General features: G+C 31.4%; 12 protein-coding genes across 12 annotated transcripts in view; 9 read left to right on the forward strand and 3 right to left on the reverse strand.

The window, feature by feature from the left end:
* Positions 1 to 14463, reverse strand: part of LOTGIDRAFT_181298 (hypothetical protein) — a gene marked incomplete at its 5' end in the record, with an annotated part of 14733 nt that extends 270 nt beyond the window's left edge. Inside the window, 22 exons of the mRNA XM_009045755.1 lie at positions 1 to 439; positions 707 to 797; positions 1158 to 1326; positions 1855 to 1929; positions 2252 to 2401; positions 2670 to 2739; positions 2944 to 3072; positions 5384 to 5521; positions 5776 to 5892; positions 6115 to 6223; positions 6625 to 6682; positions 6989 to 7077; positions 7407 to 7552; positions 7705 to 7890; positions 8168 to 8260; positions 8467 to 8571; positions 8869 to 8940; positions 9308 to 9490; positions 11730 to 11853; positions 12236 to 12379; positions 12692 to 12880; positions 14393 to 14463. The exon at positions 1 to 439 is cut by the window's left edge and continues 270 nt beyond it. Coding sequence (XP_009044003.1) covers positions 299 to 439; positions 707 to 797; positions 1158 to 1326; positions 1855 to 1929; positions 2252 to 2401; positions 2670 to 2739; positions 2944 to 3072; positions 5384 to 5521; positions 5776 to 5892; positions 6115 to 6223; positions 6625 to 6682; positions 6989 to 7077; positions 7407 to 7552; positions 7705 to 7890; positions 8168 to 8260; positions 8467 to 8571; positions 8869 to 8940; positions 9308 to 9490; positions 11730 to 11853; positions 12236 to 12379; positions 12692 to 12880; positions 14393 to 14463 — 2649 coding nt within the window. The 3' untranslated portion in view covers positions 1 to 298. The remainder of the gene's footprint in view (positions 440 to 706; positions 798 to 1157; positions 1327 to 1854; positions 1930 to 2251; positions 2402 to 2669; positions 2740 to 2943; positions 3073 to 5383; positions 5522 to 5775; positions 5893 to 6114; positions 6224 to 6624; positions 6683 to 6988; positions 7078 to 7406; positions 7553 to 7704; positions 7891 to 8167; positions 8261 to 8466; positions 8572 to 8868; positions 8941 to 9307; positions 9491 to 11729; positions 11854 to 12235; positions 12380 to 12691; positions 12881 to 14392) is intronic.
* Positions 14464 to 23135: 8672 nt separating this feature from the next.
* LOTGIDRAFT_102176 (hypothetical protein) lies at positions 23136 to 25100 on the forward strand (the record flags this gene model as incomplete). Its single annotated transcript, XM_009045756.1, has 5 exons — positions 23136 to 23402; positions 23606 to 23834; positions 24116 to 24235; positions 24463 to 24588; positions 24778 to 25100. Coding segments are annotated over 5 exons (1065 nt in total), but the record flags the coding sequence as incomplete, so codon positions are not given.
* Positions 25101 to 46842: 21742 nt separating this feature from the next.
* LOTGIDRAFT_102205 (hypothetical protein) lies at positions 46843 to 50851 on the forward strand (the record flags this gene model as incomplete). Its single annotated transcript, XM_009045757.1, has 9 exons — positions 46843 to 46998; positions 47427 to 47514; positions 48683 to 48759; positions 48916 to 48952; positions 49224 to 49321; positions 49529 to 49660; positions 49840 to 49988; positions 50302 to 50437; positions 50690 to 50851. 9 exons carry the CDS (start codon positions 46843 to 46845, stop codon positions 50849 to 50851), a joined length of 1035 nt encoding a protein of 344 aa, XP_009044005.1.
* Positions 50852 to 51754: 903 nt separating this feature from the next.
* LOTGIDRAFT_103119 (hypothetical protein) lies at positions 51755 to 56213 on the forward strand (the record flags this gene model as incomplete). The annotated part of the gene is made up of 7 exons (XM_009045758.1): positions 51755 to 51860; positions 53517 to 53590; positions 53886 to 54020; positions 54931 to 55065; positions 55404 to 55555; positions 55800 to 55935; positions 56160 to 56213. Coding segments are annotated over 7 exons (792 nt in total), but the record flags the coding sequence as incomplete, so codon positions are not given.
* Positions 56214 to 58974: 2761 nt separating this feature from the next.
* LOTGIDRAFT_181302 (hypothetical protein) lies at positions 58975 to 76347 on the reverse strand (the record flags this gene model as incomplete). Its single annotated transcript, XM_009045759.1, has 20 exons — positions 58975 to 60023; positions 60496 to 60723; positions 61720 to 61842; positions 62123 to 62219; positions 64523 to 64697; positions 64873 to 64957; positions 65470 to 65641; positions 65860 to 66022; positions 66854 to 66883; positions 67100 to 67200; positions 67466 to 67646; positions 67951 to 68064; positions 68270 to 68360; positions 68617 to 68667; positions 68976 to 69053; positions 69317 to 69412; positions 71042 to 71118; positions 73445 to 73523; positions 74816 to 74866; positions 76237 to 76347. 20 exons carry the CDS (start codon positions 76342 to 76344, stop codon positions 59934 to 59936), a joined length of 2190 nt encoding a protein of 729 aa, XP_009044007.1. The 3' UTR covers positions 58975 to 59933.
* Positions 76348 to 76482: 135 nt separating this feature from the next.
* Positions 76483 to 90350, forward strand: LOTGIDRAFT_208491 (hypothetical protein). Its single transcript, XM_009045760.1, has 11 exons — positions 76483 to 76592; positions 76982 to 77139; positions 81516 to 81626; positions 81863 to 82081; positions 82388 to 82518; positions 82715 to 82762; positions 83080 to 83226; positions 84677 to 84843; positions 87570 to 87746; positions 89149 to 89319; positions 89716 to 90350. The coding sequence occupies exons 1-11, from the start codon at positions 76530 to 76532 to the stop codon at positions 89854 to 89856; spliced, it is 1533 nt and encodes a 510-aa protein (XP_009044008.1). The 5' UTR covers positions 76483 to 76529; the 3' UTR covers positions 89857 to 90350.
* Positions 90351 to 91786: 1436 nt separating this feature from the next.
* LOTGIDRAFT_102583 (hypothetical protein) lies at positions 91787 to 93391 on the forward strand (the record flags this gene model as incomplete). The annotated part of the gene is made up of 1 exon (XM_009045761.1): positions 91787 to 93391. The coding sequence occupies one exon, from the start codon at positions 91787 to 91789 to the stop codon at positions 93389 to 93391; it is 1605 nt and encodes a 534-aa protein (XP_009044009.1).
* An 897-nt stretch (positions 93392 to 94288) lies between these two features.
* Positions 94289 to 97904, reverse strand: LOTGIDRAFT_228040 (hypothetical protein). Its single transcript, XM_009045762.1, has 7 exons — positions 97763 to 97904; positions 97042 to 97108; positions 96719 to 96808; positions 96297 to 96399; positions 95811 to 95912; positions 95515 to 95568; positions 94289 to 95329 (listed from the first exon to the last, which is right to left on the reverse strand). The coding sequence occupies exons 1-7, from the start codon at positions 97788 to 97790 to the stop codon at positions 95117 to 95119; spliced, it is 657 nt and encodes a 218-aa protein (XP_009044010.1). The 5' UTR covers positions 97791 to 97904; the 3' UTR covers positions 94289 to 95116.
* A 225-nt stretch (positions 97905 to 98129) lies between these two features.
* On the forward strand, positions 98130 to 103184 carry LOTGIDRAFT_228042 (hypothetical protein). The gene is made up of 7 exons (XM_009045763.1): positions 98130 to 98254; positions 100053 to 100087; positions 100636 to 100735; positions 100956 to 101103; positions 101376 to 101485; positions 101740 to 101828; positions 102256 to 103184. Exons 1-7 carry the CDS (start codon positions 98204 to 98206, stop codon positions 102275 to 102277), a joined length of 555 nt encoding a protein of 184 aa, XP_009044011.1. The 5' UTR covers positions 98130 to 98203; the 3' UTR covers positions 102278 to 103184.
* Positions 103185 to 104167: 983 nt separating this feature from the next.
* LOTGIDRAFT_228043 (hypothetical protein) lies at positions 104168 to 110065 on the forward strand (the record flags this gene model as incomplete). Its single annotated transcript, XM_009045764.1, has 11 exons — positions 104168 to 104249; positions 105637 to 105829; positions 106154 to 106270; positions 106424 to 106507; positions 106662 to 106773; positions 107005 to 107190; positions 107377 to 107519; positions 107661 to 107795; positions 108224 to 108407; positions 108756 to 108908; positions 109508 to 110065. Exons 2-11 carry the CDS (start codon positions 105648 to 105650, stop codon positions 110063 to 110065), a joined length of 1854 nt encoding a protein of 617 aa, XP_009044012.1. The 5' UTR covers positions 104168 to 104249; positions 105637 to 105647.
* A 3571-nt stretch (positions 110066 to 113636) lies between these two features.
* Positions 113637 to 116087, forward strand: LOTGIDRAFT_228044 (hypothetical protein; the record flags this gene model as incomplete). Its single annotated transcript, XM_009045765.1, has 5 exons — positions 113637 to 113731; positions 114028 to 114122; positions 114512 to 114662; positions 115028 to 115205; positions 115410 to 116087. The coding sequence occupies 5 exons, from the start codon at positions 113637 to 113639 to the stop codon at positions 115536 to 115538; spliced, it is 648 nt and encodes a 215-aa protein (XP_009044013.1). The 3' UTR covers positions 115539 to 116087.
* Positions 116088 to 127465: 11378 nt separating this feature from the next.
* On the forward strand, positions 127466 to 128614 carry LOTGIDRAFT_228045 (hypothetical protein; the record flags this gene model as incomplete). The annotated part of the gene is made up of 1 exon (XM_009045766.1): positions 127466 to 128614. One exon carries the CDS (start codon positions 127466 to 127468, stop codon positions 127925 to 127927), a length of 462 nt encoding a protein of 153 aa, XP_009044014.1. The 3' UTR covers positions 127928 to 128614.
* Positions 128615 to 130565: the final 1951 nt, after the last annotated feature.

A 130565-nucleotide genomic window follows, 5' to 3' on the forward strand; every position in this document is an offset into this window, starting at 1 on the left:
TGCACATATTGATACTTGATAGACTGCACTTATTGATACTGGTTAGACTGCACATATTGATACTTGATAGACTGCACTTATTGATACTTGATAGACTGCACTTATTGATACTTGTTAGACTGCAATTACTTATTCAGCTGTCATTTTAGATTTCTTTCAGCAACAAAATGAGCTCTTTGAAATAGATGAAAATATAAACTACAATATAATCAATCTTAAATCTAGATGAAAGTTTTAAACAAATTATGGAAGTACAAATATTGGGAAGGAATGTTGATCATTTTAAAGTCATCTTATATTATTTCCTCCAGTACTGTGCCATTTTGTGTAATTGTTCCACAAGTGCTGGCATCATAGCAGATGTACTGACATCTATTAAACTTTGTATATATTGTACAGCCTCTTCATCTGTATAATGTAATACAAACTTTTCTTGAACCTACAAAAAATCATATTAGAGTTATTTTATATTTCATGTTTCATGAAACCTGATTACCTTATTGCCAAGTTGATCAAATAATAGTAGCTATTACTAGTTAGTTAAACTATAGCACTGTATATATAAGCTCATCATTGATATTGACATCCGATAACTGGTTTTAGAAATTCTTGATGCCTTTTAAGGCTTCTTTGTGTACCTTTCAAAAAATGTTTACCATAGTCATGCAAAAATAAATTTGGTGTAAGCAACAGCATACTCCCCTACCTTTTTAACTGTCTTATCAGGCTCTAACGCAATATCAGGAATATTGGCATTTACCATCAGAGAAAATAAATTCATTATTAAATTTGCTGATCTGAAAGAATAATTGTTCTTATGAAACACTATCAAACTATCATATATCAGATCCAAACAATCAAAGTAACTGAATATATATTAACATGCATGGTTCTGTTGCCTTGACCCCAAAAAAGTACTTAATTATTATTATGCTATAGGATGCAATAAGTTGTGACTAACAAAAGTCAGATGAATACCTGAAAAAAGCATCATTTATATGTGTATGTACTAATTTCCAATGTGTAAAGTTTTGTGAAGTTTTAAGGCATTCACCAGGCTGTCATGCAGCTTAACATGGTTGTAATACTGTTCTAGTTACTCCTTGGCTTCTATAAATACTAATTTTGCTCAAGAAAGAGGGAACCAAAATGTGTACCTTCTTAGAGCAAGGAAAGCTGTATAACAATGTTTCTTAAAATCATGAAAATCTTTTGAATTTGGTCCACCCATTCCTTCTACCATTTCTTTACTAAGTTTCATTGGTGGAGGCAATGGTTTAGGGTCACGACCTAATATGTATCCAAAATCTATATGGAATAATTTTCCTGAAATAAAAGAACAGGAAACTTCAAGTCAACCAATACAGAACTGTAAACTTATAAGATTAAAGACATTTTTTTAAATGCAACATTCCAAATCACAAATATGTGCAGACGTTTCAAAGGAATGAAAAGTATCTTCAGAAGTGTTGCAGGTCAAGGGGGATGACCATTCAGATGGTACAAAAAATCAAGTATATGTGCCATTGTTCATGTTGAAGACCCTTAAAACGGATTGGAAAGCACACAAGACAAGTTATTTTGCGGTGGGGAGTTAAAGGGATGGTAAAGTGGTTTTCTGACATTTTTATGAGTATTTTTTAGATGTCTTTGGTTCCAGCAATTCCACTAAAACTAAGTGTTTGATGACATCAATACTCGCAAAGGGCCTTATGTGATAAAGCATATTTTGCAGTTAGTGATGGTTTTTTTTTTTGGAACTGCATGAACCACAAAAGGCTGACTGAAAATCGAAATGGTACAAATTGATGCTATCAGTGCCCCCAATACAAATAATAACTAGTCTAGACTTACCACTAGTGGATAATAGAAGATTATCTAAATGTCTGTCACCAACACCTAATACATATGTTACTACACAATATCCAGCTGTAAAAGAATAATTAATCATTAGTAACAGAGTATATTTCTGGTAATATTCTACCACATGACTAGAACACAGATTGAATATACAAACTATACAGAAAGACAATTGTTCAATTGTAGTTTTAATAAACTAAAGATAACCAAATTTCCATTAATCATGTGGCGGCAGAGTACCATTGCTCAAAAGAGTAACTTCTCTCCAAAATATATGGTAATCAACTATATATGTAATTTATATATTGTAAATTAATGACACACTTCAAATTTCTTTTAATGTTTTCCGTTATTGCCAAGAATAAGCACAAAAAACTAAAGTTAATCTTACCACAGCTTTTAACATAATTATCCATAACTTCATGTGCTATACCATAGGGACCATTCTCACTTGGATTATGTTTTCTGAAGAAGTTCTGGATACTGCCATCTTTATACAGGACTTCTGCTACAGCTGAGGACTCCACAAATTGTACAAAACCTAGAATGAAATTCACACAAGGTGAAAAAGAGCACCCAAATAGAAGCTTCATAATCGTTAAGTATTGAAATCGAGCTTTATTATACAGTGAAGAAAACATTTTGATAACTGGACCCCATCAATAATGTATTTTGACACTAAAAAAAAACTTTACGGAATGTTTTAATCCACTCTTCCAGTTGCCAAATAAACTGATAATATTCATGGAAGAAGTTTTCTTGCAGAAGAAATATTTCAAATCCAGGAACTAATATGAAAATGAAAATACCATGATTACTGCTAGTTGCTAATACTTTATATGGTGACATTTTCAAATCTAAATTTTCTTTTCGTAATAGCTGAAAAATAAAAGTCTTTCATTTTAACAATTGTTTCTAAGGTCTATCCATTCAATCCCATTTCTCTGACATTACAGCCATGGTGCATTATCAGAGTTTAATTTGTTTATAAAATCAGAATAATATTCTCTTCCTCAAAATAATTAAATATCTAGAAATCTTAGGTAATATTTTTTTTCAAGAGATAGCTGAGATAAGTTGTACCTTATCCATTAACTGTATACTCTGTAAGACTAATTGATCTTGTCTTAAATCATCTCCATGTTTAAATATAGTAACAAAATCAGTTCCCTCAGTGGTACGGAATGTTAATCTACATGGCATCAATGCACTCTGAAAACAATATAAACATCTATAAAGTTATAAATAAAAGAGCTCATACAATAAAAAAAGTGTAATTTAACAGTGCTCTTGTCACAAGTGAGACAGTGCTTGTCCATAATTAAAACCCTGATAAAAAATGTTTCAAAAATGCTTTTTATTGAAAGTATTCCCCTATAGAGATTACACACTATAATAAAATACTAGAGCCACACGTGGCACAGAGTGGGACTTTGCAAATGTAGCAAAATGCAAAAGACTCTGAAAAAATCAACCTTCTACGATAATTACATCACGCGCAAGAGCTGTCTAAAGTTGAGAAGAATTGTTTGGAAGATTGTTATAACGGAAGTAGACAGACCTCACAAATGAAAGTATCAGAAGATAGCCAAGGTCAATGACATTTGACATTGAAAGGGAGACGGTCAACAAAGGTCAAGGTTACGAGATACAAGTCATCAAAATTTTTAATTATATACGGCTATAAAACCAGAAGTTGAGATAGGACAGCAAATATGAAAATATAAATAGATAGCCAATGTGAATGACCTTTGATCCTACAAAAATCAGGGTCAAAAAAGGTCAAGGTCAAAAATTGAAAATTTTGAATTTTCAAAACCTGTTCCTTTTTTTGAACTATAAAGCTGAAACAATCGAACTTCTAAGACAACATGGCTCAACGAATGAAGTAATTGTATGCAAAGTTCCATTTTGAACAAATGTATACGTTGTGAGTTATGTCCCTTGCCAAAATTGTCAATAATGAGTAATTTAACCCGGATGTGCTATGCCCACCTCAATTTCTTTTGCATAGGTTAATTAATATTCTGAATGTTATGTTGTGTTCCAAATTTAAAGCTTCTACATCATACAGGTCAAAAGATATAGGTCAACAAGAGTCAATAAAGGTCAAAATAGAAAATTGAAATTTCAAAACCCGTTCCTTTTTTGGAACTATAAAGCTGAAACAATTGACCTATTAACACAAACTGGCCAAAATCATGAGGTAATTGTGTGCAAAGTTCCTTTTTGAACAAATGTATCCCAAAATGTAAACAATTAGTAATTCAACCCGGATGTGCCACGCCCACCTCAACTGTTTTGTCATAGGTTAATTCATATTCAAATTGTCTTGTTGTGTTCCAAGTTTCAATGTTCTACATAAAATAGGTCATAAGATATATACACACCAAGCTCAAAGAAACAGAAATATTGTAAAAAAAACTCAAATTTGAAAAATTCACGAATTTCAATTTTGCTTTAAAAAACGATTGTTATAAATCACTTGAAAGAGCATGAAAAGCACATTAAGAATCCGAAAAAATTAACCCTCTAGGTTAATTAGGTCATGTGCTAGAGCAGTCCAAAGTTGCGAATTTGGCTGTTTTCGGACAGCTATAAAACGGGAAGTACATGTCGGAGGTCAAATGTCAAAGTATTAACTGATAGCTAAGGTCAATGACCTTTGACCTTATGAAGGTCAAGGTCATCAAAGTTCAAGATCACGAGATATGACCCTTCAAACTTTGAAAAAATTCAACCGGATGTTGCAAAAAAGCAAAATTGAGAATCGAAAAACGGCTACCTAATGTCATGTTTTTTTTTATCTTCTTTCATTTGACACCAAAATCATTTAAATCGAATGAGCCATTATGTCTGAATAAAAATCGAATCATTTCAGAAAAATCAAAATGGCGGCCAAAGTTTCACGTCTGTTCCGGATTTTTTTTTCTTCGGTTTTTTTGTCATAACTTTGTCTACCTATCAGCATAAAAATTTTTGTCCTATACAAATTACACCGGAAGATATTCATTTTCCTGTTTAAACCGGAAGTGAAATTGAAAATTTGACTGTACCATTTTGTTTACATTCTTAAACTGTCTTTGCTCAATTTTTTTCAGATTAATCAGACAAAAAGCAAAAAAACTGAAAAAAATTCAAAATTTGGCAAAAAAAATGTCTGCGACAAATTTTCGAATTTTGAAATTTTGAAACTGCTATTCTTTCAGATTTTAACAGTAGATTCCAAAAATGCAAACCCAAAGAAAATCGACCGAAAAATACGACTTCTAGAGCCGATTATCTATTCTTCCATATATTGAACTGTGGCACTTCCGGTTTTGCAAAAAAGATCCAAAATATATTTATGCACATCGTCGCCTATATCTAAGGTTCGTGAATGTTGAATGGTTGCTGCAACTATTGTAGTCTAAACTCAGGAAGGTGTGTAAAAATCGAAAAAAAAAAAAAAAAAAAAAAAAAAAAAAGAATTGACATTTCGACATTTTGCTTTCAGCAAACAAATAGATCAGATAGACTATACCTTAAATAACGTGGCTGATTCAGGAATGATACCAGTTACTTTAACATTAGGATCTAGAGGTAAGGGTAAAACATCAAATTCAGCAAAATTAATTCTACATACATCTACATCTTGTAATAAAGCTTGTAATCTTTCAATCTGCAAAATAAAATGCATTTTGTCATTTCCTTATTGTGTCATGAAATCATTCAACCTATTAACTTTAAGATCCTGAGTAAAAAACCCAAAATTTTATAGAATTTGTCAAAGATTGTTCATGGTATTATTTTCTATGTAGAGTAATTGAAATACCAGACTTTCAGGATTAGAGTAAAATGGGGACATGAAAAAGGTAACTTGTGAAAAATATACATGAAAATTATTCATATGGAGTAAAATGGTTTAAAACTTACTTTTTTCTTTCTGTTACCACTTTCTCTAGTGACTATTTTCACTAGTTTTACTAGTTTATCTATAAATAACTGTTGACTAGCTAACATTGATCTTTTAGCTTTTGAATCAGAGTTGCGCTGAAAAAAATTCAAAGGTACCTTATGATAAATAAATCCTAATACCACATCTATGTTTGACAACTGCCAGAATTGAGATCATTCTGAAAAGTGAAACTACTGGTTGAAATTGAGCTCTCCCTAGCATTTATCTAGAGTTTAATATACATGCATGATTATATGTATTTCATTATCTGTCAAGTTATATAATATATATACACATTTACTTGAAACAAGATTTACCTTAGATAAAGCTTGACTGAATCTTTTTAATACTGTTAAGTACATATCTTTTATCTTCACATCTTCTTTAGCTGCAGTAGTCTGATCTTCACATTCTACTTTTAAATACCTAGAATAATGAAAATCTCCATCAATTTCTGTTATAAATATCAATTGAATGATAGCTTATTCCAGTATGCCACATCCTTATCTTGCCTTCATTTTTATGATGTAGACCAAATCTCCATCTATATGCAGCCTCATCTTTTGTTTGGCAGTGTGCAAAAATGGGTGGGCATGTGCTCTAAAAACCATTGCCATTGGTTATCTAATAACCTCAAACAGTCATCCTTCCTAATTGTTTTCTTATAAAGATTTTTGTCACATGAACATGAAAGCTGGTTGGACTTTTTTTGGCAACTCTTAAAGAAATTGTCATATTGGAATATCATGACCAATAGAGTCAAAGTTGTATTTTTCAATCAAAAAATTGTTTTTTGTCTAATTAAAGTAATATTGTATGAAACATACCAATAAAAATAATTAGCAACCACAAAATTATTACAAGATCTGGATATTAGAAATGTTGCTAAATCCATCTACAATATTTAAAGACAATAATTTTTAAATTTCAAAGGCAATGCACAATATATAATATAATTACAGGTCGTTTGTTTATGTGTATCATCAGGAGAGGATGACATAAGCCTGTTTCCAAAAACTTTCAGTGTAAAAATAGAAAACAGGCTTATTGATATCTGATCTTGGGGCTACTGTATTGATTAATTTTTTACCCTTTTGTCATTAAGATAAAAATATCACTATCAACAAAAATTTATGAAATGCCCTAAGCACTAAGTTTGATGTAGTCTATGACTTAAGTTTAAATATAGACAGACCTCATCCTCCAGTGTTTTTTCTGGTGTACCATCGCGATCTATTTCACTACTTAAAGCCTCTAATATAGAATCTTGGGATGATGTCCTCGACATTATACTTGCAGTTCTGTAAAACATTAAAATCAAGTAACTTCAAAATTAATAATACTTTCCCAACCAACCAATCTGTAAATAAGCATGGCTAATGGCTAAAAAGAACAATTTTCTTTGGCAAGGAGTAGAAAGGCTCTTATTGAACCTTTGCAGTTAACATTATCTAAAACAGATTTTATTTCTCTTTTCATATATTTCGATTAAACTTATATTTTTCTTTGGTAATCAATAGATGAAGTCATAATGAATGTGAGTCAAAAATCATCTCATTTCAATCATTCACAAAATATTCCTTCAAAAAGTAAGTACAAATAACTCTACCTGTCTCGTTCTGGTGTAGCTGGTGTTTCTGGTGAAGGTGGACCTGGTGAGGTTTCCATTGATACCGAATCATAACCTTGTTTAATTTCATCAAAATTTTCATATTTCAATGCTTGAACTAATTGTAATAGGTACAGTAACAAATCCTATATAACAAAAAGATAAAATTTTTGAATTTATTTATGGTGGTATATATAACTTAAATTGAATGCTATCAGTAAGACCCAAATGATAAGTTAGCTAAACACAAAAAAAAATATATCTGAACACTTGTTATTTAATTAATGAAATTAATTACCTCATCATCAGCTTGTCTCAGTCTCATGACTGCATATTTTCTCACAGCAGGATGAGTGAAAGCTGGTCCTAGTAATTCTAAAGCATCATCAACATCCATAGGTGACCATCTATTTAATAATTCTAAAGCTTGTTTCGCCTCTTGTTGTAAACTCCAGTTGACACATTTTAAAAATTTAGTTAAAGCCTAAAATAAATCAGTGAAAGTAACCAATAGTACGCTATATATTCAATACTCACAAAAACACAACAAATATCATAGTGAAGAAATCATATTGTTATGAAGGCAGTAAATTTTGCTGAATATAAAATAATCAACATTAAAATTATTTGAAATCTCGTGTGAAAACAAAATCTACACAAGCATTCTAAGTTTCATTTGACTTTATCAATAACTTCATAATCAGTCAGAACTGTACTTGTATTGAGGTTCACAGTTTCATATATCATATTTTACAACAAACCTTATTTTGTGTTGAAAGATAAAATCTAAATTTCCACACCAAATCCTCTTCTTCTGAAGTTAACTGTTTAGTTGGTGGATACGCCACTATATTCTATGTAAAATATAATAAGGTATAATTATAATAAAAAGCTCTCTTGCTTTCTCCTTATCCATGTTATTTATGATAATGATGAAAATAATCTGGTATCAAAAATACCATCAATCATAAAATGGGACAGCAAAAGTGGCATTGGTGTAGAAACGTGCTATAAGTAATCCTGATACACATATAAAGCTTTTTTTAAAAGTTTAACTTACATTAAGATGATCTCTAGTTTTAGCATCCGGTTTCATATCTCTATCTGTTGGCCCACTTCGTAAACTACGAGCTAACTTGTGATGTTTACTTTCTACCAAATTCTCCTGGTAAAATAATATGAAATGTTTAATAACTATACCTTATAATATAGGTATGAATCTTAAATTTGAAATTCCAAGTCTTCTACTCTTATCTTACTCATGGAAACAAAATAAGATTTCTATACATTTTTGAAATTGTATCATTTGAGGCTTATCTTTCTGGCAATTCCACAGTATTTTGAATCTCAACCCTGACAGTTAAATCAGTCAGCTGCACTACATTTATACCCCCAGTTCCTGACACTGCCACTGTGTAGAATGATCTGCTTAAGTTACTGTAAAAACATTAAAGTTAGTTACTAGTAATATTTCAGGATCTGGTACTGTTACTATATCAGCTTGTGTTCTAAATTCAAATGGTTTATCACCATCCTATAAAATGTAAGAAATTTGGTAAGAACTTTAGATAACACATTAGAAGATTAGATTAGATAAGAGCATTGTATATCTTGAAGCTTCTAGTTTATGATATGTTAGCTGGAAGCTTCATTCATTTATATTAGAAAGGTGAAATGTTAAAAAGAAAATGTCCAAATCAAGTGCAAACTGTTAAAATCTCTAACTAGTAAAACCAGTGGTGGAAAACTTTGTGGAGGTAAGACTTTGTACAAAAACCTTTTCCAGTATTTCCATTAACAAATTAAATCTTGACAAGCCCCAGATGTACACTCGAACTGTGTCTGTGCTCATGACACAAAAGTTGGTTTAAAAAAAATGTTAAAGGGGTAATTCTATTTACCTTTTCAAAGTATATAACTGTAAACTCTGTTCCTTCGTAATGAATGTGTTGAAATTCAATCATCAAATACATAAAATTACTGTCTCTCTTCTGTTTCTCATTGATCATCTCAATCTCACGGAACGTTAGCCTATCTAACCAATCAACCTTAACCATGTGACCATCTCGATGTTTCTTACTTAGCTTAAATTAGAACAAAAAATTTTGTTAATTAATAACTAGTATTTACAATAAATGAATATCTAGTCAGATTCAGCAATTAAAGTATATTTCACATTCTGATATAATTTAAAATATAACCATGAACTGTCCATTTTAATTTAGGGTACCTCATTTAGTAGTTTAAATAGTCAATTACTTGATAGGTCTGGCTTATATAGAGTTCTTTAGTTTATGTTTGCTTGATGTGGAGAAATATCAACTTCATTTAAAAAAATATCATAGAAATTGTCATTAGAAAAATGCCAATAGATATATCAGTTTTGGAACATTTAACTTGAAAGACTTGTATTTATATTGATTGACCAACTAAATAAATACACCTTGAAATTAGTTATTCTATTTAGAAATGTTAACCTTGACCTAGCATATTTAATTACCCTCAAATTTTATGAATAGTATAATAATAAACTTCAATTTAATTAATTATGTAACCTGAAGCTATGTTAGAAATACAACATATATTTTCTGTCTAAAATATCAAATTTCTTATCTAATCAAAAATCAAAGATACCTATTTGTCCCAAAAAAGAAATTGAGTACCATTAAACAACACTGTTATATACATAACATTCAAATGAAAGTGTTCAACAAAAATTAAAAAGTGAAAAATGCAAGCTGAACAACTGAGTGTCCATCTATAACTGTTTAAAAAACAGTATGAGGTGCTAATATTCTTTAGTCACAATGTTATCCATGTTGTATGCTTTTCACAAGAACCAAGTTATAGAAATATCACCTATTTCTGGACAGTACTCTGTCTTTAAACCTGTTTTTAAAGTTATCAAATGAATCCCCACCTGTTACATAAATATATCTAAAACTTAGAGAAATATCACCTAGTTCTGGATAGTATTCTGTTTTTAAAACTGTTTTTAAAGTTATCAATTTAATCCCTACCTGTTACATAAATATATCGAAAACTTACAGAAATATCACCTATTTCTGGACAGTACTCTGTCTTTAAACCTGTTTTTAAAGTTATTAAATTAATCCCTACCTGTTACATAAAATTAAAACTGTGAAAAACTTAGTGATGAAAAAAGTGTGTGGTAAATAGTTGTTTATATTGATTGTAAATCAAGTGACAGCTGGACCAGTATTGATTATATTCTTCACCAATCATAATTATCAATCATCATATATATACATATAGTTTAATTTAAAGGAGCTCCACCAGATTCCTGTTCAACTTGAATTTATGGCACCAGATGGATGGATGCTCCATCTCAAACAAATTTTGCAATCAAAATCAAGTTTACAATTACAATGAATACAATTTGGATTTATTGTACTCACTAAAAACGATGATGAAATCAATCACAGTTTGTTTTGCAAAACTATATAATACCAAGAATCATTTAAATTAAACTCTTGATCCCCATTGTAATCTCATTCAAATCTCATTCAAATAAGCAAAGGGCAATAACTCAATACATTGTCATTAAGCACTTGCAAGACCTTATCATTCAGCATATCCACAGAAAATGTTATCAAAATCTGATGGAAACTGTAACTTTAACCCTGCTAACAATGAATGTTGACTGGCAATATATAACCATATTTTCATACAGGTGTATAAAATCTTAATTTTAACAACCATATTTAACCAGTCATATTTATATATATGTATAATAAAATACCATTTGCATAAGAATAAAATCTAGGTTAATTCAAATTACAAATAAGACATGGACTTTTATGACTTATATTACTACTCATAACCTTCTGGAACTGATAAAAATGATAGTTTATCAGTGTTTAATGGAGGAAGATTTTGGCATTAATACCCTTGCAGTAAAAATCAGGTTGTAAAAAATTTGTATAATTTTGAGAGGTTAGTGAGTAAGCATTTAAACTAGTGTTTTGTTTATAGCATAGTTCTCTTGAGTTAATAAATATTGACTTCAGGGAAGCTTGAGCTTTTTGCTTTAAATATTTTAACCATTTCGTTGTACAATTTGTTTTTTTTCAACATAAATAATGAAAGGCAAATATGTCAATCAGTAGACAGATGACTTTGGTACACAACAAGTATTTGTTCTCCGTCTCATTTACACTGTAAAGCATTCCAAATTCAGCTAATTTAAAAAGAGAAATCAACAAAATAGAAGGTCTTTAGAAAGAAAGTAGTAAATTGCAGCAATCTGATCAAAGCTGTAGTCCTTAAGACACTTAATTTTTATCACTTCTGACTACAAACCTTAGCTAGACGACTCATTTGGTCAGCAGGATCTTTAACTTTACCAGGTGTAGTTGTTACTCTTGAAGGATCAGCTTTAACTTTTGGCCAAACTCGTAAATCATGCATGCCTTGAGCAAAGGTCCTACAATATTAAAAAGATTGATATAAAAAGTATAGAGCAAAAGGGCTTTATCATATTTAAAACCCACAACCAAAGGGAGATTTCGAAGAGAAAGGGTTTTAAATATCATTAATAAAAAACCTGAGGGTTGATGTTTTATCAGATTTAAAAAAGAGCGAGGACATCCCTTCCTGCACATAAGGCATGAATAATGATAAGACATGAATTATCATGAAAGAACACATATTTGACTAAGATCTTTCTATTCCTTTATTGTTCTCTTATTTGAAATTGAAGTGTTGAAAGATGATCACCCATTTTCTTGTCTCAGATGGAAACTATCCAACTCAGACTCAAATGAGCTATTCAGCTAGTTAATACCAGTGTTTTTCAGTGTACTCACCCTCTTTTACCAAACAGATTCATGGTTGTTCCACCAACAGGAATATATTTGTTGGTACCATAAATATCCCATATTGTAAGAGCCAGGACAGCAGTTCTTGGTAAATCACTGTATTTGACTGGAAGTCTAACCCATTCATTCCAACTGAAAATAACTCTCAAAATGTTCACTTCAAAGTTAACATGCATTGAAAAAATACTGCACTACCATTACTGTCATTGCCAAAGAGTCACAAGTTGTTTATCAAAATAGATTTTATCCATTAATTTCATTTGATACAGTCAGGTCATTATTTGCTTCAACTCAAATTCGGCAACCTGTATTACTTTTTAAAGTGAGAATATGGTTCCCATGTTGTGGATAATCATGTTCTGAGACAGTCAAAGAAGATTCCAATCTCCAACAATTTTTTCTTAATTAAATCATATTACCACAGTCCAATTAAATAATGCTTACTTCCATCGTGTACTAAAAGCTTTGTATGAAGTTGATACTGGTAGTGAGAGTGGTCTCCCATCAGCATAAATCTGACAAGTAACAAATAAATCAGAACAAGAATCTTGATAAGCTCCTGAGAATTTCAACATGGGATCTTCTAACAATTCTTTATAGTTTGGTCTGTCTCTCTGACCTTCAAGAGTTCCACTGAAATCACAATTAATATATAAGGTTATAAATAATCATAAATGTACAGCATCTAATGCATTATATTCATATAAAGACAAAATATATGACAAAAAGTATCAAAAAGAAACAGCAAACAATGATCAATTTAATGGCGTTTTGCTCATGGAAGTTGACTATTTTCCAAAACAACAGAAAAGTGCTCTATGGCAAGTACTACTTATGTACAAGATAAAAAAAAAAAAAAACTACTTATTGATTTCCAATAGAACGTACACTGGAGTCATAATTAAGCAGAGTAAAGCAGAAAACTTTCACCAACAAATAAACAGCTTTGTTTACATTTGTGCCTGTTATGGCATTGGAAGCCTTCTCTTTTTTATATACAGTGTTGTAACTTATTTTCGTGCATTTGAGGATTCAACATCGAGTTTCGTCAAAGTTACCAGTTTTTTTTATTCTTGAATTGTAATTTTAATACTAGTACAAAAAATAAATACAACAGTGGTAGCCTTTCTTTAACCTCAAATGTATTCTTATCTCCCATGCGATGTGCGTCCCAATGACAGTATATCTGAAAAATTTGTTGCTGTAAAATAACGCACATCTTGTCTGGACGAAAAAAAAAAAACATTATTTGCTGATGTCGCCGACTTTCAGATGAGAATCAATTAGTAAAATTGCTGGACTTTCAATGACCGTATAATCGATTGTCGCCGACTTTCAGTTGAGAATCGATTAGTAAAATTGCTGGACTTTCAACGACCGATAATCGATTGTCGCCGACTTTCAGTTGAGAATCGATTAGTAAAATTGCTGGACTTTCAACGACCGATAATCAATTGTCGCCGACTTTCAGTTGAGAATCGATTAGTAAAATTGCTGGACTTTCAACGATCGATTGTCGCCGACTTTCAGTTGAGAATCAATTAGTAAAATTGCTGGACTTTCAACGACCGTATAATCGATTGTAGCCGACAATCAAAACATCACTATTCAAAGATAAATGATTTATTGATATAAATATATTGAATGAAAAAATAAGATATGTAAAACGGAAGAGTGATTTATTTTTAAAAGACATTGAAACAACATAAGATATGTTTTGTGTTCTAAAAAATATTTTTGCTGATATGGAATCCGCTAGTTTGTTCACTGGAATATATTCTAGCAGGCGATACTACTTGGAATTCAAATTAGAACTTGGGATTATAAGGAAATTCGGGAGATAAAATCTGCCATTTTTTTATGTCAAGGTTTACATTAATATATTTTACCTTGCTTGAAACTACTGGATTCATTCCGCTAGCCGACATTGTACTGATAACCCATGTTTATCAAAAAAAGCAAAGGTCACGAGAGGTCGCACATATAAATTATTAATCAGTGTTAGCACGAAATTAGGTTACTTGACTGCTGACACTATTTTCTCCACATTGCCAATATTTTATTAATATTGACAGAACATCAAGAGCCTGCGGCCAAATTATAAGAAACATTTATGGATATAGGCCTAGCCGGCCGTATACTTACATCTTGATTTCAATATTGACATCCAAATCACAACTGTAAACATAGCAAAATCTGTCAGAAGCTTCGCCCATTTTCATATTACTTTTAGAAATAAATGTCAACACCAGAAAGCTTTAATTATCCAGACATAAATTATATAGACAATCAATAGGAAAGTATGTCTGTCTGGATAATCTGATTTGGTGTATCGCTTTATTGAATTCTAATATGCAAGAGCTCTTGACAGGGGAGGCAATTTAAAAAGACCACCAAAATGTTTTATAGTAGATGGATTATCAGTTAACATTTCGAACGTAGCAGAACGCAATCAGAATTTTAGCTTCGAATCTCTGAAGACCAACTTAAGTGGTTATATGAGGGTACCATTTTACTTGCGAAATACTCGTGATCGGATAGTAACAAAGAGTTCTCTCCCGCCAGTCGACGAGATACAGTGAATAAAACATAGCTATCCCCAATGAGTTATATAAGACTTGGGCTATCCTATAAATCTATGAATTAAATCCATACTCAAAATTAATCAAATAGTATATTTAGATGTTAGTTTTGTGATTGTTTCTTTTCTACAATCCAACATTTCATCAAATTGTAGAAGGTCAAAGATAAACTAACATTTTCTAGCAATTCAAATTGTGTTGGTAGATTTTTATGTGAAACATTACACAGTTTTCTAGTTTATTCAAATACGTAATGTTTGTGCAGTTTAACAATGGAATATGCATCATTTCAATTCCATGGTAACTAGTTGAGCTCATCTTTGGCAGAACTGTTAATGTTCTTACGAAGGAAAATAGGATTTATTCAATCGCTTCAATTTTCATTAATATTATTATGTAGGCTAATCCAAAACATTTGGCTTAATTGTTTGATTTCACCAACGCGTGATTGTTTTTTGATTAGAATAACACATAGGGCTCACTATTCATAAAAATAACCTAATAAATAAAAAAAACCTTGCCGTCAGATTGAACCAGTCTAGGGTTTTGATAGAAAATCTTATATCTATCTTGTCAAAAATGTTATATTATTGTTTATGGCATTGACAACCAGTCTCCACATTAGAGAATGATGCTTTTGCTTTACTGTGTGCACATACCGTATATAACTTAATCATATTTAGCCATTAGTTTTTAAAAAACAAAAACATCGTGAGGAAATACATTGATATCCTTTCACAAAGCGTTGTTCCTGGTTTCATACTATGAGTGAAGATATTTACTGAGTTTTCTTCCTCATCTAGGATGTCATTCCGGATCACAATACAAAATTAAACTTTTCAAATTTATTTCAAATAATTATAACTTTTTTTATGAATTCTATAAATAGATTTTTTTGTAACAAAGGATGCCTGATCTAAAACACATGTATCACATGACTTAACTGAACTTTGCTCTTGGAATACGCAAAAATCTTTTAATGTCTATATATATATATACATTAAACTAAAAACCTAGTAAAGTACCTATATAGTTAGTATCCATATATAGGTCTCATATGATGTAAGCTTAAATAGTGATGTTTTTTTTATGAAGTTCTGCAAATTCCAGAAGCATTATCGTAGAGTACCTAACATGTAAAATTTATATTTTTATTACCCCAATTAGAATTAATATCATTGAAATAAAGTCTGAAATTGCACAAAAATTCTGTTTCTAGACTAATTAAGGCATTAAACCATCCTAAAACGAGTTCATTTCAATTAAAATGCACTTATTTTAAGTCTTTATGTGACAAAAATTACACGAAACCACACATGAAGGAAGTAGAATACTATAATCAAATGGCCTCCAGTATATTACAATAAAACAAAGCTTTTTCTTTGTTTAAACGAATCACAAGTTGCTGAAAATCGTGTTCCATGATATATTTCTTATGAAGCCAAGTCATAAAATTGAACATGAATTTATATAATATACACCTAATTCTGAAACGCCCATAATGTGAGGCCAGTAACCTATACCATCATAGAGGAAAAAGTTGGAATACATATGTCTAAGTGTTCCGTTGTTAAATCAGTTTAGATAATAGATTCTTTGTATTCGAAACTGAATTCATACTTCAGAACAAAACGGACTCAATTTCAACATTTTGTAAATTCATTTCTTTGATTTGCTCTATTTATATACTGCTATATTATAGCAATAATAACATTATGGCGTTTAGTTATTTACGTCATATCATATTAACATTTCTCATTTTCTGTGGAAATCACGCTTATGGTAAGATGTTTTTCTTATAAACATATCTGTGTTAAACCAATATCAATATCAACATGCAAATTTCTTCAAATAATTTTTGCTGTATGTTATTTAGAATAACTTTTATTTGTGAACTATATAATGCATGCTATTCCACTCATGCCATTCAGTGCAGATCTAAGATAAAGTATTATGACAGAAACAAAAGAGGATAATGTAAAAGAATAAATGCCTGGATGATTCTTATTACAGCACTTGAAAATTTATATGAAAATCTGAAAATTGGAGGTACAAGAGTTGGCGGAAAAGTAAGTTCTCAGACGTGGGATATTTCAATCGGATTTAAACAGTTGTTGGAAGATGGGTGCTTAAAGGAGCATTCCGCTTATTTTTTTGTAAAACATTTTCATTATCAAAAACGTCGTAAATTATACCTGAAAATATTTCTAAAGTATGCTTTTTATATCAATATATATTCTTGATCAAACAGATTTTGTTTTAAAAAAGGTTAATTAAAAACTGAGAGTACTAATTGTTATTTAAGCAGTTTGACCAGTTTCGGTGATTGGCTTTATAATGGCTCGTTTTATATAGTTGAATTTTTCTACAATTAGGCATTTATTTTACTCAAATCCGTACAGTAGTTTTCTAACAGCTTGCAAAATGCATAGCGAACTTTAAAAGGTTATTACGTAAAATTTGGTGTTAAAAAATTAACGGCTGGATTTTATTAGCTAAAACTTTCAGATACGTAATGGGATATATTTTGGTTTTCACATATTGGATGCCAACAGTTTTTCGACATACAAAAAAAGAGGAATTTCCCTTTAAACTCTTGATTAGAAGTGCGTCAGATTCTCAACGCCCCTGTAGTCAGACACCTGTTTCCAAAATAAAAAAGGAACCGCATTGTACCTGGTAGGTTAATGGTGAGGCCATTGTCGCTACAAATAACTCTTTTTAGTGTTGGTGCAGAATCTTTTTTTTTCTAGACCGACAGCACCGCTTACAAGTGTGTGTAAACCTGAAAGTCGACTTTGTAGAGTAATGGAAACCAGCGACTTACAGTTGAACTCTTATAAGCTATTGCTGTATGGCTATGCCATATCAATACCAATGGTTATTGTAAATTCCTTTTTCAACTATATAATTGCAATTTGCTTATACTTATAATAGATGCATTTATTTCTCATAGGATTGGTGATCTGGTTTAGCTTATGGAAACACACACTAGAATGGCTTTGTAAGCAAAATTGTCTGGGAATTTTTTCAAAAATTTAATTACATACAAATTATACACAGTTAATGAAAACAAAGACCAAATGGAAAGATAAACATGATGTGATTGAATTTAAAACTGAGCTATGTAATTAAATGTAAATGATATACCAGTATTTAATTTCACTTTATCTTATTGTATTAATTCCCAGATTTAAATACACTCCTATTGTAATGTGTAGTAGACACCACCCCTTTTTACCATATAATACTCTCTCTCTCAAAAGTTACGATTTGGTTTTGCTTACTTAAAGTGATAAAGCCCTCTAATTATTCTTGGGAATTTCATACTATAGCTCACATGGAACTTTACAAAAGCCAAAGTTGAAATAAAAATTTGTAATTTTGGTAACATGCTAGAATAAGCAATATAATAGTATCCCAGCCAGGCCCGTCATTCTTTTTCATTGAAGTCATGCTGTAAAATATTTTAACAGAAGTCACTTCTGATTTCCTATTTATTACCTAATTGTACTAATCCAAATTTAGTGGACAATGGTATAATCGCTCACTTAAAGTTTTGCATGAATTACATTGAATTTTAAAAACGTATTGAGTTTATCAATGAAAGACAAAAAAAAAAAATCATACGACCAGAACCCTATTTCTACCAGGACTGGTTCTTTATTGCATTGCCTTAACATCTTCTGAACTTTTACACAGATGATCAAAATTAAATTGCGTATATAATGTTTATTGTATTATCGATATGCAGTTAGAATATTTATAATACTAAACAAATAATTTATGGAAATCTGGGCGTTACCAGACAGTTAATAAAAGTTCCAATATGTTATATTTGGAATAAAGGCGTGGTTAAGAGGGCGTTGCACGTGACTATACATGATGATTATTTACTATAAGGTCTAATGTAGTTTTAAATTTCAAATTTCAATTTAATTCCGTGGGGGCGTGTCAGCATATCTCTTCCTTATAAATTTAGTGTTCATCACATGTACAATTTATTTGGTGACTGGAGTTAGAGAAAACGTGACAGTAATATCTGGACAGGGATATTTGTTAACAGTATAATATCCTCAGTAGGTTATTACAAAAATATTGTATTTTACTTAGTATTTTATATTTTTGTGAAACGTTCTGAAATCAACGAAGGAAATTCAGGTTAACATTCCCATGCAACTATATTTTGCTCATAATAATCTTAACATTTTATTTCAGTTTTTTAAATCTACTTTTCCTTTGTAGGTTGGTGGCTATCTTCATTGATTGGAGAAAGGGTTCAAATCCAGTGCTATGGAGAATATGGCTGTTTTAACACCTCATATCCTTGGAATAATTCTCAGTCTTATTTACCAGAAGAACCAAGGTATCTTGGTGTTGGTTTCCGAATTTTTACACGATATAACGTATCAGTGAGGTTAAACCATAATGTATCTGTAACAGAACTAAATAACTTTATTGTTCCTGGAATTCCAACTAAAATTCTGATCCACGGATTTCAAGATCATGGTCGCACACCATGGATAATCAAGATGACTTCAGAATATTCCAGAAGTGGGGTGAGATATTCTTTTTTAGTTCATTATTTTCAAACTCGTGTCTGGAGCCTATAGATGATTCATTAGCATCATTAGAGTATTACAAATTTAATAGAGCCGGTAGTTGTATTTGAAACTGGGAAGTTTAATTCTGTCATGTACATAATAACCAATTTCCTTGCATTCTAGTTCCCGCTTCGTTTTAATTACGGTCTGACATATTTCCGAACTTAAAGGGAGTGACACACATAGAGCTGGCTTCATTAACTACACAGCAATACTAAGAAATGGTTTAAACCTGAAACAAACGAACTAGTTATGGACTGCTTTTTTGATAGACATATAAGGAATAAGTTATAAACTTCAGTTCTATGACATTTTACACTACAATTTTATATATTTTAACCAATTTGGGCGTTAAGGGTTTTTATTTAGAAAGCATTTAGTTAATGTCAAACTATTACAAGTATTATGTTGTATTCTTCTTACACTGGACTATAATCTTCCTATTGTAACAAAATATATAGTCATATTGTTATTTGCAATCATCATACTAAAAATCAAACTAAAGAGATGCTAGCTGTGGATCAACAATATGGAGATTGTCTGTGAAGGTTTAGACATTGCTCATGTACTGTATTTAAGGATACATAGACAATGTCTAGACCTTAATGGCCTCTTTCTGAACCTCAACAGAATAATGATAATAATTACAAATTCCTTGAACCAGAAAAAATGACAAATTGTGACAGAAAATCGAAGAGTCGATCACATTAGGAAAATTAAACCTGTCACATTAAGATATTCAAATTCATTTCAGGAGCGAATGAATTTGCTGTCGTTGGATTGGAAGAACGGTTCTTTACCATTAATATATGCTCAGGCCGTGGCAAATATCAGGCTGGTAGCAGTGCTAGCTGCTGAGTTTATTAAATCTTTGATATCGTATGGTATTAGACCTGAAAATCTCCACCTGATAGGTCACAGTCTTGGAGCACATCTTGCTGGTTATATTGGTCATATTGTTAGACCACAATTCAGGATCTTCAGAATTACTGGTAAGTAGTAACTCCTTTCGTTAGTTTCAGAATCAACACGTCGGTATATAAGTGTTGTTACACTAACCGTTCAAATCAATCCGACTTCACTAAGGTTTACCAAATATACAGGATTTTACAAACTATCTGATATCATAACCTTAAGCATTTGATTTTTGGGGACTGAATTTCTCAACGAGTCAGTTATACAATCGGGTGGTTATGCAGAAAAGAAGGACGTACGATTCTTAATCCCTTTTTTTCAAAAAATTTTCTGTACAGGGTTTGATATACAAACATTTCACATCAATGAATAGTTGAAGTGTCAGACGTAATATTCATATTGTAGGATTGGATCCTGCAGCTCCGCTTTTTGAAGGCAAACACCCACTTGTTCGTTTGGATTCCTTTGATGCCATTTTTGTCGATGTTATTCATACCTACACAGATCCTATAGTAACTATATTTATAGGTTAGTAACTTTTTTGTGACACTCGTAATATTTAATTCTCTATAAATTCAGCTATCTTTTATTAATTTGGCATATCGATATTACGGATTCCTTAATGCATAAAATAAATTTCAGGAGAGCCTGTTGGTGTAGGAATCTTACAGCGTTGTGGTACAGTGGATTTTTATCCAAATGGTGGACAACACCAGCCAGGTTGTGCTGTTTCATTTATTTCCCGAGTTTGGAGCTTAATTAGCTATGGTACTCCGAATTGGAAAGGTAAAATTACAGTACGAATATCGTCCTTTATTATGATCTATAGATAATACATAATAACGTCCCTTGACACAGCAAACTGTCTCCCTTGACAAGGTCAATTGCCTTTTCTCAAAAACAAAAACAATTTGTTAAATAGTATTCTTTTGACATTTTTCGTACTTTACATCAGAATTTCTTTATCATTTCAGCGCTCAAAAGAGCATTTGGATGCAGTCATCTCCGAGCTTTAGATTTATTCACCGAGTCAATCAACTCAAATTGTACTTACACCATGTACCATTGTTGGTCCCATTTAGATATATCTCCGTCCAGTTGCGTACCATGCCAGACAACGCAGTGTCCATTTTTTGGGCATAGAGTTGATCACCATGGATTTCCAGGTGTTTTCTTTTTCAGAACTACTAGCGAAAAACCATTTTGTACATAACTTTATATAAGTTCCATTGTCAAGTAAAGAACATGATTATTCTCTCCAAATATCGATGTAAAAATAGTTTTTTGTTGTTGTTAATTGCTGTGAATAAAACAACCTATTCTATTTCTCGTTTTTTTCTTTTAATGTGATTATGCCGGATGCCGGATTATGCCGAAATATGTTGTCCGATATTGGTAGAGGTCCGAAAGTCTGGTTACCTAATCTAGTGTAAAAAAAAAAATCACCGATAAAGGTAAAGATGGTTGTCATTTACATTTAACAAATAAAATTGACCGACACCGCATAATTATTGCCTTAATATTTTGTTCCTGAACACAACAAATTATCTCCCTTGACACATCATCTTGTCTCCCCTTACATGGGTTCGAAAAGCAACTTCACATATTTCAACTAATGCCAGGCAAAACGGCAAGATTTGTCCGCAAGTGTGAATTGCTATAATGTAAATTTTTCTCATCTAAGCATTTGTCCCTCTTTGATTCTTTATACGACTAATCATGTTCATTTAGCAACGGTAGATATTATCCATATCTATCTTGATCTGATAATATCTACAATTGCTAAATGAGGTACTAATGTACTAATAGACAAAATCAGAAAATATATGTCAATCAGGGAAACTTTTTCGACCATCACAGTGTAAACTTATACATCAACGAGAAATAAATAAAACGTATTTAGAATTGTAAACTAATGTGTGAGCACGGTTTTTTATAGACCATATAACTACAAGAAATATATATACTTGTATGTTGTATATACGCCTTAAATTCACAGAACTCATTGTCTAATTGCGAAACATAGCCTATGTCTCTCGGTTTTCTTGCAATTGTGAACGAATTAAAAATACTTATACTTATACATACTTTTCTTGACAATGAACTTGAGAAGGAGATGGGCACTCTGGCCTTTCCGTCGAATCCGGAAACAGAAATTTTAACCCGACCGACTTCTCAACAGAAGTATAATTTTGAATAGAAACGCAGAAAACCTATGATGAACCAGATTGTCATTCTCCTCTGCTTGGTTTTCACCATTCATCATGGTAAGCATTCTTCTTTGGAAGATTTGTTTATTCGATGTCCTTTCTTATAGATAAATCTTTTTCAACCCTGTAGCTGCCGTGATGAGGATTGCTTATCTGAAACACGTGTCAGAAGCATGAGATGAGTTCAGTTGAGGATCTTTTTGTTTTAGAATATTATCGATGTCGACTTCTTGTTGTTTAATGTGTTTGATATGATGGTTTATCCAAACACGCGTCGTTAGCTAATTTGTGGAATGTTTTCAAAATTATGTTTTCAAACTGTAGTATAAAATTTACCGTAAAATATCTGCGGTTCTTGTAATTATAGCAATGCTTAACCGTATAGACGCCATGAGCTAAAGCTGCTAACAATGTAATTTGCTATTTATACGTCACAAAACAGTTGGTTTTTGTGGAATCGCAGGACAAACATCATCTCTTTGATCAGTTCAAAATGAATTGGTTAAGACACAATCTGAAAAAATGAAATGGTACCCTCTCCTTTTACCGACATCTTTATCCATTCTTTTCAGGGCAGGGACAACACGTCTGCTATCCAACGATAGGTTGTTTTGATATTCTACCTCCATTTAACAACACTGGAATTTTACCCCAAGATCCTGGATTTATCCAAACAGTTTTCAAACTATATACCAGACAACATGATGGTGCTCCTCAAGATATAACACCAACTTTTCATGGTGATTTCAATCCAGGAATCAATACTAAAATCATAATCCATGGATTTCTCCAGGACTATTCAGCACCTTGGCTTGATAGAGCAGCAAAGGAACTCATAAGAAAGGTAAGAATTAAGGTACAAATATAGATCTAGATGTTCCAGATGTGACTCGACTTTTCATCCAAGATCTGAAAAGAATGTTTTAGGTCACGTTCCACGTGACGGATTCCCGATACATGTTAATTGAGTCAAATATTTCTGATGACGACTGTATTTTCCAAATAGTTAGTAATACAGATGAGATCTATATAGTTGTATAATTTCAGGATGTGATGAATGTTATAGTTGTTGGTTGGGGACATGGCGCTGGATTTCCGTACAGTCAGGCAGCTTCCAATACACGTGTCATTGGGGCTGTTGTAGGCCAATTTGTTAACACCCTCCTGAACACGACATCTCTGCAAGCTAGAAAGGTACATCTTATTGGGCACAGTTTGGGAGCCCACGTAGCTGGATATGCTGGCAACCTCATTCCGGATCTTGGACGAATTACAGGTATGTCTTGAGATGTTGAATAGTAGCAAACACGGCATAGATTTCTGTACATGTATTGGTGGCAGTGATTTGAAGTAAAATATATTGAAGCCGATTCTTTCGATATGTACTCATTTATGTGAGAGCAGATGAATTTTTACTTGGTACGATGTAACCCACGCATTACTTGTAAACAGTGTTTATAAGGAGCCCCTTTAATAACGCTGATATTTACTTAGAATACTCAATGATTCAACAGTGTGATGTGTCATGAAGTGATTCTGTCTTTTTTCTTCTTTCAGGCCTTGATCCCGCTCAACCAAACTTTATTGATACATCCACCGTAGTACATCTTGATAAAACTGATGCTCGTTATGTTGATGTTATACATACTGATGGTTCTACATACAATACATTTAGTGGTAATTTAAATTTAATATAGGTTGAAATCATGTTTTAGATCCCACGAAAACTTAAAGGCATGTTTTCGTCGCAGTCTTGCACACTGTTGTCTGTCCTATATGTGTCAGCCCAATAAGGTCTGTGAACCAAAATACATCTTTTATATATATATCACGTCTGTTTCTGCTTTCCTGAAATATATTACAAATTAACACGCAAAAGACAACCATTATAAACTTTTTTGTAGGTTATGGTATGTTGACAGCAGTTGGCCATGCTGATTTTTATCCTAATGGTGGTATACACCAACCGGGATGTGGTGGCGAGACGTATATGGATGTCATGTCTAATGCTTTCAGTAACGGAGTTGAGAGTAGGTTCATTTCCATTTTCATAATCCAAGAATACCTCCAATTGTTAAATTTACGGTCAGAAGATGATTAGAACAAGAGCCTGTCAAACCAGTTTACTATTGTTTTGGGTATTCATGGCATGCGAAGCTCTCGGAGATAATAAGCCAAACCGTAAATCGTTACTTTTCAATCTCTATAACTTATTTCAGGTGCTGAAAACCATTTAGGATGTAGCCACGACAGAGCATGTGATCTGTTTATTGAATCTATCAACGGACCATGCTCTTTTATTTCATATCCATGTTCTTCAAAGCGTGACTTTGATACAGGGAAATGTTTAGATTGTGGTAATAGGTTTTGTCCACGGATGGGTTTAGATGGTGCTCGATATAGATCAAAGGGAACATTTTATCTACAAACCAATGATAGGGCGCCATTTTGTGGTGAGTATTATTTCAATTTGTACATACAATCTAGGCTACCACTTTCTAGTGTGGTGATCCATGGAAGGCATCCCAGGCGTATTGTTTAGCTATCCTGAACAAAATCAAATCACCAATTGCATATTCCATATCAAATTCATATCCATCGATATATAAATGGTGTTCAAAATGTTTCTAGCTTTAGGAATAATCCCTTAGCTTTAGGAATGTAATTGTTAAAGAAAGTATTTGAACTTCAAGGGAAGCAACCCTCCGCCAAATGTTAACAATAAAGACATTTCCATGGTAGCACTTTAGAATTAGGTATGCAAGCTTGGTTACTCGGGATTGTGAAGGTTTCAGGTACTTATGACGCTGCATATTGTGGAACAAACACTATAACATTAGACTTTTTTTTTGACTTTTGAGAGTCCTTCTAAAACCATTTGCTCGTTTCAGGGAACCATTACTACGTGGAATTTTCTGTAGCTAGACATGTGAGCCCTGGTACTATAAAATTATTTATTATTGGTTCAAGTGGTCGAACTCATCATATTTCATTCAACAGGTAAACATCCGGAAATCTTTCAATATTGGGATTTGATGATACTGACTGACACATACCAGCAATAACCACAGAAAAAGAAACACATACCATTCAATATCCGTGTTTTACAACTGCTCCTTGGATCCTGTCCGTAAAATTTGACTTACAGTCGACACGTACTTGTTTACTATGATCATCTCATAGGTTTACCTATTTACAATTTGGTTTACTGGAATATAACAAGATAAATTCTCCAACATGTATCGGGAAGAGGTTTTCTTTCAGTATTATTATACATTTTTAAGTCGCGGCCATTGGAGCCGCCACTGATGGCAGTTGTCTGTGGTAAGATTGCAAATTGCAATATTATAGCCTAATATTACATTTCAGTGGTGCAGTTCCACCTTCGTATAAAAAGCTGTTCTTCTCATCTGTTGATGTTGGAAGAATTCAAAGTGTTTCAATCAGTTATGCTTCCAGTTCCAATAGCTATTCTTGGTTTTCTTTCGGGCAATCCATAGTAGTACAGAGAGTGATAGCACAATCTCTTAAACGGGATGAAAGGTCGGTACCTATTTTTATACGCGCATGAAAATGTGGATGCGAGTTTGAATTTCGAAAAACATTGCCATTTAGAGTACTTTCTGGGAGAAAAGTTAATTTAATATGCTATCTTACATTAGATATATTAGATTTCTGTTACAGTGTAAGTGAACTAATAAAATTAAAACTACATGCCTAAATTTCCTAACATTTTCCATTTATAGGTATCATTTTTGTGGAAGAAAGTTTATCAAAAGTGGAAGGACAGTTTTATTGGAAGATGGTACAAGACATCCTGCCTGTTAGAAATACAGAATGAATAATGTTCATATATTATAATAAAGTTATTGAATTTGAGAGATTAACATTTTGAGTTTTTTCTTACTTTAAATGTTACGAAGGCTATATAGATCTGTCCTTATTATACACGTAAACTTAAAATTCTGTTGATAAATGAGTATCGACACGCATACATATTATAATAAAGGGCAATAAAGGTTGTTTGAGATTATTTAAAAATTTTGATTGAAGAATTAAGAAATCCAGAAACACAATTTCACGTTGTATAATTTTAATGGTAAATGTTAAAAGGGTGTAAAAAACACGTCATCTTTTTCTTCCTAACCTATACAGTACAGTGCAAGTTGTATCATGCATCATACGACGTTGTTATACGGTCTACAATTTACAAAATATTCCTATGATTTGGGCTAAAACCTCAAACATTTTTTTCTGTGAAGAAATAAATTTTTTACACTTCATATTTTACGCATGAAATATAGATTTAAATGGGGCTAGAATCCAATTTGTTTCTTCAGTATGCTCGCTTATCGATTTACTGCTACTTTTTTTACTGCACGTGCGTGAGTCATCATAACAGTTCAGAACCGGCAAGTTCTTATACATCAAAGAAGCGCCGGCGTGTATTATGCTTATTAGATCACGCTTGTGTTAAGTGCTGACCGCTAGGTGGAGTTACTTGCGCTTGTCGAAGATGATGGAAAGATGGCGGAAAGTTTGACAGTCTTTGGCCTTATATTGATATATTTGGTAATTTCTTCCGTTGGAAAACAAGGTTAGTCTTATAACTTGTATTTGCTCTTCAATACCCGAATTTGTTATGATTTAAGAACTGGCTGTAGACAAGTCTGATCTAATCTTCTGTATTCAGACTATTGAATTGTACGAGGCGAGGGACATGTCTCTTATGTAGAATTATCCACAGGCATTCGTAATTTATAATGGTATATGGTAAAGCATTATGTGTTAAATAGTAAGCTTACCACACTGTGTCATTTCGTAAGACTTTCCGGTGTATTGTGTTATTTCTTTGTGTGACATAACACTCATTGATTTTGTGTTACAGAATTTGAATAAACTGTCATCAACCTATTAGTATTATTCTTGATATAGCAGACAACAAATGCCTGTGATCAAATTCATCAATGTTTTTCCTATTTAAATTACCCATACCAGCTTATGCTTATTAAGTGACATTTCTTTTAATCTATTAAAGTATAAGCGAGATCATAAAGAGATATAAACATAGTCTCAGATCATGCTTTATACTCTACGATTTTTCAAGCATCCTCTATAGACAGACATGCTAAAGCTAATAGTCAAAGCTCATAATCAAAGTTGTAGATTGTATTTGATTCTGCCTTGTTACATCCTTATTTTCTTTTTGCACCTGATTAGAATAACATTTTTGATATTTTAAAATTTATCTGCCTTGGACCTATAATAAATCATAAAATTTGTTTGATTACTTTGAAAAAATTGGTAAATTTTAACTCGTCATAAATTCAAGTGATGAAAATTTCAGTGTTTTTGTTAGTTATGAATATTATTTATATTAGAAATTACATGAGCATTTATCATATTCAACTTAACATAAGAAAGTTTCAAACATAATCTTTAACAATCTAATAGTTTGAACTGGGTAGATTATCAAAACGACTTCTACCTATGTCACAGACTTCAAATTTCTGATTGCGGTGACTGTAGAAACATAAATTGAGTTTTACTAACTGATCGAACCCTATTTTTGCTGTTAAGGAATTTATATTTTCAGGCAGAAAATCATTCACTTAATTTGCCCTCAGTTAGTGAATACATATTCTTTATTGAATTAGGACGTAATATCACATATTGATATAATTTGTTATGCAAATTTTTTATTTTATCAGAATGATGATAAAAGCCTGAAAGAAACCTTTTTGCAGTGTCAGCTGTTTGTGTTTTAGTCTATTTAATTGTATGTGAATTGAATAAAAATGGTTTTCATCCTAAAAAGTGAAATACAGGTTTATATTTCTACTTGTCAATCTGTCTGTGGTAAAGATGTTGAGAGTCATCTAAATGGGACCCTGATCCTATTTGCTACAGACGCAAACTGCGTGGGGTCGTTGTTTACAATAACCTTATTAAACCTGTGCAGGATAGTACAACTCTATTTAAGTTTATTTTCTGCTTGTTTCTATTTTTTTTCTATGAGTAAAGGGTGTTAAAACATTAATTTCATCATGGAATATTTAAGGTTTGGAATCTAAAAAGAGAACAAATAATAATTTATTGAAGTCCACAAAAATCTCTTCTTTCACATGGCAAGTTTAAATTTTGATTTGTAAGTTGTCAGAGTTGGAACTTAGAGTGTTTCATCTAGCAGTCCTCTCATTGATTGATATGTAGAGAAATTATTGACTTGTAATAGAAATTTGTACTCGTATCCTCATTGTGAAGATTATTTAACCTGACATGTTATAAGAACTTTTACATTCTCAACGCAACTTTACATTAAATATTAATGTTACCCTCACATGTTTACATTTAGTGTAATATTCACAAATATAATTTTCTTTAAGAGTTGATTGAAGAAAATCAAAGGTAGATTTTGGTAGATCAGTGGCACATTAAAAATAGCATTTTCTTTGCAGGAAATATAAGTACTTGACTGTTAATTGTTCAGGTTTCAAGTTTCACATTTTAAAAGATTTCCCGTTTGTTTGATAATCAAGGGGAGGGGTGTTGTTGACAGTAACCGGCAATTGAAAAGCTTATTTAGAGAATAACTAGAAGTTTTAACAACTTTTGCTTCTTTGGTCTAAAGGGAGTGTCATTATTATATCCAGTTGACATTTCTTTTAACTAATTTACACCTCTCTAAGAATTTGTTATCAATTAAATATCATAATTTCCCAAGGGTTGTACTGTGGCATATTGAATATTTGTTATAACTGTGATAAAATCCAATGAATTAGTATTTACAGTAATTGGTTCAATATGTTTTGAAGATTTGACAGGTATTATTGTCCCCAGATTGTTTATTATTATTATACATTATAATACCTTGAGTTTTACTGGTGACACTTGTTCAACTTTAACCTTTTTAATAGTTAACAAATGAACTTTTCTGTCTATAGTCTTGTATGTTTACTCGGCTAAAATATCTACTCAGCTGGACACTTTACTGGTCATTTTACTGCTATCATAGCCCTTTCAGTGGACATTCAATACCTGTTATCCTATCTATTCTTTATGAAGTAGTATACTGTGAAATATGAGATTTATATTTCATGTTTTTTTAAATCCATGAAATTGTTGAGATACTACTCTAACTTTGTATTTTTCATTGTCATTGATCTATATTGACTAGGCCATAGACTTGATAATATTGAATACAGGGCAGACACATTAATTGTAGAGGGTTTATTTCGAAATTCAGACACAATATGAGGGACACAAAATGTGTGTTTGTTCATCACAACTGAGAATTTGTAGTAGCTTGGCTTGAAAGAAGGTAGTATATGGCTTAAATGGTATCAATTGTTTGATTGTCAGATCTGGTACCTTTTAATTGAATAGGAAAAGATCTATTTACTTATAGCAGGGTGTGAAATATCAATACCAATTAAGCCACCCTAGACTGGAGCTGTACATTCCTGCAGACCAATTATATCACCAATCCCACAGCCAATTCTATAAACAATCTTTCTAGTCCTAACTACCTACATTATTTATAACATGGTAATAGTCCTCTTTTGTGGCTACAGGTCAGTTTTCCAGGAGATCAGTGTCTCAAATAGGTTTCTTCAATGCCTTTGTTTGGTTTTTTGGTTTATAAAATGAAATCAGGATTTGAATGTGAGTCAGTGTATATGTACAACACTTATTGTCTTGAACATATATCCTGCCTATTTAATCACATGATGGAGCAAAATTATCTTTATTATCTGAACTAATAGTATATTAAAAATGATTCTTCAAAACTTTGTTATGGTTTAGAAAATACAGAAGTGTATATAATGAAATAAAAAACAAAAAACGCCTGGCATCAAAATGGTGGACAAAAGTCTATGTTAATAACACCAAACTGGAGAGGAATTGATTTGGGTATATTATTACTCAAAATAAAAAAATTTTGTATTGTGTTAATGATGAATAAGAGAGTTAATAGCTGGAACATTATGTATTATATTATTGACATTAAACTTACAAGTTTTTATTATTCTATTGTCAAAACATTATCAAACTCTTTAAACCTTGAAATCTATTTTTCATGTTTAGTTTTTACAACATAATAATTATGTTCTACACAATGTTCCACTCTATTGATTATAAACAATTTAGTTTAGAGCAGATTTTGTAAGAATTTGTTGACAATGTTGAAATCACCTCAGGCAGTTTGTCAGCATCATGTTACAATACTTTATCAATTGATAAAATCTTTGTTATTCACTGGAACAGATTCATTATTTACTATATTTTTCATGGTATAAGGATATTTTATTTTTAAACAATGAAGTAGTTTGAGTGCATTACACTTGAGTAATGCTAGGAAATTATCCATTCATCCAAAAACATGTTAATGTGGAAAAATGTGCCAATTTACTATGTGGATTGCTTTATAATATGTAATCAATTTAAGCACAAACTGAACATTTTCATGGTGAAAAAATTTGGAAAACCAGATGTTTTTCCATGCTTTATTTCAAATGACTGCACCTTTTTACACTCCTACATTCTAATGTGTGTTGGCTTGTGAACGTGATAGAAAGGGGCATAGCCTTGTTTAGAATGCTTCTATTACCTTGGGTAACTCCACTTGCTATCTTAGTCTAATTAAACTTTCGTTCTATCTTTTTGATAAGGTGTTATTTTTGATATAGCCATTGCAGTTAGAGATGACCTTCTTGAAAGTTAGTTCTTAGTTTGATGACACCGCCAGCCAATCAAATTCCTGCTATCTTGCTGGGATTTTGTTACGCTCACAAAAGGTGCATTCAGTGTATAATGCCTCTCAGAATAAATCTTTTGTTCGCTCACAAAATCCCAGTCTAAGTGTAGTAATTGGAAAGTGGAACTGCAAGGCATGTATTGATCCCCAAAACATACACCCTACTAATCTGAATATTACTTAAGATGTAGATTTGTGAATAGTAGGATAGGTTTATGAACAGACAGTAAACTACAGGTAGACTGACTGACCTCTAGTAATAATTTATAATGTACATCAATATAGCTCATCTAAGATGTTTATACTCATGAATATTTAACATGTAATAAAGTCTGGAGACAGAACAATAATAATGACTATGTTGATATTTCAGTACAATCTTTTGATCAATCATTGATAATTGACCTTAAACATATATAAGATATTGCATAGAATCCTGAGGAAAGAAAACAAAGCATGTTTCTATATTGTAATTTTTCATTAATTTTCTGTGGTTGAAAGATATGGATTGACAGTGTTTTGTATACTGATGATTATTTTATGATAACATAAAAAAACTGGAAATCTATTACTTGTGAACAATGATAGGAAAATGACAAGTTAATGATTAAAATTGATAAAGAGGTGTATTAACTAACTATTAAACAGTAATGTATTAGTAAACAACTGTGCGGAAACTATGTTTATAAATAATACTATGATGAGATACTTGAATACATCATTGTAATTATACCTATTGTGTTGGTCTTTCCTAAAAAAATGTAACATTAGCATTACAGTACAGAGTAAAATAAATGAGTGAATATTGATTTGTTAAAAGGTCACAAATTGAATTGAGAAACCCATCCTCACAAACCATATCAAATTACACTGTGTTTTATTGTCTAGATTTCCAGATTGATTGATATATTTTACATCAGTTCTGATTTGATTCTTTTTTTTTCAAATTCTTAATCTATAGAAATAGGTTACAACTAGAAGTCTACAGTGCTAAATAGATTTCACTCGCATGTTTTCCGAAAAATAGAAAAATCAAAAAATTCATGTTCATTGATGTGTCAAAGGCTTGAGGCGGCCTACCCCTAAATATGCCATTGCTCAAAACGTGTTTCACATTAACAATCCTCAACAGGACATTTTAATTAGAAATAAAGGATAACTTTCCAAAATGTGTCTAGGTGTATAAGACATCAAAAATGAGAATATTCAACTTCACGATGACAACCAGAGCTCCTTAGGACAGCATTAAGGGAAAATGGGGTTAAATTTCCCAAATTCCAAAAACTCTATCTAATTTGAACATTAAATATTGTGGGTGTAACTTTAAATCATATCGATCAAAATGTGTTTCTCTCTTCATACAATACCATGTAAATTAATATATTGGTATATATTGTATTTATTAAGATCAGTCTCATTAAAGGGCATGGTTAGCCAGTTTGGGGGTTGATTCGGGTCTTGAACAGTCACTCGGAAAACGCATAATCCATTCAAATTTACCTACAACATGAATACAAATGGGTTTGAAGGCACAAATTTCCACAGTGAGCTGTGAGCACTACCTGATCAGCTTGAAGGCTTAAAAATTTGGATGGCTAACCTGTCCCTTTAATGTGAAATGACAGTGAGAAAGGCTGCATAATTAAGGTAAAGATAGTAATTAGTATTGAAAGATAAACTCTATTGTTAATGAGATAATAAGAAATGAACAAGTTAATTATAAAGATATCAACAATATTGTGTGATATTTGACATGAATGATTTAATGAGTACAGACCTGTCACTTATGTTTTAATAATATTTAATCTCTATTATGTTAATATTATCATAACATACTAAATATTACCTTAAAGAGACCAGCCTACATTGAGTGTACTATCTATGTAAGGGTTCAGAAGCAGACTGAAGTTTTAAATGCTTAAAAGGATTGTTAAGATGTTTCTAGCCTTTTTATGTGTAGGCCCTATCGAGGACGCCTTTGACTTGTATTTGGGACATTTCAATCCTTCATTCAATGCCTGTGGTTCTTGCCATTCCAGAAAGAGTTAACTAGAAATAACTCTTTCTGGAATTGCAGGAACCATAGGCGTTGAATGAAGAATTGGGATGTCTCAAATAGAAGTCAAAGGTGTCCTCTATTCACATAAAAAGGCTAGAAAATCTCTTTACAATCCCTTTTACAGTTTTTATTAAGTACCGGTATACACTATATGCTTACACTCATTATGCTCGTGTGAATCACTAAAAATACAGCTTGAAAAAGGTTGCTGATATTATAGTGCCTGTATTTATACTCTACGCTTATATTCAGTTTGGCTCATGATTAGAACTGTATTGATGATTTGCCTAATTAAATTCATATATATGTAACTGATTATATGATTGTAATATTATATTCTCAAGAGTCTAACATTATGTATTACTTTCTATTCTTAACATTAAAACAAACCATATTTCCTGCTAACCAGATCTATTCATTCAAGTTAAGTATGATATTACCTTACATGGCATATATATATATATATGCTACTATAAAATTACCATATCATTTGCTGCTTATTAAAGAAGTGCATCTTGTTACAAGATTATGTCATCTGAGATAATCAGTAAGCTAAAAGCATACGGGTAATATCATAAAATCTTTGAAGACACAACAAAAAAACACTAGAGCCACACGTGGCACAGAGTGGGACTTTGCAAATGTAGCAAAATGCTAAAGACTCTGAAAAAATCAGCCTTCTACGATAATTACATCACGCGCAAGAGCAGTCTAAAGTTGAGAAGAATTGTTTGTAAGATTGTTATAACGGAAGTAGACAGGCCTCACAAATGAAAGTATCAGAAGATAGCCAAGGTCAATGACATTTGACATTGAAAGGGAGACGGTCAACAAAGGTCAAGGTTACGAGATACAAGTCATCCAAATTTTTAATTATATACGGCTATAAAACCGGAAGTTGAGATAGGACAGCAAATATAAAAGTATAAATAGATAGCCAATGTGAATGACCTTTGATCCTACAAAAATCAGGGTCAAAAAAGGTCAAGGTCAAAAATTGAAAATTTTGAATTTTCAAAACCTGTTCCTTTTTTTGAACTATAAAGCTGAAACAATCGAACTTTTTAAGACAACGTGGCTCAACGAATGAAGTAATTGTATGCAAAGTTCCATTTTGAACAAATGTAAACGTTGCGAGTTATGTCCCTTGCCAAAATTGTCAATAATGAGTAATTTAACCCGGATGTGCTACGCCCACCTCAATTTCTTTTGCATAGGTTAATTGATATTCTGAATGTTATGTTGTGTTCCAAATTTAAAGCTTCTACATCATACAGGTCAAAAGATATAGGTCAACAAGAGTCAATAAAGTCAAAATAGAAAATTGAAAATATAGAAATTTCAAAACCCGTTCCTTTTTTGGAACTATAAAGCTGAAACAATTGACCTATTAACACAAACTGGCCAAAATCATGAGGTAATTGTGTGCAAAGTTCCTTTTTGAACAAATGTATCCTATGCGAGTTATGCCCCTTTCCCAAAATGTAAACAATTAGTAATTCAACCCGGATGTGCCACGCCCACCTCAACTTTTTTGTCATAGGTTAATTCATATTCAAATTGTCTTGTTGTGTTCCAAGTTTCAATGTTCTACATAAAATAGGTCATAAGATATATACACACCAAGCTCTAAGAAACAGAAATATTGTAAAAAAAACTCAAATTTGAAAAATTCACGAATTTCAATTTTGCTTTAAAAAACGATTTTATAAATCACTTGAAAGAGCATGAAAAGCACATTAAGAATCCGAAAAAATTAACCCTCTAGGTTAATTAGGTCACGTGCTAGAGTAGTCAAAAGTTGCGAATTTGGCTGTTTTCGGACAGCTATAAAACCGGAAGTACATGTCGGAGGTCAAATGTCAAAGTATTAACTGATAGCTAAGGTCAATGACCTTTGACCTTATGAAGGTCAAGGTCATCAAAGTTCACGATCACGAGATATGACCCTTCAAACTTTGAAAAAATTCAACCGGATGTTGCAAAAAAGCAAAATTGAGAATCGAAAAACGGCTTCCTAATGTCATGTTTTTTTTTTATCTTCTTTCATTTGACACCAAAATCATTTAAATCGGATGAGCCATTATGTCTGAATAAAAATCGAATCATTTCAGAAAAATCAAAATGGCGGCCAAAGTTTCACGTCTGTTCCGGATTTTTTTTTCTTCGTTTTTTTGTCATAACTTTGTCTACCTATCAGCATAAAAATATTTGTCCTATACAAATTACACCGGAAGATATTCAACCAGAAGTGAACATCGTTTTCCTGTTTAAACCGGAAGTGAAATTGAAAATTTGACTGTACCATTTTGTTTACATTCTTAAACTGTCTTTGCTCAATTTTTTTCAGATTAATCAGACAAAAAGCAAAAAAAATGAAAAAAATGCAAAAATTGGCAAAAAAAATGTCTGCAACAAATTTTCGAATTTTGAAATTTTGAAACTGCTATTCTTTCAGATTTTAACAGTAGATTCCAAAAATGCAAACCCAAAGAAAATCGACAGAGAGCCGATTATCTATTCTTGCATATATTGAACTGTGGCACTTCCGGTTTTGCAAAAAAGATCCAAAATATATTTATGCACATCGTCGCCTATATCTAAGGTTCGTGAATGTTGAATGGTTGCTGCAACTATTGTAGTCTAAGCTCAGGAAGGTGTGTAAAAATCGAAAAAAAAAAAAAAAAAAAAAGAATTGACATTTCGATAACAAACTGGGACTTTGCTGAAAGCAAAGTCCCACAAAAAAAAGAATTGACATTTCGATAAAAGTAAAATATCAATGAAAATACCATTGACAATTTTTTTAGAAGTAATTTACTAGTACATGAATATATTTAGTTGGGCCTAAGCCTTTGAACCATATTTTTCTAAAATTTATGATAAAACCTTTGAGTGTGTCTCCTATGATTTTCAAATATTTTGACACTCCTTGTATGGTTGTTTGACTATGAACAAGATTAAACCGACAGATGTTGGTAGTTTCTCGTGCAGAGACATGTTTAGTAAAGTAACATTATTTAGTGTGACTTGATTTACTATGTGGTATAAGACAGTTCACCTAGGTTAAAAATAGAATAGACTATATAAGAAGATTACGTTGTCCTGTGGAAAGAAAGGATTATTATTTTGAACTAATGATAATAATAATAATAATAATTTATTTATTTAAGTGTCACCGTCCATATATACAGAGTATAGAACAATAAGATAATAACAGCATAATAAAATGAATGCCAGCCGACTTCGACTTATGAGACACCTCATAATAATATCGTAAAATTTCAGATCACATAAAAAATTTTCTTCTCAACATATACATCTTAAAAATCATTGAAGCGAAGAAAGGTAAAATGTTCGAACAATTCATTAAAAACTCCAACTTTTCATCATTATTTAACACATAAAAATTATCACAGAATTCAGAGGCCTTGGCAAATAGTTGTAACGAATTAAATTTAAAACAATGAAATAAAAAATGCCTCTCAACCTCGACTGACCCAGAGTTACAATGACCGCAAATATACTTTGGTATTTCCTCTGGAGGGCGGGTATACCTTCCAGTCTCTATTCTTAGAGAGAGGGATCCAGCTCTTAGTCGTGATAATATCCGCCTTTGTGACAAATATTTTAACATTTTTTACATAAGGGTTTGTGCCAATTCCATTCTTAAATAGCCTATAGAACCTAAGCTTGTTGCCATTGGGCCTGTTGTGGTCATTCCATACACTCTTTAGCCAAGTATCATTCTCCCTTTGCCAAAAAATATTCCACAGCTTATCTAAATTAACCAAGTGATCTTTATTACGGATTAAACCTAACTTCACTCCAAGTCGATAGATGCGATTGTCCCAAGATGATTTACGGTGAAAACCCCAATTGTGCACTTTCCTAGTCAGACTGCTCTGGTCACTCTTTTGAATCTTATTCCATAACCGGAAAACCTCTGATTTCAATAAATCATCCCCTTGCAACCAACCCATGTCTCCCCTTGCAGCTACATTACTACTTCTTTTGCTTAAGCCTAAGAAAAATTTACAAGTGTTTACATGTAATATATTAATACAGTTGTGATTGATTAGTCCCCATATTTCAGATGTATACGTAAATACTGGACGAATCATACAATCATATAATTTTGTAAATACATCATAGGAAAAACCACCACATCTAAAATGTTTAACTTTGATTACGGCTAATGCTCTGTTCGCTGCCAGTGCTATCTATTTATATGCGTCGGCATATAATAAGTCAATATTACCACATTTAAAGGGGACATTACTCCTTACAACATATTTATTTCGGAAATGAATAATCTTAGTTTTGTCTTGATTTACTAACATTTCTCCATTTTTTACACCATACGCTTAGCCTATAAATCAGTTTTTGAAGCTTAAGTTCGGTGCTAGTAACACAATATCGTCTGCATATAGTCAAATTGTAATCATTTCATCGTCGACTTCAATTCCACAATTCATCTCATTTATTTTACTGACGAGATCATTCGTGTAAATGGAAAATAAAGTTGGGTATAAGACACATCTTTGTTTTACACCTTGACTTACGGGGAACCAACTGGTCTGGAGTGCGTTAATTTGAACCGAACAGCTCACGTTTTTGTAGAGCGAGTAGATGCTTTTTAGAAAATTCCCGCCAATCTCAATGGATTTTAATTTGTGTAATAAACAGTCTCTATTAATTGTATCAAAACATTTCTTTGCATCCACAAACATGCAAAAGTTTCTTGTTTAGCACTCTTTCTATTTTTGATCAAATAATCTAACACATAAATATGGTCCACACAACTCCGTCCCTTTCTAAACCCATTTTGTTCATTAGCTAGTGTATCATTCTCTTCTAGCCAATTGGATAGCCTCTTATTCAAAATGTCCATATATGTTTTGCAAGGAATTGAGAGAACAGTAATGCCTCTGTACGCTAAAGGATCCCATTTGCAGCCACCATCATTTTTTGGGTATTGGTTTAATTATGCCTTTCAGCCACAAATCTGGAACTTGACCGTTTTCAAAACAGTGTTTAATAATCATTATTTAAATCATTTATTTAATTCACTCATTCCTTTCATTCATTCATTCATTCATTCATTCATTCATTCATTCATTCATTCATTCATTCAAAAATTTAACACTTCAATTTCATTTCCATTTATTCAGTCATTCTGTGGACTCAGAAATATTGAGAAATCTCTTGACAGTAACAAATCTTCAGTCTACTGACATAAAGAGGAAATTGCATGTCTTCTAACATTTATAGAGTGTAAAATTATTGTTTATTTCAAACCACACATCTAACATTTTATCTTATAAAGTCACTTTACAGTATTTATTGGCATCTCTATTTTCTTTGAGTACTTGTTAATTCAATTAATCATGAAAGTATTAAGTTAATTACTAGAACTATATTCCAAGCATGTCTAAAAGCTTTAAATGATTTTTGTCACAAGCTTAGATCAAAACCTGACAATTGATGCTATAAAGCTGTTCAATTTATCACTTTTAGGTGTGTCATGTTTTATAAAACTTGATGTAAATGGTGCATTTAGAGCCCTGGTTCCCAGTCTGGGTTGTTCTCACCCCCTGGGGGTGTGGGACTGGGGTGTCAGGGTGTGAAAACTGTTGAAGGAGAATGTTTTGTTGGGGGATATTATATGGTTCGAAAGAAAACAGCAACAGCCTTCCCATTGAGCATCTTATTGCGGCCACATGGTTATATATCCATTATTATATGTGATTATTATGATTAGTTTGAATAAAAATAAAATTTACAATGTTTTGAATATCTTTCGTTTTGGGGGTGTGAGGGGTTCAAATGATTACTCTAGGGGTGTGACGGCTGAAAAAGGTTGGGAACAACAGGACTGCATGCAGGACTGGACAACATGGATTTAAATTGAATGTATATATCAACACTTTTGAAATTATGAACACATATCTGTGAAATATGCGCTCCTGTTAAATATTTGTTCAATGGTGTTATTGCTAGATAGTAAAATATATAGTATTTTTTCATGTACATGTATAAGCATACATGTAGACATATTAAGCTTTGTCTAAGAAGAGAATGAACTTGTAAGGAATCAATGAATGACTCATTATTTTCCACTGAAATGCATCATTATTTTAAGCCTCTTGGAAAAACTGAATCTAATGATGAAAAAACTTGCAGAAGAGATTGATTATAGATTCCAATATATGAGATTTAATAGTGAGGAATGACGTCAATATTGAAAGTGTCAATATGTCATGTCGTGTCGTTACCGACTATATCAATAAGAATTGCCACAGAGATCAGATGCTTGAAGCTTCAATTAATAACAATTGTAAAAAATGTAAGATTCCATGACATGTACCAGGTTTTGATTGAGAATATTGAGTTTCTATACACAGTTCTGACTTATTAAAGATACTCTCCCAGACTAGAAAATCTTTAACTAACAATTCCTTTCCTCATAAACTGAATAAAGTTGGTGACTTTACATCTGATGAAAGATTTTTGCAATTCTATGATCATTTGAAATTATTATTCAAAATAGTGACACCAGAATGTTGTTGACTTTTGTGCATTTAACAAATGAGCAGTTTTGGAATATTGCAATTAAGTCAAACTTAATGCTTTCATGCCTAATTGACAGTGTTACTCTGTTAATTAAACAACAATAGTGTAATAATAGAAGAACATATTATATATTATCATCTAGAAAGAAAGCCTTTGGGTTATAAAATTATGACTTGCTTTTATTTCCAGAAAAACTTGTTTGAATTCTACAAATAGCCAAACCACTTTTTTTCTCCTCATGTAAATTCTCATCCATGAAAATTTATTGTAAAAAAGAAAAAAGTTTTCTGAAGTCACTTGACCAATAATCTGGTAGTGCTATGAAGGAAGTGGCTAGGAGATTGAATATGAACCAATTTGAAAAATGTACTTTCAGTAATATATAGATTCAAGACAATTCCTGGTAATGGAATACCATCTTCTCGTCATATATAGAGAGTGATAGGGAATGTAAATAAGCTACATTTAATACAATAATATTATAAACGTGAACACTCTCTATAATGAAACAAGTTCTCAATCTCTGGTAGATTTCCCTCGAGCTTTTATCAAGTCTTTAATTCAATTGACTTTTATTCATTGAATGTTCAGCTCTTCCCTATATAACACATATCAACTGCCTGTAACTTGTCAAAATTTTTATATATTTGCTTTCTTCATGCATATGTTAGTTTTCGACCTTGAAAGACATAATCATCTAATTTCACAAGCTGAAAACATAATTCAAGCAGGCTGTAACACTTTTCATAATGAAAGTCTGATTGGTGTATGCCTGCAATTTATATGTAGTAAAGGTATATTAGTTTAGTTGTGGCATTATTATGTCAGAGAATGATGATAAGAACTGAAGCCTTTTGTCACTATTAAATCATTTTTCCAATTTTTAATCTGCCCTATTAGCCTGTTGTGCATATTTATATAGAGGACTTCAATGATAACTGACGACTATCTTATAGGAAATCGGCCAGTTAAATAAAATGAATGGGCAAGAATATCGTTATTTATTTTAGATGTAAAATTTTCGTTTGTTCTGTCTTTTTTGGCCTTTAAATCAATGATGTTTTATCCATTAGTTTTACACCATGACAAGTGCCTTCTATTTTTGATGTAAATTGTTCAATTGATTTTACTGTCAAAGTTAACTGCCTATTTGACTTTATCAGATGAACTAGAGTAAGATATTTGTGTTTGCAATACAAGGTATTTTTCAAAAACTGAATTTATATTAAAATATCTGGGGAGTCGTATATTGAGATTTAAAAATAAACCCACAAATCAGCCTTTACAAAGATACACAGCGTTATCTAGTCATGATTTTTATCACTCTAGATATTTGAATACCAACAAGCAACTATAGATATGCATATATACTCTTAATATGTTAGATTAAGTTCTAATATCATACATGTACCTAAAACAATGTTGTGATGTATGATACCCTATCAAATAACATGTAAAATTAGAACTATTATTTGAGACAATGAAGATGATTATAGTGGTGTATATAATAACTGTTATTATTTGAAGGTCAATAATAAATCTTTATAGAACCAGACTATATGTGTCAGGTATAATTGTTTTTCAGTGTCTGATTGTGATAATTACTCTCCTGATGCATTCTTTATGATCCTTCTCATCACATCTGGTCTAATTATCAATAACATAGGGTCATTATCATTCCTATACGCTTGATGGTGTTCTGTTATGACAGAGCTTTTTCCTTCTTTGATGCTGGAATTTCTCATACTAAGGTCCCTGGTATTGATTAGAATTGAACATGTTTTAACTCAGTTTTCCCAGTTGTCAGTGAGTTAGGATGATGCTGTGTGCTCCAGGCTGTACATAGGAGAAATCTGTTTATATAGTTGATGAGATATAGCAGCATCAGTTTGATGAAACAGGAAAAGTTCAGACTGATGCTGCTAAACCCCATTTTACACAATTTTACCTGTTAATTTTTTCCCCTTAATCTTTTTATACCCCACATTATAATGCGGGTGTATATTGTAGTTGCCCCATTCCCCCTTTCCGTCTGCGTCCACAATTGACTTGTGAACACATTAGAGACTACAGTTTTTACCAGATTTTAATGTTATTTTGTGTGAGCATTTATATTGATGAGATCTTGGTCAACTGCGAATATGACGATTTTTCATATCACAACATAAGTAATACAATATTTGACTTGTTTCCACCATTGCTTGTACTTGATTGTTCAATAAAAGCTCCTTCTGAAATAATAAATGATATTGTTGATAAAGGAAAATAATTTAACTTATCAAATAATGGTAAAAGTTTTGATTCATGCTCTTTAGACTGTATAATGTTGCATCTTTTTTACTGTTGTGAGAAAACCATGAGTTATTAAGTCATTGTTACAGATATGCCTAAATTATGATGTGAATAATAGTTCACAAATGAAACTGTATCAGTTTAGATTTTATGTTCATGATTGAAGACCAGAAATAATCCTGTATTATTAGAAAGATTTGCTCTGAAATTAAGAAAATGTTAGTCTCTATAATAAATAGACTAAAGAAAGATCATTATACTGTTAAAGCATACAGATGATTGTTATTTTATTTTTTATCTCCTAAATCACAAGCCTAGAGCACTGATTGATGAGAAATTTCCTCACGGAAACTTTATTTTTAGACTTCTAAGTAACTTTCTTTTTCAGATTGGATAATAAAGAGATAAAACATTGATAAAAATTGATTTTTTTTGTTCACAAATGAAGTCATTTGTATTGTTTATTATGTTATAAATAAATCCTTAGGGTGCATTAGTTTTTTTTAAAGTAAAAGAATGAGAAGCTGCTTTATAAAGTTGTATTTATCCTGTTACTCAAGGCTGTGTACATCAGACAATTTTATAGATTTCAATAAATAAATTCTGACATTTTATACTTCCTCTTCTCTTAATGCCTTGTAATTTCTTATTTACATGGCACATTAAAATTTTTTCCACCATTTAAAGTACCTACACATGTTGTTTGTACATATTTATTTGTATAAGATATATTAATAGTTGTTGTTGATTTATGTACCAGTGATCTCTCTAATATGTTTTAATTCTGGTATTTAATCTTGTTTTGCAGAATGTGAAAATGGAAAGTTTGGTTGGAAATGTAGATTTAATTGTAATTGTTTAAATAATGAGCCATGTGATCCAGTAACAGGAGCATGTCCATCAGGCTGTCAATCTGGTAAATATGGTCAAAACTGTCAATTTGGTAAGTCATTGATTATTATTTCTAATGTATTTTTGAGAAAATCAATTCTTCAATCTTGAATTCAAAGCTTAAAGTGAGTTCAGTGAAACCTTAGTATAACCATGCTGTCAAAAAGAAGGTAGTGATGCTACTTGCGAAAGTTCCCTTCTGGTTTTCATTTAGTATCATCGATAGAGATAATATATTGTGACATGACGGAAACACTAGTCCTCATATGTGTAGTAATGGTTGAGAAGGTTGAAAATCTTGAAGGTTTGAAAAGAGAACATGTTGATTGCCATTGTACTAATAGGACCAAAAAATGCACAGCATTTTCTATATTTCAATTTGAATGGACTCCCTTTTCTCTATTCTGATATGAAGATATGTTCATGTGTTTTTTGTTGCAGACAACAAGTGTTTATATGACAGACAAGGTGTAAACTACACAGGAACAGTCAATCAAGTTGCAGAAAATACTACCTGTTTAGACTGGTTAGATCCAGAATTAGCCAGTTTTAAAGATGTTATAAGTGCTGATAAATTCCCAGATAAACTCAAAAATCATACTTATTGTCGAAATCCTGGTATACAGTATTTCGCTGCTAAACCTTGGTGTTATTATATAAAAGACGGTGAAGTTATCACCAGTATCTGTGATGTATTAAATGTGTGTGGTAAGTCTACCATTAGATTCCCTTCTCACAAAGATTTTTGTCAGGTTAGCAACCTTAAATTAATGTTCCAATGATAGTACTACAGCAAGAAGGCTGACTTTAGATTCTAGCTGAACTTTCTAAATGAAATGTTTGGAATATTTTCTAATCAACCATTATCTGACAGAAATCACTATGACATTATGCATATGGCATCACGTCTTACAACAGGCTAGTGTTGTTTAACTATTGAACAACATAGCCATAATGGCTGATATTCAACTTAGATAATGTATTTTCAGAGTGTCCGGATTATCTGTATGGTGAAAGTTGTATACAAGAATGTCATTGTAGTAATATAGAGGAAATATGTGATAAATCTATTGGTAAATGTCAATCACATTGTGCTCCAGGATGGACTGGAACATTCTGTGATAAATGTAAGTTCTTATTTGAAATATTGAAAGTTCCCTTCTTTTGAAAAGAGTTGAAGTACAATGGTACACAATTGCAACCAGAAAGAGCCAAAGGAATTCAGCAGATACCAAAGTGCTTCTATTGGAGAGTATCTTGGATAAATCCTGATACCATTGTTTCCAATGGTTACCATACAACTATCAGAATAAATATACACATATAGATGCATCGTTTGTGTTTTTTTAAAGTATGATAATTTTTTTCAAATTTCTGAAATAATTTGAAATGTATCAAACTAGAGAAACAATATGAACATGTCTCTTATTGGTTCAGTGTTTTATTAACATGTATCTGAAGTTTCATTATTCCTATCCCCAGCATGTAGTCAAGGATATTATGGAGATAGGTGTAGTAAGAAGTGTGGTCAATGTTATAATGATAATTGTTATCATGAATCAGGAAAGTGTCTAGAAGATTGTGTTGCTGGCTATTTTGGTGATAAGTGTAAAAAAGGTGGGAACTTGAACTTTTTAGACCAGATTTTTTTCAGAACATTGCTTACTAGTTGCTAAATTTTATGAAACCAATAGGATTATTGGTTGCTGTAATATCTGGAGATTTATTTGGATTTAAACTAACAGTAGCCTACATTATAAGCTTACTGTTTGAATGTAGTTCTGATTTGTTATCAATGATTGATTTCTTCTCTATCAAAGTCTGAATAAAAGTACTTAAATTCTGATAATTCATGATAATAATTATGATATATAATTGTAGAATGTCCGGATGGATCATTTGGTAGAAATTGTATAGGATTATGTGGTAATTGTGGTGACAATGATCCATGTGACCATGTTACAGGATCTTGTTTTAGAAGCTGTGCAGCTGGTTACAGAAATCAAACAGGAGGATGTAAAGACAGTATGTATTTTATTTGTTTAAACTTAACTGTGTACATGTTTTATTGCACATGATACATATAAAACAAACAGCCAAACTGTTGTCATTCTTTTCTCATACCACATCAATACTTCAATACCTCTAAACTCTGGATCAGACCACTGTCTTTTTGTGGCAGTGTTCACAGGGAAAAAGATACTCTGATGCCATGGCCAGCACCTCTAAAAGCTTTCAACCCCTATAAACTTTATCTATAACAAGATTTGACCATTGAAAGAGAAATGGTGTTAGATACCAGTTGGATCACTGTATGACACTATTCTTCAGTCTGCCAAGAAAATTTTTATGGTGTAATGTGTAAACAACCCTGTGGTGTTTGTAGACAAGGTTTTACTTGTAATCATATTACTGGAGCTTGTGAAAATGGCTGTGAGGCAGGATATTTTGGAACACATTGTAATAAAAGTAAGTAAACTAGCAAGCCTGAATTTTTTAACACTACAAAAATACTTACAAATATTCTTTATAAATGATCATCACAAAGATCCAATTTATCTAAACAGTGTTGGCATAAATATTTTAAAAAATAACAGAGCCCTACATTAAAGCTCAGTTTAATAGTGAAAGTTATAATTGTATCAAAGTAACCTATCATTGTATTAGAGTCATGAATAAAGGACTTTTTGTAATAGGATAACATGTTTTAAAAGTTATTTTGATTAACATTGTCTTTATCAGTATAAGTCTTTTTTTCAGCTTGTGAAGTAGGGTGGTATGGGGAGAACTGTACCTCGATGTGTGGTAATTGTAAATTAGGTGTACCCTGTCACAGAGTAACTGGTCAATGTTTAGAAGGGTGTGCTGAAGGTTTTATTGGCTACAAATGTGCTATGGGTAAAATTTGATTCTTACTTTATTGTTTAAAAAAATAAATCACTGAAGGGATGCAAATGAAGATATTTCTCTAACATTGTTAATATGTTTGGATTTCAATCAACATGTTGTTATCCTTGATTTATGAATTTTATTTACAAAAACTAAAAAAAATGTTCATATTCAGTTTTTTAACTGTGTTTGATTAAAATCTTCCAAGTAAATTGACATGTACACTCACTATAAATATTTCAGCTTTACAGAAAAGTGTTAAATCATCAGTAGTGGGTGGTGGGATAGCTGCAGTTGTTGTGTTTTTAATTATTGTTATTTTGATTGTATTATTATTCAGGTATGTATGGCATTTATTATGTTCACTAATATCCTAATGGCTGTCCATGTGATATGTGAAGTTTTAACTTTTTTCTTAGAATTGCTCTTGTTGAAGAATAAACATCTGAAAATGACTGGTATAATAAAGCGTCAATCATGTTAATAAAGTGAAGGAAAATAATTTCTTGCTTTTCAGTAGAAAGAGGAGGCGTAAAAGATTAGCTTTATCCAAACCATTTAGTAAAGATGGCTGCCAAGAAGAAGAGTTACAGACTCATGGTGGAACAGAAACATGTCAGTTATTAGAAGATTCTAGAATAGGTATTTTATTTTTATGTTAATTACCAAAGTTTACTAATTAGAATTCAATAACACTCAATATCTTAAAATACTCTTTTGTTTTATATTTTTACTCATTAGGCATCTCAGGTGATAAAAACTTTTTCATACAATTACAGATTCTTTTATTTTTCAGAGCAAACAGTTTTAATGGAGCATATGGATAACCAAAGAAATGAAGAAATTATCAGTGAACCAATCTATGTTAATGTTACTGGTAAAAGACAAACAAGTCCTGTGGAAATCTCACAACTTTATGATTATATAAAGAAAAATAAAGAACATAATTGTTTAGGCTTCAAAAAAGAATTTGAGGTTAGTTTTTCAATGGTAACAGATTTGAGATTAAAGAGTAAAGTCTTTGAATGGCATTTAGCAATTGTGAGTACGATATATAGACACAGCTTTATGGTTAACCAGTGATTGTTGTTCCATAAAGCTGTGTCTATATATAATAGAAAGAGTACTAAATAGTTTGATTCACAAAATTGTATAGGATTTGTTTTTGGCACACTGGAAATAACATTTACAATAAATAGAAAGTGTTTTTTCTCACACCAAAATCATGCACAGATTAAAGTATAAATTTTGTATTCCAGGTAACATAACGCCAAAGTCAGGGATTTTTTTTTTCAATATGAGAAAAAATTAACTCTTTCAATCCTGGCTGCAGGTTTTATCGGCCACAATTACACAATATATACCTGAGCAGCCAGTAAAAATTATTTCAATGTCTTTTGCAGGAATTACCAGTTGGATTATTAGCATGTTGTGAAGTGAGTCGAAAAGCTGATAATAGAGCTAAAAATAGATACGGTAATATTGTGGCATGTAAGTATTTATCACTACTTATTATTTAGTTTTTATTTTATCATTACTAATTATATTACAGATGATCATTATATAGTTATTTTATATCCTACACAATACAGATCATGTTATTTATTACTATATAATTATATTCCAGATGATCATTCTAGAGTTATATTAGATCTTATACAAGGAAAACCTAATACAGATCATGTTATTTATTATTATATAATTATATTACAGATGATCATTCTAGAGTTATATTAGATCCTATACAAGGAGAACCTAATACAGATCATGTTATTTATTATTATATAATTATATTACAGATGATCATTCTAGAGTTATATTAGATCTTATAAAAGGAGAACCTAATACAGATCATGTTATTTATTATTATATAATTATATTACAGATGATCATTCTAGAGTTATATTAGATCCTCTACAAGGAGAACCTAATACAGATCATGTTATTTATTATTATATAATTATATTACAGATGATCATTCTAGAGTTATATTAGATCTTATAAAAAGAGAACCTAGTACAGATCATGTTATTTATTATTATATAATTATATTACAGATGATCATTCTAGAGTTATATTAGATCCTATACAAGGAGAACCTAATACAGATCATGTTATTTATTATTATATAATTATATTACAGATGATCATTCTAGAGTTCTATTAGTTCCTATACAAAGAGAACCTAATACAGATCATGTTATTTATTATTATATAATTATATTACAGATGATCATTCTAGAGTTCTATTAGATTTTATAAAAGGAGAACCTAATACAGATCATGTTATTTATTATTATATAATTATATTACAGATGATCATTCTAGAGTTATATTAGATCTTATAAAAGGAGAACCTAATACAGATCATGTTATTTATTATTATATAATTATATTACAGATGATCATTCTAGAGTTCTATTAGTTCCTATACAAGGAGAACCTAATACAGATCATGTTATTTATTATTATATAATTATATTACAGATGATCATTCTAGAGTTATATTAGATCCTTTACAAGGAGAACCTAATACAGATCATGTTATTTATTATTATATAATTATATTACAGATGATCATTCTAGAGTTCTATTAGATTTTATAAAAGGAGAACCTAATACAGATCATGTTATTTATTATTATATAATTATATTACAGATGATCATTCTAGAGTTATATTAGATCCTATACAAGGAGAACCTAATACAGACTATGTTAATGCTAATTATATGGATGTAAGTGTTTTTTTTTTTCAAATTTACCAGATGATACTATATTTTTACTTGTTCATGTTAATTTAGAATATTGAAAGGCTTAATTAGTTTTATATTTGTTTCTGTTCTTCTATTTAGTATATGGCTATTTTGAATTAAACCTTTATGTACTTTCAGGGTTATTCAAGAAAAAAAGCATTCATAGCCTCACAAGGTACCTGTATACTCTTTTTCATCCCATATCATAGGTATTCCTGGCTAAATGGAGCAAACATTGAAGATTTTGATCGAATGCAGAAAAAAGTCATTGAAGATGAAGATGTTACGTTATGTATTAGGCTGTCGAGCAGGTGACAAATAAATATAGCAAGGAATATGAAATATAGAACAAATTTTTGACTATAATGTATAATTTTTTTACCTTTGCAATTATTGTTTGTAGCTCTATTATATAGATGTAAGTATATTTTGGAATAATATTCCAGGACCCAATAAAACTATGATCAGAGATTTTTGGAGAATGGTATGGCAGTTAAAGATATCTAAAATAGTTATGTTAACAAATTTAGTAGAGGCATGTAAGGTGAGTTATAAAGTTACAAAGCAACAAACTGCCATAGTCAAATATGTGAATGTATAGAATGTAAAGACTTTGTTGTATGCTGTTACACAGCAATGGTTTTGTAAATAGATAGAGAATAGAGTTGATTTATATTATCATAAGTAAGATTCCTTGAACCCTGAAGTATTTTTTATATCTTAATAAACTATATTTGTATTTTGTTACTAGAGAAAATGTGAACAGTACTGGCCTGAAGAAGGTTCTATAAAATATGGTGAAGTTACAGTCAAACTTGTACATACCCGAAAATACACAGACTATACTATTAGAACTTTTGAAATTGCAAGGGTAGGTTCTTCTGTTACCAGCTTGGTTTGCCTATCATTTTTCTAAGGCTTCTAAACTGTCCAGCTTTGGTTATGGTTCTAATCATATCCTTCAATTTCAATTTTTTAACTGTTGTAAGTGATATATCAAAATGATAAAATAAGATATGAGCTGTAGAACTCTCAAGTGATGTACTTATTATAACATTTCAGGAAGAAATTAGTAAAATAGTAAAACAGTTCCATTTTACTACATGGTCAGATCATGGTGCCCCAACCTACCCTACAACATTATTAGCTTTCAGACGTAAAGTATTATTATATAATACAGATAGTACAGCTCCTATACTCTGTCATTGTAGGTAAGAATACAGATACTAGCTAAGGCTAACTTCTTATTTCTTCCAATGTGCATTTTTTACTACTGATATTATTATGTTGATATAAATGAATGAAAAAATGTCAATGACACCTAGACAGTTTTTAGTGAAAAATTTAGAGAACAGAGAAAGTGTTGAAATGTGTAAAACTGCACATAAAATCCGTAACTAGATTATCTTACAGGAACTCATTCTGCAATTTGTGCTCTCAGCTTCTCTATATTCTTTTTCTGTGTAGATTGAATGATTTGTTTTCTATCTGAATATAGCAATTTGTATTGTATTAATAATTCAGTGCTGGTATTGGAAGAACAGGAACATATATAGCTTTAGATTATCTGTTAGATCAAGCACAACATGAGAATGTTGTAGATGTTTTAGGTATAGCACAAATAATGAGAACGAATAGAGTGAATATGATACAAACGTGGGTAAGGTTTAATACTATTTATATAATGTATTTGTACAGCAATGTGTATAATATTAGTATTTTAAGAACAAAATGCAATTTTGTATAATCTTTGTTGTGTATATTTAGGGGGTAAATTAGTTTGGGGGTCTCTGTAGTATTTGTATATTATTTCATGTTTGTATTTATACAACAAAATATATTTGTTATGATAATGTGTATTTGTGTATAATGGCTGAAAGTCTGTATTTGTATATTGATATTTATATTACAGGAACAATATGTATTTGTGTATGATGCTGTTCTAGAAGCTATTAAATCTGGTAATACAACTATTTTAAGATCTGTATTTAGAAATGTTTATCAAGATATGTGTACAGCTCATGATGATGGTGAAAAAACAGAACTAGAAAGACAGTATGAGGTAGATGTTTAAATTAAATGTATTCCTGTCAAACCTTTCTTTATTTGTCCAGTCATTACAAATGATAAAATCCAGTCTTTTATGTATGATAGCCAGGTTTTGATACCCCCACTCATTATAATATTACCGTTGCCCCTGTCCGTCCACAATTTGCTTGTGAACACAATAGAGGCCACAGTTTTTATCTGATTTGAATGATGTTTGTTGTGTTCATTTATATTGATGAGATCTTGGCCAAGTTCGAATTTAAGATTTTTTTAAGATTAACAGTTTTTGAGTTATTGCCCTTGACTTAGAAACAACTCATCAGAAATTCAATTGTGAACACAATAGAGACTACAGTTTTTATCTGATTTTAATTAAATTTGGTGTGATCATTTAAAGTGATGAGATATTGGTCAAGTTTGAAGTTGACAATTTTTTAGATGAACGGATTTTGAGTAATTGGCCTTGACTTACGAAAAAACGCGTCAAAATTTGTTTGTGAACACTATAGAGACTACAGTTTTCATCAGATATAATTGAAATTTAGTGCGATTATTTATAATGATAAGATCTTGGTCATGTTTCATCTCAAAATATTTTCATCTTCAAAATATATAGATTAATCAATCAAGACTTACAGTTTTCATCCGATTTAATGAAATTTGCTGTAATCATTTATAATGATGAGATCTTGGTCAAGTTTGAATTTTCGATGTACAGAAGTTGAGTTATTGCCCTTGACTTATTAAAATCAATGCAACTTTTTGGCGTATCTTGCTAGGCAACTACTTATTAGAAATGATATCCAGTCTTTCAGAATGATAAAACTTCAATAAATTTCTATGGATGTGACCTAGATCACATGTATTTAAAGGGAATATCTTTTTTGAGTAATGATTTAAGTTAATTTTGATTATTTGTGATTTATTATTTCAGGTTTTGCAGCTATTAACCCCAAATATTGAAAAAGATGAATGTTCTTCAGCATTGATTCCTGAAAATATTCTTAAAAATAGATTTAAAAATATTTTACCAGGTAAAGCTTATTCTATTTTATATATTGATGTCAGAATAGTTTTGGAAACACAATATAGTTTTACACTTTAAAGTTTAACTGTGAGTTGTGTACAGCGCTGGATGACTTTTTTTATATTTTGGCATTTTTGTCTTCAAGCGAGTGGTTTAATTTCTACTGTAAATACATTATATAATTACATTAATTGTAGATTTTAAAGGTTTGACAGAAGTTGTAACCCTTCTACCAAGACTATTTATTTTTGTAAGTCAGAAACTGTTCATCATATGAGCATGGTGTGATCTATGGCTTAAATTGTTTTAAATTGTTATCTTAGTATTTTACACCAATTATTTGTTTACATAGTTTAAAGTTTCGTGATCAAAACCCATTCATTTTCATTGAATTGTTGCACGTGACATTGCCCTTGTCTCAGACTAACATCTTTAATAAGTATCTCCCTATCCTTATCTATTAAAACATTATCTGTAGATATCATTATGTGATGAGAAAAGCCTGATATCTGTAGACTAACATTCTAGTTAGATAACCCAGTTATGAGAGATTGCAAAGTTTTGTATGACTTCTGTATTCATTGTTATGACTACAATTTATTATGCATACCTATTATTGGTTTGATATGCAATATTCTTCATTGACCAATAAATTAACCTAATATCCATATATTTGGTTCAATCGATTTGGATCGATAAGAGGTTGTTTTATACATTTTCATATGATTGACAAAAGTCATTAATACGTCCATTGTATGTTCATTCCTATATTATATTATAATGATATGTTCATAGTCCGTGAACAAACAACATAAGCCGTGTTTAGACAGCCATAAAAACTGGCCCACTTGAAGTGAACCTTACTCATCCGGACTCGGCCCGGTTGGCCTGTACCGTTTACACAGCACAGCACTGTTTTCACTGGGCCAAAATCAAAAGTAGACTTGCTCTCCAGTCAGAGGAGGCGAAAAAAACACAAACATACAAAATGGCGCCCGCTATAAACAAAGCTATGATTTTGAAGTTTTTGTAGAATTTGTCTCGTTTAAAGCGCAAACGAACCTTAAGATTGGTTCATAAATCTTGTGATTATGACGGGCACCTTCCAATTAAACTTGGACGATCTCGTCACCCCTAATAGCGATCAGAGCTTCGGTCTCTTCATCACTCCATGTATCTCCCCGTTGGGCACACATTTTAACAGTAAGTCGATCCTTTTTGTCAAAGTTTAGCCTAGTTTGTTGTTACCGTGAATAAAGTAACAGGGTCAAGGTCATTATTGCGCATGCACACAAGGTCCAGTGGCGCGTTTACACAGCACTAAAATTTTGTCGTGCAGTACTCGGCCCACTTGATACTAGCACAGTGCCGAGCCCTCTCAACCCGTTTACACAGCCACTTTTTGTGTTGAACCGTACTTGGTCCGGACCGAGTCCGGACCTGGCCCGGATAATTTGTGGCTGTTTAAATGCGGCTTTATTTAGTGAAATCATGATATTGAAAATGATTTGAATCCTTAAGGGAGACTTCATGAATATGAATTGAAATATTGGGGATTATCAAAATCATACATCATAAATCATTGCTTACAATGTAGTTAGTGCTTTTAGACTTTTGATTTTGTCTTGTGGCACAAAAGGTTATTTTATTATATATTTTCTAGCAAATAGATGTCGGCCATTCCTGTATACACCTGTTGATGAATGTAATGACTATATTAATGCTGTCTTCCTACCTGTGAGTATATAGAATATTGCACCGTGGTGTACTAGATTTTTTGCTAACTTTTTGTATTTATTATTTAGGCTTAAGTCTGGTAGCATAGCTATGTTTATTTTTTTATTAAAACTAAATATTATTCTAAATTTGTTGACAGATATGATTTTAAAACCATTTCTTAAGCTATATTTGATACATAGTATAACTTCATTTCTGCTGAATATTAAAATTTCAAGTGTATTTTCTAACTTACATATTGAACAATCCTGATTATGGTATTAAGTATATAATTTACTCTCATGATTCATTCCAGGGTCATAGTCAAAAAGATCATTTTATTGTTACACAAATGCCTCTACCAAATACTGTAGCTGATTTTTGGAGAATGCTATATGATTATAATTCAGATACAGTTATTATGCTCAATGAATTTGAACGAAATGATTCAGTAAGTTCATTTATTTTTTATAATTTTTCATATTTCTCATTTTCTTTTATCAAAATTTTCTTATTATGATTTAACAATGATTTGAAACATGTTTAATTTTTCATTTTGTTTATTCAGTTTCAGTATGAAAAAGTATGTTATAGGTTTGATTTTATTGAAATAATATATTTCAATTTCAATCATTTTATATTTTTCTCTTGATAATTGGGCATAGTTTCACCAATTTAATGGCATCTGGATAGGGAGTGGCTTGCATGCAGAGACTCCAAGTAATAATTAAAATTGATTAATGCATTCTTGTAAACTTACCATGATTTAGCTGAGAATGTTCTGAAATCTTCATTAGTAATATGTTTATTTAACTTGATCATGTCATTTGACTATTAAGTTACCCTGTGAAATGTCTTTACTGAAATTGTGAAGCTAGGCCTGAGAGGGGAGACATCATATATTCATAGCATGATAACTGAATGTACAATAACTATAAACCCTAGCTTGGAATGATTGATATTCAGTATGTATATTGGTATTGAAAGTGGGTACCTCAAGATCTTATGTCTATATATATGGATTTCAATCACCATTGTTTCTATTTTCATATATTTAACTAATTTGACTTGGTTAAGGCTATACAGAAAAAACTGGGTTTATGGTACATTTTTACTTCACTTACTACAGGTCCATCCATCTGATATTTGCAAACAATACATACAAACATTGCCTGTCTAATCAATTTCCAAAAATTTAACTGCTTAAAGATTACTTGGCCATATTAATATTTTTAATGGTCAACTATTTAATTTAGAGTCTAAATTTGAGATGTGAAAGAATAAAAAATGCCATTGTTACCAATCTATTTAACAACCTTAATTTATAAAATAAACTATTATATTATCTATATATATTATAGAGTTGTGCACTATATTGGCCAGTAGAGTATGGTTATAGTGAGGAATATGGACCACTCAGTGTTGAATTGTTATCATCATCTGAAGTAGATCCTGATGTTACTATGCATCTTTGTCAACTAAGTCATAAAGGAAAGGTATGTCAGGGAATTCCAACATAGAGTTGAAATTGTGTTCTTGTTAGTCATGGGGATGAAACTACTTAAATTACAGGCAACTGAACAAACTGCAGTAAGAAAATCATGTCACATCCAATTTTGGCATTTCTTCCCTTGTCAGATTCACACAAAAAATGGTTTAAAGAAGTTTAGATTATGTTTTCGATTGTAAATATCTTTAAATTATATATTGGTAAGAATTTTTGGCTATCAGAATTATGTTTTCTATTGCTTAAAGTTAAATTGTTCAGCATCTTTAAATCTGAGAAGTAAAGCTGATTGATTGATGTTTATATATTGATATCTATATTTTAAAGGGTGAAGAGAGAGCTGTTAAACAGTTTTTATTTAAATCTTGGCCTGATTATCAAACTATACCAAATTCTACTACGAGTTTACTTCGTCTACATAAACTAGTCACAGATTCTTTAAAACAGAATGGTAAAGGTCCTGTTACCATACATTGTATGTAAGTATCAACATGTCTATTTTTAATTTTGTAGAGTAAGGAACAATGGGACAGTTTCTGATTGTGGTTTTGACCTAGGAAAGCATCTCTTTTATAGGACTTTGAACTTTCAACAGATGTAACAATATGCTGAAGTGTCAAATACTTCATTGTACAATGCATATATCCAAGTCAAAGTGATTAAAAAGCTTAATATTTGCCAAGAAAGAAATCTAAGTGTTTCTATATTATACTGTATTTACAGGAATGGGGCAAGTAAAAGTGGATTATTTAGTGCTATATGTATTATATTAGAAAGATTAGAAATCGATCATGAAGTAGATGTTTATCAATCTATTAAACAAATTAGAATGAATCGACCACAATTTATAGAGAATATCGTAAGTACAAACTACCAAGACCTAAAGGTAACATCTGACAGCAAAATGTTACATAAAGAATGTTATATAGTCATATCGAAGAGCTTCCCAAATTTCAATGTTTATTTGATGAGTAATGTCAAGTGTACTTGTAATAGTGTAAAATTCTGGTCACCAGTTTTTATGTATTTTTTGAGAATATTAAGTTGAAGGTACACTGCTGCTGACATTATATTTTTTTTCAGGAACAATTTCAGTTTTGTTATCAAGTTGTTATGGAATATTTAGATAGTCAATGAGGATGCGAGAGTCTCACACACTTTTAGATGAATTTCATCATCATCTCATAGAACACTGCCCTTTTCTACAGCACTACATGGCATATTGGAAATGTATGAATGGACTGTATGTTGAACTTACTTGAAAAGGAAGATTTGAAGGTATTGTTTTGTAAAGAGAAAAAAACCTATGTAAGAGAAATATTGCCATGAACACCTAAACCTGTATATTGGTTGTGATATATTCAACTCCTGTTTTTAAATTGTTATAGTTGACTTATAAAGATATATGTTCAAACTGTTACATTACTTGCTTTAAAAATGTGCTTTTTAATGTGCTGTATAGCTTATGTAATGTAAGGTAGAAGCAACAAAAGGTGTTTTTAAGACTATTTATTCAAATCAAGGAACTACAGAAGAAGAAATTCTCAGTGCTACTTAATTAATATATGGTTTTAAAGGATGCAGTACTTATATCTGAACGTAACATTGCTTTATATGAAAATATGAACACATTTTTATATTATGTATATAATATATAGATTACCAGATGGACTCTGAATGTCAGAAAGTTATGAAAGTGCTTAACATTTTTAAATAGGAGATTTTAACCTAGTTTGAGGGCTTCTATGTTTAAATTTTTGCATACGTTGTATTTTTTTCTTCAAATTTTAATTCATAATAGAGCAATTGAATAAAATAGTTACCTTTAAAAAAAAGTAAGGGAGTATTAACAAATTATGTCTGTATTGCTCTATTTTCCACATTGTGCGTAACTTTTCCTTTAAAATACTCTACATCGATTTTCTACTTTTATAGATAGAGGATGTCTTTTAATCTATTTATATGCTTTTATTTTACACATTGCACTGTTGTTCACTTAATATAAATAATTGCCATTGTACTTGTAAGTCATTTTACAATTGACAACCTTGATTTGTCAAGGTTCATTACATCAGCTTATCTATGATAACAATCATATTAAGTTTGATACCAAGATATGTACTGAGTGTATCAAACGGTAAATTACTGTTACATCTTACCAGAGGTAACAAACATAGCACTAAACCTCTAAATATATATGTGATTATAAGACTTAAATGTGATATTCAGAAAATATTCCTTAATTGATAAGTTCTACTTGAGTCGTAATCTATTATATCTAGTCACATATTGCTACAAGAATCTCTTTGATTTTCTTACTTACCCCATCAGTTTCAGTTTTTTTTGTATTTTAAGCTTTAACATTCCTCTTAAATTTGAGATTTTTCTTAAATATTTAGAAATGTATGGAATTTATTTTCGTTTATTTTGATTGTACTTCCATATGAAATCAAACATTTATTTCTTCCTTATGAATCTGGGATTTTGCATTAAGATCAAAACTCGAATCAAAATCATTCCAAATATTATTGTTATGCTCAGTAATACCATTGTGATATTATAAATGAAATTTAATTTTAGTTTTTGTTACAATCAAGAAATTCACACAATTTCTGTTCAGAAAAGTTAACTACTATGCTCTATCTTTAGATTCTTTAGCCAATTAGAAGTTGCTTTCATTGATAAGGCAGCCAGTATGTCAAATGAAATCCATACATCAATATGGTGTGTTTGCTTAAATAAAAGTCATAGACAGTCGAAAGATTTTGATAACTCTTTATCAGACCACTCTAGAGTGAAAAAATTAGACATTCAAGTGGATTTCATTGCTTCAGTGTTCTGATCACTAATTTATATTATTGAGCAATATTGTTAAAACTTTCTGTATATAGAATTATGTCTAATTGAGTACATTCCCTCAGCACATTGTCTAATTATTTTAGCATTCCAGGTTATTATTTACCATGTGATCATTATTATTATTCATTTATATTACAGATAATGTCAATTCTTATTCTATATTTGTGGGATTTGTTTCAGCCTCATCAAAATATTGCATTTCATAGAAATTGTGAAAGATTTATTCATATTGAAAGTATCATGTTGAAATGATTTTTTATTTTTTAGTAACATGGCACATTCCTGCAAAAATTTAGACTCTTTGGGCGTTAATTTTTTGCTTGTGGAAGTCTTTTACGAAGTCAAACTATGTATTAGTGCCACTATGTGTTTCTTTAATAATATCAACATCGTAAAAACTTAAGTTTATAAACTTCATTGCCTTACACAATTGTCTAATTTTAAAAAGTAGTTGATAATAGATATTGTTCAGTTTAAACTATGTTTTTAGATCTCCAAATATACTAATAATTTGGCACATGCTCCTACCTGTGAAAAATATAGAATAAGTTTTGGGATAATGCTATTGTGTACAATCATAATACACAATAATTTTTCTATGAATATGACATAACTGTTTTCTGAAATTAGATTAGTTACGTTAAAAAATCTTAGTTTACAATTCTAGTGGTACTTAATTCTAGAATATATCATTTTGTTTGTATAGAACAAATATTTCATATTATATTAAAGCTTATTCCGAATTATATACATGTGTCATATATTGTTTTATGGTATTTATCTGTGACTCCATCCAACATGTTGTAATTGATTTGAATTGATATATAAACATTGGGTTATTATTATGAAAAATTATAACGGGCGACAGCAATTAAAATGCCTACATACAGAAAAGATTGGGGCAAATTCTGTATAGTAGTAATGATTTTATTCATCCGGTTACATAATTGACCCATTGGTATTAATATTATAATTATTAACTTCAAATTATTAGCCTTAATAATTGAGCAATTCCAACAATAATGACAAAACTTAGATTAAATCTTTCATTTTCATTAAAAGTTAAAAGAACAAAGACAATAATTTACATAAATCATGATTTTATATCAGGAATTCCTTTACACTATAATAAATAAATAAATATCTGAATAAAAATTAATATTTATAACAATTCATTTGTAATGATAACAAATTTCACCATACAAGATACACAGTAAAAACTTACAAGCTAACTTTTATCAAGATGTTTGAAGGACTTTCAAGAAATCACTGATATGTGAGGTTTACTCTATAATAACCACTGCAAGATTTGGGTGCCAATTCATATGTCTGTGTAAGATTTGTAACATATTTAGAGAAAGACTTGTTCCAAAAATGACCAACACAATTATACAACTGTGAAGATTTTTATTTTTCGAATCCTCCATACTATAAAAATTCTTGAATCCTGTCTACCAGCTAGTTTTTGGCCAAGCCTGGCATTGACCTTTCTGGATTATCTGTCAGCTGACTCTTTAAGTAGACTTGAATAATGAGAAAATAAAGACTTTGACATCACAAGATTTTAACTCTTTAACTAAATGATCTGATCTAAAGTTTGATAACAAGATTCACTGAAAGAGACAGCTATATTTTTATCACATCTGTCACTAACTGTATATATTAAAGATATCACAAGATCTATTTACCAATAATGTGATCTCTTCCTAAAATCCCACATAGTATCTATTGAATGGACTGGAGAACATTCTTAACTGTCCTGTAGATATGTATGCTAAGAAAAATAACAGAAACACAAATCTTTTTTTAAGATTTAAATCACATCATTGCACAAAATATATAATCCATGGTTACACTATGTATCACTTTAAATGATGTTTCCCATGACCTGGTCTATATTATCTTGAGCTTATTATCTTAAAGTTATCATCACTGAATGTATGCTCATAGCTAGTCTGTTTTAATACTCCAGGAGGTTGTAGAGAATTAAGTCATAGATCATGATATAGTATTTTGAGTTCCAGCATGTTTTAATCTTGTAACAAGGGGATGATCATATACCCAGTGTTCACCTACTTCATGGAATTTCTACAAACATACAAAAGCTTGTTAAAATTACAACATTAGCCATAATTTGCTCTTTGATAAAGTCCATTATAGGGGGTTGAATTGAGTCTTAAATATATGTAATTAGTCTCCAGAAGTACAAGAAGTGATGGCAAAAAAATGTGACTCTTCTTTTTATCTTTCAAACTCAGATAATTCTGGACATACATGGATTTGAAGGCTCAAATTTCAACATTGAGCTGTGAACATTATTAAAGGCTAAAGTATGATTGGTCAACAAATGGCCCATCTATCCCTTTAACATTGAATGAATCATAATCTATTTGTAAATTAATTAACAAATTAAATTAATTATAAGCTTTGATAATCTAAACACTGAATAAAATAGGAAGCAAGTATATTTATTATCAAAATGTATGATGGAGAAAGTATGATGTTGCGATAACCAAAACTTCATTGACAAAAATAATTTTAGGATGTGACTTTTACTTACTTTAGTTTCCCATTTGATTCCCTTTTCTTTCCTTTCCTTGGCTTCCTCTCTTTGTCTTTGTTCTAATCTATGTTTACCTTCAGTCGCCTCCACAACATTTCTATATTTTAGATGTTTTGTAACATCCTGCCATAACCTTCTTGATTCATATTCATCCTGCGTCTCTCTAGGTTGTACACGTTTTTTGATTATTGGAAGATTTTTCGTGTCGACAAATGTTTCTGTTTGCTAGAATAAAATATAAAATAAAAATCATCACCAACTGTTTCATAAAACCAATTAGGAAACATATCATTATATTTGTTTTTTAATGAAAGGTCATAAGTGCAAAACGTTTATCCACATTTCAGAATTATAACATTAAAAAAATAAGATAGTGGACCACAGCCATATACGCCCACCACGGCATGCGGATGGTAAAAACGAAACATCCATTTTAAGTTTCATCAAAATCGGTTGAAAATTAAGAGAGTAATAGCATATTCAAGATTTTGGGGCAAGGGCAATAACTCTGCTTCTAATGGTCAAAAATAGCTCAAATTCAAACTTGATCTTCATTTTATGAATATGTATACACATACCGAATTTCATTTGATTCCATCAAAAAATCTAGTTTTAAGAGCGTTTACAACCAAACGTTACTGTATAGAGGTTTAAAGGCGATAACTCCTCAAAACTGACGTAAGAAGCCTAAATTTTGAAAAAGTCTTAAATTTAATCAGAAGTAAACTAAACTTTCTCAAACCTTTCGATTTAGGTCCAATAACATCCATTTTAAGTTTCATCAAAATTGGCTGAAAACTAAGAGACTAATAGCATATGCAAGATTTTGGGGCAAGGGCAATAACTCTGCTTCTAACGGTTGAAAATAGCTCGCATTCGAACTTGATCTTCATTTTATGGAGTATACACATACCGAATTTCATTTGATCCCATCAGAAAATCGGACAGACGGACGGGGGTGCCGACAATATACGTCCACATAGAGAGATGTGGGCATATAAAAATGAGAGTGAGTTAGTGAGTCAGTCATTGGCAAAACTGATATAATACATAGCATAATTTACTGATATTTTTCTCAGATGAAATTGCAACTCATAATATTTTATAAACTATCAAGAGACAAAATGAATAGTCTAAGAAACATTTAGGATGAACACTCCAAAATTAGTCTGTGATTTGCGCTGGGAATATTTGCGGCACAGAAAGAAAAATAGTTAATACCCCATTATCATATTTAGCATACATAACTCCATTCCATTCACCATTTACTGTTACAATTGGTTTTTTTTCATTAGGATCATAAATCTGACCTGATATCTGATGTTTCTTTCCACCATAAAATGGCTATAAACAAATTAAATCAAGGTATAAGTATTAATATGTTGATTATATGCATATAGATAATATTAATCATTCCTTAAACTTTAATTAATCTGTTAACAGATAATGATGGTTGTGAGTTTGAATCTGTTCTAAAAATAATCTTCTCACTATTTTCCTTTCAATACTATATTTATTAGCCCAGCTGAACATAGCTGAATGGATAGTCCCTGAAAGAGAAGGAGTTGAAATTGAGCCAAAAACATGCATCTTTAATTTCTTTATAATAAAAAATATTACTTACCTTCGTATGGAAATCAATTGTAGCATTAAAACCTGTTTTAGCACAATTAATATGACATTTACCACCTAATTCTACCCATGGTACAGTTAATATAGACCTTAATAACAGATATAAGTTATAACAAGGATATATAATATAGTACAAATACCAAGTCAATATTAAATCAAATCTGTCTTTAAAATATATTAATGTGAATGTGCGCTACTGTTCTACCTAAATCATTATCTTTTGACCTGTCTTAAATCAGTGGATAAAAAATATTGAGATAGCTTGCCAGGCAAGGTAATATACGCCCACTGATAGCTTTGTTTGAAATTGAATATTTGTTAGAAAATAGCAAACATAGACACCAGGAAATATTCAACTTAATCCATCACAAACTGTGCCATCACAAGTTAAAAATCAAACACATTTGTAAGAATAACGGCAATAACTTGTATTTAATATTTCAAAAGGTTTTGATTGTGATCAATTTTATCAAGTTGTCAAATTTGTTTTAGACTTCTGCTTTGTAGAATGCCTTCTAGAGTGTTTACGAGCTAAAAATTGAAAGGTTTGCAAGAACAAGGGCAATTATTCATACTAAATATTTTTCCTACAGTAGCCTACTTATCCAGCAACTCAATTCAATCTTCCAAGAAACAAAACCTTTCCCCTATGACCCATGTTTAATTTTATTTTTGTATCAGCACAATTGGTGAAAGTGAAAGCAAACCTTTTCTCTTGAATAACATTTATAAAATGAAATCAGATAAACTGCTGCATCTTGGGATGTCACATGACTAAGCTATGATTGGATATCTGTCTTGGATTTTCCACTTGGTCTATTTATAGTATCTTATGAAGCTGTACATGTATGGTGGCTGGTTAGGGACATGTTAAATTAAATTTTCTTATTTGTTAACCAAAATAGTTTCTCAGGAAAATAATGACATCTATTGTAAATTGTGATTATGAACAAAAAAATTGTGACTTGTAGAGTCTGTCAAGAATTGTGCCTCCTAGAGTGTTTACGAGCTAAAAATTGAACGCGTTTTCAAGAACAAGGGCAATAATTCTTACTACATATTTTTCGATTTCCCTGATTTTTCTATAGGGTTTATCCTTGTGTGAATACGAACACTCATACCAAGTTTCGTCAAAATCTGTCAAGAATTGTGCCTTCTAGAGTGTTTGCGAGCTAAAAATTGAATGGCTTGCAAGAACAAGGGCAATAATTCATTCTAAATATTTTTCGATTTCGCTGATTTTCAATAGGGTTTATCCTTGGGTGATTACAAACACTCATACGAAGTTTCGTTAAAATCCATCAAGAATTGTGCCGTGTAGAGTGATTACGAGCTAAAAATTGAACGTGTTTTCAAGAACAAGGGCAATAATTCATACTAAGTATTTTTTGATTTCTCTGATTTTCTATAGGGTTTATCCTTGGGTGATTATGAACACTCATAACAAGTTCCGTTAAAATCCTTCAAGAATTGTGCCTTCTAGAGTGTTTACGAGCTAAAAATTGAACATGTTTTCAATGACAAGGGCAATAATTCATACTAAATATTTTTTGATTTCGCTGATTTTCAATAGGGTTTATCCTTGGGTGATTACGAACACTCATACCAAGTTTCGTTAAAATCCTTCAAGAATTGTGCCTTCTAGAGTGTTTATGGGCTAAAAATTGAATGCGTTTTCAAGAACAAGGGCAATAATTCATACTTAATATTTTTCGATTTCGCTAATTTTCAATAGGGTTTATCCTTGGGTGATTATGAACACTCATACCAAGTTTCGTCAAAATCCTTCAAGAATTATGCCTTCTAGAGTGTTTACGAGCTAAAAATTGAACGCGTTTGCAAGAACAAGGGCAATAATTCATACTAAATATTTTTCGATTTCACTGATTTTCAATAGGGTTTATCCTTGGATGTTTACAAACATTCATACCAAGTTTCGTCAAAATCTGTCAAGAATTGTGCCTTCTAGAGTGTTTACGAGCTAAAAATTAACAAGGGCAATAATTCATGCTAAATATTTTTCGATTTCGCTGATTTTCAATAAGGTTTATCCTTGGGTGATTGCGAACACACATACTAAGTTTCGTTAAAATCCGTCAAGAATTGTGCCCTGTAGAGTGTTTACGAGCAATTGTGGACGGACCGACGGACGGACCGACGGACCGACGGACATGGGTGACGACAATATACGCCCCCCCATTTCATGTGGGCGTATAAAAATCTGATGTGGTTTGTCATTTGACCCTTGCCAATTCCTTTTTCCGTTAAATGTGTACAGCCTATAGCAAACATGGCCTAAGTTTATTTTCAAATCTGAAGGACTGAGCGAATTGATATTTAAGCTGCAACAGAAGAATACCATATGTTAAGAATTTATATTAGTAATATGTACCTGCCATATCCATTAGGGAATGTTATAGTATAATGTTCATCTAAATCTAATACTGATACAACAGCCTGACCTATCATATGTACACCAATAGATAATCCTAAAAACTTGGATTTGGTCCATATATAACCATCTAATGTGATCCTTTTGTTAAAATGTTCTGCGTAGAATGCAGAAACTGTAAGAAGAAAAACCAAATCAATGATATTTTTCATTCCACAGCTAATATCAAATAAAAAAGTTAACAGAAAAGACAATAAAAGACTGTGAAATTGTTTAGAAATTATAAAGTGTCTACCATCATCTCTTTATTGTTAAAAATGACCATGTTATTGTAAAATAATAATACTAACTTGGAGGATGATGTGAAACTTGTTCTGCTATAAAAGCTAAGTTGTCTTTTGTGGCGTATTCTAACGGTCCTTGTTCTACTTTCTCCTAAAACACATAANATATTACATTCAAGTCATTAAACTTTTGCTTAAATATATTAGCAGCCCATAGATATTATACAACGACTCCAGAAATATATATCTAAAGTTCCCCTGTTTCATTCACACATCTTATTCAAATTCAGAATTCATATTTTCATATTTTTCTCATGGGTCACTACACTGTTAAGTTTCATGAAATTCTTCTTCCAGATGTTTTCAGTTGAATTTGGCCCTAATAGTAAAAGTTGTCATAATTCATAAAACACCAAAAGACTAATATAATCCAAAGTTTAAAACTGAATATCCCAGAATTTCTCAAATTGAACAGGACATTTGATTAGTGGAATATTTTGATGACAGAATATGTGTTGCATAACAATTTTACCAGATCATGGATGTCAAATAGTCATCCATAGAAAAACATGACATGAAATTTACATTTCTATCAGACTGAGGATTACGAAATTTACCTAATATTAAGAGCTAGTAAAATAAAAATATTGAGAGCAAACGTACACTTTTACTATAGTCTTCATCTGGCATTCTCCATTCACATAGAAATGTTTCTCCTAATATAGGATTATATGGTTTCTTAGCTACTTCACTTGGTCGGCCAGCATGAAACGCTGATAAATACCATCTAACTATCTGTATCATTCTTTCTCGAGGTGTTTTTAATTCCACTACCCTACAACAATATTTCTCTTATTCCCTGTACACCAATTGTAAAACAAATTTCTTGATAAATGCAAAAATTATCCAACCTTGGCTACTGTATTAAAGAACATCAAGATATCAAATTCTGTAATGCTTACTATGTGTTTCATTGTTTAATTGCTAATACAAAATAAATCAATCTGTTTGCATCAGTTCATAAGGAATATACCGTTAAGATAAGCAACTCACTTAAGGAATAAATCAGGATGAGCAAAGAAATCAGCAAACATTTCTAACAATGATCTTCTTTCTAATATAAATGTTGGTAAAACAACTTTAGTTAAATCCATACCAATACGAACTTGTGATAGGAGATGAGTTATAATACTGCCATGTTGTTCTAATGATCCCACTATTATAAATAAACATACACAAAACTGTCATAACAAATAATTTCTTGTTTTCAGCCTTCGATATTACTTGTTAGACAAAATTCATGTCCACAATTCTGGAAGATCTAAATTTTGTCACTTTCAGGCAAATCAGATTATTTATTGCAAATGACATCAAACATAATAATCATATGTAAAGATTTTAATAATTCCCATTGAATGAAGACAATCAAACTACATTGATTTTAGCTGTAAGATATGCAACAATAGCTGTAATCAATCTTAAAGATGGGTTTCCTTATTTTTTAGTGTCAAATCAAGCAAACTATTTAAGTAATTGGTGTATCTAATGAACTATCATGTATTCTTAATCATATCATTATGTTCTTATTGCATATAATTAATATAATTTTTACCAATCATAAATGTCCACGTATGAACAGTCTGGATAAACAAAAAAATACTTTATGACCTGTCTTGAACGGTCACTCATTGGAATTCTGCTGGTAATTCTCTTCTAATTTAGCCAATTATGAATTAATTATGAACATGTGATAAAAACTGGTATTTTTCCAAATCATTAGAACGCCTCTACTTTCTATTCATATAAGTATCAGCATATTCATTTTCATAAAGAAAATAAGGGAACCCAGCTTTAAAAGTTGGAAATGTACAGACACTGTATAATAATATATTTTCAAGTATAATTAATCTATCCTGGTTTCGGGCCACTTGCAGAATTATTGGGGTCTGAAATGATGTAATAATGATAGCTTTTATTTTTTATCAAATAGAGATGAAAGAATTAAATGTCTGTTAAAAATTTACTGATATGTATAAACAAAACTTACAATCTTCTGTATCCATTTCATCATATAATTCTAAAAATAAATAAACACATAAGACAATCACATTTTGTACAGTGCTGTACATCTATACATTGAAAATTGAATTGATGATGTTTGTTTTACCATGAACACAATCAAAATTTTATAATGTTCTTTATTTACTATTTATTGTTCTCTTTTTTCATTTTATAATTGTTAAAATATTTGAAAATTAGATGAAACAATCTATTAACATAAAAATATACATACCATCAAAGAAATCATCTTGAGATGTAATAACTGGGGGTGAAGATGGTCCATCCTCTAAATTATTACCAGTATTATCTACTTTTAGTTTATCTAATTCATGTCTAAAATAAAATAATATAAATTCTATAATTGCACTCAATCTTTATTCAGTAATAGTGATAGGAGCTCATGTCATAATTTGTACTTCTGCAGACAATACAGATAATTTAGATATAAATATGCACCAGAATTTGTCAAAGTTTTGATTAGTCATCATACTGGTAATGCTAGCCTTTCCCCTTTCTGATTATAACTCTTTATTACTTTAGCAGGTGATAGGATAATTAAATTCTTTTCTCCAAAAAATATATTCTTAACAAAACATACTCTGGTGAATTTTTAGCTGATGATTTTTGATCTTCTGCATCATAGAATTCATCATCATCATCACTACTAGAATAAGAGGTAGTTGGATGTGTTTCTGGTATTGGTAATGGTATTTGTAATTCAGATTGTACAATGGGTTCTGCTATACCAGCGCCATCTACTGGAACAACTGATGATATCACTATAAAGATAATATATTCTCAAGTACAATGGCCAAGATGTCCAAAAGGTTGCAGTTATTACTTCCATGTATGAACAACACATAACCACCATCTTCTTTACCTATTGTATCATAATATGTTTAATACCCATTAACCATCCATAAACTATAATCAAAGAGATATGCATGAAATGAGTCAGTCTCAAAAACAATCACAACACATCAATAAACACTCACTTTGTCATGAGGTTGGTCAAATAAACCTACATATCAATAAACCATACGGAACAGGACAAAATATCTATCTGTTTCTTGTTTAACATACCTGGTGTAGATAAATTAGGTAAAGATACACTGGTAGTTGAAGTAACTAAAGTATCTTCCGGTACTATATCACTAGTTTTATCTATATTTTCACTAGATAGTGATGTTTTCGTACCTAGAATTACATAACAACTAGTAATAACATTTTCATATTGATATAATATAGGTCTATTAGTCTTCAATTGGCAGGATCAGTGGCATTTCCACCTTTCTACTCTCAACACAAGTTCATATGTCATTTTAAATGGTTGATTAGTAAATACGTCACTATTCTTCACAATTTAAATTTCAAGAAAATTGCTGAAAGGAATAAACCATACCTCCAGGTTTTGGTGAACCAAAATGTGAAAAGTTAGCCGTCTGTGTTATAGGAGTAAATGCAGAATTGATAACTGGCTCTTTTAAACTCTCCTACAAGTAAAGAGTGAAATTTGTTCTATCAATGTTTTAGATAAATATTTTCATTTGTACATTGGAAATATAAACTAATGTGTATTATTAGTATATTGTGCTTTAATATTGGACAAGTATCATACATTGGAACTTAACATTATCATATCATACTTATTTTTTAAATCTTTGCATGTCTGACAGTTGTATTAAACATAATAAACTATTTCATTACATTGAATTTTTTAGTCTTTGTAAAGAGATAATTGAAACCTACTTTTGATATCTGTAACATCATAATGGAATGTTTTATGGCTTCTATCATGTCCTAAAAATGTATCCAAAAAAAGTTAATAATATGAACAAATAGTTTGCTAGGTAAGATATAATAAATGTCCCCTTAGTAAAATATAACATTTCCCATTCTTTGATTTCTGGTGAAATCCACTATAAGCTGTAAAAAAAGACCAAATCATAGCTACGTTATTAAACTCAACTTTGGTGCCATAGATGAGCTTAGATATTGAATTTCTGAACCAAAATTAAGAACAAACTAATGAAGCATGTGGACTCAATAGAAAAAAATATGTTTCTCAGTCTCTACTGAATAATTATATCTCAAAACTGTCTACATACTGTAGCTGTAACTTTAATCAGGTTATATTTTTCTTTAGATGCTTCATCTGGACAGGCTTCTATTTTAGCTTCTATTGTCTGTACAAATAAAATACTTAATTAAATCTGAAATATTTTTGAGTTTTTGATATATCTGAGCATGTTACTTTCAACAAACGTGAACTAAGTTGTAGTTAGAAACCTTATAACTTTAAGATAACTATAAATGTATAATAAGAACACTGATTAGTTATTGCAGTAATACTATTGTTTTGTAAAATGAAGATTCTGAAAATATCTAAACATGATGATAGATTTATCAAAGGTAAAAAATTGTGAAATTGAATACATGCAAGTTATACCTCTACTTGTTCTATAAGAAGTTGTAAATAAGCATCTGTTTCCATTAACTTGTTATCAAAATCTTCAATACGACATTGTACTTGATTCTCATTCTTCTTAAACAAAAATAACATTAGTTTGTTTCAATTGGGCTTAAATCTCTTATTAATTCTAAATAAGATAGCTTGCCAGGCAAGATAATATACGCCCACTGGCAGCTTTGATCTTGAACATAAATATTTAGCAGTACTGTAACAGTCACTAGTATGAAATATTTAACCTTCAGTCATACACTTCTTTTGAACTCTTTAGGGCGATACTGAATAATATTGAGTATAAGTTATTGCCCTGGTTCTTGAAAACGTGTTCAATCTTTAGCTTGTGAAAACTCTAGAAGACAAATATTCAATCTTCAGCGCGGTAATGAATAAAAAAAAACCAAGTTTTGTCAAAATTCGGCAAGAATCATGCCTTCTAGAGTTTTTATGAGCTATGAGTTTTTAAGATCAAGGGCAATAACTCATACTAAATATTTTTTCTCATTTTCTCATTTTCAATAGGCTTTATCCATGGGTGATAACAAACACTGAAGCCAAATTTCGTTCAAATCCATCAAGAATTATGCCTTCTAAAGTGTTTTCAAGCTAAAAACGCGTTTTCAAGAATAAGGGCAATAACTCATACTCAATATTTTCAGATTCTTCTGATTTTCAATAGGGTTCATCCTTAGGTGATAACCAACAATCAAGCCAAATTTCGTTAAAATTCGTCATGAACAAGGGCAATAACTCATACTAAATATTTTTCAATTTTTCTGATTTTCGATAGGATTTATCCTTGGGTGATTACAAACACTCACATCAAGTTTCGTCAAAATCCATCAAGAATTGTGCCTTCTAGAGTGTTTACAAGCTAAAATTGAACGCGTTTTCAAGAACAAGGGCAATAACTCATACTTAATATTTTCAATTTTTCTGATTTTTGATAGGGTTTATCCTTGGGCGATAAACACTCATACCAAGTTTCATCAAAATCCATCATGAATTTCACCTTCTAGAGTATTTACGAGCGTTTCAAGAACAAGGGCAATAACTCATAGTAAATATTTTTTGATTCGTCTGATTTTCAATAGGGTTTATCCTTGGGTGATTTCAAACAACCATACCCAGTTTCGTCGAAATCAGTCAAGAATTGTGCCTTGTAGAGTGTTTCTAGCAATTGTGGACGGACGGACGGACCAACGGAAAGAGGTGACGGCAATATACGCCCCCCACATTTCATGTGCGCGTATAAAAATCTTTATAAAAAACAATGACAATATAAACATTTCTAAAAAACAGTTCATGATTAAAATAATTTAGAAATAGATCTTTGAAATACTATACTATACAAAAATATTCTTACACAATAGATAAAGGTACACTTAACAGTGGCCAAGCTTTTAAAAATATTCTATGATAATCATAATTTCTGAGATAACAAAACATTTTTCTAAACTTTTTAGGTGCATCTGGGACATTGATAGCATCAATTTGCATCATTTTCATTTAGACATCTGTGGGTCTTTCAAGGCAAAAAGCCTTAAATGATACATAAAAAAGCTTTACAATCCCTGTAACATCTTAAAGTTGGGTAGGATACATTGGCCTTTGTCAACAATACAGTGACATACTTATTAATTACGTTTCACACAGATATGAACAATGAAAACTAATAATGTCTTGATATCAATTAAAACCACTTACTGTAGCTATATGAGAATGCCGAAGTACTGTATTTTCTAAGCCTTCAATCCATCTTTCACGTTCATCTGCATCTCTGGCTAGAATTACATTAATCATAACATAATATTCTAACTAATTAATATACTGGACAATATTCTATCTGGTGATAATAAATATATATTACTCATAAATCAATATCATACAGCTCAATTTCATGATTTCATGCTATCAGGCACATCTGCTTCTAAAATGGAGTCAACAAATCATCAATAAGACTTAATAGTAACAGGATTCAAATTGGTCTAGGAATCAAAAAAAACAACAACCAAAATGATTAATAAAATCATTACCTGGTATCCAATTAGATAGCTTGCCAGGCAAGGTAATATACGCCCACTGGCAGCTTTGATTTTGAATAAAAATATTTAGCAGTACAGTAACAATTACCAGTATGAAATATTCCCTTGTTCTTGAAAATGTGTTTCAATCTTTAGCTCGTGGAAACTCTAGAAGGCAAATAATCAATCTTCAGTGCAGGACTGAATAATAAAAACCAAGTTTTGTCAAAATCCAGCAAGAATCATGCCTTTTAGTGTTAAAGAGCTAAAATTGAAAGCGTTTCAAGAACAAGAGCAATAACTCATACTAAATATTTTTCAATTCTTCTGATTTTCAATAGGGTTCATCCTTCGGTGATTTCGAACATTCACACCAAGTTTCATCAAAAACTGTCAAGAATTGTGCCTTCTAGAATGACTGTGAGCTAATAATTGAACGCGTTTTCAAGAAGAAGGGCAATAACTCATAGTAAATATTTTTCGATTGGTCTGATTTTCAATAAGGTTCATTCTTGGGTGATAAGAACACTCATGGCAAGTTTTGTTAAAATCCGTCAAGAATCGTCCCTTCTAGAGTGTTTATGAGCTAAAAATTGAACGCATTTTCAAGAACAAGGGCAATAACTCATACAAAATATTTTTCGATTCTTCTGATTTTCAATAGGGTCCATCCTTGGTTGATTACGAACACTCATACCAAGTTTTGTCAAAATCCGTCAAGAATTGTGTCTTGTAGAGTGTTTACGAGCAATTTTGGACAGACAGACGGATGGATATGGGTGACGGCAATATATACGCCCCCATTTCATGTGGGCGTATAAAAATGCAATTGACAGGGCTATGTGCATAGCAAATTTGGTATAAAAATTGGCAGAATTATACCGAAACATTTGGGTTAATCATATCAAATAAATTGCAATTCTGTGAATAATCATGACAATCTGTCAAAATATTTTCCTTTGAGACAGTTTACATACTAATGTGGTACCAAAGATATGAATTAGAACTATTTCATGAACAAGATTACACTGAAACATAGCCTTGATATTGGGAGTACAAAAAATAAATTGGAAGAAAGATGAACTTAGTTCAACTTATCCTTTTTCACTCCAGTATATTACAGAGAAAATGATTACTTGATATAAATTAATCAGCTTAGGAAGGAACTTTAATTTATTTGTTATTTTTATCTGGTTGTTATAAGATATTTTCTAATAAGCTTATATATAGCTGTCTAAATTAAAAACAACATCACAGATTCATGCACACTGCTATTTTAGGAAAAATAACGTTGTTTATTTAGGACCTGAAGTTATATCAAATGGTAGATTTTTCCAATGTTTCATCATCTTTCAGGACCAAGATACCTTATAAAGTTACCTAAAGTTCGGCTTATAGTTAAATCATAATCCCCTAATAAAATCAAAACTTTAATTCCTTAGGAGTACAATAACCAATTTTGACACTATTTTGTTGACATAGTGACTGATTCAACCACAATAATGTGTGGTAGAGTTGTATATAAAAGTTTATTTTATTTCATTAATTAAACCAAAATAGAAACAACATCTGAAGAACTATCCTATGTAGCTCTATATGCTAATATACCATGAAATCCAAAAGCTAAACACAATATAATGTCACATAAACAAATGTCAAAAAATTGATCAAAGTTTCAAGAAAATTTCATGAAAATCAACTAGAGGTCAACAAAAATCTCATTAATATAAATACATCAAAATGTGATCAAAACTGTAGTCTCCACCAGCAATTGACAGGAGTGATGACATTATATTGTGGATGTATACAACCTTGTATAATCTTATACACATTATGTCATCTCTACTCAGAAATGTGTTTTATGTTTGATCAATAGTTCTTTTTATATCTATCACATGTCACAGTTCTTAAAATACTCTATTATATATAAATATCAGGAAATAAGTATGTAATATCATATCACAGATTTAATTCACAGCTTTCCATACATGTGCCAACAAACACAAGATATAAAAAATACAAAGAGCACCAAAGAAAAATTGGTACACACTTCTTTATTATCATATCTTATTGTATAAAATCTTACCTTGAAAATGAAATGTTTTATGATCAACTGTAATAGTGAAGGTACTATCATCTTCATCATCTATCCCTATCACAGCCCCCTGAAATACATTTTAATAAGCTATGTCAGAAATTAAAAATATGACCATTTAAATGGAAACTTATATCGTTTTTCATATCATTTTAGATAAGTGAATATGGCCAGCACAACTCATAACAAAACAATGTCTTTATTGATATCTATTTTGTGATCAGTAATGTCTTATTTTCCATACTAGAGTTTAGATTAACAACAATATTGATATCTTATAAGATAGCTTGCCAGGCAAGGAAATATACGCCCACTGGCGTAAATAAAAATATTTGGCAGTACAGTAACAATTACCAGTATGAAATATTCAACCTTCAGACATACACTTCTTTTGAACTTTTTGAGGCGATACTGAATAATATTACCAAGTTTCATCAAAATCTGTCAAGAATTGGGCCTTCTAGAGTGCTTACAGAATAAAACTTGAAGAGCAATAACTCATACTAATATTTTTCGATTTTTCTGATTTTCGATAGGGATTATCCTTGGGTGATTACATACACTCACACCAAGTTTCGTCAAAAACCATCAAGAATTGTGCCTTCTAGAGTGTTTACGAGCTAAAAATTGAACGAGTTTTCAAGATCAAGGGCAATAACTAATACTAAATATTTTTCAATTTTCTGATTTTCGATAGGGATTATCCTTGGGTGATTACATACACTCACACCAAGTTTCGTCATAAACCATCAAGAATTGTGCCTTCTAGAGTGTTTACGTGCTACAAATTGAACGCATTTTCAAGAACAAGGGAAATAACTCATACTAATTATTATTCATTTCTTCTGATTTTCAAAAGGGTTCAAACTTGGGTGATTATGAATACACATACCAAGTTTCATCTAAATCCGTCAAAAATTGTGCCTTCTGCAGTATTTACAAGCTAAACTTGAATGCGTTTTTAAGAACAAGGGCAATAATTTATACTAATTATTTTTCGATTTTTCTGATTTTAAATAGGGTTCTTCCTTGGGTGATAACAAACACTCACACCAAGTTTCATCAAAATCCGTCAAGAATTGCGCCTTCTAAGGTGTTTACAAGCGCTTCAAGAACAAGGGCAATAACTCATACTAAATTTGTTTCGATTTATCTGCTTTTCAATAGTATTCATCCTTGAGTGATTACAAACAAATTTCGTCAAATTTCGTCAAAATCAGTCAAGAATTGTGCCTTGTAGAGTGTTTACGAGCAATTGTGGACGGACGGACATAGGTGACGACAATATACGCCCCCCATTTCATGTGGGCGTATAAAAATCTAGTCGAAAAGGAACTGTATGATCCATATATTGTTTGATACCTTTAAAACAACACAGCCTCTTCTTGTTCCTCTCATCATTTTCTCTTTGGACTAGAATACAACAAAACAAAATACTAAAAATGATAGCTTTAGCAAGGTAGCATATGCCCATCTGTCAAAAATGATAACAGAGTCTCAAGTGACTAAAATGGGAATTCTCTCATATTTAAGGTCTTCTTAATGCATTTTAGTTCAAAAATTCTAAATTTATTAATGAATATCGATTTACTGTCCAGACAATAACTCTTAACAATAACTCTAAAATCTTTTACATTTATTACCATATTCAATCTTGACGGAGATATCATCACTATATACAAGTGTCCCAAGTTTAGCCTCTTAAGTGTCTACGAGTCAAATTTGACGTATTTACAACAAGTCAAGGACAATAACCCTCAAAATGTTCATCAGATCATTGAGAATTGGACAAGATCGCTTCAGTATATAGGCCTACATACATACAGATAAAAACTGCCTGACGGACAATATACATCAACATTTCATTGTTGGCGTATGAAAAACCAGAATAAACTAAACAACAGTTGAAACTGTACCGTAGCCTACAAGGTATCCAGTTAAAACGGTAACACGTCAAAACTGTAACAAATTTTAATAGTCAAAACGGTACCACAAATTTGGTTAAAACGGTAACACAAATTTAGATAAAACGGTAACAGATCTGCCAAAACGGTAACAAGATAAAACAAAATTTATTCATAATAACTCATACTCGAAAACAACTCAACTCGACCAATAATTCTCACCTTCAATCCAAGTTATGACAACATTTTAAATATTATCAAAGTAATTGTTGATTAGGATAAAAAACCGCCAAATCAAACTCATGACTTTCTTGTAATAATTAGCACTCACGATTGTTGATTAAAGAAATCTACCGACATACCATGTTCTTAATGTTATTTTTGCTGTTGATTTTTACATTATATGTTTTACAATTATAGAAAATAAAAAGATTTTACAATACATTTTATTGTGTTACCGTCTTGGCAGATCTGTTACCGTTTTAACCTAAATATCTTGTTTCCGTTTTGGCAAATCTATTACCGTTTTGACTATTAAAATTTGTTACCGTTTTAACTGGTATTCGCCTACAATACTAGGGCCTTTCTGGATTGTGGTAGGAAGTTTTTTCTAATTCAATATTTGTTGTAGCAAATGTGTTCAAGTAATTTAATGTACTTCATCAATGTTCTATTTATTAAGTTCAGTTCAATAACATTCGAATCATTTAGCCTGTCTGAACGCCGAAATATCTTAACTTGGAAAGACGGTCAGATCTAGGTGGGCGTGGTCATGAAAACGTAAACAAGAAATCGTCGACAGAATTTACACTATAATAGATAATGTGACACCTACAACAGAACAAATCAGTTTCGTGTTAGGATTCAACATATACATACTGTATAATAAGACAAAAGACCGGAATTTTCGTCTAAAACAAACCAACGATACTGCCATCCTTTCATAACATTAGTCCATTTACTCAACGGACCTTCCATGGTCGCCATCTTGTTTATTGAACGGAAGTGGTGTTCTTTCAAGCAACCAATCATTCTGTAATAGATGTTTGATTTTAACCAATCAGAATAAAGAGGGTGTTTTAAACTGAAAGATAGCGTCCTGTTGTCATTCACTGGCAGGTGTTCGAATGGTTCACATGGATGTATTGTTACAAATTTCTTAAATTTCAACAATGGAGAAACGGTCTAGTTCTGATTCGGATGTTTATATGGGACCATATAGAGCTACAAAACTTGTAAGTCTATTTACAGTTAGAATTATAATTCTAATAGACTTATTACTTAATAATTCAATTTTTATTTCAGAATTGAAGAGTTTCTTGCTTTGGCTGCCAAGTTGGCAAATAAAACGAATGAGAAACTGTCTGGGGTTGGAATTGTAGGCTTACCATTAAGTTGACAAAATTGTATTATGTGAATGAAATTTTGTACATTGGTCATATTGCAATCATGAATGATAAATTGTCAAATTATAAATGGTCAATATTTTGTTTATATGCTGTCTATATTTTTTTTTATCCAATTTATAGATTAAAACTACTAAGAAGACGGTGCGATAATGTGATTTTTCACTTGGTTGGCATTTGAAAATCATTTTTTATTTATTTAATTCTTTTTTTTTCAGTGGAATGATGTAATTTATATGTTTAGAAATGAAATGCCATGTGGAAAACACAGGCGTTACATGAGAACACATGAAGATTGTTTTGTTGCATCAGCAGCTGTAGAATGGGTTCACAATTATATGAATAATAATCCCAATTTTGAAAAGGAAGTAACAAAGTAAGTACCATAGGTTAATTGTCTTAATGCAACATTTAACACAATTGTTTCTAGAAATCCTACAAGATAAAATGTCCATGTTAATACTGCAAATGTTATTTGTACAAAACATTACTTTTGAACTATTAAGTCAATCTGACATGTTTGGGGTGCCAAGAGAGAGTGGTCCTCAAACTATTACAGTATGAAATGTCAGCTTATTCTTTTTGGCCCTTAAAAGTTAAAGGGACATTCCGCTTTTTTGTAAAAAGTTTTCAATATCAAAAACATCGTATATACGGTACTGGTAGCAGAAAGTATGGTATGCTATGTATCTTCTTCATGAAATTGAATTTGTTTTTAAAGGGTTAATTAAGTCGGAGAGTGCAAAGTGTTAATTATCAGTTTGACCTAGTTTTGGTGTTTGGCTTTATAATGTCTCGATATTATAAGTTGAAACCTTCAGAGTACTTTTGAGACATATTACCCTACATTTAGTAGTTTATTTTACTCAAATCCGTACAGTATTTTTCTAATGGCTTCAAAAAAGCATAACAGACATAAAAAGGGTTACCATACGTAACCCTATGTACACTTTCGAAATTTTTTCAGTGTTAAAAAATTAATGGCTGGATTTTTTCGTTCAAATTTTCATATACTTCAAAGGACACAGTTATCCTAATTTTTGGTGTATAGGTTTCACAACATGCAGCTAATATTGATAATATTGCAAATATTTTTGGACCTCCAGAATGTTGTTTTAACTAGTGAGTCAATCGAATCAATATTTGACCCAGGACAGAGCAGGTTTAGAAATATATATATATGTAAGACATTCAGAAAAGATGATTATACCCATTTTCAGAACAACTAGCACTCATACCAAGGCAAAGAAAAGAACAAAAATTAATATAAAATAAAACTTGTACAATTTCCTAATTAAAGAAATAAAGACCTCACTTCCTTAATGACATGAAGTGTTAAAACCTTTATTATTGTTTTCTTAAACTGTCAAAAACTTGACACTTAACCCCCACTGGATTAACGAGATTAACCTAATTTGATCCTGCTGGGAGATTAGTGGAAAAGATTAACCTTTAGCCAATGTGGAACCTCAAAGTATTGGGTACTATAAGCTTAGTACCAGCCTCTCCTACTTTATAAGCTTTTGTCATTATATCTAAACATTAGAAAGTACTGGTATCAAATTTGTTACTAAATTTTCTTTTGGCTCACCCATTTCACAGCTCATTCAGCTCAAAATTTTCTAGTATTTCTGAAGACTATTTACATTAATGCCAGACTCAAATCGACCCCCCAAAAAAGCACAAAATCTGTTTTGACTGAATCTAGAAATTCCAATTTGTGTACTTTACACTTATTTAAATTTTCATTGCATCATTACTCATCAGTGTTTCTTGTGCACCCATTTGAAAATTGCGACAAATTTTGCATTCAACTAGTCAAAAAAATATAATACGGTACCGGTTCCTAACACAACTACTTAAATACTTTCACAGTTTCCAAAGTGTTTTAAATTTTTAAATGTATGATAAACTCTATAAAAGAATTATTTGCATTCGTTTACAGTGGTACATGACAAAGTTTATGTGTGGTTGAAAGCTACGATCTGGTTTTGCAAGGAATCTGACTATTAGGATACATGTAATTATGTTGATGATATATATAATAGAAGTTTTGACCCTGACTTAATAATGCTGTTAATACAAGTCTCTCCAGATTTGCAACTTTAAATTTGATGTAATGTGACAAACTATTTAACAATTTTGTGACCTGATAGCAAAATCTCTAGGTTTTTGACCTTCTGTCTAAATATTAAAGTACATATATGTGGCAATTGTCTTTTTTTGTCCATTTATCTATTTTGTTGCAATAAAAAAAAATGATGTACAGATTAACCTGATTCTGTATTACCATGACAGTGTATCTATATAATCAATAATAAAGTATAGAGGTATAAAATAAAAACTGGTTAAACCCATAATTGATATGTTATTAATTGATTGATATTGACCAATAATGTACAGATATTGATAATTAGTATGATATGATCTATATTATACATAATATACTTCTATTTTACTCATTAACCCAGTTCCTTGCTAAAACATCTTTCTTTTAGTTCTCTCCAATCTTTATATTATATTCTTAATGTACATAATGATAGATATTCAAATGTTTAATTCCATTTTTCATCAATAATGGAACTGTACTCAAAGTACACTAAAAGTTTTAGAAATTTAAAAAAGAAATAAAACGAAAAGAGTTGACATCAGACAAATTATATTCAATTGTGAGGTGAAATAAAGAAAATATCTGATTGATTAAGTGACTCGATGGGTGACTCAATGTTCATTCACAGATTTTGTGCAACAATAGTCACTTTTGATGAATAAGCTTACTGCAATGGGTTTATCAATGAAGCAGAAAAGGTACTAAACCTTTCATAGAATTGATTTGTCTATAGGAGTGGAAGTATGCCATACTCATACTGGACTAAAAAACAGATTTCAACATCCATAATAAACATGTTATTGTTTTGATCAGCTATTGTTTATTACCAATTTCCTTTTAATCATCGTAATTCAGGGATGAGTGATAATACCAATGCAATATAAAGTATCAATAAAATATGTCCAGTGAATTCTGTAAAAGTGAAGCGAAGTTGCCATTCAATAAAAGAACAATAAAATCATTCATCCTCTTTTATTTATTCATCCATTAATTCATTAACCTTATTGATTTGTAACAATCTCATTTTATGTAAATATCCAGGTAATCTAAGTTAAAGGGTTTGAGAAATTCTATTATTGATTTTCTAACATAACAGACTCATCACATCTTACCAACGGATATCCTAATGTTTGATCATTTCTTCAGAAAGGAAACATTAAGAATTAGAAAATATATTTTAAAGGGACCCTTGTCTTTTTATTTTCACTGCCAAAATAATTTGTTATTAGTGAAGTGTAAAATATTACAATTACATATTTTAAAATCTAATCAAAAAGGCTACTAATAGATTAATTTCATTCTGTGGTTTACACTGAAGGGAATATTGGTTGGTGATAACTATGGTAGGGTTATATGTTGTAAAGTTAGATTATCTGATAAGAATTAATTAAGTCTATATTGAAATGTTGTTCAGCACTGATAAAAGTTTTAATCTTCTTAAAATTTTGTGACATACGTTTAATACTTATATCTCATTTTAACAGCCCCATCCTTGAATAAGATTATTCATTATACTTATCCCTATTGCTGTTAGCTTACTAGTTCACTTGTTGTAAAAGAAATGTTAATGTTGCGATAAGCTCATTATTAGAAATGAGTCCCTTCGTATTTTAAAAAGCTTTTGGGTACAGAGAAACCTACAGGGAATTTTCATTAACGGTATATAATATAATTCTTCAGTCACTCCTTATGACCTTTGAACTTATTACATAATTTGTATCCATGCAGTCTGGAAAGAATCTTAATTTGAAAGGAATCCTAATACTTTTTGAATAATCAGTAGGCTTTTTTTGTTTAAGCCCATAAATAAAACCAAATTTTAGACACTAGGAACCAGTAGAAATATGAAATTCAAAAAATTACAAGGCGTTTATATTTATCAGTTAAATATGATTATATTGTCCCTGTAGCAATAGTCATTAATTATAATACCATACTTCTTTTATCTTTCCTTCCGTAGATCACCTATTGTAACAGATTGATTTGCCCTGTAGCTAATGTTCAGACATAAATCTGATTAGTTTTGTCTCCCTAATTGTCTATACTGAATTCTTATCATTACTCATTTCATTCAAATGTTCAGTAACTATCTCTTGAAATAAAAGTTAATCCTGGCATTGAATGTTAAAGTGAATGACATTCTGAACAGATTTCCCTGTTTTAAACTAACTTGGCAGTAAAAAGGCAGATGATAAGAAAATCTCAAGTATGTTATTTCATACATCATTGTCTGCTGTTACCTCAACTTGAAAATGACATCAGATTACATCAGAAACACAAATTTAACACTTTTACTCATGGCCTCTCATTAGATAAAACACAGCCTGAGGATATTCTACATGTTTATTCATGATTTATAGTGACTATTCTTATCCCAGAAGTTCTGTAACAGATTGTTAGTCTATTATTATAGTATTACCTAATCCAGTTTAAATAATAGTTATTGTTACTAAAGTCACCTGCCCATTGTCATTTCTATGAAAGAAATCTGTTAATGTTAAAGCAGCAAAGTAGATCTTTCGTAAAACAGATTATGACAAATGAATGAATGAACTCAATAGTAACCAGAATTATATTTTTTGTTGCAACCTCAAGGACTTGTTAAAATAATTAAGTTCACATTTTGACTTTTATTGTTTCAGAGTTCAAACAGTTCAGTTATTACAGAAAATATACAAAGCTGGTGTATTTGAAGATGTCCGAGGTCCAAAACATGGTAGAGCAGATTTTGCTGAGAATGGAAGACTATACAGGTGTGCCATTTTCGCATCTTCCATTAATTTAAATCTACATGGCCATAAGTTTCTGTGTCCAAAAGTTGATTGTATCTTTATTACTAGAAAGTTACTTACTTTTGAGTACACATTCACAAAGCCTCCATATCTTATTATAGGTGAAACTGATAACTAAGGAAAAGAATGGAAATATAAAATTTTGATTTAATATTAACAATCTAGTTTCATTACTGATATTGATATTTTTCGTATAGATTCACACATAAATCTTCTCCCACGAAAGCTACCACATCGACAGCTAGAACACCTCTCTCTACTCATAAAAACTTAATAAACTGTGATTCCCCAACCACCACACATGATAAACCTTGTAAACAGTTTAATGAAGATGATCTCAGAAGTTGCCATTTAGTTGCTAAAATATTAACACCCGATGAAATTGAAGATGTATGGAAAACATTTTCATTATCAAGGTATGGAAAGAGAATTTTGCAAGGTTGTTTTATTTGACCCTGCCTATTGCAAACAGTGTTGACCCAGCAAGGCTCAGATATATACATTTTATAACAAGATGGAATTGATTTTGATGTCTACAATGCATAATTTCATGTCCTGTAATATAACACTTTTTTCATTGTCCCATTCATCAATCTGATTGGGGAGCCCTGATGTCTTGTTACATGCTCCGAATTTTGCAGGTCAGTGGCAAAAAGTGTTGACACAACCAAATAAGGCTCAGATATCCGGTTTACTCAATTTCATGATATTTATCCTTACAGGTTACAATCTACCATTGGTATTGAGAACTTGACTGATATAATGGACAGCCATCTTGTTTCTGGTCATAATATTATGCATAATTGTATTTATATTAATAAAAGTGGTTTAGTTACAAATGTTGACATAAAAGGTAACTTTTTCTTGATATGCACTAACAGATCACACCCCAAAGATCGGTTCATTTTATTGGGTTAGATGGCTTTTTTTACAATTATAAATAGTGCTCGTATTAGTTTTAATAATCATATTGTGAAATGTGGAGATTTGTTAATCAATTCATATTGTGCAGTCATTATCTTATTTTAAATGTTTTTTTTTCTTTTTAGAACAACTACCACCATGGGCCATGTCAGCTATGAAATGCCTAGCTAGATGTAAGTAATATTCTCAGCTATATTTAGTTGTAATGTAACATGAATTGAATTGTAATTCTACAAAAAGGTCCTGCGTTATGAAGTATTTATTTAATATCATGGATAATGAGAGGGTTGACTTTGTTTTGGTGGGTTGTTTATATAAAAAAAAATAGATTTTGTATTCTGGTTTTCCTCTTTCTGAGATCAGTCAGTCTGTGACATTTTTGTCTGCATGAGATATGATTTGATTTATGAACACTAGAATGTATATGAAGAAATAACGATTACCTTGAATTTTAAAATACAATATTAAGTATGATTCATTTCCTTTTTAGGGCCAGAAAAAGTAGAGGAAAACTTACCAAATTATGCAGGATTTGAAAAAGATGTTTTTGGTGTAGTAAAAGATTATTTCAATAGTTTATCAGAACCTTTAATGACCTATAATATGTATGAAGTTATTACAAATGTTTATGGTATGTGTAATTTTTTTAAATATTTTGTTACTGAAGTATTCAGTTCAAAAGATGAAATTTTGAAATAAATATTGATTTTGTTGTTGAAGTTTCTTGTTTCTAAATTTTCTTTGTAATTATGTTACAAAATATCATGAGCATCAACTTTAAAAACTTATATGGTTCTAAAAATGGTTTGTATTAGAATGTGTTTGTAAAAATATAATGTCTTGTTAGAAGTAGTCAACATTTGTTTTTAATTAATACAAATTATAGAACCCCTTAGATCTTTGATACTTTCATTCTAATCTTTTGTATTGTTTTAAAAAAACAGCCTGTACAGAAGACCGATTACCTCGCCATTCCTCACCTAATATAAACAATCAATCTAACTCTGGACGGTCAACCCCTAGAACACCCTGGTGCTATCCATCTATAGAAAACTTACTGTTAGACATCACACGATCTGCAAGTTTTGGAAAATCTAATGTTTCTAGACCTGTTCGATTAACTAGTGCTTCAACATTAAATTTATCTCATATAGAACCTGTGTTAGACTCAACAAGATTTGATAGTGCTACTGCCTATGATTCTAATAGTTTTCCAATTACACATTATGAAACAGCATTTGGACCTGATAATCGAACTGTTACCAGAGTGTATTTTAGTCAAGGAGTGTCTACAGATTATGGTCATCAGAGCAGTGATGAAGAAGAATTTGCAATGCCTCTAGAAACACACTTTGATCTATCAACTGAACGGTCAAATAATACTAATTCTGACTCGGGAGTTAATTTTACCCGTGTGAAATCATTGGATGGATTAGATCGTGCCAAACGCCGATATTGCCAAAATAGATCTGGAAGTTCAAAGTATAGCAGACACAGTGTTAATTTATCAAAATCTTTACATCATTCGGACACACCTGTCTCAGCAAATCAATATGGAACTTTACCTAGACATGGTAGATCTGGACGTCGTCTGTCTCGACCAACAAGTACTTCCTCATATGAAACTAGTTATCAACCTATCTTAGATGGATCTAAAACAATGAAAACCAACCGCCGTTTGAGTTCATCAACACCTGATATATTAGTAGGAGGTCAAACAGAACCTTCACAAACAGAAACAGAAGAAAATGGCAAGCCAATCTCACATGGTAAGTGAATGGTAAGCTTATGCTTTAAGCTGACAGATCTGCTATAAATGCCCAAATTCATATGATTTCTGTAAAAAAATTAACATGCAAAGTTCACAAGAACTTTACACTAACAAGCCAAAATGTACCTTTCTGATTTCTGTAGTGAACAACTTGATCAGATAATGACATCACTATCACCAATATAACACATGGCTCACATACTCAAAATAAACCTCTTGTATCCTATAAGCATTCTCTGTGATGCACTTTTTGATACCATAACAGTTACAGAATGATGACTTGTTATTTTATTGTTTTGTATTCTTGTTATTGCAGATGACTCACTCACATCAGAAGAAAAAGCTAAGAAAGCCTTACAACTCGTTTGTTTAATTCTTCCACCAGCTAACAGAAGGAAGCTACAACTTCTCCTCAAATTGATGTTTAAAATGTGTAATAATACAGAGATGAATTTAGATTCATCTCAATCTACTCGAAGTTTGGTAAGTTTTTTAAAAAGTGTTATTCACAGAGGCTCATTTACACAAATAAACCAATCCACAAGTTCATGTCCCTTATTTTATTGGATTATCTGTCGAATTTTACAAACATTTTGGTCCGATGTATCTTCCTATTTCTTAAATTCTATTAATACTGCTTTCGAAAACGAAGAATTATCAACAAGCCAAAGGCAGTTTATTATAAAACTAATTCCAAAAGATTCTAAAGATAAAACTGAACTCAGTAATTGGCGTCCAATTAGCTTAATTAACGTTGACGTAAAAATTGCCAGTTAAGCCTTATCAATCCGAATTAAACCATTTCTCAGCTCCCTCATCCACCCAAATCAAACAGCGTTTGTTCCAGGCCGCCATATCCATGAAAATTTAAGAATAATATATGACTGTATAGATCTAGCTAATAATAAAAGGATAGTAGGATTCCTTTTTGCAATTGATTTTAGGAAAGCCTTTGATAGTATCAATCATGACTGTATGTATAAAATTCTTGAACTTTTTGGTTTTCGTAAAAATTTTATACGCTGGATAAAAACACTTTATAAAAATATCACTTGCTCTGTAATGAACAATGAATCACTACTAAATATTTCAACATATCTAAAGGAGTAAGACAAGGTGATCCAATGAGTGCTAATCTTTTCAACTTTGTAATAGAATTTCTCCTTCATAATATTAGAAACAACCAAAAGATTACAGGAATTTACTTTGGTAATGAGCAACTAAAATGTATATCATTTGCTGATGATTTAACATGTTTATTAAGAGAATATAAATCTGCTAGGCACCTTTTTGAATTATTAGATTTATTCAAAGAAGTATCTGGATTGAGTATTAACATTTCAAAAACTGATGCAGTGAATCTTAATTTATCTATAAGAAGAATTTGAAAAATGTATGAAATTATTAAAATTGAAAGTTAATAATGAACCAATAAAAATATTAGGAATATCATTTACACTAAACAAAACTGAAAGTATAAATTGGATTTTGAAAATAAATTGACAGATATTGATACAGTTATTTCAAAATGGAGCACAAGAAACCTTACTCTTATAGGAAAAATTCAAGTAATAAAATCCTTTATGTTACCCAAAATTTTGTATCCATCGAAAGCTATATATATACCTGAAAAAATAATCAAAAAGTTCAATGAAAAAGTTTATAAATTTCTATGGAACGGTCCAGATAAAGTCAAAAGGAAAATAATAAACCAAGATATACAAAATTGTGGTTTGAATATGATCGATCTAAGTTTATTTCTAAAATGTCTATTTTTTGGATAAAAAAGTTTTTGTTTGATAAGTCATCGATTTGTTCTACAACTTTTAACTTCATTTTGAAAAATTATGGAGGTCAACTTCTTTTTGCCTGTAATTATGACAAAAACATAAAAATTAACATACCTTTCTATAATAAATTGCTTGAGGACTGGAAATTTATTTATACTAGAAATATTGATCAATACAGAAACTTACAGACCCAAATAATATGGAATAATACAAACATCTTATTCAATACTTATAATTTGAAGTTATTCATTAAAGGTATAATTCATGTTGAAGATGTTCATACAATATCTACAAATTTTACCTTGTCCGAAAATCTTATTATACAGAACCTCAAAAGTATAGTTTTAAAATCAACTAAAGAAAATGACAATATATTACAGCCTATCGTTTTTCAAAATATATTAGATGATATTGATAACTTGATAAAGAAAATATATAGTAAAACATTAGATATAATTAAACCTAAGGATGTATATGACCATTTGATCAAACGTGAATATATAACTCCTAAATCTATTGTTAAGTGGCAAAATCTCATAAAACAACAAATAGATTACAAATATGTGAAAGATATATTTACAATGAATTTTACCGTTTGTTCCAATTCAAAATTACGAAATTTTCAATAAAAGTATTTACATCGAGTAAAATACACCAATGAAAAGCTTTTGAAATGTAAATTAACAGAATGCTCACTTTATACATTCTGTAACTCCTGCCCTGAAACGATTGAACATCTTTTTTTTCTATGTCCTTATGTTCAAGTTGTTTTAGGTAAATTAAATGAAATTTTATACACAAATGAAATTAGAATTAAATTATCTTCAGAATATTATCATTTTGGAATTGTGGACAAAACGAAATTCAAAACCAAACCACAGTGGTTCTTTGCAAACCACTTAATATATTTGACAAAATATTATATTTATAAATGTAAACTCTTAAATATTGACCCTAGTAAATTCGACCTTTGTAGATGTTTGAATAAAATAAAGAATTTAGAATTAAACACATATCCTAATTCAAAAATTTACATTGAAAAATGGAAAGATATACATGCTTTTTAAAGACCCCTCTAAATGTCACAAATACCCATAAACAACGTGTCAAGTTCATGTCCCTTTAAAATGAAAAACTGTTGAACGCAAGTCTTGAATGTTACATATTGATTTAACACACAATGGGTTACAAAATCATTAAATTTATGGCAAGCATTTCAATTATCTTGCTATTTCGTTCTACATCTTTTAATATGGTGGAGCACAATGACTTTAGATACTTAAATCTTTTTCTTTGAAGTGACCTGAGATAAGCATTTATGGCAGAGATAATAATTAAAAGCTTCAAACCCAGTTTCAGTAAGGCCGGATATTATTCCTTTACACAAGAAATAATAAAACACTATTTAATTTATTCCAGGTATTACATACATTTTATCGCTGTATATTAAGTTGTAATGATAGAAATGAAATGGATGAAGTTTTAGTGATTCAACTTGTTGCCTTTTTAATGGATCATCATACTGAAATATTCAGTGTTCCAACAGAATTAAAAATAGCTGTAGAGGAAAGGCTAACAACTTTACAGAAACCTAAGGTTAATAAATTTTTGCAATTTAAGTGAAGCAAGTGATGATTTATCATTCTTTACTCTTCAAGAGGCTGTTCTGTTAGCTAGATGTCACTATGACAGCCAGAAAGGAAAAAGCATGTCTAATGGTGACAATGAGAGTCTATAATTGTTTTACAAGCAAAGAGAGCTAGACCTGATTTTCTCTCTGATAGTGATAGAATAGCTAAATTGAGCTCTATTGGCTTCTAAAACAAATAATTCTGTCATTCGGTTTATTTTGGTTATGGGTTGTTTATGCTTATTTCACTGTTAGTTTGCTTGTAGTTTGTTTTTTAAATATTGAAAAGGCACATAAGGGTATACCCCTTGTACAAATCTTTTCAATATTTTAATGAGGGTTGTATTGAAAATGTGCACGCCTTAATTTGCTTTCTTCACTGTTTTTTCTAATGCTTGCCTTTAGTTTTTTTTTTTGCATTTACCTTTAATTTTGAAACCCAATCCTATAATATATATCCATATCACAATAGTATGTAGCATTTAAAAAGCACATAATAATAATTTAATAATTTAAAACGTAAACTTGCATATTAATATAATGCATGGATGGCATATTTAGAATATTAAAACAAACTGAAAAATTTTGAATTTTCAATAATAAGTCCCAGGAAACAAAATTTGTTTAAGTTGCAAATTAGGCTTTGTTTTCACTATTGGAAAAAGTTAATAATTTCCACTATTCATGTACCAAAATAAAAACTTAGTGCCAACATTTTTTATGATTAACTTAGATGATTGGTATTCAAATATTGTTAATCTACAATTGAGAAGATTTTTAAAAGTTTTATTTGTATTCTCTCATTACATTTATGCATTACGTTCAATCTTTTGCCAACAAGTTGCAGGGTATAAAATCAAAGATATTTCACTTCATGATACATCCAAATTATCTCATCAATTAGAATCTACTTTTAGATATGAGTGGGAAAATTTTTTAATAGATTTGCCTATATTTAGTGATATAAAGTAATGAAAATTAACCTATTTCATTTAAATTTAACTTTGAACTTGAATATTTTTACTAACACATTCCTTATACTTTTATTTTGTTTTTTTATTTTTTGGTTTTTATTTTAATTTATGTTGAAAGCAAGTGGATCAGGCGTGCACAATTTTTATTTTGTTTTTGGTGGTAGTTGATTTTTTGTTTTCCATGGCACAAGCCAATTGCAATGCTTTTATTTGGTGTGATGGATCCATGGTATTGGAAGCAGTTTCTTTAATTTTGAAGAAAAGGGTACAAATATGTTCTTGAACTTGGAACTCTAAAATATATACCACCAAAATATTTTAACAGAAATTGTGCACATGTCTACCTTGCAGGCTTATAGCTTGCTAAAGTGTGGCATGCTTTGTGCAATTTCAGATTATGTATTCACCCAACGATCCAACGTTAAATTACTGTCAACAGGTTGGAGTTGAACAGTTTGAACACATCAAATTCGAGAATTCCCAGAAAGCTTTAGTGTCTTTACTGGAAGGCATTATAATTGATACCAATATGACTGAGAAGGAGAAACGTAAACGTTTAAAATTGGTGAGGCTCTCCTGATATAAAATCATATAACCAATATTTAATCATCCTGGGTGGGGGGTAAGAAGATTACGACATGTTTCTCAGTTGAATCATGAAATTTAAAGACAAATGGTTTGTGTGCTGTTTTCCTGTACATTGTTTAATTGTGTGTCTGTCTTATGTGTATTAAAGGGACACATTCACCATCTGTTTGAGAAATAGCTCAAGCTAATCAGCAATAGTGTTTATAAATCCCAAATCAACCCCCTGAAAATGATCATTTGTGAAACAGTTGCCCGAAAAAACACTGCATATTATGTATAAACTTTGACTGATAAAGTGAACTGTGTGGTTGCTTTCTTTCAGTTGATGTTACAGTCTTGTTAGTAGTAATCTAATCAAAGTTTTATTGTTTAGTTTCAGAAAACATATCCTGATATATATAATAAAAGATTTCCAACAACAGAGAGTGTAGCAGAAGTCTTCCCACCTAAACCCAAGATCAAACAGCCATTGTTAGTTAAACCCTTTATGAAATTACGTGGTATAAGAATGTAGTAAGATGACCAAAACAAATACGTTCTAGTTCATTTGAAATATTGTATTTATTTTTTTTTTAATTCTGTATTTTTAATTTAAATGTCTCCTTTCTTGAAAATTGATACTCTTTTAAATCCCTGTTTCTAACTTTGTAAAAAATATTGCTTGAATCAATTTTTATTCCTTTTCTATTTCTTATTCTTTCCTTTTTCATTATCTAGAATTAAATTGAATGATTTATTGTGATATATTACTCTAATTGAACATTTTTTTGTAATTGGAAACCCCTATGTTGTTCTAGTATTTTGAAATACTAGGATATATGAATAGGATAAAACATAAGAATCTTTAACTCCATGAAAGATAACCTTTCATTTTCGTTGTTTTACTTTTCGGAAAGGTTTTCTAATAGGTGTGAAGTCAATTAACAGAATAATTCATTTAGTCATCTTCTTACTTATTGATTTGTTATTTGTTATTTCTGAAATAAACTTGATATTATTTGTTCTCTTATTCTACTAATTTGAAGTCTCCCAGTTCGAAGTACTCATTCCAATTTTGAAAATGAACACTATGTGCTGGGAATCACAAATTCTTAATTATACAGGGTCCTTGTCATCAATCCTGTTCAATGGCCCAAATTCAAATATCTTTCTCTGATAGGTACTGAAAAAAAAACAGATTTATTAGCTCATAAGTGAGGTTTACAAAAAGGTTTTGCAATCTTTGAATGTGTATTGTGAACATTGGTAGTTTTTGTACATTCCAATTTTCAGTCAGACCTCTGATGTCGTCATAGCAATTCCAAACTAAGTGATTTATAATGTCACTATCACAAAAGCTGCTAATAATTTTTAATCTAAATGCCCCTTTGCTACTTGAAACCTCATCTGATGATGACCATAGAATCCAAACTATATTCAATCATTTATAATTGTAATTTATCATTAATCACTATTTCCACCAAATATAGACCGTGATTTGCCATTTTCTGGTGTTGATTTTGGTGAATGATCTTCAGATACTTTTACATTTTATCTTTCAAACGTGAATACTTCTGTACCTCATAGATTTGAAGGCTCAAATATTGACATTAAACTGTGAACACTACTAGTTAAACTAAAAAATCTCGTCTCTGAGACTACGGCAAGATTGAACAAACCATAGAACTGAATACTGTTCTATGATCAAACGGTTGGCAAAAGTGTCCCTTTAAATGGTATATTCAATATTTTCCGTACAGAGGTCTATTTGCGACACTAGCGTTGCATAATGCTTCATCGAAACGATATTTTCTCATGTCACATGGATTTGTTTTTGTTTTTTAGATCAATGGATTTGTTCCTACTTGAATCATTTCAATTTTGAGTCAATGACATATTTACGTTGTGGTTCATTTTAACTTGGATAATATTCATATAAATAAAGAAAACAAGAGATTTAATATGCTGGCAAATTATGTTAAAAAAAAATAACTGTTAATTTTACATGACTGGTTGTACTCCTGTAACTGCATGTGACACTCACTGAAAATGCTATGCTGAATGTTAATCAGAGGATTGAATAATTTGCATAATTATGTTCAACTTTTTCGATTGACACAAAATTTTCTCAAATTTTTAATTGGTTCTAACCAATGAGCTTTAATATCTTTTATTGGTTTTCACTTGATAAAATGTGTGCCAGAACCCTAAAGAATTCATATAGATTGAACTTGAATTTTGTCTACTTTCTGCGCGTGGCAAATATCTCTTGCCGAATTTTTTGTTTGACACTGGATGATCGAGGTGCAGAGAGTATGGCGGATGGTACTCATGATTGTTATTGTGATAGTAAATAGACTGGGAAAGTAATGGAATAAAAATTGAATATTGGATATTACGATAGGTCATAGAACAGTATACAGTTTTATGGATAGGTGTAGACGTTAAATATAAATACAGTAGTGATGACGGTCCGATGGTCATGCCTCCGAAGATATACCGGTACGGGTGTACATGTTTCGACTTTGAATTTGAAAGGGAAAGGTGCAGGTACAACGAACTGTCCTGCTAGATTGTACTGTCTTGGTCGTGATGACAAGGTGCGAGTTAGGTTTGGACCAAGTCCCACTGGAATGTTACATTTAGGGGGCTTAAGAACGGCTCTATATAACTATGTTTTTGCTAAAGCAAATAATGGTACTTTTATTATTAGAATTGAAGATACTGATCAAACCAGGTGTATTGAGGGTATGTCCCAGAAACTGGAAAATGACCTGAAATGGGCTGGATTAATTCCAGATGAAAGTCCAAAAATAGGTGGAGATTATGGTCCATACTTACAGTCTCAAAGATTTGACTTGTATCAAAATGAAATAAAGAAACTCCTTGATAATCACAGTGCCTATCATTGTTTTTGTTCTTCTAAAAGACTTGAACTATTAAGAAAAGATGCTGCACGAAGAGGTGAACAACCTAGATATGATAATAAATGTAGAAATTTAACATCCACTGAGGTTAGGGAAAGACATGAAAGAGGGGATCCATTTGTAGTTAGATTAAAGATGGAATCATCAAATGAATCTTTTGAGGATCTCATTAAAGGGCCTATTTCTCACAATGTAGCTGACATAGAGGGAGATCCAGTTCTCTTAAAAACTGATAAATTTCCAACCTATCACTTCGCTAATGTAGTTGATGATCATCATATGAAAATAACTCACGTCTTACGAGGTGATGAATGGTTAACTTCTACACCAAAACATGTGATGCTATATAAAGCTTTTGGATGGGAAATTCCAAAGTTTGCTCATTTGCCACTTATTTTGAACAGAAACGGAACTAAGTTGTCAAAACGCCAAAATGATATTCAGGTTGAATATTTGCGTCAAAGTGGATATTTTCCAGAAGCTGTTATAAATTACGTTACTAAAGTAGGAGGTGGATTTAAATCTGAAAATCTTACTGGATTAAATATCTCAGACTTAATTTCTTTGTTTGATGTGAAGTTGATAAAATCAAACAGTGGCAGATTGGATCCAAGATTTCTTGAAGAGTCCAACAAAAAACAACTGGTAAAAAAGCTAAAAGATGATAGGCAAACATTAGTAGCAAAGGCTAAAAAATTAATGGAAGAGACATTTCCTGTAAAGTGCAAATCTTTTTTATTGTCTGAAAATGATTATGTTAGGATATTAGAATGGGGAATTTCAGAGGGTAGAGTGACCAATCTGTGTGAGCTAGTTGGACCAAAGTTTAACATATTATGGTCAGTGCCCACCAGTGATCAACTGAAAGAGTTCTCAAAAGTCATAGACTCAGAAAAAGTTTTGCACGATTGCAAAGAAAGGTTAAAAGAATTAAATGTTTTTGAACAAAATGTTGTTTTGGAAGTTTTACGGTGCCATATGAAGGAGGAAAATCTTTCCCCAAAACATTATATGTCATTTATAAGAATGTCATTGTGTGGATTAAAAAAGGCGGCACCAGTAGCAGAAATATTAATGGTATTGGGGAAGAATGAGTCTATAAATAGACTACAAAGTGCATTTCAAAAGCTATCCTCCAACTAGTGCTAGTTGTATGGCTTGTCGATTGGGGGGAGCAAGTGCCTAGTAACATAACTTGCCAAAGAGAATTTGGTAATTATATTATTTATTCTATTTGCGTTTGTGTGCTGTAACATTGTCCACTCAAAGACAGCTTCATAATAATGTTCATGATTTCTTCTGTATTTGATGATGTAAAGTTAAAAGTGTATACATGTGTATACAAATCTGTTTGTTATGCCTAATATTGATACACTATAGCATATCTATTTTTGTGTAGCTATAGGATGTAATATTAAAAATAATATAAGCCTGAGTTTTTTAATGTAAAATTTATCTATATATAGTAATTATTAAATCTTTTTCAGGACATCTTCATATAGTGCATAAGGACATCAGAAAAGTAAAAATCAAAATCAATTTGGCACTGATACCAATATTTAAATTTGTGGCATGAAAAGCTAATTAAATAGAACTCAAATTGTATGAAGAACCAAGCTAGGTTCAAATCTGTGCATCAAATAAATAAATCATTAATAAATGTTTAACAACTGAGGCTTTTTCAAGGAAGTTACGACGAATAGAGGCACTTCCACAATTCTTCAAAATTTAACATTAAATTGGTTTAAATTCCAGAATGTTATTGACATTCTTGCATGCATCTATTACAATGAGAACTCTTGAATTTGTTATTTTGAGAGAGTTATGAATAGGTCAAATTTAGCTCTAATGAGCTGATGAAGCAATATCATAGGTGAATGTACCTATTTGATTCTATGAACTTGTATATAACCGATGTGAAGCTTCTAGTTATGCAGTCATCTTCATAATTTTCAGTTAAAGATATTCCATTCAGAGTCAACTAATTAATAGTTTTGAACGTGAACCCATAAAAATGTTCTATTAATAGAATTCTATTTTCTGTCTTTAACATTTATTATGATTGCTATACATTTGTTACAAATAATATATAAAACAGACAAAAATATACAAATACATAATATTCTGGGTATAACCAATAATGATACCCCTCAAGATTTCATATATATTAATGTTTATATAAATATACATAACTTATTTATTTTAAATCACACTTCCCCAGTCGGTATAATATTTAGAAAATCATATTTTAGTATGTTCAAGATTTATGTTAATGGTTGTACCTCTCAAGATTGCACATTAGGAAGTTATTTATTCTTATTTAATTTAATAGAATGGTTTCTTTCTCAAGACTAATCAAAGCATTGATCGGGTCATAAGAATAGAGTTTTAACCCCAGAACATAACAATTATAATCAAGCAGAGATACTTATGAATATTGGGATGTGATTCAAAATTACATTTTATTTCAAGGTAAAAAAAATAAGGTATGATCACAATGTAAAGTGCACTAATAACTATTTATTCTGCCTCTATGAAAAGAGCCGGCTCTGTCCAATTTTTCCAATTGAACCTGAATGTGCACAAATATCTTTGCTTGGATCATCTGTATAATTCCATGAACCAATTTACACTAGATATAAGATTTTTAATAATCAGATGACTGGGCTATTTCTACTTTAAGATTTGTTTTGAATAAAACCTGAGGGCTTACACTCTTTTCACAGCAGAATGTTTACCTTATAGACGATCATTAAAAAATACAATTGATCTAGACAAAAAAAATCTGTCAAACAAAAACAAGTTTATTGGTAGCAGAAGACCACTCTTATGCCACATACATATTGTTTGATGAATAGGGTAATAATCTCAGTGGTCATGTAATACACGATTAAAAGCATTATAAGATGATTCCAGTTCAAATAACATTTGTCGAACTTGATTATTATCCAGTTCATCTGATGCAGTCATGGAACTCAATGTATCTAGCCACTTTTTCACAGTTTCTTTTCCTTCGAAATTAGATGGCAAAATACTTAACCTATTCATGGTTTCTTCCAATTCTCTTATATCTGGATATATCTGGGGATGAAAGTTAAGTCATTTTTTTCAAATTGCCATGAATATATGCATAACCATGAATAATCAAGTTGTGAGTCGTTTGGCAGATATTTACAAAATATTCTGAGTTCTTGCAGTTTAATCATTACCCATAATTATAATATTGAAAGATGAAAAAATTGTCATATAATAGAAAATAAACTTACCTCATCCATAGCCTTAATTTCTAGTCTTAATTTATCCATGACAGTAATAAATAACTGAAAGTATGAGAGTATTTGTTTTTAATATTTGTAAAATCACCAATATTCTAGGACAAAATTCGCATATGTTCATATGTACAAATATTAAACATTACAATTGGCTGTGTCGAAGCCTCTTGATTGGCCAGTTTGAAATTGACTAAACATTACAAATGATTACCTCTCTAGTAGTTCTAGAGTATGTAGTATCTTATATGCGAGATTTTTCGTAACACAAAAGTTAATTAGTATTGACTCACCGATACTATATCAGCTATACATTTACTTGTATTTCCTTTATCATCCTTAATAGTTATAGGTCTTAACTCCTTAATTCTTTCTAAAGCTGCTGGACAATCGAGCTGTAATTAAGATTCGTCAAATGAATGATAAACTTGCTGAAATGTTTATGCAAACATTTTAAAGTCAGTATGTTTTTGGGTTGTTGGAAATGTATGAATTTGAGCTAAATATATCCAAATTGTAGAGAAATATCAAGCCATTTTAAGGCTAAAAATACAAAAGCCAAATAAAACAGCTAAATTAACAATTAGTACACTCTGTCATTAGTCATTCCATTTAAAAAATTCAGTTTGATCAAGTAGATACATGGATATAAATAGCATATTTATAAAATCATTTCATGGATAATTTTACTATGTTTCAATAACAAAAGTTTTGCATACAGCCCCTTAAAAAAAAAAATTGATCTTACATGAAAATCACCAAATAGTTTAGTAACTTACTCGATATTTCTTCATAAATTCTTCTACAGTAGTAAATTCACTCTGAACTTGTCTAAAAGCAGCTTTATATTGCACTAATAGTTTTGAACATGCTGCAGTATATCTAAATAATGTTCAAATAAAATATAAATAATTCTGTTCATACAAACACATTTAACATGCTGTTGTGTAAGTGAAAGTCAAGTCAATTCACAGACTGAATTCAGAGGAATACAGGAAATGTTAGTACGCATGGTTTAATTATTTATTTTACATTTCTAAGATTCTATAATGTTGAAAGCTGATTATTGCTAAAATTTAATGTGAAATTTTTTTCATGGCAACGTTACCAAAATCTGCACTAAATCAAAATTCCTTGAACCAATGTATTGAAAACGCAACGTAGTAGATTCATTAGTTAAGATAACAGAAGACTTCCTTACTCTTTAGGTAAAACAGCATCTCTAATATACGCTTTCTCTAAACTCTGAATTGTATTAATAACTGCATATAAATCTGCCATATTATCATACCTACAATAACATAAAATTAAAATGCTTTTTTTTCCTATATGCAACTCCTACACTGGATGCATTACTTTGATTTTAAGATCTTGATAGTTTAATTGTTCCTCCTTGAGTGTGTAAGCTTATTTGTTGGAATGTCGTTTGTAAATTATAATATCTACATGGTATGTTTCTCTGTTTGTTATAACAGAAATTCATTTTAAATAGATTTTATTTGTATCTTTCTGTTTTTAACTCACTTTTCTCTGTCTCTAGCAGTTCTGTAAAGCTTAACTTCTTCATACAGATCTGGATTGTTTGGCTGTCCTAAAAAATATCAATGGATAAAATGAAGAAATAAGTTCACAATTTGACCATGAATCATGTCTACACAGTATAAATAAGAAATATGTCTTTTTAGTACAATCATAGTATTTTGAAATTTTAATACATAATTAGTAAGATTTTTTTCTTTACACAACATGAATAATGTGATTGTACTGATTTTATTCTATTATAAAGTTTACTTTATTAGCTGAGTTTAGATTTACTGCCATAGCTACAATGTTTTCTGGATTTAATTTTGGCATTCATTTCCACATAAATTGAAATATAAATTACAAAGTCCTACTGAGAGTCTTGGATTGCCTTTGGTTGAAGGAAGTGTCAACCACTAGAAAAGTTACTAATTGTACACATGATTTTACAGAGGGGAATTTTCACTAAAAAATTTTGGGAGGGAAGTGTGTCTATTTCAAATGTAAAATCACTCAACCTAATATTTCTATGGACCCGAAGACACATGGCATACAGTTGAACATATTTTGAACATTTATGAAATGAGAGAAAAAATTCAGTCAGACAGTTAGTTCATTGTCATTTGCTATGGAAGGCATGATTTGGATTTAGAAAACTTCCTAGTTCTGGTTCTGTTCGCATTGTATGTGTAACTGTAACAAATAAAAATTATGCAAACAGTACCTGTGCTTGCATGAACTTGAGCAAACATCTTCTTTAACTGTTTTTAACTTGTCAGACAAAACTGACTCACAACTATTGCAAATATAGAAAAAAATATATTGTTTATTTTGAGAGAAATGACAGCTTCCGGTTTATTGCGTTTGGCTACTTTAAAATGTTGAAATGGCAAATGATAAGAAACGCAATGACGACATAGTTATCATTATGACGGTTTTAATACAAATTGAAATATCGAATGTCGACACAGCATGTTCTAGTTTTAATTTCAATATATGCATATATTTCTTTTTAGGCTTTGTTTCCTTAGAAAGCTAGTTATTATAGCTTCGTTTTTCTTAAAATCTTTATTTACATACTGACGTCACGAAAGACATTCGAGCACCCTGTCATTATTTGCTATTTACCATATCAAAATACCAAGGAAGGAAGACATTTTTTAAAATGGGAGGTTCACAAAGTGCATTTACCGAACAAGAACTAGATGATTATCAGGTCTTAATAACAGTTTACATTATTACAGTAATGAGTAGGCCTAGTTCGTAAACTCATAGTTGATACACAATCTCATTTTTTCAGTGACAGAAGTTGAGCCAAGCCAAGGCAAAAAATAATCATCCGGATTCAGGCAATCGGGGTCTGATTCAAAAAGTATTACACAACAAAAGATCTTTAACTTAACCTTACTTACTCATGGAAATTTTTTTTATTTCTTCAAAGAATCTTATACACAAAGTTGCTCCATTTATTTTGTCTTTATTTATTTATTTTTTTATATATTTCTTTATGAAATTATACCATTATAATTTAGTGGTGAAACCTATTTTCGTGGATATAAGGATTCAACACCGAATTTCGTCAAAGTTAAAAAAACAAAAAAATATTTGTATGTCTTAGATGTTTCCTCAGATATTCTACAAGATAATTAAAATTGGTTTATTTTGATTTTCTTTATGAATCGTTCACTTTGACCTATATTTCATGAGCATCCAACTCGGCAACGGCGACAGAATGCGTCACCTATTTTCGTGTACAATGTTTGATCTATAAATAAGTCTAGAAAAACACGTTGTATGGATACCAGGTGGTATAATTAACTTTTCTTAGTATTTATCTTTAATATCAATTCATTATAACTAGTGACAATTCCGTCAAAGAACCACGATTTAAAAAAAAAAATAGTGACTGACAAAATAAGATACGTAGCGTGATTTATTGCTAAAAGTCACTGAAACAACATAAGAATATGGTGCTCTTTGTGTTCCATAGAAATTTTCTGCTGACACGGAATCCGCTAGTTGATCACGTGACTTCATTCGTTGGACTACATTCTAGCCGACGACACTTGGAATTACGATTACCGCTTGGGATTATAAGGAAATTCAGTCGATAAAAAATGGTGACGTTTGGTAATAAGTGAAATCCGCCATTTTGTATTTGTCAAAGTATACATTTATACATTTTAAATTGCTTGAAACTACTGGATTCATTCTACTAGCTGATATTGTAGAGAAAACCCATGTTTATCAAAACAAACTAATGCGGAGGTCGCGCAAGGTCGCTTATGTAAATTATTAATCGTTTCTGGAAATCCACGAATAATAGGTTTCCACGAAATTAGGTTACTTGACTGTATATATAATGATTTATACTATGATGGTAGTGAAATTTATAGATACTTACCGTATCTTACTGTAAACCAGCCTTTTAATAAGCTTGTTGACTTCTTGACCACCATAAAGTTCTAAAATTTCATGCACTTTAATGAGTACCGTACAATATGTAGTTAGGAGTGTGCATATGTTGCTTTTTGTTCTATCTATTCAGTTTGTAGGCTACATATAGTTACGTTATAAATTGAATTTCCATAAATCGTTTTTCCATGCCAGGTTTAGATTTGAGTTGAATCAGTTCAGTGTAAATGAATTGACTGCAAGTCCTGGTAGCGAGTTCCAGTTGTCGATAGCACAATCACAGAAGTAGTTTTTTCTGATATCCAGTCTTGTACCCTTGATCACTTTTTTAACCGGTATTTAAGGCGTAAAGAGTGAAATACTTAAAACTGTAAACAGAGAAATATGCCCTTCAACTTATTTGAAAGTTTCAACTAAAATATCTAAGTCCTCTCCTCAAATTTGATGTTTGAAATATTTGCTTGGTGGCCAGGAAAATGTATAGAAACATAGAAATATAATTAAAAAAAGCCCAGTTCTTCACATTGATTTTAAACAGAATCTCCCTTTAAGGTTTAACTTACTAATTTGTGAAGTCAAAACCTTTTTCTCTTCTTCAGACATTGACTTACTTGACAAAGAAAGAAATTCTACAGTAAGTATTGAAATTATTGTTTGTTAGGTTTATGACAGGTATTCAGGAAAGTATTTTTAACTATGACTGGGTAACATGATCGAAATAATCGATTATCGTCGCTAGGAATTTATAATTTCGATTATTGATTATCAAATATTGAATTTTCTCCATTGTACCCGTTAACAAGTAGTAATCTCATACACGTAGTTTCTCTTGAGCACATAACATACCCACAATAAACTATAATAACCTTTCAAAACAAGAATAAACTTCTATGATGCAAAAATTACCCATGAAATCAAGAATTTTGGCATGTTTTTAAATTGGTATTTACAGGGTCGTTCAATTGAATTGGTTATTGATCGGTAGTCTGCCCAGCCCTATTTTAAATTACAACTCCATTACAATTCATTGTGGATGACTTTGATTACCTATCTCATTTCTTTATTTTATTTGCTTCTCATAATGATACTTCATTGGATTTATGTTTATGTTGCCAATTAATGGTAAACAAATCATAAAATGATTTTCGTAAAACTTAATCTTTTGGGTTTTTTTTAAAATAGTGTTTATAAAAGATTTTTCACACTGGCTCCTCAAGCAGTAAATCAAGACAAGAACACAAAGCTTGGTATTAGTGATATTCAGAAATTACCAGAGTTAAAGGTATGAGGTGTGGCTTATCAAAGACATATTTTGCTAGAATAAACAAAAATGAAATTTTTTTTCTGATTCTTGGCCTATACTTGAAGAACAAAATGGCTAAGAACAATAATGTAAAATATGATCATAGGATATTTTTATCAGAGTGCAGCCACAAATATGAATGAAAAGCTTGGAAAATCCATTAAATGATCGGAAAGTGATTTTGCTTTTTTATTGTTAGGTTAATCCATTCCGAGAAAGGATCTGTAAGGTATTTTCGTCCAGTGGAGATGGAGATATGACATTTGAAGACTTCCTGGACATGATGTCAGTTTTCAGTGATCAGGCACCTAAAAATGTTAAAGTTGAATATGCCTTTAGAATCTATGGTAGGTAAGAGAATATATATTTGTAAAGATATTTTCATATTTTGCATACAGAGGATTTTAAACTTCTAATACTTCCTCTCTCAATGGAATAAAGATTGAAATTAATATCATCAAGATACTAATGCAGTTCAACTGCATTTGACTAAAATTGAATGTCCAATCCAATTGTCTTACATTTAATGTGAAGGGAGTGTGAAATATGAATGTGTTGTGACTAATGATTTAAATTACTTGTCAATTATAGTGTTTAATTTAAGAATTTGTTTTACCAGATTTTGATGAAGATGACTATATTTCTGCTGGTGATTTAAAAGAAGTTATTGATAAATTAACTGGAGATCAGAAATTATCAGAAGAAGATATGCAACAACTGATTGACAATGTAAGAGATTTAACATTTCTATTTACATGTATTATATGAACTTGAAGGCATGACATGGGCTGCATCATAGATTATGATTTCTTTGTGTAAATCTTGATGATCACTGTATGCAATATGGACTACAATTTTTTTTATCTTACTGTAGCTTTGAGCTCCTGTTTCTTAATGAATTTTGATTTTGATAAATGAAATCTGTTCAGACATTTGTTTGAATAATTCTATTCAATATATTCCAATTTAATGCATATTAATAGATATTTATGGAAGCTGATCTTGACGACGATGAATTATTGTCCTTTGCTGAGTTTGAACATGTTATATCAAAAGCACCAGATTTTATCAAGTAAGGTTATTATTATGCACATTTTCCTGAATATTTATTTATATTCCTGAATTTGCTTTTCTTTAACTTTTGTTTATTCAATTTAAAAAGGAATATCATGTTGCAATTTGAACAATTATCTGGAATCTGTGTCTGTTTCTTGGCAAATGTATACAATGAAGATCTAGTTGGAGTGCTTATGATTATTAACTAACATATTATCACCCATAAGATCGTATATTGAATGTGATAGCTCTTTCAGTTTTCAACCAATTTTCATATAATTCCTTATTTAGGTAAGAAAATAAAGATTAACTCCTGCTACAGATCTCTTTAAGTTTTGAAGCAATTTTCATTAAGGTTTTTAATTTCAAAGTTAATTATACCTTGAAAGATTAAGTAATAATATGATTGATCAAGTTCTCTATTCTAGTCTTTTCTATTTCAGTTCTTTCCGTATCCGCCTATAAATGAATGAAATATGGGTCTAGAGGTTGTGTTTATGTATGTCAGTAGTTGTGTGCTGGCAAATCTTACAGAAACTTATTGAAGAATTCCACATGGTTTTTTATCAGATAGGATTCTTGCTCCAACACTTTTAGTGTATTATATATTCTATCATCTTACTAAAAACGTTCTATTTTTTCTTTATAAATAAATATAGTTTAATATATAAGGCCTATTCAAAAATCTTTCAATTCAATTTGAGTAACATCAGAATTTCTTTAATTTCTAATTGATTATGTAGATTTAGATGTTTGTTGGCAGCTCTTTCAAATTCCTTTGATCAAATGTTAAATGTCAAAACTAACATTGCTTTCAATTATTGATAAATAGGTGGTTGTTAAAGGGACAGGTGTGTTATTTTGGGGATTGATTTGAATGTTAAATATATGTAGAAGTACTAGAAATGTATAAAAAAAAAATCACATAAAAAGTACTTCAAAGTAGGAATTTTACTCACAATTTCTATATATATCTTTTCTATATATCGCAAAGTATCTCGTTCAAAAGCAGATAATTCTGGACACTCATGGAACTGAAGGCTCTAAATTCGATGGTGAGCTGTGAACACTATTACTGATTGGCTTAGCTAAAAAAAAATCGCATTTCTGAGACTAAACTATGATTCGTATTTGTTTTGTATATACATGAAATGATTTTAACAATTAAAACTGTGATAACTTAATTTATTATTTTTTAATTATATTTTTCAACATGATCATGCTTGTTACACCTAACATCTAAATGAATAATGTTTTTAAAACATATATTATTAATAATGGAAATCAATCTGCATGTACTTTTTCATACCTATTTATGTACAGAGTTTTATTAAGGCAGTATTATTTTTGTAATAAATATTCTATAAACTTATTTTTGTTTTACTTTTCCTTTTAAAAGTATAGGTGTTTACTCTCAAGAGTATAATAGCATTTTGCCCATATTATGTGATGTGTAATAACTCCTCCATTAATCTAGTTACAGTAGTTTTCTTATTAAACCTTTTATATACCTGTATATAATTCACTTTTTCACAAATTTTGGAATTGCTTGCATTAAAATTAAATTTATCATTAAGTGAGCTAACCTCACATGGTAAAAGTAACACCATATCAACACATCAACTCATTATTTTGCAAAGGGATATGTGCACTTTCATTGACAGAAAGATAGAAGATTATTTTCATGTATAGGCCTTTTAAATAAAATAAAAAGCAATCAGAGTTAGCAACGCTTTAGAAAGAAGCATGGATTCATGCAATCACAGTGGAATAAATTCATTGGTATTTAAATGTTTTGGAAGATGTCATTTATGGAAATACCAGCCAAGGTCACCAGTAACGAAATTTAGTAGATAAACAGAATACTACTTATGTCAAAAGTTTAAAGAGACGACAGGGGGCCTATAGATCTATAGATAAAAATTCGAGAGACAGCTATTAATGGATGCTGTAAGGCTCATCTCCTTCATCCCTAAGCGGACGGACATTTCAAAATTAACATTCTGTTCCGTTGTTTAGTGGTTAATCATTCTCATTGTTATTTGTTAGATACGGAAAGGAAACCTTTAACGTTTTTTTTATTAATGCTGTAATGCCAGATTGTGGTTTTATGGTATACCTACATCATGGATTGCTAAATGAAACAAGATATTGTATTGACAATTTTCGTGTTGTCCGTGTCGGGAAATAATACAATTAACGAACCATGATATCCCGCGTCATTACTTTCTTAATGTAAATCATAGGACTCTATGTGCAAATCATAAAACTGTATACTGTTCTATGTGCAAATGTACTAAATTTGAGTGATTATGAAATCTGGCAGCAGAGTGTCATGTGATATATCATGGCGGAAAAATCAACTTTTATGTTTTGACTTGCGCAAGTTGATCATAAAATACCTTAAATTGACTTAAATTGATAAACTTAAGGCAAGGTACGTCACTGACAAGTCATGATTGTATTATATTTGGTCTTATATTAATGAGATTTTGGCCTATTATTGTTATTCTAGGAAGTATACTAAATTTTATGCTATTAAAAATGCAGTCCGAAACTTCTGCATCTATTCCACTGTCCAACCTTTGATAACTATTTTGACAGGTTGTCAGCCGGTGTAGAGTTAGAAAATAGTTAGGCCCTGTTTTCCTCACATCTGCACATCTGTGCATTTTTAAAAAAACATATACAGTGGTGTAACCTATTTTCGTGGATATAAGAATTCAACACCAAATTTCGTCAAAGTTAAAAAAACGAAAAAAAATGTTTATGTCTTAGATGTTTCCTCAGATATTCTACAAAATAATTAAAATTGGTTTATTTCGATTTTCTTAATGAATCTTTCACTTTGACCTATATTTCATGAGCATCCAACTCGGCAACGGCGACAGAATGCATCACCTATTTTCGTGTACAATGTTTGATCTATAAATAAGTCTAGAAAAACACGTTGTATGGATACCGGGTGGTATAATTAACTTCTCTTAGTATTTATCTTTAATATCAATTCATTATAACTAGTGACAATTCCTTCAAAGAACCATGATTTAAAAAAAATATAGTGACTGACAAAATAAGATACGTAGCGTGATTTATTGCTAAAAGTCACTGAAACAACATAAGAATATGGTCCACTTTGTGTTCCATAGAAATTTTCTGCTGACACAGAATCCGCTAGTTGATCATGTGACTTCATTCGTTGGACTACATTCTAGCAGACGACACTTGGAATTCTGATTACCACTTGGGGTTATAAGGAAATTCGGCCGATAAAAAATGGTGACGTTTGGTAGTAAGTGAAATCCGCCATTTTGTATTTGTCAAAGTATACATTAATACATTTTACCTTGCTTGAAACTACTGGATTCATTCTACCAGCTGATTTTGTAGAGAAAACCCATGATTATTAAAACAAACTAATGCGGAGGTCACGCAAGGTCTCTCATGTAAATTATTAATCCTTTCCGGAAATCCACAAATAATAGGTTTCCACGAAATTAGGTTACTTGACTGTACATATGAATATATGACATGCTACTTTTGACTAGTCCTTCTGATTCAAGGACTTGCACAGAATAAAATTTAGCTAAGATTACACTCACTTTTACCTTATTGTCATCTGATGACGACACTTGTAAATTGTGTCGAGACTTTATGTGTGTTATACCATAATATATTCACTTGTGTTCATTGTCATATTTTCTCTCTGCTTCTGAGTGCCATTCAAATCTTATCTCCTTTTGATATTGTTTTGTAGGACAAATATTTACTTAGGCAATAAGAGTGGGCCAGTTTGATCATATTTTGTTTATTTTTTTTTTAAGTTTTTTAACAAATGAAAATGAGTGGATCTCAATTCTTAGAAACGCTACAACAATTGGGTTACCCAGGGGCTGAAAAACTTGATCCACAGATGTTTGATTGGTTATTTGAACAAGAAAATATTGTGCCATTTTTACATTGGTTTTCTAACAATGTACATTCTAACAATGTTTTGTCTGCTTCTGACAGAAATGAGTAAGTTATTTGAAGATACGTATTAAGCTTATATAAATGTACAGATCGATAGAAGGATAAAGAGTTAACCTATTTAATCATTATGTGATTTTCAGTGGTGAGCATACCCTGCCTTGCCACAGTCAGTGTAGTAAGGGGGTCTGTCAAATTTGTATAGTTTTCTTTAAGTTTGAGTTGTCAATCAGTAATATAGTGTCGATCACTATTTTTATTTAGTGACGATCAGTCAAATCCTTTCAGAGTGAAAAAGTCAGAACTTGATAGTTGCTATTAGAAATTAAATATGAATAATATATATGAAAATTGTATTTGTATATTTTATAGATATGATGAATTAGAAAAGTGTAATGAAGGGATATTAGAAGGGAGACAACTTGAAGATGCTCTGAATAATCTAACTGTTAACAATAGAGATGCTGATATTACTGAAGAATCATTAAGGTTTGATTTACATCATGTAAATGTGTTAATAGCCCATAGCTTCAATTTTAACCAAGATATATATAAAATTGCTATCTCATTATTACATTGCTTACAAGATTATGTAGCAGATGAAAAAAGTGGATTTGTATTAAAATACTGACATTTTTTCAGTGAAGATATTACTAGGTTAAATAGTGAGTTAGAAGACAATAAAGAAAAGAAACAAATGTTAATACAAAGAAGGAATCGTTTAAGGTTTGTTATTTCTTATTTCATAAATGTACATTATACAGCTCACCATTTTATTTTTAATTCATTTATGTTAATATTGGTATAGATTTTTTTTAAAACATTTTTCAAATTTTTTTTATACTACTTTTAGGTGACATCGATTGTTTTTCTTTTCCAGTTTACATCATACTAGTGTGAGTCACAAATTGACTAAACTAACACCATTAGAGTCATATGGCAGAAAGGAACATAAGAAACGATTGGAACAGATTCAAACAGATAATAATAAGGTTTGCTAGTACATAAGCATGGAGAAATTACTTAAATACCAAAATAAGTGGATAAAATAACAACTATATAAAGACCAATTTGCATTGAGATACATGTATACAAAAAAATCTCATACAACTTAAATTTTGTGGTTCTCTAACCCTGACAGATATGCCTGAAAAATGAGTCAAATCAAAAGTCTGGTCAATATGAACTATAATATGAACCATAACTGTAGACTTTGATTGTAGGTAAATGAAAGTATGGAGAAGTTAGTAGATTCAGTAAAAGAAGTAACTTCTCTTTATGACAACACAGATCCTAGTCAAACAAAAGATATCATGTTCTTATCTCAAGCCAAATTAGATGATTATTTTAATGCTGAAGAAAAATATACTCAAGAACTCACTTCTTTTACAAGAAAGCAATTCTTTGAGGTAAATTTTTTTTCTATTTGTTTGTTATCATTTACATGATTTTGAGTGCTTTATATTGAGGCAAAAACATTATATTGTCAAAATTATTTTGCTTATTCATTGAATTCTATTTTTTAGAGATTGTAACATTTTAAAATTACAATAATTAATTACAATATAAGATTTGTGAAAATTGTTGTTATATAGAATATTGGAAGAATGACTGGAGAAAATGATGGATCAAGATTTGAATTATTAGATGTTAAAGATCCAGAAATGTTATTAATACATGGTGAAAGTGATGAAAATGTTTTCCAAGATTGTAAAGAATTAACTAGATTACAAAATGTGTATGTATGATTTAAACTATTAAAACAGACTTACCAGCTTTACTTGTGAATCATGGATTAAGGGGACTTTTTCAACAGCTTTAAGCTATAGCTTATTTTATTTTGGGCAGGTTTTCCTTTGAAATACTTTTTATTACACAGATATAACCGAAGTGAAAGTGACAAGATTCTGGCAATTCTTGAAGATAAAGGTGTTAAAGGAGCATTAAATTCAGCTGATGATTTATTAAGTTGTTTACAATCTGGTCGGTTTCCAGTGGATACCAATAAACTTAGGTGAGATCTTTTATTGTTTTAATTTGAATAACATATACCTTCAGTCTAACTAAACCTGAGTCAGATGAAACCATATCTACACATGGAAGAGGTTAGGGCAACTACAGATTCAAGTTTAGACCAGTTGTACTGTGCAGTATGTGTTTATAACATGCAATTTGCTGTCCAAATCACTGTCCTCATGAGAGAAATCTCCTCATGTGTAAAGTGGTGACATACCTATTTTTTTTAGACTAAAACTTCACTAGAACCAAGTCCTTGTCTGCCCACCCAATTAATTGGTTTTATTGTATGCATTTATTAGTTTGTATTTCATGAATACCTGTTTTGCCTTTTGCTTTATAATTTGAAATAAGTGGAATGTAATAATATCCATTGCCTTCACCAAATTTTGATTTATTGCTTATTTGTATGTTTTTGTATTTTAGTACTCAACTACAAGAAGCTCAGTCTAGTTTACAAAATGTACGCAGAGATTTACATAATGCAAAGGAAGGTGATTTGCCACTATTAGTAAAAGAGTTAGTTCCCTTACAAGGCAATCCTATTTTAACTGGGGATTATAATCTAAAACTGGCTCGACAAGATTACTTCACTTCTAATCAGGATAAGGTATAACTTTTTATTAATATTATAACTTTTCTCTCAAAATTTAGCTAATTTTCCAAAAGAGTGGCAAATTATTGATTATTTATGAAGTTAATGAAATTCTAAGAGCAAGCAGGTTTTTTACGGTTCCCTTTTTCCAAATAGCTGAGTATAAGGCAATTTTGCATTTGTACAATTTACAAAACAGGCAGTATTGAGAAGGGTATGATTGGCTCATTTGAACCTAATGTGACTTTGTAAATATTTATTAGCTCAAGATCAAAAACCAGATTATCGACTAAAGTGGAACATAACAAATATATAATAATTCAAAGGCTTTCAATACTATAATATCAACATTGTATTTTTCAGCTTATAAATCTGTTGATAAGTCAGAAAGCTCGATATGAATTTTTGACCATTGCTTATGAAGTGGAGGCTAGACACCATCGTGATATTCATAGACATTTAACAGCAGTAAGGCTTCAACTTCAAAGTCATCTGAAAGAATGGAAAAATAGAATGGTAGGACAAAATTTATGTTTTTGTATGATCAGGGAACAGGCTTGTGCCTATTATAACCCCTCCTTTGTGACTGTCTGTCTTTCATCTCAAGAGAGATTTTGATTCTACCATACCACATGACTCCGCTTAGGAGATCACGTGAGAGAGCGCGCGCCAGCTAGTTCTCATTAGCGTGTTGGCTTTCACCATGTCAAGACCGTGTGACAAGTTTTCTCGCTGCATTTGAAAAATTTCTTTTCTGTGCAGGCTTTTGTCAATCATTTCACATTAGTGTAACTGTCCAGACGTTGATTTTAAATCTCGTCACTTGGCCTTGCCTTTCATCCTTGGTTCGAAGGATTTGGACATTTTATTTTTTAAAAAACTAGACTCTCTCTGTTTTAACTAATGGCAACGGTTTCGTCGAAACGTGCTGTGGCTTCCATGCCCAGCAAAGAATCTGAATCTTTTGAATTCAATCTGGCCGAAGCTTTATTCGATAAGAATAAATACGAGAACCTCAATACTAAGAAGAAAGATTCAGCAGAAAAACCGAGCAATTTGCCTGTAAAGGAGACGTGAAGTTTTCTCAATCATCTGCTTCTGTGGCCAATGTCAAGGACAATAATGGTATTAATATTACTCCAACAAATACAGGTTTTACCTCTCCTGTTGCAACGGAGGGAATTTCTAAAGATTATCTAGAAAGCGAGTTGATTAAATTCAAATCTGAAATAAAGAATTTATTTACGGAGGTTATTAGCTCTACTGTACATGATGTAAGCGACAGGAAAAGGAAAATTGCTGCTGATCATCACAACAAACATGGCGCTGCCCATGAAATGTCAGACGGGGAACTTTCCGAAGATTCGGTGGTTTCTAACAGAGCCGTACTCACCCAAAGTCGCTTCAAAATACCTTGTATGGATCAAGAACAAGGAGAGGTCGAAGATGATGACAATGTTATTGATCAAATTGACAATTTGTTGAACAATATAGACGGTAACTCTAATGATGAAGAGGGTCTTGCTGAAGATTTTGTAAATGATTTGTTTGAGGAGTATTCCTTTGATGATAAATCTGGGAAAGAGGTTCTGCCCAAATTAGCTAAAATTATTGATAATCTCTTTGGACCAGCCCCGGCCGCTAGTGCCAAGGCAGAAACAGCAATGACTTAATTTATCGAAAAATATCCAAGACCTCGTAATGTGGCTATTTACTCGACCAGAGTAAACAAAGAAGTGTGGGGCATATTAAGAAAATTTCCTACTAGAACCACTGAGGTTAAGTTGCAGAGGTTGAGTGACAGGATTGTGCTATCTTCCTATGCACTTACTGGTCTTACTGATGATTTGATGAAATTCAAAACATCTGCACCTCTGGACAAACAAACTGAAGTTACCAGTGCTATCAAAAAGAGTTTAGATGCCTTAACCTTGTTAGGTAAGGCTGTAAAGGACTTGAATCAGCATAGACGTGATACCATGCGCTCAGATTCTAATTTTCGGCTTTCAAGTCTATTGTGTAGTGCTGCTAACAACTCAGAAGTTGGTGCATCTAAGTATCTTTTTGGTGAAGATTTACCAAAGAAAATGAAAGAACTAAAAGAAACTAATCAAATGGGCTCAGGAATGTCATATTACAGCCCTTCTGGGAATAGTTATTCCGATAATACCAATTTCAAGGGAAATTCCAGATATTCTTCCAACTACAAGGGCAAGTCTTTTTTAGGGAAAAGAGCCCCCCGCAGAGGAGCGGGATCCAACCAAACCAGCAAGTGGTCATCATCCAAAACCCACGACAAGAAAAGCAAAACTTAAATGATGTGGTATGTGATATTATTTCTTGTGGTGACTGGGATTTGTTCTCTCATTCAATTGTCTCCCAATTACTTTTGTTGAAAGATGGCTTCTTGGCAGGTCAGCTCAAAAATCATTTACAATTTTGGAGAAGTCTCACTGGTGATAATTTTATTCTCAACACAGTGTGTGGAGCATCAATTGAATTTGATAACTTCCCCTGTCAACAATATGCTCCCTATCCTTTTATTATAGAACCCAAAATTGAGCAAAAATTTCATTTAGCTGTATCCAAACTTGTAGGCAAGCAGATAATCGAAAGGTGTTTCCATGAAGATGATGAATATGTTTCTAACATTTTTTCACGTCCCAAGAAGGATGGATCACTTAGAAAAATTTTAGATCTTAAAGACTTAAGAACATGTTACTTACAGACATTTTAAAATGGACTGTTTACAACAAGCCATTGATTTAGTTTCTCAAGATTGTTTTTTAGCTTCCATTGATTGGAGTGATGCATATTTCTCTGTACCTATGAAAGAATCTTGTAGAAAATTTCTAAAATTTTATTACAAAGGACGCCTTTATCGTTTTACCTGTCTGCCTATGGGTTTGGGTCCTGCTCCAAGACTGTTTACAAAGCTCACTAAAGTCTTGTTCTCTCATCTGCATAAGATGGGTCATTCAAACACTTCATTTATTGATGACTCCCTATTAGTAGGTCAAACTGTTCAGGATTGTCAGCAAAATATTATGGATACGATTAAGGTATCATTACAAGCTGGATTCACCTTACACCCAGAAAAATCAATCTTACAGCCTACTAAATATATTGTCTATTTGGGTTTTGTTATAAATTCTGCAGATATGACTATCAGGCTGACTGCAGAGAAATCACTGAAGAAAAAAAATGCATGCACTGGGTTGAAAAATAAAGATATAGTTTCAATTCGTTTGTTAGCAGAGGTGATAGGGCTAATGGTTTCAGCTTTCCCGGGTGTGTTTTATGCACAATTATTTTATCGTCAGTGTGACAATTTTAAAACTAAAGCATTAAAAAATGCATATGGAAATTTTGAGTTCAAAACTAAATTACCTTTATATTGTAAACTTGACTTTCAAATCACTAAAGTTAAGTAACCCCTCAGTAATTTTACAATCTGATGCATCCAAAAAAGGGTGGGGAGGGGTACTTTTATCAGGTGAACATAAGAAAACTACTGGTGGTTTTTGGTCTTTAGATGAAAATTCTAACCACATTAATTTCCTGGAACTGTTGGCTGCAAAGTTAACTTTACTGACTTTTACTGGAAACTTAAGAAATGTGCATGTGCAGATCCAAATAGACAATACAACAGCTGTATCTTATATTAACTCCCAAGGTGGAAAGGTTTCAGCTTATAATGATCTCACTCGTTCAATTTTTATATGGTGCATAGAAAGAGATATTATTCTTACAGCAACATATATTCCTGGTGTGTTGAATGTGGATGCCGATAGAGAAAGCAGATCATGCGATGATAATACTGAATGGCATTTAAGTCCCGATATTTTCCGTAGTTTAACTTCTATATGGGGTACACCCCAGATTGATCTCTTTGCATCCAGAATCAATGCTCAGTTGCAGGATTACTTTGCATTTAAGCCAGACCCTATGACCAAGGGAGTAAATGCTTTCTCTTGTTCTTGGCAGGGTCAGTTTATATATGCATTTCCCCCATTTTGTTTGATTGGGAAAGTATTAAACAAAATTGTACAAGAAAAATCTAAAGCCATTATGATAATACCATGGTGGACTACTCAATCATGGTTTGCTAAACTTGTTCATTTATTAATTCATGCTCCTTTTCTATTGCCTAGCACAGATTTGATATTGAGCCATCCTACGAAGGAAACCACAGAACTTCCAAAAATGAAGCTGTTATCTCTTCTTATATCAGGAGATCATTCATTAAATACAGCATTTCTTCAAGAGCTAAAGAAATCCTCATGTCCTCATGGAGCAATTCAACAAAATCACAATACAAGACAAGACTCTTTAGACAGAGTTATTGAATTTTTAACTTTTTTATTTGATAGTGGCCTGAAGTACAGTGCCTTAAATACTGCCAGGAGTGCGCTTTCAACTATTTTGTTTATTAGTGATAAGCCAATTGGTTCACATCCAATCATTATTAGATTTCTAAAAAGGGTCTTTAATTTAAGACCGTCATTACCGAGACATTCTGTGATTTGGGATTTAAATATGGTGTTAACTTTCGTGAAAAGTCTTTTTCCTTTAAGTGAATTATCATTGAAGATGTTAACATACAAGTTAGTTGCTTTATTTGCAATTTTATCAGGACCAAGAGTCCAGTTGATTTATTTATTAACTGTGAAGGATATTGTCATTTTCGAAGATCATATAAAAATTTCGTTTGGGAGTCTACTCAAACAGACTCGTCCAGGATTTCATCAAAAGGATATTTTGATTAATAGTTTTCCTGATAAAGATTTGTGTGTGGTAAATACATTAAATCATTATTTAGAGACAACTAGACATTTCAGAGGAGACAACTCTAAACTGTTTTTAAGTTTTATTAAACCCCACAGAGAAGTTAGCAAAGATACTATTGCAAGGTGGCTTAAGGCTGTTCTTGAATTGTTAGGAATTGATTCTTCAGTTTTTACCTCTCATAGTTATAGATCTTCTTCATGCAGTGCTGCTAAAAGAGCTGATGTACCAATTAATACAATTTTGGAAACTGGAGGATGGACATCGGAATCCACTTTTCAGAAATTTTATAATAAGCCATTATTAAACAGTTCTAATTTTAGTGATGCTTTATTGAATGGTCATATGAATATGTAAAAGTGTCAGTGTTATTTGGATAAATAAATATTTTTAAGTTTTTTAATACTTGTTTATTCATTTCTCCAGAATCTGGAGGAATTGATCCTTTTCTTAGCAATGGGCAGAAGGTTTACAACTTTGAATCTCTCACGTGATCTCCTAAGCGGAGTCACGTGGTATGGTAGAATTAAGAAGTTAAACGAGACTTACCTGTAAGTTGAAGTTTGACTGTAATTCTACCATACCACTGACGAGCTTAGAGATCATGTGCCCTCCCTGTTTTTTGATAGAGTTGTTTTTGAGTTTACCGCCCTTTTCATTGGTGTTGCTTCTTGAAACCTTCTTGCTTTGAAGAATGAGAGCTAGCTGGCGCACGCTCTCTAAGCTCGTCAGTGGTACGGTAGAATTACAGTCAAACTTCAACTTACAGTTAAGTCTCGTTTAACTTCTAAATTAATTTTAATGGATTTTAAGGGTTTTAATGAATTGATGTAAATGTATTATAGAGTGTTATGGAAGATCCTGTATTGACTAGCAATAAATATGAACGTGGTACCATAGATACTAGAGATACATCTACTTCTAGATTACATCAAATAATAGGTACAGTTTTATTAAACTAATGAGTAATTAAATATGTTAACGTAATTAACTAAGTGGTAGGTGACTATTCTTAAAGAACCATGTGAAACTGTTGAGAGTCCACCAAATATCAGTCAATTAGAAAAATATGAAATTTGAAAAATCATTTTTTTGTGTTAAAAAAAATAGCGACAATTCTCTAATTAAGCATTGGCCATGGTCATGAAGAAAGTACTATATTTCGATGTATTCTGTGCCTAAATAGTTCTTACTTCATTTGTCAATGGTAGATTACTTATCATTGTTAGTCTAGCTTAGTATGACAAGTATCTGATTATTGATAATGATTATATAATGGAGTAAATTGTAAATTAACAATGTAATTTAATTGTTGTATGGTATTTTGCTAGATCAAGGTCCTACTAATAATGATGAGAAACAGTTATTTTTAACCTACAGTAGTTTATTAGAAGGTGGTGAAAAATTACATCATTGTCATCAAGCATCTAAAACCACAATGTTAAGTACAGCTACTAAATATTATGATAAGATACACTTATTGTAAGTAACAATTCATTATGTTCTTTATGTATTTTTTATCAACAATTGATAGGCAAAAATAACAAATTTACCTGAATTGAATTAGCTATACATGTACATGTTTGATGTCAACATTGAAGAAAATAAGCCAATATAACAACGGTTAAATTTTCATCATAGCACATAACAGTTTTGCTTCTCCAATGTTAATACCATTGGACCAAATGAGTGTTGTTTCGATATAATACAATCAATGAAACCAGTCAACCTTAACTTGTGTAAAAGTATGGGCATTCCACATTATTTCTTATTAATATAAGAGAAATTTTATATCACCACAGGAGTTACCAGAATGAACTGTGTGACAATTTGTTTACTATTTGTAGAGAGAGTAATTTAAAGACATGTGAAGAGACTATTTATAAAGGATCCAGTACAACTAGTGGTCATCCTGTACTTAGTCCACCACATGTTCAAGAATCTATCAAACAACTAGAAGATCTTTTACAAAAACTCGAAGCTTCTATTGTAGAAAAGCTAAGAGAAATTAATAATAAGAAAGCTGTAAGTATTCATTTATATATAAAATCTACCTGTATGTAAAAGAGGATTATTTGTTTCACTTCTATTAAAAAAAATCTTCAATTTGTATTTTTAATTCAACACTTGGTTGATTTTAAAGTTTTATTTATGCAAGTAAAATTTTTTGTTAACAACTGTTTCATTTTGTTGATTTATCTGTAAAATTGTTCATGGTTTGGTTTTCAGGCATTACAGAAAGATAATTTATTAATGAGAGAAAAAACATTATTTGTGGATTTTTTAATAAATCCTGGTAGAATACAACAAGCTCTTGAAAAACTGTCGAATCGACTTCATGCTATGAGTGTACAGTAGTACTGTAAACAATCTGATTAAAATTTAGATCTAGATGTCTTGTTTCGTGTGTTTTCATGTTACCTTTTATTTTCATGTTACATTTTATTATAATGAGGTCGTATATTGTTGTTGCCTCTGTCCGTACACCCGTACAATCGGTTTGTGAACGCAATAGAGACTACAGTTTTTATACGCCCACATTTTCTTGTGTCGCCCCTGTCTGCCCGTCAGTCCGTCCGCCCGTTCACAATTGGCGTATGAACACAATAGAGACTACAGTTTTTATCTGAATTTTATTAAATTTTTTGGTGTGATCATTTATATTGATGAGATCTTGGACTAGTTCGAATTTGACGATCTTTTGAGTAATTTCCCCTGACTTACGAAAACGCGTCAAAATTTGTTTGTGAACACAATAGAGACTACAGTTTTCATCCGGTGTAAATGAAATTTGGTGTGATCATTTATAATGATGAAATCTTAGACAATGTCCATATTCCAATCTAGACTGCAGGCCCGGTACTCGCTAACTCGCCTAATAAGTCAGTAGATGATCCAATGTGTCTTATTTTTTCAAAACTCTGGCCAGTACAGTACAATAAAATACATTCGAACTATACTGCTTTACTTTGTTACATTACCTTGTGATAAATTTTCTTTTGACCATACTATTCTGTGACAAATTACTGTTAGGGTGGGGGCTTCAGTTAAGCAGAGATTGATTTATTTACAGTGTCTTTGTACAAAATCAAAAAAAATATAGATTTTCAAAATTATCAGAAATGAGTTTTTTAATTCTTCAAATTTTCTGAGTACAAAATCTGAGCCCCAGCACCAATACATTTCTGGCGAATTTACTCGTACCATTTTATCTTGTGACCAAATTATTAGGATCAGAGACGTATATCGACGATCTTATTGAAAGTCCATATTTTGAATGAGGTATTGCAATCCAATATAGTGGGCCACAACACATGCCGGAAAGGCCAATTTAAACCGTTCCATCTCTTAGACTAATTTTACTGTTTGGATACTTGGTGCTAGGCCAATATTATCGAAAGGTAACATTAGCTTGCTTCGACGTCGTTCCATTTCTACCGCGGACAATTGACCAGACAAATTTTCCCAACCGACAATTTACATATACATGCAAAGACGCTTTTTCAAAATATTGAATGTTTTAATACATAAAGTCTTTGAATGGCATTTAACAATTGTGATTACGATATGTGCCTGAGGACGACGGCGGAAACACGTCGAAACGTTTTATAAAACTTTAACCAGTGATTGTTGTTCCATAAAGCTGTGTCTATATAATGTTTTAATACATGTTCTAGAGAGTTGGGATGGCTGATAGCACCACAAAGAAATGTTATAGCGAGAAATGATGTATCTATTAAAGAAAAATATTTGCTATACCAATACAACTAAAAGATTTATGCTTGGATCGGATCGAAACAAACTTTTGCCACCGTCAATTAAAATCATTTATTGAAACATAGACACCGGAACTTCAACTCTAGTGCTTGTTAATTTCTTTGTATCAGATCATCATTTGAACCTATTCATTGAAATCACCCGTGGCAACTAAACAGGCTAACTTAAACATGATCTCTACGTAAAGTAGTGGGCTGCTTAATTCAAGCATGTCAGAGTTTTGATGATGGTCCGCATTTAGGAAGGCCTTCAGCAGCAACCTTTCTGGAAAATCTTACCCGGGTGCATGGCATGGTGATGGCTGACCACTCGACATATTTGCCAGTGCTGTGGGAATCTCTCATGAGAGAGTTGAGCACATTATCACCAACGAGATTCTGCAAAATGTGTGCCACAATCTTGGCATTCAGTAACAATTGATGCCGTTTTGAAGCAGGTCCCGATATATTTCGCCCGATTTGTATCCATGGATGAGACCAGTTTCCCTAAATGAAAAGGGAGCTAGCCGATCGCTAAGGCTGAAGAGAATTTTTTCTTGACCAGCATCTAGAAGGGGACTATGAGAAATTAACGATAACTCTCGACATGTCTTTGTTTTGGCCAGCCCCATTGGTATCGCTGATGTCATTTGTAAATTAAATATTGAAATAATTATTTTAGATATTCTATAGTGGTGTTAGACTAACACAAATTCACCATTGGATCTTATTCGAATTATTTTCTTGTAAATTTAGTTGTGGATAGAATATTTTATATTACCTATGTAGACTTAAATCATTATTGCTAGTTAGCAATGAAAAGGCATTTATATATTATATATGGAATATTGTATCCATTTACAAAGCGTTAATAAGTTATATTGATAGATTTTTGGTATTTCTCTAGACAAATATTGACTCTAGGGCCAATAACTATTGTATGAGAAATTATTGACTAATGAATAAACTAGTTATACTTATTGATCATAATTGTTTTACTATTAGTACCAGGTACTTGTATCCATTATTATTCAATTTACTTAAAAATAAACCCTTTCATTCAACTGTAATATATTAATTACTTCTTTCATTAAGATATTATAAAAGGATTGAGTCCAATTAGAAACCGTTGATGGAATGGGTTAATTCTTATGAAAAAAAAACTATTGAAACATTAACGTCGAATCGAACAAGATATTTAGAAGACCAATCTCTGACATGTAGTGGGTTCCACAGGATTGTCAATGATAAGAATATTAGTGATAGTTGGTCTTCGAATGTTCAGAATTCTAGAATCTTTCCTGACACAATCGAGGGTCAGATATCAGTCAGATTTTCATGACTAATCTCACATAATCAGCTTCATCAGGTAGCTCTTTAACGACCTTGAAGAGGCTTTAGAATGGCGACGAAAGTTGGCACAATTTCTTCCACTGTTAAGCAACTGTTGACATATTTATCTATGTCTGAATGAGCCATCAATTCGAACATGTCTTTCAAAGTGCTGTCATAGCGAATCAATCCCAATGGTATAATTCATTAACTCTCCTCAGCCACTATTGATTAAATCCAGTCAAGTTATGAGCAGTCAATGACAATAACAACTTTACGCTTGATCATACATTGAGGCCTAAAACAGTAATTTTGAACCATTCACCTCTTGCCAAACTGTTTTGAACGAGGATTGGTTCTTCTTGTCATGTTTTAATGTTATATTTCCGTGCCTAGAACCTTTTCAAATGGATAAAGCTCACGAAATCATCTCTTAACCACCGATATGCTACTAACTATTTTATTTGTGAAATGGACATGGATATGGATTTATTATATAGAGCTGATTATGTGTGGCACTTAACTTTTCTAATCCAGTCATGCATTTTCCTAGCAATCTCGCCAATTCCCAGTTGACTATTACAAATCAGTAGAGTGGAAGATGTGTTCTGTAAGGAAATCAATATCTATCACTATAATATTTATCACAAATCACTCCATAACTTCTATAGCCTTCAAATCAACTATGACTTAATTATTTAAAAACACATCGATTTGTGATATTTTGCAGTGCTATGTAACAATTATCTTAAAGATTTGCCACGAAGAAACGTTTAAGAGTTGAGTTTCACCTTTGAATGGCTGGATGTAATGGAAACAGTGTATCAACCTGTTATTAACCTGAAGCAAATCTACAAAATCTAACTGCAATTAATGCATCTTGTATGCCATTAGTTCATTTTAATTATGCAATTACTTCTGTGTGAATATTGCCGCCACTCCTTGTGATGAAGTTACATTATTTTAATTAGGAAAGATATCTCGACTTGTGGGCCTACTATGTTTCAACGTACCATAAAAACCAATGTAGTCAGTGATCTGGATTAACAGGCAAGTTCCAACCAATCGTTATTTGACTAGGCTGATGATTCTACTCTGTCGAAGAACGGTGGTAAAATAAACACAAGTTGAGTAAGTACATTGGTAATCTATACTGTTAGTGTGTATTTATTGGTGTTTAGAATACTAATCTGATGAGAGAAGGTATACTACCGTCTGAGATTACTATTAAGTCTCTACAACACATTTATTGATAGAAGTTTTTTCTGTCATCCAACTTTATATCATTAGGCCTGTTTAAACGTGTTTAAAAGTGATGAAGGCAATCGCAGGACATAACGTCTGAGAAATATATCTTTGTATGAGCTGTTCGTATAGCTTGTGGAATTTAATCTAACGTAAGTGTTCTGTTTTTCCTTAGAGAAATAACGTTTCTACATTGTGCACTTATACAGTTTTGTTCATTTTATTTTCAAATTTTAATATTTTTTTAGCTTAGCCATAGTCCATGTACCTTGTATATGTAAAGGTAGGCCTATATAACATAAATTTATGTAGTAAACATAGGCCTACGTGATGCCCATAAACCATCACTGAGAAAAATGACCAATCTAGCTATTATGTTTTTGTTATTAGTCTAATGATGTGTATTCTATCCTACAAAGCATGTTCATCTTCTGATTGCTATTATCTTCCCCATTAAATTAAGCAAGAGTATGCTTTAAATTTGTTTTAATATTGTAAAGGTTTTTGAAGTGTTTTGTAATTATTCCCTCTTCCACTGTTCTGAAGCACTCCGGAAATTGAACGAGTGTAACACTAATACGCGAATAAAATTCATTTAGAATTTCTGTTCGTTACCTAATGAACAGTGTATGATGAAAACTAAAGTAATGGTTTGAAGAGTTTTAAGTGGAACTAGTAAATTTTCGAAAGCCTTGTCAATATTTACTTAATGAAATTATTTATTTTTTAAACACCAATGTCCGTATTAATTTGAAACCATAAAATCGATGTACTTTGCAAATATATCTTCTTCATAGTTTTGTTCGAAACTCTTTGTAAGCACTGTGAAAACTTTTGAATTATACGTATATGTATTCATGGCAGTGTATAATATAGAGATAGTGATTTATAACTCGAGTAACTTGACAGCTGAAGTCTATCTTTTGGCAAGCTAGCCATGTTTCAAAATGAGAGACTGATTTTGACGAAACTTGATTATAATCACCCAAGGATGAACACTATTGAAAATCAGAAAAATCTAAAAATATGTAGTATAAATTATTGCCCTTGTTCTTAAAATGCTCGTAAACACTCAAGAAGATGCAATTCTTGACGGATTTTGATGAAACTTGGTGTGAGTGTTTGCTATCACCAAGGGTAAACCCTATTGAAAAATATCGAAAAGTAATAAGTATGAGTAATTGCCCTTGCTCTTGAAAACGCGTTAAATTATTAGCACACAAACTCTCTAGAAGGCACAATTCTTGACGGATTTTTACGAAACTTTGTGTGAGTGTTTTTATCAACCAAGGATGAAACCTATCGAAAATCAGAAGAATCGAAAAATATTTAGTTAGAGTTATTGCCCTTGTTCTTAAAACGCGTTCAAGTTTTAGCCTGTAAACACTCTAGAAGACCCAAGTCTTGACAGATATTGACGAAACTTGGTAATTTTAAACAGTATCCTCCTAAGTTCTAAAGAAGTGTAAGACTGAAGGTTGAATATTTCATAAAGTTAATTGTTACTGTACTGCCAAATATTTTTATTTGCCAGTAGACGTATATTATCTTGCCTGGCAAACTATCTTATACAGTTTTTTTAGTACGCCTGTGATGATGTAAATCCTATTATTTTGCATAATATTGACTAAATTGTGATCTAATTTGCATTGTTTTCTAGTTTAACTGAATCAAATTACGTTGAATGTAAAACCAATTTTAAATACGATTTTTTTCAACAAAAATGTGGAATCATTCATGATCAATTCGCGTGATAAAAATAATTGAATATCACAATTCCATGAGATAGTATATAAGATTAAGATTTATTCGAAACATTTATGTGTGTGTCAAATTTGTTTCACTGGAAATTTGGTATAACCAATGTCCGGACGTAACGATTTAAATGGATTGAAATCTTCTTAAATGTAGATCGAGGCAAGTAGTATTGATATATCTTTAAGTATTCCTTGGGTCTTAAATAGAACAGCATGATTGATAAATTATGTTACAGACAATATTTCTTTTATATCGTATGTTTTGACTTCTAAAAGGAATAAAGTATATCGATGGAATGCAAAATGAGTTCTTGTATATAAACTGGTATGGATGATTCGTGTCTTTCAACTTAGTATCTGTAAATTAAATTACAAAAATTGTGGCCAACTTTAAGTAGAATATTTGTGTGAAACATAAAACCGTGATAAAACATAGATAGATTTGAGTATTTGGTGTTTGGTCTATAACATCGTGGATTTATAGTTTTCTGGTTCTAGTCGTATTTGGATATTACTGATTAAATTCAATGATCGTTAGATTGATTGTGATAGCGAAATCAGAAGAATATTGGACGATTTTGACAGACTTGACTTATTGTTAGGTGGGTATGAATTGTCAGCAAGTTTTTGCTATTGATTTAACGGTATAGGTATTGGCTTATGTTTTTTAATGCAAATAATCAATAATCATATTAGGCCTACTTTGCTCTTTTCTACATCATAATACTAATAATAAAACAAATAAAAAAAACTGTCCCCGAATTATATGTTGTTTTGTTTTCACTATATACGTTCATATGATTTGTGAATTAATATGTGACTGATGGTTCCTCAGTATCAAAATAAGCTGTTCGTATCTTTCCTTGTATGATTTGTAGTAGTTGATTTTGAATTATTATGTTCCATGTCTCTTTAATTTTCAGTCGGATTATCGTATATTTGATGAATTTTGATGACTATGAATAAACATTATCAAGTGGTCTACCTTAATGGATGTCTGTAAAGCATTATGAATAATGAAATAGATGTTATCTAATCCTCAGGTTGTGATAACAGCTTATTACATCAGCCTAAGCTGAAAGTTAGTATGACATAAGAGCTTAAACAGAAAGTTGGAGAGTCAAAACTGATAATATGCAAATACATGCTAGAATTAGTTAGACTAGAAGGACGAATTTCTAGTGTATTTATATCTAATCTATTGTAGAAATCGAAATTGGTATGTTTTTTTCACCATTTTGTGATAAATGATGTTCTTTACGTCAAGTAGTAATGAAATAACTATCCTAAAGAAATTCCAGTATTGACTATATCGGTACTATAGCTCGAAAAAAAGGGAGAATATCGAATTAAACGAATTAGTGAAAATCATTCAGATGATCAAATTACATTACCCAATGTCAACTTTGAGTCAGCTACAAGTTCTTATTCAAATCTATGAAAGGTTTTAGTTGGCAGAGAATCACAATCTTAATCAATAAAAGATGGCCATAACCCGGTACCATCTACAGTTCTATGCTACCGACAAGTTCTTTAAGGAATTGGTATAATTATATCAATCATATTTTAGTGGTAAATTTACTGTTATATTATATATTTATCACTGTAATTCGTGGTGTGAAAAATATATTTTGAATACTGTTGTATCATGTGATAACCACTCGCGTGACGTAACTTATTGTACTGAACGTTGTGTTTATAGTCCACACCAACAGAACTAGATCGAATGGAGAAGATTGGAGTCATACGGAAAATGACGGAACACACAGATTGGTGCTCCAGTATGGTGTATGCCAAGAAACGTGACGGCACAATAAGAGCATGCCTTGATCCACAGCGACTTAACAACGCACTCAAACGTTGCCTTCATAAGATACCAACCCTTGAAGAACTCAACCCAGCATTCGCATCTGCGAGTGTGTTCTCCAAACTCGATGCCAAGGCAGGATACTGGTCCGTACCCTTAGATGAAGATAGCCAACCCCTAACCACATTTCGCACACCCTTCGGACAATACTGCTGGACACGTCTACCTTTTGGTTTGTCTATCAGCCAATACATCTTCCAACAACGCATGGGTGAAATCCTAGAAGGATTTAAAGGAGTTGTTGGAATTGCTGATGATGTCTGTGTTTTTGGATCCAGCAAGGCAGAACATGACTATTCTGCCACTTCTTACATTCAGAACTTTATTCAAAGTCGACGATCATTATTGTAAAAAGCTGTAAAATACAAAGTAACACAAAAGTTACACTAAGGAAAATCAAATAAAAGATATCCCTCTTTAGGATTTAAATGTTAGTTTCAAAGTTCGATTAAATGACAAATCAAGTCTATGACGGCACACAATATAGATCAAAGAACACTGCGAGGTCAAAGGTCAATTTTGCCGATCGACGAAAATGGGAACTCAAAGTTCACAAAAACTATTATTCCGATCGTAGCTAAACTCTCGTGGAGGTAAAAGTAAGCACTTGTAAGTTCGGTTGATACAGATTTTTAACAGATTACTCACACGGTGGTTGCCAAAGGACTGTTTATGTTCGATAAATTCAACGAGTTGAGAAAACTTTTGCAATGTGTTTCCGGTTGTACTGGGTTCGTTGTACCTCCCGAATCAGAAGAGTTCCCTACTCGATTAACTTGATCGCGTATTAAAGGAATACGGCACCATGACGAACATCCGTTGAATCTCATGTTCTGAGCAGTAGAGAAAGGACTTGTATTCAATTCGGACAAATGTATCATCAACCGCAAAGAGATACCATTCTTTGGAAACTTGTACACAGATCGCGGCATCATACCCGACCCTAATAAGATACGTGATATCCAAAGAATGCCTACTCCTCAAAACAAAGAAGATCTTCAACGATTTCTTGGAATGATGACCTACCTCAGTTCATATATACCAAACTACAGTTCCGAGAGCCAGCCTCTACGTGACCTCATACGAAAAGATGTACCATTTGAATGGTCAGAAGATCATCAAACCTGCTTTGAGAGAGTGAAATCGCTCATCACTACCGAGTCTTGCCTTTCCTACTACGATGTCAGTAAACCTCTCATTCTTGAAGTAGATGCTAGTCAAAAAGGACTTGGAGCAGCACTATTACAGGAAAAGCCAATTGCCTTTGCCTCAAAATCTTTAATGCCAACTCAAGCAGCCTATTCAAACATCGAACGAGAAGTTCTTGTCTTGATGCATGGTATTAATCGTTTTCATGTCTATCTGTATGGCAGACGCTTTACAGTCATCACCGATCACAAACCACTTGTGATGATCAACCAGAAACCAATTACCAGTGCACCACCTCGGCTTCAGCGCATGTTTTTGAAACTAGCCGGCTACGATTTTGATTTAGTCTACAAACCTGGTCCAGAACTAGTCATACCAGATACCCTTAGCAGACTACCAAACCCAAAGAATTCAAGTGAAATACCTCTAGATGAACGTGTCGAAACGCTTGTAATTGATAGTATCGACATAGACCTAATCAATTTTGGTACAACGAAACAAGATCAACTACGAAGCGAGACAACTGCCGATCCTGTACTCAACGCACTTCGTGAGAATATTCTTACGGAGTGGCCGGACACGATAAAAGGGTTGACCCGTGAGCTGCGACCATACTGGTCATACAGAGACCAGTTAGCTGTCACATCAGGAATTATCTTCAAAGGCCGACAGATACTTATTCAAGCTGATATTCTCTCCCAACTTCATGCATCTCACCAAGGTAGAGAGAAAACTAGGAAATTAGCTCGACAATCCATCTATTGGCCTAATATCAATGCAGATATCGAGAAGATGATCCGCAACTGCGACCAATGTCAAGAATTCCAACCTAGACAAAAGTCCGAACCACTCCAACCACATGATGTACCACCTTTTCCATGGATAAAACTTGGAACTGATCTTTTTCAAATCAGCGAAAGACATTTCCTGTTAGTTGTTGATTACTTCAGCAAATACCCAATAATCAAGGAGCTGAGAAACTCAATCAACAGTACATCTGTTACAGCAGAGATGAAATCTATATGGTCGATTTTTGGTGTACCGGAAGAAATCGTTAGCGACAATGGTACACAGTACACTGGACGAGAGTTCAAACAATTCTGCAATGACTGAGGGATAAAACACACTACTTCCTCTCCACATTTTCCACAGTCAAATGGCATGGCAGAGCGTACAGTTGGAACAGTGAAGTCTATCATCAAAAAATGTATTAAAAGTCAACAAGATATCGATAAAGCACTTCTACATCTAAGAGCTACTCCAGTTGATCATAACTTGCCTTCACCAGCCGAAATCCTTTTGAGTAGACCCATTCGTACCACCTTACCCTCTCACCAGACCCCGAGTCCAAAGATAGAAGAAAAACGATCTAATCAACAGGAACAAAATCACGAAAGTCCATCATGACAGTCATTCCTTGCCAACTGAATTGCCTCGTCTATTTTCCGGCCAGCCGGACCGCATAATTGACCACAGGTCAAAAACATGGACTCCAGGTCATATTGTTGAAAAGCTACTACACCCACCCAGATCATATATCGTCAGGACGAGTTTAGGAACCACAGTCCGACGTAATAGATCTCAGTTACGGGAAGTGCATCAACGAGCATCAACACAACCACAGCCAACACTGTTTAGTTATAACACCTTTCCAAAACCAGTTAAAACAGTAAGATTTGCACTACCTCAACCAGCTCCAACCATTGCCCAACCATTGCATGGAAATCACAACGGTCTAAAATCGAATCCATTAACTCCACCAACCAACAGTACAACGGAAGAAGACAAACCCACTACGCGCCCTTCATCAGAACATCAATATGTGAAGTCGAGATCTGGACGTGAAATAAAAACACCAAGTCGTTACAAAGACCAATATATTTATTTAAATATCATTGAATAATTCAAACTTTAGCTATTAATGTTATCTTACAAAAACAGGGGGATGTTGTATCATGTGATAACCACTCGCGTGACGTAACTTATTGTACGGCCTATTGCGCATGTCATTATTGTATAATCTTCATTCTGAGTAAAGCTGTCCTCCTGAACGTTGTGTTTATAGTCCACACCAACATAAAACTATAACAAATACCATATAGATTAACAACACCTTAACAGCACCTCTCTCTCTCTAGTCATCTTCTAAACTCTACTTCTCTCTCTAGACATCTTCTAAATATCACTTCTCTCTTTTGACATCTTCTGAACATCACTTCTTTCTGTAGTCATCTTCTGAACATAACTTCTCTCTGTAGTCATCTTCTGTCTCTCTCTAGACATCTTCTAAATATCACTTCTCTCTTTTGACATCTTTTGAACATCACTTCTTTCTCTTTCTCAAGTCATCTTCTGAACATCACTTCTCTCTGTAGTCATCTTCTGAACATCACTTCTCTCTGTAGTCATCTTCTGAACCTCACTTCTTTCTGTAGTCATCTTCTGAACATTACTTCTCTCTGTAGTCATCTTCTGAACATCACTTCTTTCTCATTCTCAAGTCATCTTCTGAACATCACTTCTCTCTGTAGTCATCTTCTGAACATCATTTCTCTCTGTAGTCATCTTCTGAACCTCACTTCTCTCTGTAGTCATCTTCTGAACCTCACTTCTCTCTGTAGTCATCTTCTGAACCTCACTTCTCTCTGTAGTCATCTTCTGAACATCACTTCTCTCTGTAGTCATCTTCTGAACATCACTTCTCTCTGTAGTCATCTTCTGAACATCACTTCTCCCTGTAGTCATCTACTGAACATTACTTCTTTCTGTAGCCATCTTCTGAACATCTTTTCTCTCTCGTCATCTTTCCAAAATCTCTTCTTTCTCTTTCTTATCTTGAAATCGTCACTTCTCTCTGGTGTCATCTTTTGAGATCAGAAAACAAAACAGATATAGACTTAAATTTAAAAAAATGAGTTAAAGGAAACATACAAGAGAATAACATCAGCGAAATGGGCTTATGTTCACAGAAATGAAGCTACAGGTTTTATTTCATTTTGGAAGAGGGTGAAGCCAGAAGATTGTTCACTTATTTGCATATATATAAATGAAACATCCTTTATTATTAAGCTTTTCAGAATATAGCTATAGTGTTATTCATATATCTTTTCTTATTTTTCAGACATCTTACAGATCCTTTCAATGTTGATAAATGTCTTCAAATGACAAATCAGGTGCACCATGGCTTATAAATTAGCAGCTCAGCAGCAAAATAAAACAACACCATTGGTTCTTTTATCCATTCTATATGAGGAATGTATTAAAAATGGGACAAAATTTATGCTCAGTGAAAATAAAAGTAGAAGTTCCGGAAGTAAGGAAGGTGATACTGATTTTGGTGCTGTGATGTATATCATTTCAGTGTTGGTGTTTTATTCATTAGGAATTGTTGTTATGATTATTAAATATTTGCGAACTGAAAAAGAAGAAATGGAAGAAGAGGCAGCTTTGGAAACGTTCTTTAAGGGAATGCCAAGTAGACAGAAAGCTCATGAAAGTGAAGTCAATCAAGTTGCTATTCAAGCTTTCCATACATTAACATCAACGACAGTGGATGGCGAGGAAAAGGTAGTGATTCAAAAAGTCACAAGAATCCAACAGACACCTCGTCTTTATCGACAAGTTTTAGTGACAGATCTTTGATAGAAAGTCTTGCTAGCAAGCAACATCTGTGATCACATTTTTTTTTAAAAAGATTATCCAAAAATGTTTACTGTTTCTGATGTAATGTTCTTAGACTTGGAGTTACATGTATATACAAAATATAATAAATCATCGAACTACATTTAGTCAATAACAGTTGGAATGTTTTAAATGTAAATAACGTATTTTATGCCATGTATTTAACAAACTTATAAATAATAATTTCCAAAGTGTTATTCACTCATGGATTGACGACAAAATATGGATTTCCATAACCAGACATGCTGATTGTTTTTCTCTTTCAATTAAAATGTGATTTATAAAGATCATGAATCAGTTGTTAATCAGAAATCAATAATTGGAGTAGAATAGTTATCATTCTAATACGGTTATACAGAGTATGAAACTGTCGTTATATATAATCAATAGATATATTTTCATTTATTCTCTGAGCATAATGGAATTCGACTGGATGCGTTATTCCCATGGTAGAATACCTTCTGAAATTAAATTTATTTTTTATATGCAATCCTGATATAATTATTCGCTAGCCTATATTATATGGTGACAATAAACCGATATATTTATTTTATTCCATACATTTCACTGTTTAAAATTATTTATGGATTATGAAACAAATGGTTTATATTTGAAAGGAAACCAATAATCATTACAGTTTTATAGCAAATGGTTAGTCAAGTTTATAACATTATTCTCCGAGATAAACGGATCCGAGTATGGGCCTATATATGCATAAATTAACATAATTTAGTTAAATTTCGTTCTTACTCGTGTGAAGAACGTGTCACTAATAATTATAAAGTTTCTAATTTTCAATAAACTGGTCGTTGGTTTGATATGACAAAAACATAAAAAAAATTATGCGATTTTAGAAAAATTACCAAAAGTATCGATTCGATTATAACAACACTTTCTTTGACTTTTAACATATTTTCAAAGATAATAGCTAAAAATGTCAAATCAATGAAACGCGCTTCTCACTGATTCCCAAGGGAAATAACTCAATTCTCCATCACTCAATTAACATTATCTTATAGAATACTATAGTATCATTACTGACACACAAATAATTTGATCCTTAATTTCCAAGGTGTCAAATGACATTCACTGATCGATAAACTAGGGAAACAAAATTTTACTTCCTTTTTGTACATTACTTTTATTTGAAGCGTCTTCAATATAGGTGTTTTTAACGTTTTCAGATGAAGTTATTACCAATAACTATTTCATGTTAGTAACGCCCTGGTAGTAACAACAACTTCTAACGTGCTTTGTATTTGTCAAATTGTAAGAGAATTGTGAGTGGAATTTTAATTTTGAACGCGCTGTGGATGGCTGAAATTGAGGTCTAATATAATGTTAACACTCTTCTTATCTGGATGTGTCAAATACTATAATGTGATATTTATTTGAGTAAATATACCAGTTCTATATTGCATCTATTTCAATTGAATACTGGAGGGAGTTACTGTAAGTTTGAAGTGGAGTATGTCTCGATTTACTATATAATATTGAGTATGATATATTTTGTAGCATATATATTATAGTCTAAAAGCAAAAGATCAAACTGAATGTTATGGTCAATTTTTTTAATGATCAATCTGTTTTGATGCACCATTCACAGTTTTTACAAATCAAATGCTATGTTTTTTCAACTGGAACATCAGCTTTCACCATGTTATGTAATATTATAGTGTTAAAGGAGATGTAATTCTTTATCAGATTAAAAATACTGGTATCACAGAAAGATATGACTTATTAAACCATACAATTTCGAATAGTCTGAAATAATCATAACAAGACCCACCTAAGGGGGAAATCACTATGAATTTATTTGCAACTTTTTTCTATAAGTTGTGTAAATTACTATTTATAATTACTAATATGATAGGACTTTCTTGCATATACTTTGGTGGTAACGGGTGTTATCATGTCTTGGAGATAGAGTAACCTACAAACTAGTATAAAAACTTGATTACTTTTCTACACAGACAGCTGACGAGTATCGACCTAATTCAATTTGAGAAAACCATTCCGCTCATCAAAATGAATTACTATATTTGAAATGGACAGAGCGACTGGGTATAATGAAGATAATGTGCTGTTGGTTTATCAGTAGCATTATTTAGCAAACCACTAGACGTCATTTATGGTCGTGTGGTTGTTAAGCTTCCTGCTGTGATGATAATAAAAATATATCAACAAAGGGATTTTTGATCGAAGACAAAACAATATGTTGAAAAATGATCAATGTGAAGATGACTGTATAATTCCAATTTGATCATTTGGCTATGATTAAAGTCCAGACAAAGTGGAGACTATCTATCAATTCTTCACTTTTATAGAATTATATCATCATCCGTCTTACCACTTCCAGACAGTTTAATCTTGCACTGTTTTATATCAAAGATCTATATCGACTAGTCCAAATAACTTCTAAGACAGACAATTTTTCTCAAAACAATATGAAATATTATAACTATGATTGGTAGTGGCGTTGTGGTCGAGGGAGGGGGAGGGGGGGGGTGGAAAATCAAGGGGCGCCCAATTCTTCGAGGGAGCGCGAAAAGCCCTTTTTTAACACTTGTCAGCAAAAGTCTGCAATGTTTACAGCACC

The sequence above is a fragment of the Lottia gigantea genome, assembly GCF_000327385.1.
Source record: "Lottia gigantea unplaced genomic scaffold LOTGIsca_1, whole genome shotgun sequence".
Taxonomy (NCBI): Eukaryota; Metazoa; Mollusca; class Gastropoda; family Lottiidae; genus Lottia; species Lottia gigantea.

What these genes read in the sequence shown, in the direction of transcription:
- LOTGIDRAFT_228042 (XM_009045763.1), top strand. Translation starts at nt 98,204, where the DNA reads ATGGGAGGTTCACAAAGTGCATTTACCGAACAAGAACTAGATGATTAT. An exon ending in AGAAATTACCAGAGTTAAAG is followed by an intron (nt 100,736 to 100,955) that starts GTATGAGGTGTG and finishes TTTTATTGTTAG; the next exon opens with GTTAATCCATTCCGAGAAAG. An exon ending in ATATGCCTTTAGAATCTATG is followed by an intron (nt 101,104 to 101,375) that starts GTAGGTAAGAGA and finishes TTGTTTTACCAG; the next exon opens with ATTTTGATGAAGATGACTAT.
- LOTGIDRAFT_228040 (XM_009045762.1), bottom strand. Translation starts at nt 97,790, where the DNA reads ATGTTTGCTCAAGTTCATGCAAGCACAG. An exon ending in GATGCTGTTTTACCTAAAGA is followed by an intron (nt 96,400 to 96,718) that starts GTAAGGAAGTCT and finishes AACATTATTTAG; the next exon opens with ATATACTGCAGCATGTTCAA. An exon ending in AATTTATGAAGAAATATCGA is followed by an intron (nt 95,913 to 96,296) that starts GTAAGTTACTAA and finishes TCTTAATTACAG; the next exon opens with CTCGATTGTCCAGCAGCTTT.
- LOTGIDRAFT_208491 (XM_009045760.1), top strand. Translation starts at nt 76,530, where the DNA reads ATGGAGAAACGGTCTAGTTCTGATTCGGATGTTTATATGGGACCATAT. An exon ending in AAAACATTTTCATTATCAAG is followed by an intron (nt 82,082 to 82,387) that starts GTATGGAAAGAG and finishes TTATCCTTACAG; the next exon opens with GTTACAATCTACCATTGGTA. An exon ending in TACAAATGTTGACATAAAAG is followed by an intron (nt 82,519 to 82,714) that starts GTAACTTTTTCT and finishes TTTTCTTTTTAG; the next exon opens with AACAACTACCACCATGGGCC.